Source organism: Centrocercus urophasianus, unplaced genomic scaffold (assembly GCF_019232065.1).
Source record: "Centrocercus urophasianus isolate 14NV4802_14NV808 unplaced genomic scaffold, USGS_Curo_1.0 seq_14, whole genome shotgun sequence".
Lineage (NCBI taxonomy): Eukaryota > Metazoa > Chordata > Aves > Galliformes > Phasianidae > Centrocercus > Centrocercus urophasianus.
Window position 1 is genome coordinate 11,042,919 of NW_024884586.1, and position 134,842 is coordinate 11,177,760.

Consider the following 134,842-nt stretch of genomic DNA (forward strand, 5'->3'; position numbering starts at 1 on the left):
AAAAAAAAAAAAAAAAAAGCCATATCTAGCTTTTGATATATTTATTTGTTTTAAAGTATGTGATAAACTTGATATTTTTCTGTAGTCTGTCCGAAAAAAGGCACCAGAAAAGATATTATGTGGAAGAAAGAAAATGGTATTAACCAAATATTCTTGAAGCTTATTTAAAATATTGATCCAACCAAAGATTTTTATTAATAAAGGGCTTATATTTTGTTAACTCTTGTTTCTGTTGTATTTTGACTTGCAGGAATGTCACTATTTTTTAAATTTGTAATTTATGATAGCTTAATTCAATAGGGCCAAATCCTGCCTGATTTATTCACACTATAAGCATTAAGCCTGGCAGTAAGTATTTACAAGGTCAGGCCTGTGGACTGCAATAAGTGCAAATAGATTAAGCAGAATTTTGTCTGTGAATCCTATACAAGTGTGCTTTCTCTCATTCCGTGGTAGCCCGAAAGATCTTGAAGAAAGCTAAATGTGAACTACCTATTCTGAAGGGACATTTAATGGAACTTCCTCTAAGGGAATTTCATCTGTACATACTGATCTGACAGTTCCCAGCTTAATACTGACATTCCTGTAAATGGTAGAACTATATCCTGAACACATACTTATCAAAAATTTGCATTATTTGCTGAAATCGAAATGGTAACAGTGGCTTATATTTTCTTTTGTACAGTAAATTGTTTGAAATGGAATTTTGTATATAAAAACTGTATTACTACTTAGATAACTATAAAACTTTCATGGAATCCTTTTTTTAAGAAAAGTAAATATATACTAAATCTGTTTTATTTCTTTTTTTTTTTTTTTTTTTTTTCCCTTTTCTTTGAGCATTTATTTGAAATAAACTTAAACGTGCCAGAGCTGCTTCTGTGGGGTGGGCTCACTTCCCAGTCCTCCTTGTGCTCTGAGTGCAACTACAAGTACTGCTAGGTTGGAGAAATATGGTAACTTGTGTTTGTTTGCATAAAAAATGGATCGTTGACACTCTGCAGTGCTCCTTACGTACTCAGACTGCAGAGACCAGAAGCAGGTGGTTTTTCTGCAGGTATTGACTTCTCTGTTTATAGCCATCTTCTTGACAACTGAGAGGGCAAGTCTTGTGTTGTGGTTGCTGTAGTTCTTTGGGTCAGAGTGCCATCAAACCCCACTTGGAATTCTAATGCATCCTGCCTTAGGTGTTTCTGTCTCCATAAACACAAAGAGAGATTTGGCTTCCAGCATAGGCATGGATGGTGCATGCACAGTGACAAATCTTAGCCTGGGAGCTTTAATTTTCTTTTGATGTCAGTCTTGGGCATTTAGCAGAATGTAAACTGTAAGAGTTTTCACCAAGACTTTTGAAATGAGCTCATAACAACTACTTGGTTTGTTCATTTAAATTGAAAAATGTATTTGTTATTAGAAGAAAATATAAATGGTAAACTGAAGGAATTAAACTCAGTGATTCCTTGGGCTGTGTCCCGAGTGCAGGCCTGGAGTTGCACTATAGGCCATTTTAATTGGACAGTAGGATTTGTGCAAGTAGAGTCGGGTATAGAACCTCACTTGCCTTTTCCAGTCTCCTTTCTAACTTTTCTGTGAGAAGGAAAAGAATGATTCTTCATTCCAGTTCTTCCTTTTTATCAGAAAATATTAATGCTTCTAACTGTAATTGAATTTATTTGGTAGGTAAGAATTCTATTCAGAGATAATGGCTGTGAAAACCAATTCCTAAAAGCTGTAAGCTTTTAGGGACTACGTACCACATTGTCAAGCACTGCAGTTGGTTTGTGTTGTGCTTGGATTTGTTTGTTGTCCAAACAAAGGTGAGACCTTATTTTTCTTCAAAAGATGCATCTTTGAATTAAGCAACAACCTGTGTCAAATAATACTTCTCATCGTTCTAAGTAACTTTTGTAGGAGCAGGTATATCACTGCCTGCTTGGTAACTGATTTGGTTTCGCTGGTTCTTCAAAACATAACTGTTGAGCTGAGTTTGTGAAATAGAAGATATCTTCCATAAAGATTTGCCAAAGATTTCTGTTCCTATTCCTGACAGGTTGGTTGGTGTTTGTTTTGTGTTTTTTTTTTTCTATTTGTGATGCAAGTAGTAACAAATACTGATTATGCTGATGGCAAATTTGGGGAAGAGTTATGCTAATACAGATTTAATGAAAGAGGTGGGGGGGGGGAAGAAGGAGAAGCAGGGAACTGGAGGTGACCAAGGAATAACTGAAAGCAGCTGGATGTGACTTGCAGCTGCCATAGGGGATAGCTATTCATCTTGTGAATGACTTCCTATGATTTGCATGCAAACCTGTGCTTGACATACTTCTGCCAAAAAGTTCTAAGTACAAAAGTCTTTTGATTAAAACAAAACAAATCAGTGTATCAAACAGGAAAATCTCTATCAAAGAGCAGGGGTCTTGACAAGAAGCTGCAGATAAAGAGAATAGTAGGAAAGATTATAGCTGGAAGTGGCTATGTAGAACTGCTGCTAAAATAGAGTGTTTGCATTTTACTAACCAAAGTTTGTGGAAAAAGCAGAATTTCAGTTGGTACATCTGAGGAGGAAATCACACGCACTCTGTTGTGTTGACAGTACAAGTCTGAATCTTCTGGATTTCGATGTCACTGTGTTTCTAAGATACCATATTACAAATATTTTGCAGTCTTAAATAGCTTAAGGGTGAATAAGTCTCAAGTCAAGGCACAGATATGTTTCTATTTTAAACCCTCAGTGCTTTCTGGTGCTGAGCTGTTAATGATCTTTTTGGCTGTTGCCATTTCCAATAAGTGATAATAAAACAATTTACGTTTTGTCTTGTTACCTCAGCAGTCTGAACTCTCCTCAAGTTTTTTAATCACTGGAGCACATTTATATTTTCCTATGACGTTTTCAAAGTAAACATTTTTCCTTTTGCCACTGAAGAAACTATGTCCTAAAATTTACATGGATCTCATTCAAGCTCTGATTCAATTCTTTTCACATTTGAGTACTATTTATTCCATGGCCAAACACAATATGCCATTTTTAGTACAGCAGAGGAAAAAAGAAAGTTAGTTTTTTCCTCCTCCTTTTTTGAACCAAACAGGCCTTTCAAAAGAAGAAACCAGTAAAATGGCTTCTTAATTTTCAGCTCTTCTTTGGTTTTCAGTACCCTGCATGCATCCTGATTCCAAGCTACTTGCAGCCAAGGAAAATGTTTTCTTTAACTCCCTCTGACTTCAGTATATTTTACATAAGACTAAGCGTTGCCTATTGAATGATTGGTTTCACTTATAACAAGAATTTTTAGTACTCACCCTATGCAACTTTCATAACCTTGTGGGTCAGCTAAAGCTAAAAGACATTGAAGCAGATAAGTTGTGCAAGCAGCAAAGAGTTCCATATGCTGTTGTATTAGCCTCCGTGAGGAAAATGGTCCCAAAAATCAAAGACATTACACGCTCATGTAAACTTAGCTAGCTGCACAAATTTGAAGGTCACAGATTTCATTTTGCTTAGTTCCACACATATGAGAAAATTCCTGCAAAAAAATGGCTAACAGATCCATCAAGATGTTTGTGAGAAAAAGAATCAACATGTGACACAAAGTATTGTGCTGAGAAACTTAAAAGCTTAATGAAATCCATTTTTCCAAGCAAGAGTTAGATATGTATAGTGAAGCAAATTTCACTATACAAGTAAAAAAAGTTATTCCATACTTCTAAATTAAGAGTGGCCATGTTTTCTAGCTGAAGTAAAGGAGATATAGGCTAAGGTTAAATGGCAGGTAGGGAAGGGATGAAGAAAATGCTTTTGGGTGATGTGCTCAGGTGCAAGTAAGTTGGCAGATCAGCTGCAGAAGTTGCTTTTATGGAATTAGAATTGCTTCCTAAGGTGAGACCATCCCATAGGCAGGTTATCAGATATCCTTTGCCAATCTTTTCTGAGCAACACGCAATCTCACCCTACCAAGCAGTGCAATACTATTGATATTATGTGCAGGTGAAGGCTAGAAGGTGGTAAGAAATGCAATGAACATTCATTAAGAGCAGGCTTCAGTGAAAACTTGCTGACTTGTTCTCCACTGAATGTATTGTACGGCAAAGAATACCACGAGCCTCTGCAGTCGAAAATAAAAAGGCCCAGCAAAACCAAGGGTTTTCACGGGGAGCATGCCAGCCATCTTTTCTACTTAAAAAGCATCTCTTTTCGGGGGCCAGGAAGGCGACATAATCAAAATAGCAATAATTTTTCTTATTTATTTTTTTTCTGTATTTTTTTTTCAGATTAACCTTAAATTCTGGCTCAACAATTTAGAGGCCTTAGCATTAGACCAGTGCAATCATTTTGTTTCTCACACGTTCCTCCAGGAACAGTTATTTTTAACATCAGCATGATTTATAACTCCGATGCATCAGAATGATTTATGAGCTCTCATGCCATTTCCAATACTGAAGTCAGACCATACTCTCAGCCTCTTCAGCAGCTAAGTTTCTGAAGCCTCGCAGACAACGTGCAGGTGAATGGCTAACCACAGCATTGCCTCACTGCTTTGCAGTACTCACAGGTATGGAATTGCCATCTATCCTAGTAAGAACACATAATTAACCAAGCTGCTTACGTTTCTTAATATATTAATCTTCCAAAAACATCTGTAGGTAAAGAAATATAATTACTCACAGGTAATTAGCCATCAAGTGGGAAAGCAGTAAGTCTCAGCATACTAGCCTGCCCCAAGTTTACTGATAGGGAAGGATTAGCCCAGTGAAGAAACTGAGTTTCCAGCCCTGCCTGAAGGTTAACAGGGTGAGGAGGTTGGTTGGAGGCCAAAATTTCACTCAAAGTGGGTGATTCCTGAAAACAAATCTCATTCTGTATAAAATAGAGACAAACATGTTTTATAGCTTAGATCACGTAGCGGGGAGTTGGAGACCTGAGGTCTAGACTACTTTTACCTCGAAAGCATTCAAGTTTCCCTTGAGTTACTTTTTCTAATGCCAAGGTCAAACTACAAAACTGGCCCTAAACTGCTGCACTCCTTCCTCTGCTCTTTCTCTGTGCCACAAAGCAAGCACAAAATGCTCAAGATAGGAAGAGATGGCTCTGTGACCTGGTGGAAGTGGGGCCACACTCCTGCAAGTACTTTGGTACTCTACACAGGCATTGTTGGAAGAGGGATGGAGCTGGTAACAGGGAAAGGAACAATTACAGTCCTGAGAGTAGATTGATGTGAATTTCAGCTGCATCTTCTTCCTTGCTTCAGAGAAAGAGAGAAGTAAAACTGAGAGTCAGCTTCAAATTCCACTAAATTTCTCCACTTTTATCCCTATGAATTTTAGTTTTGAAAACAAAATTTTCCACATCTTTAAAATGTGTGTCCTTTAGATCCGACCAAAGAGAGCTGCAGAGCTAAGCTGGTAGACACCTCTGGGGCTTCTTGTAAGAAATGCCAGTTAATTCCAGGATCAGATACTTGGCATAGACGTAATAAAGGCTACCTTTATTATAGCTTTAAAATAACACTCAAAATTAGTGAAAAATGGCAGAAGTATTTGTGTGTTTGAGAGAGGATGTGAACACAGATCTGATCTCACACTGCAAATTGCTTTGTTATGGTTGTGTCTCTGAACAAGAACTACTCAGGAAAGTAAGAAAATGTAGTACATAAATTTTTGAGGGTAGGCAGACAAAGCTGTGCAACTTCTTACTGTCTTCGAAGGTATACAGAGTGCAGGCAAAGTATATAAACACTATATGTTATATAATGTTAACCACTCTTTTTCTCAGAAGGTCATTGCCTTCTCATTTCTGGGAATAAATCACATTTTCCACAGTTCCAATGAACTGTGGATTAAGTCTAACTGTATCTGGATCTGACTACAATGCAGAGGACTAGCTCAAATTGAAGCTTTTATTCAGAGAGCAGAAAATAATGGTTTCTATGCCCCTACGCTTAAGAATCAAGGGAGGAGCACAATGAAACCAGATTTACTTTCTTATTTATTATTTCTAAATTCCTGTGAGTAACTAACCTAGTCATATCCTGTGTCACTTAATGGTTGCATAAAACTATTCACGTTTTAAAAGGAAGTGATTGCTCCAGATAATAGCCACACTGTGCTGGGGCAGACCAAGGCACTCCCTCTTTAATCAGATTTGAAAAAAACTTCCACCTTCCAACTTCAGTGACGGTGAGATAATGACTCAGATGGAAAACACTCCATTGGCACGTTCTTGAAGGGAAGAACAGAAATCCACCAGCCTTTCCTCCAGCGGATAGTTTTACTGCCAACCACAGGTATTTCGGTCAATACTTCTTGTTAAGAAATTCATTCCCCTCTTGGTTTGTAGTGGTCAGTGAGCTCAAAACTGAGTTAAACACAAAAAGAATTAAAGTGAGGCTAGGCTGATTCTTTTACTTACGTTAAGGCAAAATTTTAGTCACTCTGGGAGATAGTTGGAAGCCAAGATATTTTCTGGTCTGTGAACAGGTCGTTCTGCAGGATGGATGCAGATACCTGTTTGGAAAAATGGCTTCATTCTCCATGACACCTTCTGCAGTCAAATTGCAGGGTAACAACAGCCACTTCCAAAATAGAACCTATTAATCCAGAAGAAATTAGAGCTGGAATATGCACAAACAAAAACTGAGCAGTGCTGTACTTGGTAAAAGTAAAGAAAAGAACCCCATTTCTTTAGGGGGGAGGATGAAGTCCTGAGACAATTTGCATGCTTATAGGAAATAATTCCAAGTGATACAAACTAGTGCAAAGTTGATCTGTTTTACCCTTTTAAACTAGCCTAATCTTTTTTATCACTGCAAAAGAAACTGAAGACAAATTCTTCCATCTGTTTTCTTTCCAAAAAAATATTTCTTAATGTAGCACATATTTAACTTTTCATGTCTTTATTGGTCTTGGGAACTGGCAACACAATAGCCCAGGAAAATAAAAAACAAATGTATATGCTCATCAGAAATTAATTAATATTAGCTTCACAGCCTGGCAATCAGAACCGTTGGACTATTTCTCTGGATTACTGGCAACCTCCACATCATACCTTACCTTCATTTGCTTCTTTCTCAACCAGTGAAGCAGTATACACCACTGCATGATGGAGTGGTCTCCAGTAGAGAACTATAAGAGTCACTGGGGCTGAGTGGTAAACGTACATGAAAATATGAAAATATTTGAAAAATATGAAAATATAGTGGCTCTGCACCACTCTAATGGAGATGTTTTCCTTTCAGTCTCACACAGCTTCTGCATGGCTTCTGCACCAATTCGCGTGAGCTTTGGCATCTCTGTATCATATTCTGCTGTAGCTTCGTCTTCTTGAGGAAGTTGCTCAGAATATCTACCTCACGTGGCTATTCTATGCTGTCCTCAGAGCATGGGCATTTTCAGTGTCAGAAAGGTCAGCCAGTCCAGATAGGACTGAATAGAATGGGGAAAAAAAGTGCCCCAAAGAAGATCTAACGATAATTCGGTATTATTCAGAGTCTTATTACCTCCCAGCTTATTTCACAATGACATTACTCTGTAGACAATTCTCTTTTCTGTTTTTTCTGTTATTCCAACTGAAAAATTAATGTTACATAGCTTAAGTAATAGATATGCTTTAGTGGAATGAAATGTGCTAGGGTAAAACATACACATAGCTTTACTGACATGTGAAATGTTTGTCTGAATGATTTCATACTCACACAGCATGATGAAAAGTCCATACAAAAATAGGTAAAGTGCCAAATCAGAAGTTTTTTGCTTGAGAAAATAAACAGAAGTCTACAATTTACCCTCTCCCTAAAGTTTAACTAACGTCTTCTGCCAACAACAACACAACAGAATTATATCAACAGAATTATATCAACACTTCTTCTGTTTCAATATTAAGTTCAAGCATCTGTTAACAACTTATTGCTTGTTGTTGTTGTTACGTGGCCAGATCTTTTATCCATATACAACAATGCTGGAGTTAACTTACTTTTCAGTACTTATTTGCTTTTCCCACAGTCTGCTTCTAATTTTATCTCCCACAACCTACAATAACTCGACATTTCTTGTAGTCCTTTTCATCATGGACAGTGTTCTCTTAGGATCCCAGGTCCCTTCACAAGTGGTTTCTGTACTAGAGAGCATTTCTTTCTACACAAGATATTATAGTAACAGAGGTGATCTCTGATAAGGAAATATAGGAATTATGAACAGTTTGATTTATTCACAAAAAAAACCCAAAACCTTACAACAGCAGAACTGCAAAAACTTTATCTGATGAAAATGTTTTATGATTTTGCAAACAATGAATGTGAGACTTGGAATAGGTTGGCTAAGAAGTCAGTTTATTCACCATGGGATTAAAAATGTCTCTGCCAAGAAGTTTGTCTAACCTGTTTTTCAGAAGTGACAGGAAGATTTTATAATCTTCCTGAATTATTCATTACTGAATTGTCTGATAAGTTAGAAAAGGTATCAAAGCTATTTCATTCATAAATAGTACCTCACCTAATTGCCCTGATTTCTATGGACATTTCTCATTGCCTGCTCAAAATGGTGAGTCTGCTCCCCTCTCTAGATGCAGGACTTCTGAAAGCACAAATGCAGTCTATCTGGAAGGTGGGCAGCAGCACATAGATTTACCTTATAATGATGGAACGCTTTGAATTTTGATGCCACCTTTGCCATATGGACATTCTCCTTTTTGCTTCCACTTATTAAAAAAATAAATAAAAGTAAAAATACCCTTTCGCCAATTCTACAGTCAGCCCAGACAACCTCATGAGTACCAACATGCAGCTTGTAAAGAAACAGCAATAGAACATCAAGGTCTCATTAGTTTGTTTTCAGTTTGCACCTCTGAAGATATCTGTTGACCATCTTGTCATCCTGCATATTATTTAAAGCAACTACAACATCAGTAAGATGCCTTTACAAGTCTGCAAAGATACAGTCATGATCCTTTCAGACTTTCACCTCCTTCTGCTCTGTAAAACCAGACAGGAATTCATACAGAAATGCATTCTTTGCGCCTTACAAACCCAGGAGCTGAGCTCTTCTCTGATGGGACAGGACTGACATGATAGCAATGATTTAAACTCCAAACATATCAAAGTTAAGCAAAGTATGTACATACAAAGCAGCAAATATATGGCTCAAAAATGCATGGCTCTTTGCAAAAGAAGAGCAAAGAAAAAAAAATACACAGATTAACATTTTAAACTCTATGTGTGTGTAGCCCTTGCTATGGGCTTCAGGAGAGGCATTTCTTTGAATATCTGCAATATTATCTCAAATTTGAGCATGCTGTATTGCTGCCAGCATCTGAATTAGCTTGTTTAAAACTAGTTCTGCTGTGTCAGTTGCACACTACAAGCACATCCCTTGCTAGATAAAAGAAACTGTCTGAAAAGAGATGGCAGGCTGTTAGTATGTATAGAAAGCTATCTGCCATATGAGGAATAAGTTGCTTGACAGTATTAGAGGAAACAGAATCATCAAAGCTGGACTTAACCACTCATATGCTTGCTAATGAGCACTAATAGCAAATTAGATTACATCAGATTGGATTAGAGCTCTCAGAGAAAATGTCACACACTTTCATCAGCTGTGTGGCAGATTAGACTATGATTCCAGAGTAAAGAAGGAAGGCAACAAGAAATTCAAGTTGCCTTGGCTGGAAAGAATCATAGAATTGTTTGAATTGGAAAGGACCTTTAAAGGCCACCTGGTTCAACTCTGCTGCATGGAAGATGGACACCTACTCTAGACCAGGTGCTCACAGCCCCATCCAGCCTGACCCTGAATGTCTCCAAAGACATTCTTGAAGACTACATCTCTGGGCAACCTGCACCAGAGCCTCAGCACTTTCTCTGTAAAAAATTTCTCTTATATCCAGTCCAAATCCCCCCTATTTTAGTTTGAGACCACTTCCCCATGTCATAATCACAATAGGCCTGCTGAAGAGTCTGTCCCCTTCTTTCTTTTAGCCCCTCTTTAGATATTGATAGGCCACTATCAGCACAAAGCATCTTCCAGAAATTCTGTGAAAGCTGAGTCAGTCACCTACAGTCAGGACAGTGGCGTACGTTTCATTAGAACATTCTACTCTTATGGGCATGTAAATTACTCTGCTGCTTTTTAAAGCAGTTCTTTAGTAAGTCATAAACCCTGCCCACAGGTATTCACATGCCATGACTGCACAGCCCCTGAGAATGTCAGCCCATGTGTGTTGCTGCTTCGCTTCCCCACTCTTTAAATGTGTTTGTTCCTATGTGTCCTAGTGACCGACACCTTTCCAAGTCTCGGCAGTAATGAATCATTTTGCCCTCCTCGTCCTGCTCCTTCAGCGGAGATGAAGTCAAAAAAGCTCAGCACGGTGCACTCCAAAGCCTCGAGCTCCCTCTGCAGCATTTGGGAAGGAATCGTCATACCTCAAGGAACCTATGTGGTGAGGAAACGGATCGTTTAATTTCTGGGAAACGTCTGCTGAAATCTGAGCTAGTCGAACAAATAGTTTCCATTAAATTTTATTCTAATGAGATTCCGTTATGATCTGTTGACCCTGGCAAATATTTTCCTTGCAAACCCCACCCCAAACCACTTTCAAAGGAAACAACTGGAGGAAAGCACGTTGCTCCAGGATTTTCATCTGTGAATGTGCAGTTAACAGCTCAGATTCAGACATAACAGAAGGTGTTACTAAATTACTATGTCAGATGTTAAAAGTGAATTCAAAAGCATTTAAGCAATGAGTTGCGTCTTAAATAATGATTTATATTGCATAGCTCTGTGTTTGTTACTAATTTAGATTCCCTGAAAATTACACAGATGTATGGGATTGTTTTCACACCTCCTCATACGTCAGTGCAGAATGTGGCCACTGAGTTCATACAAACCTATGAAAATCTCAGGTGATGTTGATTTCAGTTGCATGAAAGGGACTGAGGATAAAGGTATAAATTACGCTGATTTATGTAGGCTTCAGTCATGTACGCTTGTTTCTGAATTGAGCACAAGCTACGTGCCATGTGCTTTGGTCCTTTCTTATACGTTTTTGCTTTATAGAGTCATTGTTTTGGCAATATTAAAGTGAGATTTTAATTAATCAGTTTTTTTTGTTTCTTGTTGTTTTTTACCTCTTGTATTGCAATTGGGACTTCTGTCTACTTTCTAAATTAATCCACGCACATTCCTCCTTGGCTTACACTACACATTTTATTCATGTTCATTCCTCCACACACTGAAGAATCTTCAGGAATACAGGGAGAAAATACATCCCTGAGAACATGCACAGCTCATTCCTCCCATGTGACCATGCAATATCCAATTTGTAGCAATCACGGACTCCAAAAATCCTGCTTTAAACTGGTTTAGTTCACAGATGGACTTAATGTCTGTAGCTAGTTCTGTATACTGGCTTTCTTGATTATATGCAAGACTAGATCTGCATAATAGACTGAAACAGGATGCTGAAAATCTAGCAGTTTTATCTAAGGAGAGATTGTTTTGGAGTTTGGAGTTGAATTGGGAGTTTTAGAAATGTTTTGGGAGTAGTAGGAGTTGTACCTCAGCTTGGAATGTGAGACTGGGGAAGAAGATGTAGAAAATGATAATTTCCAAGTTTATGTATCTGCAACTGCAATCTACGCCAAGAATCATAGTTCTTTTTGTGTACTGCAGTGACAGTAAATTGAAGGATGTACTAGAAGCAATCTAGTAATGGGGTAGCTTGGGGAGTCAACCAAAGGAACAAGGAAAGTCCTGAATTACCTATCTGTGCTGTGAGAGAAACCAGTATGGTTGCTCTGAACTTTAGAGACATACAAAACAATGGCATGAACTTGAATTTTCCCATTCAACATAAGTACACAACCTTTCACCTTGTGTAAGAATTGGTTTTAAAATGTGAACACTAAAGATTTGCCTTGCTTCTTCTGTTTTAAAGGTCAGGAGTTATTTCATGTCACAATTAATCTTTGCAAGTAATAAGACCGCTACAACAAGCCCCGCGTTGCTAGTGAATGGCTCAGGCCTCTGGCTCAGGCAAGGGCAGAGGTTCCTTTCTTGAGCAGCTTCCAGGGACATAATGCACATAGCAGTATCTCTTTGAGAAAGGGGCTGTGATACTGCACTTCTTACTCTCTATTGGCTCCTTTCATCAGTGTATAACCCCAAATAATCCTCATTCATTTAGCTGGTAGGTAAAACATTATGTGATAAAGCTCACAAGAAAGCCAGTAATTGTGCACTTACAGGGGAACATACAGGCCTCCCAACTGAGGCATAGATGCATTACTATAATGACAGCCCAATCAAAGCCAAGGTGTAGGGAATTGGCACTACTGCTTGAGCAGCAGGAGATGGGCAATCTCACATTTGGCTCCAAGCACACGTTTTTAATTCAGTACTATGAGACAAGTCAGTTAATCTCCAGGGCATTTTGAGCACTGTGTGGTTCCTAATTAACAGGCCAAGTGGTAACAAGCACAATGACTGGCACTTTGGTTCTGCCAAAGCCCCACACACTTCCAGGTGGCAGGGAGCCCTGCAGTCCCAAGGCAGGGAGCCGAGGCGTCTGAGCAGCCCCATGCGAAGGGGGCCCACTTCCTCATAATAAACTGGAAGCACATGAGTCTCTTTGCTCTCAGACACAAACCGTGTGGCACAGCTGCTAGACGCTACCACACCCCTAAGAAACACCGGCCGCCATCTTCTGACGGCTGCGGGAGAACCCGCCGCCGTGACGTCACTTCCGGCCCGGCTGGCGCGGGTCAGCACCCCGCCGTAGCGGGGCTGGGCCGGGGCGGGCTTCGCGTTCCCGCGGTGGCACTGCGGAAGCGCGAGTGAAATCCGCCGCCAGGGTGGAGTGTGCGCTCTGTGCCTCTTTTGGTGCCGGCTGCGCTGTAGGCCTCAGCCCCATGGATCCCTTTCTGGCTCTGCTGAATTCTTTGTCCGCCTGTCTGTCTGCCAGCGAGCTGCACGACCTGAAGTTTCTGTGCCAGGACAAAATTGGGAAAAGGAAGCTGGAGTCTGTCCAGAGCGGCAGGGAGCTCTTCAACTTCCTCATGGAGCAGCAGCTGATTTCAAGTCATAACGTAGACTTGCTTAAAACCATGTTTAAGAGCATTAAAAGAGAAGATTTGGTCTTACGGCTGGAGCATTTCATAGAGGAGGGAGAAGCCAGCGCTCCTGATGAGCGGCCTGACATGAAGGAAAGACGTAGGTGCAGCTTTTTATTTTTTTCGTTATTTTTTTCCAAGTGATCCCAGTAAACGTGTGTTTGAGGCGTGAGAGTGCTCAGCCCTCAGTTCCCATCTGTGGCTGCTGCTCACGGTGCTGTTGCTGTGCTTAACTGCTGCTGCAGAGACGGTGTCATACCCTGGAAGCGTACCGTGAGGGCAGCATATGCTGCGAGCAGCTGCTCCTTTAGCCCTGGTCACCGAGTCACAGAATCGTAGGGTTTGGAAAGGAACTCTGCAAAGTAGGTTCGCTGACAGCAGGTTGCACAGGTAGACAGTTAGGTGGGTCTTCAGTATCCCCAGAGAAGGAGATTCCATCACTCTCTGAGCAGCCTGTTCCTGTGCTTTGTCACTCTGACAGTAAAGAAGTTCTTCCTTGTGTTTCTGTGGAACTTCCTGTGTTTCACTTTCTGTATGTTGCCCTTGGCTCTATTGCACACCACCGAGAGGAATCCACTCCTGTCAACATGACTCCTGCACTTCAGATATTTGCAAACAGTTATTAGTCTTCTCTCATTCTCTCTTCTCCAGACTGAGGAGTCCCAGGTCTCTCAGCTGTCAGCCTGGTGGTTAATTGGAAGCCCTGCTCTGTACTAGCATCTTCCAGTGCACGCAGTAGCTTTTCATTATAAGTGATACATCAATAATAGTGTTTTGCTTAATAAAAGTATCTTTCTTTGTATGTCCTCACGTATGTATTTCTGCTGTTCCAGGTTTGCAGAAGGTAGTTATCGAAGTTATATGCGAAAACGTTGGGAGAGACTGGAGAAGGCTGATGCGAAAACTTGACCTTTCTGAAGTGAGGATAGAGAGAATAGAAGAAGACAATCCACGGAATTTGCGGGAGCAATTGGTTCAGTCACTTCGAGAATGGCAGAAATTGAAGGGGAAAGATGCAAAGGTGACTGACCTAATAAAGGCTCTTCGAGACTGTAATATGAATTTAGTGGCAGACATAGCTGAAGAGAAGCTCTCACGTCTGAACACAGAAAACATGTGAAATGAAGAGAAAAGCACTTTCACATCACAGATGCAAATGAAGAAAGAAGCAAAAGTGCCTTTTGATCATCTGTCATTGGCTCTGTTAATTCTGCCATTAATTTATGTGCCTTAAAATTAATAGGTTAATTTCAGATCAGGTTATAACTAATGTGAAAACAAATCCTTCCTTTCAGGCAGTGCTTCGCAGTTGGTGCTTCCTTTAAGAGATTTTAACTTTTGAAATACAAATTTTTTGCAGAAAATTCTGAGACTTTAGTTTTGCCCCCCATCTGAAAATAATATATGATTTATTGCAGATTCCTTACAAGTGCCTTGTCTGTAATTACATCCATGGGACACTTCTGAGGGAACTGACAATTTCATTTTATATATATATATCTCATATACACATGTATATGTGTGTGTATATATATACATGAATATTCCAACCTCCTAATAAAAAGTGTATGTATATATATATATATATATACTTTTTAAGTGATCTGTTTGTAACTAGTGTGAAAAGGGGGAAGGAGGCTGAGCTCTTAGCTATGTAGTGAGTCTTCTCTTTGTTTTGAGTAGCATAAGGTAATATCTTCCATAATTTTTGAACACCTTTGCTATCAGTAAAATAATTCAAAGAAGACTGTAAGCTCAGTCTGTAAGACATCAGTGCATTAGGACTCATAACTACTGTAGTGATTTTGTTGTTTTGTTTTTTTGCAAAAAATGTGCCTGGATTGAAAAACAATCTTGTTGAAATTAATTATCAAGTGCCTTTATACACAGAATCACAGAATGGTTTAGGTTGGAGGGTGCCTCTGGAGGTTATGTGGTCCAACTGCCTGCTGAAGCACAAGTACATAGGGCAGGCTGCCCAATACCATGCCCAGGCAACATTCCAGAGGAAAGATAGCACAACTTCTCTGGGCATCCTGTGCCAGTGCTCTGTCACCTGCACAGTACAAAAGTGATTATGGATGTTTACAGCAGACTTTTTTTTTTTTTTTTTTTTCATTGCCTTGAATGTTTTAAGATTTTCTAAAGCTAGTCATCTCATAATCTATATCGGGGAATCGTGGTTGTGTCTGCTGGATGCTGCAGCTCACCTCATCAGTCAGTCACAGTTACCTGTGGTCTTGGTTTAAAATAAATAAATAAATAAATAAATAAAAATGCTGTAACAGGAACTTAGAAAACAAAAATGACTTCTTTTTAGTCAAGGAGCCTGAAAGCTTATGGGAAGAGTACTAACTTTCTCTTTCCAGTGATATCCTGTGAAGATCGGATACCTTTTGTCATTCTTGGTTGGAGTACTACTGGAACTGGTAGTACTTCCAAGTTCTCTGCAATTCTTTACTTTGTTTCCATTCCTTTACGCTTCTAGAAAGTGGCTGTAAGCAACTCACAGTTGAAGGAGCATTTGTAAAATGAGACCAGACCTAAAAAAGTACGGATTTTATGCCTAATGTAACACTGGAAAAAGCTGCACATGCTTCAAGACACATAGGGCAATGGAAGCCTTGGAGTTATTTGTTATGCCAGAGGGGAAAATTCTCTGATATTACTATTGTTTAGATGAGTTGGATTGTTACTGCAAACATTCATCTAGCTACATAGATGATTCCTAAACAGGAAGGCTTTTTTTTTTTTTTTCCTACTGTACCCATGTGACTTGGCTTTGTCCAAGTTCTTGTTGCATGGTGCTATTACTGTGAAGACCAAGTATCATCATGTAGTATTACATCACTACTCTGTATAAATGTTGTTAACAGTCATAATTTTCAAGTTTTTGTTGAAGTTGGTGCTTCTAGTTTAGAAGATTACCCTTGAATACTTGACTGTATTTGATGGAAACTGCTGTAATGTGAACTTCTTGTTTGGGCTTTCCTTTTAAAATACGATTACGGGAATCATTTAAATCATATTAGTGATTATATGAGAGCAAAAAACAACGGGTAATATGAAAGTTCCTCTGGTTTTTGGCAGGTGCAGTTCTTCAAGTGCTTGCTCCAGTACTCTGTCAGCATCAATTCTCAGTTCCAAAGTTCTGGTGGGGGAGGAAATGCTGCACTTCAGCTCAGAAGTTTTAGAGATGTTTTTAATAGTGTTGATCCGCATTCTGCAGTATTTGAAGATTTAATCTTTTTTTACTTCATGTAATGTAGTAATGATCTTTGTGAGCAGAGTGGAAGAGAAGTGAAGTTAGCAAAATGAGTTATGTTTGTGGTGAAGCAGTTTGCAGCAGTTCCAAGTTTAGTCTGTCCACTAACATGTTTTCCTTATCTACTTGTCATAAATCTTCTGGTTTACCAAAGATTCATTTATCTGGAATATTAAAAAGAAGTATATTGCCTACTGTATATAATCAGGGTATTTTTAGAATCATTAGGAATAGCAGTTGTAGCCAAATGTTCATCTGCAAGAAATCTCCTGCCTTAGAAAATGTAAAACTTCAGGATTTGTGCGTAGTTTTATACCATGTAATCTTGTGCATATTTCATTAAATGTATTTCTTTAAAAGCAAATGAAATGGAACTGGATTTGTCTTACAGGGTTGCTGTTTATGAGGAGATCTCTAGTGAGGAGAAAATAAATGGTGGGGACTATTAATGCAAGGAGTTGTGGTAAACAGACCTAGTGTTAACCATGTCCTTCTTGGAACATCAGAAAGGATGGGAGGGCCATCGGGAAGTAGCTGTAGCTTTGAATGCTTTTGCCTGGGGAGGTATACAAGAAAAAAAATTCTGCCAGCCCTTAGGAGCCTAAAATTGAACACAGTGTATGCATGGGACATAGACCTTTTATGAGTAAATAACCGTATTAAAATTGATTTTCTTACTTTTTCTATACTAGTCATGCTGCGGTAAGGATACTGTAGTTGTTTTATAATTAAAATAGTAGTTTACGCCTTGTACTAAACCTGCAGGCGCCTAGAGAATGCATTCAGAAGTCTTATTCTCTGAAGTCTCTTCTGGTAATAGAGTATTAACGCTTTGAATGCATAAGGCAAGTAACTTAATTATTCATTTTAGCAAATTCTCTCTGTGATAATCTGCAGGAATATCTGTGAGAATCACTAAAGTGTTTGTTTTTGTCCCTTGAGACTATTTTGCAGCCTTGAAAAGAGAACATGTCAAAACGCAGTAAAAAAGCAGTATTTCAGGAGAATGTGATGTTGGCAGATTGTTTTCTTTATGTTCCTTTATAGTCCCTTTCACTACATGCCTACTATTTCCTTTGATACTTGAAGATGTCCATAATTGCATATTGCACGTTGATTTTTTTTTTTTTTTTTTTAAGAAGCTGCATTTTTTTTTCCATGACAGTTTAAGAGAAGTTTTCTAGACTTTTAAATTCCCCCTGCATGAGTTGGTTTTTGTGACTACTTCAAATGCAGTGCTTTGTATTCCATTTTTCTCCATTCTTCAAACACAGGCAGCTGCATTTCCTCCAGCCTTTGTTTCACTCCTAAAATAATGGGCTACTTTATGAAATCTAATTGCTTCATTTAATTGTCTAATGCAGACAGCTTAATAACACATGCTGTACCTCAGAGCTCTCGCTGGCACTCAGCATGTCCTTAATACAGACTGTTTTGTTGATTATTTTTCAATTTCAGTTTGATTTCTAGTCACTGTCTTTGTTTCTCCCATGATTGCCAGAAGGTGGTTTGTGTTTTTCTTCCCATTCTCTGCATAGATCACCTATGTCCTTAAAATATGTTCCAGCGCGGAAAATATTGTTCCAAAGTTGTTTTCTCTGTATGATTTATTACTTCTTTCCTCCGCCAGTGTTTTTATTGCAAGTTTTAAGGATGCACCAATAGAACAGCGGAAACCAGTTCACCGCTTCAACTGCATTCCGTCAGAGCAAGAATTATGGGGGTCAGATGAGAGGTATGGGGCTTTGATGCCTGTGAGTAGTACAAGAGCTCTGGAAGAATCCGTTTTCATAACAGTTTTCATAGCGGAGGCTTTACTCCTTGTTGGGAGGGTATTTTGCAGTGGGTTCTGGGAACTGTAGGCTTAGGAGGAAGAAAGCATGAAATGTACGCAGCTGCCAGTAAAGTCCAGATTAATGAAGAAAGAAAAGATGGGCTTCTGTGCAATAAACTCACATGCATTCTTAATGACTACGTGGGCATAAGTTTCTTCAGATCTATTTCTTCCAGTTTCCCCTTGAGAGCATTACTCATTCACTTCTTAAAAACAGACGGTTTAAAAAAACAAAACATTATTAAACATGTTAAAATACGTTGCATAGCTGATGCTAGTCAAGTTTAAATTCACTAATTCCTGTGCTTGGATAAATATTGGAGGTGATTTTTCGTTGTTTTCCAAACAGTCTGTGCTCACAGTACTGCTTGTTAATGGTGATGTAGCTTTCCCTTCTTTCAGCCTGGAGTTTAGTTTGTCAAATCAAAGGTTAATTTCATGTCACTGACAGCTCTATACTTAAGATGGCTTTCAGTCTACATAATAACCATCTGTTGTAGAAAAGTTACAGTTTTTGAAACTGTGTTCTTGAAAGCTGTGAAGGGGTTGATATTTTCTCTAATATGTATTGTGTAATACATTTTAAAGCTATTCTCCAGGTTTACATTCTCTAATGCATGTAATAAGTACCTTTGCTAAGAAGAGTAGCTTAACATTAACTTTGTATCGCAGAGTTCTGAAACTGGCATTTTTACTTCGTAGTTTTCTGGCCTTTTGATCAGACTGTTGTGCTGAGTGAAATTATAGAAGATGAAATTTGCACCCTTGTCGAGGAGGTGTATAAAGATTCAGTGGGGCTTTTCTGATGATGACAGATTTGCAGGTGAGTCTACTGGTACAGACTTCTACGTAAAGCAATAGCACTGCAATTAAAAATGCTCACAATTTTTATTCACTTCTACTTCATACTTCCATTATTCCTGTTGATCACAGGTGGATTATTAGCTCTAGAAGATAATTTGCACAATTTAATAAGAGTGCTTCTTATTGTGGCCAACTTAACAGCTTTGCCACTGCCTGCAGTGAAGATTTGCCTAAGGTGCTGTATGGCAGTATTTCTGTACACTGGTTGGGAAGTGATTATGTGTGCAAACCTGGCACCAGATTTACATACAGCGAGCATATAAGCTATGAGGAAAGTTTTATATAAAAATCATAGAATCGTAGAATGGGCCTGGGTTAAAAAGGATCTCAAAGATCATCTGGTTTAAACCCCACTGCTGCAGGCAGGGTCACCAGCCACTAGAGCAGGCTGCCCAGAGCCTCATCCAGCCTAGCCTTGAATGCCTCCAGGGATGGGGCATCCACAGCTTCCTTGGGCAAAATTGAGCCTCAAAATTATTCTTGCTATAACCTCTTGAATTTTAAGCATTTATACATTTGTAGTTCTAGACAGAATTACCTCATTTTTTCCCTGACTCTTTTGCAGAATTTTTAATATTTGTTTTTTGAAAGATTTGTGGGTTTTTTTTTTTTCTTTATAAAAAAGAGATTCCTGCATCTAGATCCATCTGTTAAATTAAAAAAGGAAACGAAAGATCTGACCATTAGAGCTTAATGCTTTTCTTTTCTTCCTCCAACCAGCAGTCTCCCTGAGAGTTGGTTCCTGTAGCTTCTAGGCATAGTGCCAAATTTTGGAAAAAAAAAAATTGCAGAGAAAACGGGAATGAAAAGGGTGCAGCACCTGGCAGGTCTCGGCCCATGGTTTCTGAGTTCTAAATCCTGTATTCTTTCTTTATGCCATGTTAAATGGGAGTAGAATTTAGTCACAACTTCCTGGCTGTGAAGTCCCTAGTGTGGGAAACCCTGGCTAACCGGAATTACCTTCAAAGCCATTATTCCCATGGCAACTGCTTTGCACGAGAGTGCACTGGGCATGTGGCTGCAGCATGCTCCCTCCTGGCTATCCAGCTAGCTGAATAATGCTGGGAAGCTGTTAGTAATTGGGAGACTTGCTGCCGTCTCTGGTAGCTGACCGTGTCAGAAAGCCTAACTCCAAGTGCAGGAACATTGAGCAGAATTCCTGACTTGATTTTCTCCCTTCCTGCCCCGTTGAGATAGGAAAAACAAGGGAGAGCGGTCCTAGAAATTAAAGCATTTGCCTTTGACATTTCCTAAACATCAGCTGAGCACTTTGTGCTTCCATTTCTGCATCTAACCTGGGCTGTAAAACTCAAACTTGTGTGTCTAACTGCGTGTTTGTGCATGAAGTAACTCATATAAATGCAGATGAATGAAAGCTAATGTGAGCTAAAAAAAAAAAAAAGAAAAAGAAAAAGCACATACATTTTCTAGCTAACAGCTACTTGTAGCTCTGTCATATGCCCCTTAAATAAGTGGATTTCATTATACAACTCTTCCCTCCAAAACATTCTACTTTTTACAAAAATTAGCACTTCTTATATAAAAGAATGTTGCCTCTCTTACGATACATTGCATCTGAATGTCAAGTTCCACACTTGGGCTGTGAGTTGTAAGGGATATTAAGAGGTATGGTGTATAATAGAACTGCAGGTACCAGTCTCTTTGTTCCATACAGCATTTTTTTTCCTTCATTTCCTGGACCTTCACCATTACCAGCACTCCAGCCCTGGCTCACTTTGAGCCTTTCTCACACAAACAAATGAGATCACTGAGATGAGTGACAATTCAAACCTGTGGTTTTGTGTTATGCTAACACAGTATATGTCACTACCGTAACAACCTGACTGAACAGGAGGTACCCAAAAACAGTGGGTTTCACTCTAAGAGCAACACTGTGGATGTGGCCCTTATTTCCATCCTGGCTTCAGTGCACCAAGCAGGTGTGGAGCAGGGAGGTGTCTGAGATCCCAAGCAGCCCTTCAGCACTGCAGTCTCCTCCTCCTGCTGCAGGACATGCCAGCAAAGAGAGACGACTGCAGCTCAGGGTTAAGCTACGGGGAGCTCAATTTGTTCCGTGAGGTCTGAGAAGTTCCCACGGGTTAATTTAGAGGAATTTGAGAAGGAATTATGGAGAAATTAGGTCAGTTCCTTTTACTTAAACAGCACCTATAGTGCCTCGTAGGCTTGTCCCGTTTTCTCCTTTAAAGATTACTTTCATCCATTATCTCCCTCCTACAAACTCATACCCCTGCACATCATGAATGTTGTTGAATGATTATCATACGGAAGCCAGAGGGAAAACAAATACTTGTTTTCTTGGTTTGAAGAGGACTTTGACGTTGCTAGAATCATCCCAAGCTATTCAGATAGGCTGTTTCAGTGGGTTTTAATGGTTTCAAACAGGATATGACAGCCTCAACTCTAGGAAAGTGGCCACTAGTAGAATTACCCTGGTACCTGTATCCTGTTTTTTTTTTTTAAGTGTTATCATGTCAGATGTTACAGCAGCAGTGGCAGCTTCCTGTTTTCCCATGCAAAGAGAGGCAGCGGGCAGCTGCTGGCTAAAGAATGCCGCTGGCTTCTTTCAGTCACGTATTTTGGTACCACAGAGGTGGTGTTATTGAAGGCAGGCAAAACAGCTTCTAACCATGCAATTGAACTGAGACACAGGACCTGAAAAAACCTTTCTTTGTGTGCTCTTAAAGAACTTACTGAACTGCTAAGAACTTACTGAAGACCTTATACATGGATTTTTCTGCAGCATTTTGGTCTCAAACTGATAACAGTATGAGATGCTCTGTATGAGCACTGAAAGCTGGGAGTCCTTTCCCCGTTGTGACTGCTCTGCATCATCACCTTTCTGCGAAGGGTGTGATAGAATGACCCAATCCAACAAAGCATTGCTAGATTTAGTACCTAACGCTTTAAATTCAGGATTGCAGATTTGGGCCAGTGTGAAGTTTGATAAATCTTTTTACTGTAAGAACACAGTTCTGTAAGATTTATTTTTGTTGCATAAGTGTCATTGAAAAATCTCCTTCCTAGCTGGATGCTTGTGAATGTGCAGCAGTAAGCACATTTTTTTTTTTTTTGTGTAACTGCCATCTACTCCATTGAACCTGTTGGTATATGGCTTAATGATATAGTGGATTCAAACTTGGGCTGTGTTATTTTGGTGAAAGAAAACTGTACAGTTTATTATGGGAGACAAAGAAAGTGTTAGATGTGAGAATGACGTGTCTCCCCAATTCACATACGCTTGTGTATGTGTACATACGCATATCTCTGTGTATATATGTATACATATGCATACATGCACACACCCTTAAATAAAGCTATTTGATATCATCTGGAAAACAAGATTTTCCTGACAGTGCTATTTCTCAATACTCTTTCTCAGACTTACATCTATCGCTGTAAGCTGTAAAGAAATGCATCCCTCTGACAATCTCCAAGATCAGCCCCAGTTTTGCTTGAAACAGTTGTGTTGTATTTCAGGGCCAACACTAAATACCAAGTACAAATGCAGGGCCAGCTGCTGCATCTTTAAGGTCAGGCAGAGAAAAAGTGATTTTAAAGCAGTGTTTCAGTCTCACAAAGTTAAATGCAAGAGTTGGCTTATTTCCTAGTATACATTAGAGCAGTCATGGGTTTCTATTACGATCAGCATTTTCCTTCAGTGTAATACTTGATGCCAATACAAATCAGTGATGCTGACGTTAACCCTCTGTTCTTTACCTCGTTACAGCTGCTGCCTGCAAGAGTGAGAGTCAACATCAATTCTTTAATAAGCGTCCATATTTCAGAAACAGTGTGTGTGACCAAAATGAATGGAAGGATCCTTCCTTCTCATTGTGCAGACTTTGAGATGAGTTGTCTGTGGTGCAGATGCTGCTCTCTCCCAAGCTGTCAATGGAGCAACCTGATTCCCAGCCTGTCCATAAATGATTAAGGAAGAAGATAGGTGAGTTTCATCCGCTTCAGTCTTAGGACTCACTGACAAAGAGTACAAAGAATAATTTAGCTCCAAGTTCCTTTTGTGGCAAAGGCAATGGTTCACCCAAGTGAAACTACTAAATTAACCTCACCTTGGCTAGACTAAGTATTTTATATTTGTATATGAATAAATGATTCCTGAAAGTTGCAGGCATTATCATCCACAACTGGATGATAAGGGACAAAGGGAAGTTAGGTTTATGTGGATTTGCAGGAGGGTCTGACCTGTATGGGAAGGGTCTGACTGATGGTGTGCAGCACACAAAGAAGGATCCCAGCACTCTTTGCCTATGTGCACGAGTGTAAGTGTCCTATGGCAGCTTCCATTACAAACCACAGCTAGAGCCTGTTCGTGAGTAAATATTTGACTCATTTAAACGTGAATTACGATACAGATTGAGGACACGATCATAGTGTCTTTAATAGGAACCATGTTCAGGAGAACAAGCTCTGAAATTAATTATTTGCCTTGATTGTTAGAGTATTGATGAGAAAAGTCAGGGCTGCTGATTTTTATATTAGAGTTATATTCCTTTATATCTTACACAGGATGGCTTTCAGCTGTTTTTAAATGTTTTGTTTTTATATTACTATTCTTAGTGTGTTTGAAAATCAACTAATTGACATGACTTAGAGGCAAGACAATGACAAGGCTTTTTCAGCTTTTGTACTACTTCCTAGAAATAATGATAATTGAAGAAAGAGCTAAGAGAGGGCTGCGTTTCCTCTTATTTCTTTTGCAAGCTATACACCATGTAATTTTATTTTCAGCAGCTAGATTATGTCTTTTTACCTAGTACCAGCCTACATAGGTTAACTGATATTTGATAAAAGTTATGTAAATACATTCAAACGAAGGAGACATTCAGGCAAACAAAAAGGCAAAATGAGAACTGGAGTGACTAAGAGTATTATTCGGCAAAACACAGGAGCAAATCTTTTGTTGGTAGCCAAAGTGAGTTAAAAGACTGCTCTTTAAGACCTTGATGCAGAAGGCATTTCTCAGTTTTTAAATCACAGAATCATAGAATATCCCAAGTTGGAAAGGACCCATAAAAGTATTCATGTTCAACTCCTGGCTTTATACAGGAGCACACAAAAATCACACTGTGTGGCTGAGAGCATCGTCCAGCAACTTCCTGAACTCCGGCAGGCTTGGTGCCATGGCCACTTCCCCTGGGAGGCTGTTCTGATTGCCAGCCACACTGTTAGTGAAGAACCTTTTCTTGATATCTAACCTGAATTGCCTTCATGTGCTGCATGACTGCAAGTTTTACAGAGGAGATGATGTGTTGAAGAAACTAGTTCGGTCAGACTAGTAACAGACATGCAGCCAGTGTCAAGCCAAGAAGGGACGCAAAGCCTCATTATGTTTATCTTATTGTTAAAAAAGATGATTCAGCAATCTGGTCATCCTTGATGTGTACATCTCAACACAAGGAAATCTCAGCAGCACTAAAATGGTGATTTCTGACAGGAACCCTGAAACTGCCTTTCTTTAAGGTGAACGTGAATGCAGTGGTAGGGATGACCATTGCAGCTGGTGAGGTGCAGAGGGCTCTGCTGTCTTTCCACCTTCTCTGAAATGCTTTGCAGAGTCTGCTCCCCTCTGCATGTCTCACCCAGGTCATGTTGTGTATACTCTGGATTTATGGATTTGCAAGGCATTTTGCTCAAAATCATGGCATTTCTTCAAAAGACGGATGGGAGCAACTCTCTTGGCTTATATATTGAAAGGGATGTGCCAACTTTCATGTATTTACTTATTAAAATAAAGAGTTTATCATATTGGAATAGCACCAGATGGTAGGGACTGACCAACATACATGCAAACAGAGAAGGAATTTACTTAAAAAAACATTATATAAATTTTGCAGAAGAGGAGAAGCATTGCTTGCTGTGTTCCCATTATTTTTCTTAGTGTTTGTTTCAAGTTGATTTGAGCGCTGTTCCCAATGGTCTTTTTTTTTGTTCATCTGGCATAAGTAAATCTCCTTTTTCTAAAATACTGTCTACTTTCCCTCCGGGTTCTTTTCTGACTGATTCCTTTTAAAAGTCAGTCTGCTGCTTAAGGCTACTACTAGGTATTCTGAGCTGAATGTTTACTATTATATGGCTTATACGTATTTTCTGTGTCAGAGTCTGACCTAGTAACCCTCTTCTCCTCCAAATGCCAAGGGTGATGTTTAGTTTTAAATGGCTTGGTTGCCTAGGAAGAATTGCTGTTAATCAGAACAGAAAAATGATGTTGGCTAATGACCTTTCTTTGGCAGCAGTTTAATACACCATATCAATTGGCAGATAATTTCATTTGATCCTTGGGATAACCTTGAAACTGGAGATATTTTTTGACAGTATGCACCGGTGCCATTGCAGGTATCCATAGTTGCTAATATTTTAATCTGTTACAGTTTTCTGTATGAATTGATTCTGAGGCTGAGGCACTAACTTGGCAGATTCGTTTTACAAATTGATATTTTTAGCAAATATTTTTCAAGACCGTTGGGAATTATCAAATGGTGCAAACAAACACTGAGGGGTTGGACTTGATCCCCAGAGGTCCCTTCCAATCCCTGTGATTTTGTGATTTAACTCCAGTGTACATAAACCAGTGATTCACTGAGAACAGTGTTTACATTTTCATTTGCCTATAAGCTAAAGCTGGTTGCACAGCAAAATGTTGTCAGTTTTACACACATGCGATTTGGAAATAATCTTACCAACGTTATTACCTTCACATACACAAGTTCCAATTCAGCATGCATCTGAATAATGATGATAGTGATTTCTGCATGCAATTTCATGCAGGCAATGTGTGCGTAATGAAAGGTATGTTAACATCCTGAAAACTAGTCGGTTAAGGATTAAAAATAAGACTAAGTGCTATATGAGATCTCTCTATTTATTTTTAAATGCCTTTGTCTACTTTCCTACAGTAGCATGAAGGGCTAATCATAGAGGATGCTGAGTACATAGAAATCATGGTCCAGTTTGCTTAGTGCCTACTCCAAAGCCACTTGAAGCAGTAGGAACCTTTGCATAGCAGACAAGCTATATATATATATATCTCCTATATATATCTCCTTCAAACTCTAACTTACAGGAGCAGAAGTGTTACTTTTTGTGCAAATCCTTTTAAATCTAGTTAGGCTATCTATAAAACTCCCTGTGTGTGTTATTAAAATTATCTTTTTTTTCTTTTCCTAAAGCATTCTGAAAAGATGAAGCCTCAGTTCTGAAATGATCTGCACAGATATTAACTCCCAGTCCCTCTTAGTATTCAGAAGCTTGAAAGACTGATTGTCTATAAGAGCTCACTCTAGGATTAGCACATGAGTACACAAGGTGTTTTGCAATAAAAAAAAATATATATAATTCCTTTTTCTTGGTAATTGAATTTTCATATATCCTCAGAGATTGCCGTGGCTCTGTATTTGTAGGTCCCAGTTGCGCAAATATACTCGTATAATTCCAGACCAGTTAGAATTAATGAGTAAGGCAGGCAAGCCTCGAGCTGCAAAACACAAAGCAGAGAAGCTGATTGCAGTGCTTTTTATTTCCACAGACATTCATGTTCATTTTACTTGCTTTCCTACAAACGAGCTGTGCCATTTCTCACACGTATTTGGCATCCCAGCCCCAAATTTGTCTCTTGCTGCTTCAGGGACCTAACTAACTGTCCCCCACGGCCAGAGTGCAGCTGCCCTAGGCTCCCGCTGCAGCCAGTGAGAAAACAAGCATCCCAAGAGGGTGATTCACGGACCACACCAAACGTCTGAATCGCTCCCACGGAGCGGCTCTCTCACTCCACTGATTACAGAGGCAGGCAAGGGTAAATGGGTTCAGAATGTAGGTGATCAGCCAGGTGGAATGTATCCAGACCTGCTCCAGTGAGTCAGGAGGTGCAGTATCACAGCTGTTTCTGAATCCTTGACTCCAGACCTTTCTGCTTCAGCTATGCCACATGAATTTCCTGATTTTTTTAATTTTTTTTTTTTTATTGCAACTAAATAATTTTCAGCCCTGAACTTACAACTGAAAGGGATTGGAAGTAGAAGTTGTTATTTGTTAAATTCAGTCTATTTAAAGATGCGCTGAAATCAGTATGTTCACTTACTGTAAACTACCCATGCATTAGATATTAGGGATATATTTCACTCAAGATTGAACTAACTGATACTTTTCTTTAGAAAATCCTTGTAGCTCAGGGGGGTTTCTGTCACTGTAGATCAATACAAAAAAGACAACAGCTGCAACAATTCTGTGCTGTAAATTGCACAACTGGAGCTGAAAGTAATCTGCAAACCTTTTCGAGTTCAGTGGGTTTGTACTTGAGTGGGCATATGCATTTTTGGTTGTTAGGAACAGCAGCTGAATTTAGAAAATATTTATAGTACTGACATACCCAATAAAATAAATATTGTGTGATTCCCATTAAAATGCATACTTTACGTTCATCTGCTCTCTTAAAAGTTTTCTGCACATCTTCAGAGCTGTCTGTTTTGTGGAGGCTGTTCTTCCTATCAGATGAAGCAATCCAACTGAAAACCCTCTGAGATTTCAGAGCAGTTGACTCTGATCTGATTTACACTTGCATAAATCAAACACAAATCCATCTAAATCTGTGCGGTACAAATAATATGTTGATGTAGAGAACTATGGCAAGCCACTCTTTCTAGCCGTCACATCTTCTGTTGCCAAAGGGTTGACACAATTTCTAGTGCACTTACCACTACACTCTGGCATAGCAATTAATTGTTCTGTCCTCATCTCTATAGACCACCATATGGTTTCGTCCCCTCTTGTTGCTTCTCCCTCCAGGCAAAGAGGCTATTCTGCTCAGCAACCTCTGGATGCATTTGTTATGGTAGAAGAATGGCCATGCATCTACTGACAGAAGAGTAATTGGTGCTGTTGGCAAAAATCCTCTCCTTTCAGTAAGAAATGAGAGAGACGTGTTCAAAATGCATTTTCCCAGTTAGGCAGCTGGGAAAGATGAGGAGTAAGCACAGTGCCACAAGCTCAGCTCAGAAGGGAGAAGCCTGTGGGCCCTGATCACCCCCAGGTGATGCAATGTGGTGCAGGCAGGCCAGGAGCAGCAGGTGGCTTCCTTCAGCCAGCTGGGGAGGGCAGGAAGGGGCTGCTGCTGCTTGGATGGGATAAACACTGGGGCCATGTCTATCATGTGACAGGAAAACTGGGCTTTTTCTTTATTTTTCCTTTTCTTTTTCTTGTGTTTTTTTTTGTTTGTTTGTTTGCTCTCTGTTTTTACCATCTTTTGTTGAACATCATTGTGTGGTTATGAGGTGCAGGGAGTGACTGAGTATCAAACCCCGGTCTCCAAAGCAATGACTTTGCTTCCAGTTTCTTTGTTTCTTTAGTGCATGGCTCTTACTGATCATGTCTCACCAAATGCCATGGGCGAGCAGCCAGCCCTCTCACTGAACTAGTAAAAAAAGTCATCGAGCTCATTCAGTGAAAATGTCCGAGCTGCTCACACTTGATGCTGTACAGTGTGTCTTGGGGTGCGTGCCCAGGTGGAAGAAAGAAGGAAACCATTTTTCTGGTACTGCAAATAAAGAGAAATGCCGAAAAGTATTTTGGTGTTTTACAGGAAATACCTAGGGATTTTCCTGATTCTATCCTGGGTATTTCATGTGTACTATGTGCAAGACAGAGTGTTACACAAAGATTTGGTGATTCAGTCTTCAGCACTTTGAAGCACTGATCCTACCTACGCTCGTCTGCCCTGCCCAATGCTGAATTCCACACAGGGAGCTACACAAAGTGCCTTTAAAATCCTGATCTTTTTGGGGTACCCTAGAAATTTCTGCTGTACGTAAGGTTTAGTCTTGGAGTATAGCACTCAGAAAGCAGGGTGCCTGACAAAGACATTTGCAGTAGGGTGTGTGGGAGGCGTATTCTTGAATGGGATCATCTGAATTTGAGTTTTCTTCTGGACTAAGCTATCCTTTTGGGCATGAATAAATGCCTGGCTCTTTATATATGAGGAGACAGTGCCTCTCTTTTATATGAGACATTTAATATGCAATGTGAACTCTGTTTCTACCTGAGGCTCTGGAGACTGAAACCCATTTATCAAGTGCCTAAACCACTAGCATTTCCATCTCTCCTCTAAAAGTTGTGTATAGAGTAATACAAGATTTGGAGATGACAAGGACTGTGGTGGCAACTCCTTTAGGCTGAGGAGAGTCTACAGGTGACACTTTTTGCTTCCTAAAAGGGAAGTCTGGCCACAGGTAAGATGAGCTGGGAAAGCTGAATGAGAGTGCCTGTGCCTTGTGAACTGACTAGGTGAAGTCAGGATTAATTCATTCAGTTCCTACATATTTACTCTCCAATTCAGAATTGTGTGTTATGTTCTTTTTTCTGCCTTCGTAATGGAGCATGATTATAGTTTTGGTAGAATGGTTCAGTTTTGTTATTAACCACTCAAAGCCAAAACATCATTTAGTTTCAAAAGCAAAAATATCTACATTCTAGGTCATCCCAAACTGAGAGAAAATGTAATGATATCTTTCAGGATCTCTGTGGATACAGAGGCTCACTTATGAATTTATTCCACATAACCACTGTCTAAGAGCAATTAGTCTGACTGGATGCAGTGCGGTGTCCAGTTTTATATAGTTTGTCAGTTCTGTGCCTATGGTGTTTAACCTTTTACCCTTACGTTCACAAGCCTTCCATTTGACTCATGTATTAAATGAAAATCAAACCAGGCTGTATTCCTTCTAGGGAAATTTATTCGTTTTCATTTTTCTTTATGTATGACAAGTTGAAGTAAAATAGTGTTTGTTCATACAGCTGTAAATTCTACTTTTTTTTTTCCCAGCAAGTTTTGCTTTCACTTGAAAACATTATTCTGAAGAGGCTGGTTGGCAGCTCCTTTGATGGAAGTGCTCTGTCCACAGAACTGGTAGAGCAGAAGTAATCAAGATAACATGTAAGGATTTCACCCTTGCTAACATGTACTGTCCCACCTGCATTCTCACCTGTAAGGACTTCTTCGACTTGCAACACTGATGAGGCAGAGTCAGGACAAACACCTTCAGTGCCTTTGAACTCTGACTCCCAAAGGACGAGGGCAAAACAATGAGCACTGTCCTATCAGCAAAGGTATCCCATGACTGTTGCCCTTGCTGCCACGGCTGAACAGCTGACGAACATATTCACAGGGGACAAAAATTCGGATCTCAGCTTAGCATAAGAGGCAAGACGTGACTTTTGAGTCTGTGAAGCAGAAAAGATCTCAACACTAACTACCGATTGCCTGTGCTGTCTCATATTTGAATCTCTACTTCCATGCTGCAACAGTTTATTGCTTGCCAATTAGTGGCAATGAGATAATTCCATTAAATACTTGAAAGTCTTTTGAAATTTGTAGTTGCACTTTTTTGATTACTTTTCCGAAAGTTATTATGGTCCCTATCCTACAGATTGTTCCTTTCTGAATAGCTGTATTTCTTGATTCATTGAAACAACTGCAGTGGGAAAGCTTTGGCTGGAGTTCTACACTCTTTGTTGTCAGTGGAAAAAAAATCACTCTAGTAGTAATAAAGAAACCTAACAAATATTTGATTACAATCAGTTGATGGCAGCTTAATTCAGCATCCTGTAATTGTTATGCCCAAAGATTTTGTTGAAAAATTCCACTGTCTGTCATGTGATGGTAGTTTACGCACAACAGTTCATCTGCAGAGGTCCATACCTAGTAATGTTTGGAGAATGACAGAAAAATTAGAATTTTTTTCATGTATCTTTTCTACTTCATGTGTAAAATATGTTTTTCCTCCTTTCAGCATTAACCTGAAATACTCTTCTTTGCTTCAAGATATTTTTCATGCAGGTGTAAACATGAAATCTAGAAAGTGCATAAATTGGACCTAGAATAGATCAGTGGATGTAATGAAATGGCTGTTCTACTACTACAGCTGAAAATATCATTTCCCTTGCAGAGAATTACTTGAAGAAATTGGTGTCCAGATTTTGATACGTAATTGGTAAATACTAATTTGGAAGGCTTTCTGATAAAAAAATAAGCAGAGTACCACTGATATTAAACTTAATAGTACAAGTGACAACAAAATCATGACAGGAAAAAAAAACAACCCTTCACTCCTTCCAAAAGTTTGCTTTAGTTTTTAAATGCTTTTCAGTTTTCAAAATTCCACTTTATTAGACCAGTATCAATTAGACTTATTTACATTTTTTATTTCCTTTGTGAATATTGCATTATAGAGGAAGGAAAGAATTACCTGAAATCCTAGTCTGAGAAGTAAGGAAATCCCACCTTTCCTCTTCCCCCTGTACATTTTCATTCTATGTTTGTGACTGTGCCTAGAAAATTGCATCAGATTTTCACTTGAATCTGAAAAGTTTATGTATCTTTGCCAGAATATTTTTGTTTTCTTTATAGAATGAAAGTCACCACCTGTGGTGTACAAGTAGATAATATAATCATGGATGAACTGCATGCAACTTATGGGAGAGCTTTGTTAACACTGGCAAAATGCAGTTTGTGGCAAAAGAATAGAAGCATTCCTCTGTAGAAGTGTGCTTAGAAATAAAGAATTGATTAAGTTCAAGGTAATACTCAGGACCTACTTTGCAGCATTAAGTAACTACCTTTGTTTTCCTCCAGAAATGTGTTGCTGTGTTTCATAACCATAGCCCAGACTTCATGGTTAGTTTTTACATTAATGTGAATTATATAACAGGACCCCTCAGTAACACGTAAAAGGAGAAGCCCAAATGAAGAATGTCCTTGTCTTCTTCCCCTCCTGTGATCATTTTAAGCACACTATGTTAAAATCCAAGCTTACAAGCTTCTAGCTATGTCAGTATGAATATATCAATGCTTATAAGTAATAGTATTAAGTCATACTAAGACTGTTGGACAACACAGGTTAATTCATAGCATTGGGCAATTTCCTCTGAAACAGCACAGTTGATTTTACCCTTTTTTTCCTTAACATTTCTATACTGAAAAGATAGATCTCAGGTTATTTGTTTGTTTGTTTTTAATTATGCTTAAATTGTGCCCTAACTCAGTGTTAACTATGCTAACCAGCATTTGGCAGAACTCGTGATTTGAATGTGCTTCATAATATTTGGCTTCTTCCTTAAAGTTCCAGCTCCCAGAGTCATGTGATAACAACACAACCCTCAAGGAAAAAAAAAATAAAAAATCAAACCTCATGGCTGTGGAAGGAGGAAAGCTTAAAAACGTGACCCGAATTCACCCTGAAGACTCTAATACCAAAGGAAAGAAAAAGAGCACAGTGTAGTAAACTGGTAATTGTAAAGATTTCTGTACTCAGGGGAAGGAAGAGTGACTAATTAACGGTCCTTTCTATTCAGTGCCAGGTATCAATATGTTCCATTCACAAATGAGGTGTCATATAATCTGGGCACAAAACCACACAAGCTTCAGCGCGGGTACTGCTACTTCTTGGCATGTTCTGCCTCTGTCTGTGTAACCGGCCCTTGATGCTTTTCAGAACTTTGCACTATAAAAGCAAGAACAGGAACCAAAATGCAAATGCTTTATTCATAGCAGTAACACAACTCTCTCACAGAGCTCGAGAAGAATGGAGAAAAGATTTCTCAAAGCTTTGCCTACACTTTCCATCTTTATTCAGGTGCATGAAAAAAAAAGCTCTAGCAGCACAATCATCCAGGAACAGAGTGAAAACTATGTGGAAAACACATCTATGCTGTTTTGGAAACAGGTCACATGCAGGGAAAAAAAAAGAAACCAAAAAAAAAGACATTATTATGTCAGCGCACCCACAGCCTGCTTCCTGTGGGGAATGAGCCGTGCCAGAGAGGCCACCTCTGGCTGGTGGGACCTGGGTCGGGCTGTGCATACAGCGCGGCAATCGCTGCTGAAGGGAAGCTCGGCACACTGCTTCCATCACCATTAAACCTCCCGTCCTGCACAGGCAAGAGGAGCAGGGAGCAGTTGGCTCTCCCGTCCGCTTTACTTATGTCAGAGTTATGGAGTTAGACTGTTTCACAGGAGAAAATCACTGCCTCACAGCTCTACGAGGTTAAAGACCTAAACACGCCGCTCCACCTCGCAAATGTTTAAGGCTCGCTGAAAGCGTGCAGATCGCAGACAGCAGGCCGAGGCGAGGGGGCGGACTGAGGGCAGGGAGCAGGCCGAGACGCCGACTCCGGGGCCATGCCGGCAGCCTGCTGCAAAGCAGCGGGCAGACCCGCCCAGCAGGGCCGTGCCGCGACACGCCGGGCCCCTGAGGGAACGCCGCACCGGCCGTCGCTGCGGTGACGGGGCCACTCGGGGAGCTGGCAGCGACTCCGGCCCTCCCCGTTGTTCCGCGAGCACGCCTCCCGTCCCAGGGCGCTGCCACCAAGACGGGGCAGCCCTCCTTTCGGGCGGGTAGCCGTGGGCGGCGGGAGCGTCTCTTGTAGGGGTAGGGAAGGGCGCGCAGGGAAACAGGACTCGAACTCCGGGACCCGGGTGAGAAAGGCTGGAAGCCGAGCCGAACCCAACCCGCTGCAGCGAGGCCACAGCCGGGGGCGGAGAGGAAGGCGGGCCGCACGCCGACCTGTCGCGGTGCATTGTGGGCCCCGCATTGATTTATGCACGAGCCGCAGAGGGCGCCGGGAGACGCGGGTGGCGGCGGCGCGGAGGCGGCGGCGGCGGCGGCGCTCGGGGCTGGCGCGGCGCGGAGCTGCGGGCCGGCCGGCAGCGATCCGGGCTTTCTGAGAGCGCAGGACCTTCACTGCTCCTCCGGACCGCCCCGCGGGTCGTGGAGGCACCCTGCCCGGCCTCGGCCGGCCGCTTATCGGCCGCCACGGACGTGGAGGCGGCGGTGGCGGGCGGAGCCGGGCCCGGCTCGGAGGGACCGCTCGGTAGGGCCTGGAGAGGGGGGCTCGTTTGGATCTCGCGGCACCGGAGCCTCCGTGGGCGGGCTCGGGGTTGAGGACCTTCAACGGGGAGAGAGGCGCGGCCCGGCGCGGGGCAGAAGGCTCCGTCTGTTCGCCCGGCATCTTTGTTTGGCCGGCTGCTGCTGGGGAGAGGAGCGGCGAGGCCCGCACGGTCGCATTCCCCCGTTCCTCCTCGGGGCCCGAGCCGGCCGGGAGCTGCCTCAGCGTTCGGCTTTGCGCTGGGTGGAAGGCTGAGGGCTGAAGAAGGCTTTGCAGTGACGGGTCTCCCTTCCCCGCGTTTTCCGACCCGATATCGGCTCCTCGCTGCTGGGATTATAAATGTTTGGACGGAGACCCAGGAAACTGAAAGGTGAGCCTCCTGTTGGAATTCGCAGAAGAGAAAAGGAAGGAGGCTTTTCCAAATCCCTCGCGATAAAACTCGAGCCGTTTTCCCATGCTGCCCGTATTCTGTTTAATAATGCGATTGTGACCTGAGTGGGATTTCCGAGCCATGAACTGTTGAAGCTTTTGCACCAGAGCGTTGGACTACGTTGTTTTTCTCTCTGCACATGATTCCTCCATCCCAGCTGTTGCAGGACCTATGGGCCAACAATAGACTGGAGGTTAATTCTCACATTCTTCTGTGCTGGGGACTTGGCTAGTTAGCTGGAGTTGCTGCTGCTTTTTATTGGAGCTGCTCTTTATTGGGCAGTTTTATTTGTTTTCACATACACGGGGTGTTTCAGCTAAGCAGATGTTGGACTGAAGCTGAATGGATGCTTTGCAATCCACAAGATTTTGGAGGATAAGAAAAAACTACTAAAAACAGAAGAACCGGTACTGCTGGAAACCTGGAGCCCGTTTTCCAAGCCTTTTTATTTTATTGAGCAAGGTAAATAATGTAGTAGTGTTGAAAGTATAGGGCTTGCGGTAATCATACACCAAGATGTTGCAGAGCACTTAAGGGTATTCAGAACCTTTCAGCAGACTCAGAGGTATAACCTCGTTAAAAGCCTCTGAATAAGTTCAGTTTTTCATTAAAATGAATGTGGAGCTTAATGCTGAGAACAACTGATAACTGAGCGAACCATTTTGTAAGTGTTACAGATCTCTGATGTTGAAAGAGGCTGTCTAAAGAACTTCAGAAGTCTTAAGTGGTTCAGTGAAAGAGTGCAATTAATCGTTTGTAAATATTTGTATGTTTTTCCAAGTTTTTAAAACACTTGTTATCATAGCCATTCGTGATCTGTTAGGTCTCCTAAAAGTCCTTTCAGTTTGACTGTAGTAAAGTACTTACATTTGCCTAATTAATTGTATTCATACTCTGCCTTGAATTATTTTCAATTACGTTTACCTTTATGTTCATTTACCTTTTTTAAAGGTAAACCTCGTTTACGTTTATTCGCAATGACAGCTGCTACTACTTTGTAATCCATTTTTCTTTTTATCTTTTTTTATGTTATTATCTCCTGAATTTGGACTATGTGGATTTACCTCTAGTTTATATGCATCACATTAGCAGTGGGTTTCTGCAAGACAGCAGCATAAGTTCAGAGTACTATTTTAGATATTATCTTTATGTGTTTGAAGACTTGGAAGAAGCATATAATGATTCTCAAAATATGCAGTGTAATCAGTAACTGGTTTAAGTATATAATTTTTGGTGGCTTGTTGCATGCCTTATCTTTGTTTTTTAAAGATCTCAGTGGCAGTTTGCTCTTAACAAAAATATAAGTCCATTAAAATGAGATCATAGCTTAAAAAGCAGCTGTAAAAATCTGGTTTTGCAAGATGTCACAGGATTCTCATTATGGAGTGATGCCTTGATTAAATTGATTGTCTACCTTTTCACCCACAATCTTAATGAAATAGTGGCAAACACTAAGGTGTTGGCAACTGTTGCTGATGCTATCATTGAGAGACCTAAGCTGATATTATGGATAGTATCCAAAGTCCTTTTGTTTATCCTGTTTAGATTTGTTTGACTTAAATGTACTGTCTTTGTTTTGTCTTGTTTTGTTTCAAGATGATGTGTGAGGTGATGCCAACCATCAGCGAGGCAGAGATTCCCTCTGGGGGAAATGGAGGCCATGGTTCAGGTTCCCCATTACAGTCAGATGCTGATTCCCATTTTGAGCAGTTAATGGTATCCATGTTGGAAGAAAGGGATCGCCTTCTGGAAACACTAAGAGAAACTCAGGAGACGCTAGCATTGACCCAGGGCAAGCTGCATGAAGTTGGTCATGAAAGAGATTCCTTGCAGAGACAGCTCAATACTGCACTTCCACAGGTATGGACGTTTTGAAAGGAAGCTGTTTTCTGATAACTTATCTTTGTTGTTTTTATTGTTGTCTTGTATATTCAATTTACTGAACAGCTTATCGTAGGGAAAGATCAATCCAACCTAATACTTTCCTAAAGTATTTGTTGGTGCTTGTTCACTTTGAGAAAGACAGAAAAGCAAGGCGAGTAGAGAACATCAGCCCCTTCCCTCTAGCATGCTTTCCCTGTTTCTGGCACTTCTTTGGCTCAGGAGTATGAGGTTGTTTCTGCATTGCTTTGTTTAATAGAACCTGGTGGACTTTTTTCTGTCACCATTGTATTAGTGTTTCTTACTGCCTAATTCATCTGTGTGCCTAAGAAATATGTATAGACCATCTGGGGGAATGACACAGGCTGTTCTGATACTGTTACAGACTTGAATTAAAATTGACTTCTGGAGGATGCAATCTGCCCACATATAGGCTGTAGTACTTAACATGTTGTATAGAGCAGTAGTGTGCAGTTAAGAGAGTTCATAGATGTCTACAGATCTTCTCTGTTCTTAGTTACTCCATTCCAGTCTTAATAAATAAAATCAAAACCAACTGAACTTTGAACATGCTGGAAAGCTTTTGATTGTAGGCAAAGCAGAGACCACTTTCAGTTGTCAGTTAACTATTGACAGCCTTGTACTTTCTAGCCTGCTTGGTTGTTGTCCTGAGTTTGTCAGTTTGTCATGGTGATGTTGGGCTTGCATGTCTTATTACAAGAAAACATGAAAATTATTACAAGTATTTATATGTTCCTAAATACTGTGGTTACTATTCATACTGTTTAAAGCAGTGGTTTCAAACTCTCCTATTTCCAGTGTATGACTGTTGATACGTTAAATAATACTGGAAATTACTCGGGGACAGAAACTAAAAAGTAATAAATGTGAATGTAGTTGGATTACAGTGTTATGATGGAAATCAGAAAGGAGAATTTTCCAACCTTTGCTGCTCCCTGTGTTAAATCATGTACTGCAGGCGAAAATCATTCTTTGTTTTTCTGTTGCTTTTTATTGTAATAATTGTGGCTTCTCTTTAGCTGCTCTTCCAGGTGCATTAACAGGTGCCATTAACCAATTGTATGATCTGTAAACTGTTACACTTGAATTTGTGGCTGAGTGGAATCACCAAAGCTCTCTAAGCTGCATTATGTCTTACCTTTTTCATTCTCATCTTCCTTCTTAAATCTTGTGAACTACCAGTGTGTAAAGATTTTTTTTCTAAACTTTTATGAAAGATTCAGGCAGCTCAACAGTTCCCAGTTTCATGTGTGTCACACTTGTATGCTTTCACATGAGATCAGTGGGGAAGCAAGTCTTGTGGTTCAATTGCAACATTATATAAATACAATGCGAGAATGGAGTTTTGTAGATTTTCTGTTGGAAAATAACGTTGTCATGGTGTGAAACTGTACTGCTCCTGTCTTGAGTCATGCTTAAGCTCAGATGGTAGTGGAAAGTGAGAATTGGTGCTGCTTTCAAAAGTTGCATTCACAAAATAACTCATTCTTGCTGCGGATCAGAAGAGTCTTCTGTGCTTGACAAACCCTTGTTGTTAGTATGGCAATTAATTGGTTACTTCGGATTAGTAAATTTCTGACAAAATTCTAATTTAAATTCTGTTAAGTGTTCAGTAGAAAAACTTTCTGCTGGCTACGGTATTTGGAACTAGTCAAACTTTTTTGTTAATTATTTCAAGCTGAACATTCTTTTGAACTGCTGTCTCAAACAACCCATTGTTCAACTGTGGATTTCAAGTAGGGGTAGAAGCAGGATAACTTTACTGACAGATGCATTACATTTTTTTTTTTTTTTTTTCAGGGGAAAAAAAAAAGGGCTACTTGGTGGTGCTATTTTTTTCTTTTAAGTATTTTTAATCAGAGTAGATGTTTTCAGTTAAGTAGAAAGATGTGAGGATCAGTTTGAGTGGTTGTGCAAACAGCAGTATGATGGTGTGAATCACCGAGTCAACATCTAACAAATGTATTATTTCTCCCCTGGCCTAGTGTGTACGTGCAGCTAGTCTTTGTAGTTGATTCTGGGGCACTTTATCCTCAGGAGTGTTGAATTGACTTGTTTGTAGGTGCACTTTATCGTTTATGTTTTTAGCTGAATCGACCAGTTAGACCATTCTGATGATTGATGGAAACTTCTTGTGTATAAGGGGTAGGATGGCAGATTGCTTCTACACCAGAACTTTTCTGGTTTTGGTATGAAGGCACTCTATCTCTATTGACGTTGCTGCTCTGAATTCCCTGCGTTCATTGAGTTTCTGTAGTATAGTAAAGGAGCCTGTATCTCTGTGTAGGTAGCTACGAAATGGCAAGTACTTGTGTACTTGCACATCTTTGTAAGTTATAAAAATAATTACAGTTCATTCTGCTGCAGTGATTTTTTTTTCCCTTCTCTAAAACGTTGGAGAAAGAGACTCTTCTAATGAGCTTGTTGTATGATGGGCAACTAGTAATGTAAGGGCATCTGTTGCAGTTCTCATAAAATCAGAGCAGCTATTTAGAGTAGGAAGACTTTTGTTGTGGTTCTCTAGTTCACAAAGAGAAGAGCATTCGTTATGGGTGTGCTTTGTTACGTTCACTTCTAAAATTGACAAGCCTTTCTTGTATAAACAGTTTAAAGCAAAATTTGTCAGCATTGCCTTGATAACTGGTTTCTGTTTAATTTAGCAATGTTTTTTTTTCCTGGGCATTATCTCTTACCTTGGTTAAAATTTACTCTGACCTTGGAATATGAATTGGATGAAATCAAATCGCCAGGCAAGAATTCAAAACCATTTTTGTTCTTCCTTGTATTCTTCACAGAAATAATGAAAATGCACTTTTTACTCTGAGAAGTTAAATAACTTGTCTTTTCAGTGTAAACGCATTCAGTTCTGATATAATTATGGTCAGATGAATAGCCGACTCTGTTATTTCCTTGCCCTTTTTGTACTTCCAGTGTGTTTTCTACATATTTTAAGATAAGCATGCTTAAAACTTGTAAATTAATCTGAGAAATGCATAGGACTGTGGTGCGTTTCAGACTAATGTTTTGAATGTAAGGTTGATGAGTTCCAGGTGCCTGCCAGTTGTGGTGTTGAGATGTGACAGACTGGGCTTCAGTTTGGTGGTAGAATTGTGTGTGGATGTTTCTGTAAATGCCAGCGTCGGGCTTGTTTTGGATAGAAAAGACTGCCATTTAATTTATGGACTCATAGCTAGCACAGGTAAATGTACAGTGGATGAATTCACAGCAGGTCTTATCAGGATAATTATATATGTTGCAGAACTTTGAGCGCTAATGAACAAATGCTGTGCTGTTGTGATAAAGCAATACTCTTACTGAGATCCACCTTCATCTTACAGTGGTTGCTTTTTAGTCTGAAATGTATCATAACATGAGCTGTGCAAAGCAGCTTGTAAATGAAAGGTACTTCTTTTGTTTGTCATGTGGTTCTGTTCTGCATTCAGAAATTCTGTATGTAAGGGGGCATAGATTAGGGACAGATGCGAATTTTCTGTTGGAGGCTCTGTGTGTGTGTGTGTGTGTGTGTGTGTGTGTGTGTGTGTGTGTGCATAAAAGTAAGAATGCTTACTGTAACATGGAATTAAATATGGAAAAAGCTGCCTGCAGTTTTGGTTTGGCTTCAGCTTTACTAGGATGCCTGCCTTATCTTAATTTAAAGCAAATCCCCACTAGGTCATCTTTAGTTGCGTTCTATTTAATAGTAAATGTTTTATCACTGCTACATGCTTCTATTTAAAAAAAAAAAAAAAGTAAATCTATTTATACTTATGCTCAGTTAAGTTCAGATCTGTCTCTATGTAATGATTTTTCTTAGTCTGAGAAACAGATTGTCTCGCATGCAAGAAATATCTAAACTTTTAGTCTGAAGTCTGCCCTGGTGTTGTTTAGTAATGGTGAATTTATGGATTTAGCTGTCGTTTTATTAATGGTGTTATTTGGATTTCCTCCAGGCGAGTTTTAAATAATACAGGATGTCATAGACGGAGAACTGAGGTCTTGAATTGTGCGTAGATATGAAGAACATGGCTGCGGAAAGTACATTAATTGAAGGGTTTGCCAAACTTTGCAGTAGCTGAAATTTCCTGAGCGTTTTAAGTGCAGCTTCATTTACGGTATTCACAACTACTCAGCCTTGAGGTGACGTAGCCTGTTGTTACTTCAGCAAGATGCAATTCTGGATTCTGAGTAAAAGCCATTAGTCTCAGCAGTCTACTCAGGATTGATAGAGATCTAAAAGGTTTCAGTTGTGCAGCTGTGTGTCACACAGGCATAGCCTCCATTTCTCACCCAGCACTGTGACAGCAGAGATGAACGTGAGTCTTTCAGTTGCTTTTTCAGACAAGTGTAATTTTATTCCTGTTTATGTTCAGCTGCTGAGTTTTGCTTGGCAGTTACTGTTAGTAAACTACTGGATCGTCTTCATCCATGTAGCTTAAGTCAGATGGAGGTATGGGTTAATGTTTAGAATTCTTCACTGACTATAACAATAAATCTCAGCTTCCCTAATGTTTTTTCATTACAAGGCACAGAAAGAGACAGCTTGTGTCCAAAAGGCATATGTTCAGGACCAGACCCCTAGCGTTTGTTCTGGCTTCTCAGTTTTTCATTTAAATGTATTTGTGCAAGTTCACTGAAACTATGCTCTTATGATGTTCTATCAATCCCTTTAATAAAATTAATAGTCGAAAGCTACTGTTTTTTTTTTTTTTTTTTCTTTGGTTGATCAGCAGAAGGATGTACTGGTGACTAAGTAAAAATGCTTTTTTGTTTGTTTTTATTGGTGATTTATGGATGTAGCTCTGAAAAATGAGGCAGTGATTATTTTTCTCTTCAGTCAGTGTGCAAATATCTGAAAATGGGTCTATTAACTTCTGATGTGCTGTCATCAAACTTGCAGGCTGACCAACAGACCACGTATAAGCTTGAGTGAGAAGAGCTGTAACCAAAGCAAGCAGTTCATAAAACATGTAGTGTATTTAGGACAAGGTAAACTTTGCATATATATGTTCACTTATGCTAATTTTCATGTAGCCACCTGTACAACAAGTAGTGTTTGCTTTGGTATTCTGAAAATAGAGGATTTTTCATCTGCCAGCCCTCCTGCTTTTTCTCTGCTTTTTAAGCGTATACCTCAAAACTTCTTTTAAGATGATTGCTCCAAGACTTGGGGGCTTAGTGTGGCTACTTATTTCCAGTTTCTCTCTAGAGTATTAAAAAAGAAAAAGAAGCCCTTGGCTTTCTTTTAAGATAATAACAAATAAACACGTTTGGTTTTTTTGTTGTTTTTTCTTTTGTTTTGTTTTGTTTTTTTTTTTTACTCTTAAGAATTCTTAGTGATTAAAACCACAGAGCAATCTATGTTAAGTTTCTCCATTCTGATACATATTTGGGAGATGTGAATGTTACATTTATTGACGCTGTAGGATTTGAAGTTAAGACTATAGCTTTGTTTGTATGCTTGCATTTTAAGTTAATGGCCTTGTGGAAACTTGACGTCAGGTGCTTATAGAGTAATCATCAAAAGACTGCAGATAATAAACACTCCACATCTGATTTTTACTCAATTATGCTTGGTAAGTATTCACTGTGCATGATGCGATAACACCAGATTAAAAATCAGAAAATATCTTCCAGAACATAGCATAAGAACTGAGGTCAGCATGTAGATCACATATAGTGAAGTGCTCTCAAAGAACTTAAATCTTTGGAGAGAACTTACTAGCTGTCCATCAGTAATGTTGTAATTCTCAGCTTAGCCCTTCATCCAAGAACTCAGTTAATATACATCTCTCTTCCTCTTAATTTTGCACTTGTGTTTTCTTCCTTTAGAGGTGTATGTCAGGTGTCTTTACGTAGGCTGTTTTAGCAGTTAAGATGGTTTGCATCTTCAGATGTGTGAGACTAAATGACACTACTAGTATTAGAAAGTGTTTCTAATAATTTCTTGTATGTATGAATCTCAATCCACAATTAGTTAGAGGAGAAATATCTAGATTCTGTGTTTTGGGTAATCTGAGTGTTCATAGCTTTCTAAGTGCTTTTTTTTCCCCTCAGTTTGTCTATGTAGTCTCCAGATGCAAGTGAGGAAATGTGTTGAGGTGCTTGCCAGGAAAAATGTTTTTGCATTCTCCAGGCTGAGAAAAGAATTATTTTTTTTGCTATTGAGTGGAGTTTTTCCCTTATTAGACATTTTTTTTCACAGAAATGCATACAAACTGTTGGGAGATTCATACATACAAGAAATGATTAGAAACATTTTCTAATACGTGACAACACCTAGTATCGTTTAGTCTCACACATCTGAAGATGCAAACCATCTAACTGCTAAATCTGTTGCTACATTTTGTAAGTTCTGGATAATTTTAATAGTGAGATGAGTATGTATCTGTAGGTCATTCGAGGAGCTTGTTCTTCTGTTCATTTATTCAGAACTGGAGAGGAGACTGTGATTACAATAATCCTTAAAAGTTCTGCTCTGGTTGATTTTGATGTTATTTTCCTTCAGATCCTCCATAAACTAATGTGACCAGTCTTTTGCCCCTGACCTCTGTCTGTTTTGGACTTTATCTTGGGTTTCATTGTAAGCTCTACTGCAAGTTGGCTCCTTCTGGCTGTTGTACCAAGGCTCTGGGGCCTGTTCTTAAAGTGGCTAAAGCTGTAATGTTTTCAAGAAGAGAAGCTTTCTGACTTAATCTTCTCTTCTGCTATTCTACAGTGGCTAGCCTTGAACTATGCTCGTGTTTATGCTCGTGTCTGCTCAGGAAATGGTTTTTGAGGGTGGTAGTGAAAATTTTAACTGGAATATAATTTTGGTTGTGTTTGAAATACACTGGGACTTTCTTGGGAGCAAACGAATAAGAACAGTCAAGATATCTTTTCCTGTAGTTCTTCTGTTTTATGGATGTTTAGAAATAGTATTTGGCTTTAGAATGTCTGCAAAGTGCTTCAAGGTGCCGTGATGAAAAGGTCCTTATGCTCCCAGTATTAGGCATTGTCGCATATCTTCGGGACAGATTTTAAACAAATGCCATGTGGCAAAAAGCTTGAAAATTTCAATAGAATGTCTCTCTGTCTAGTTTTGTTAAGAAGAAACAGGGGAAAAAGTCCTCTTGGAAAAAGGCCCGAAGTGTTTTCCATTTTCCGCAGCCTTTAATTCTTTTCTGTAGCAGAGCAACTGTTGGGTGTGCTCGTGCTGTGCCATACCTTACCCTCTGTTGCTAGCGTGTGGTATAGTTTGTTACCCAATTCCATTTGTCATCTACTCATCTAGAAATTTCTGCTTGTTTTTTAATGATCTTGTTTCCCCTTTGTAAATCGATACTAAGTTCAGTCTTGTGCAATTTAAATGTCTTGTAGAGAAACATTACATTTGGAAACAACTTTTTTCTTAAAAAGAGCTGCAGGATAGAATATCTGATGAAAGTGAGTAGAAGATGTGCATGACAGGCTAGCAAACTTTTTACTCTAGAAAGGAATGTTTCTTTTTCCTTACCTCACACCGAATCACACAGAATGGCTTGGTTTGGAAGGGACCTCAAGGATCAGGGATCTCCAACCCCCCTCCCGCATGCAGGGCCACCAACCTCCCCATTTAATACTAGACCAGGCTGCCCAGGGCCCTCTCCAATCTGGCTTTGAACATCTCCGGGGATGGGGCATCCACAACCTCTCTGGGCAGCCTGTTCTGTACCTCAGATTTACTGACCAGCATGCAGTATAAGGATCTAATTATACAAGCATAGATTGCTGATGAATTTTCACAGTTTAAAACCAAGACAAAATTTTTCGGGAGGTGCAGTCGAAACAAAGAATTTTTTGTGTTAGTTTGTATAGACTTTAGCTGGCTGTGTGGCTGAAAGGTGTAACTACAAATGTAGCTGAGTCCTTGCACTAGTGAAGTTTAATCATTGTCTTCTCAATGCTGACAACTTCCTGTAATGAGAAATAGTATTTATTTTGACTGACTTGAAAAGGAATTCAGGCTACCCAAATCCTCTGTGTAAACAGTAAAACTTTCTTTAATGTGCAGAGGGTTCATTCAGTAAAGAGGATTGTATATTCCTGTTATTTTAATGGTACTGGTTATCTCAGTAAACAGAACCAATTTGATTTGTCTGGCTTTTAAAACCTACGTATGGATTTAAAGTGGGATCCTATAATAAGCCACTGGGAAGGGGGAGAAAGATCTGAAAGTGGAGTTGCTTGTTTGTTTTATTGAGTGCTGAACACAAACTGCTTAATTAAAAAAAAAAAAAATCCAGCTGCAAATGTTAAGCTGTTTTGAGAAACAAAATTGAGCAGAAAAGGAATTCTGCAGTGTTCTTTCGGAAGAACATCTGACTCGATCAATGGTGAGGGTTAAATTGTGGGTTTGACTTGTGGATTCTCAAATGCCCATCCCAAAAGTCATGTAGCCATATCTGCTGTTGCCAAGTGTCATAGTTTAAGCTCATTTTCTCTGCCCTTCTACCCATAAATGGGATATCTAATACTTGAAGTGTGGTATTTTTTTACATCTGAATTCTGCTACAGCTGTGCTGTTCACTGTAGTTCGTGAATGAATAAGATTTGTGGATTTACTGTTCCCAAGGGGAACCTGCATTCTTACTAATTTATTATCCTTTAAGGCTCTATTATGTCATATTAAAAGTCCTGACTGACATCTCACACTTCAGTCTCTTGCTTCTACTAGGGTTTAAGACATGGGCTACCTCTTGCATCATAAATTGGAAACACATTAATAGAGTTTTAATGTAATTCAGAGGTCATTTAAAGACTTAATTTGGATTCTTTTGTGTGAGAAGTTACCTCTGGCATTAGGAATTTTTCAGACAATCTAAACTGTGTGGATGTAGAGAATGAATCTTCACCTTAGAGACCATGGTTGGAAGACCAGAGCGTGCATGAAGGGCAGTCTTTGAGTCTTACTCATATATATGGGTAAATGTGGTTGGGGGTCTTCATGTGTGTCTGCATGTTTTAGGGGAACATTTAAATTTAGTATCTCTCTCCAGGGCTGTATTTGCTGTATTACTTTTGGGTGAATGACTAAAGTTTGGCTTAGATAATTTCAAGGATGCCTTGGGATACTGCTGTGAGTGTTTTTGTAGAGTAATGTATTTTTTGTGCACTTTGGTACAGTTGTTGGGGGTAAGGCTCTGAAGATCAGTAGCATTCTTCGTTAGCTTTGTGTCGAAGAACATGGGGCAGGTGCATCTAGTTCTTTTAGAACATGCAGCTAGAGTTTTCGGAATGTCATTAGAGGGTGTGGTTCAACAGTACTGTTGTCTTAAATCTGAGCCTTTGTTTCAAGAAATAGGGGATTAGGTCTTGTAAAATGGGAATTAAAAAGCTTTTTAGGGTTTTGGCTTTCAGTGCCGTGCAGCAAAGAAACTGCCCTTTCCTCTGGCTGTAGATTTATGTTGATAAATTAAATTGGTGCAACTGATTCCTTGTAACTGTAGTCTCCAGAGACTGCGTAACACTTTCTGTATGCTGTGTAATGGTTATAAAGAATTGTCCTGGGAGGTAGTAGAGGAGAAATGGGCCAAGCTTGTATTATCTCTCAAAAGAGTACAAGGCCTCATGGTTTCCTGGCTGCATCATCTTTCCCTCATTTGTAACCCATTGTGGAACAGGAGCTTATTCCTCTTTGAAGGCCATGCTCCTCACCAATCCATGTTTTGCTGCAGCATCTGTTGCTGGTCACAGCATGTTGAGTGTTGATCAGTATCCTTGGATGTGTTCTGTGAGGTAGCATGTTTTTTGGGTTCAGGTGGTTGTTATGACATTTGATGGAACTGTTTGTTTTGAATGTCTTTGTGCAGTCAAAACAAGCAAGCAACAAAGCATTAAGGTAAGCGTAAAACAAATGTTGACAATCTGTTACTGGGTTAAGCTTTTGTTTTTAAATATTAGACATGTCTGCTTTGAGACATGAGATTATACTCTTTGAACAGGTTTTAGAGTAGTTTTTGTTCGTAAAAGGAAACTTTTTAATAGAATGATCTAATTGCTTTCATTCCCAATGTTGCAGATTTGAGTATTTAGCTTCAGCTAGTAAATTCACTTAGCTTGTAAACTGAGTGATTGAATACAAAGAAGTAGAAAAACAAAATGTAAAGGGCCTGCCAGTTGAGCTGAATTATGTGCTGAAGGCATCTGTCTGTCTTCGTGGAGTATTACTTGCTTAAACAAGTTTGAAACTATAAAACTGAACTTTCATCAGTTGGCAAAAGAAAAGTTCATTTGTGTGTGTATATAAATATATATCGGAGCATTGAAGGGAAATTCATGTTGATGCTTGTTTAATGAGAGTGGCTGGGCCAGTCTTATTCAGATATTCCCAAGCACTCCCTTCTAACACAGTGTGAAAAACACACTCTACAACTACTGGCCAGAGCTAAACCTGGCAACTAGAGCCAAGATTAATGGCTGGAATAAGGCAGGGCAGAGCCTCAGCTGCTGCTTACAGTTTTTGCAAGCAGAGAGATCCCATCTCTGAAATAATCATACATGAAGAATCTTATTCTGGGCCTATTTCTGGGGAAAAAGTGAATTATTATTTCCGTGAAGATTCAAATGCTGAAATTCAGGATTATGGATTAAATGATATTTAATTCTTAACTCAAAGGAGTTTAGTATATAATGTCAGCTGAGCAAGAGTTGTGGTGTTCCTTGTGAGTGCAGCATGCTTGGGGTTGGTATCTTTTTCTTGCCTAAGGAAACTGACAGCTCAGCGTTGTTTACAACAAACTTGTTACAGCTGTAGTAGCAGTCAGTCTCCATAATGGAGGGTCCCACTAACAGTGTTGAACTTCTGTTAAATGTTCTCGGATACTTTGTGGTGATTGTACAGTTTTGAGGAGTGCTGTGCATTGTGAAATCATCTGCAGCATCCCAGGAGATCTTGACCAACTTCTTTGTGGAGAGGAAAAGCTTAAATGAAATCTCTTATATGTCATATTAAATATGAAGACTGGTTTTGCCCTGTATCTTGTCGAACTGGTAAAGCAAGATTCTTCCTCTTAATTAAGTACAACTTGTATTCTCCATTTGCCATGGTGGATATGGGTGTGGGTAAGTTTTTTACTGACGTGGACTCCAAAAATGGAGATGCCTAAAGCTACAACTAAGAAGTTGTCCTACTACTCACTGTATTAGTTACTAATGAAAATAGACTAAACCAGAGGTGCAGGAAAATGATCATTCACACTGCGAGGCCCTTCAAATTCACTAGTTCAGACTGTAACTGAAAGGCATATTTGTTCCAGATATCTCCCAAATATTTTTCAAAGTGTTTTTGTGAACTATTATAATTTTGGAATATGAGTATTGATGCTTGCACAGTATTGGAAAGGACTACTGTACAACCACTGACCAGCTTGTACAAAGTAGGCAAACACACCCTGAGCTTAAAAGCCGTGCTCCTTGATGATGACTGAAGCTTTCCTGATGAATATTCACCTGATCTTGTACGTTTACTGTGAGGGCAGTGAGGCCCTGGCTCAGATGCCCAGAGCAGCTGTGGATGCCCCATCTCTGAAGGGCCTCATGGCCAGGTTGGATGAGGCCCTGAGCAGCCCCATCTGATGGGTGGCAGTCCTGCCCATGGCAGGGGATTGGAACTGGATGGGCCATAGACTCACTACCTTTGTGTGTGAATAGATATTAAGTTTTTGAGGACAGCTTCTGTATACTCTATGCTTGCTGCATGTTGGCTGTTTACTTCTGAACTTCTTTACTCTGAAGATTTACAATGTAGTTTCAGTAGCAGCGTTTTGCAACTACTTTGCAAGACAAGAGAAGAACTTACAACTTGAGTTTGTAGTTAGCCTTCAGTTTTTTTTCTTGTTAATTCTTAGTGAATGCTGCTGAGTCCTAAGTGACAGAATTCCCCCCACAAGTATTGAGTATTTGGAAAAAGCCTTTGGGGATGGGGTGGAATTGTTTTGGTATAGTTGTTTGCTGATTCAGTATGGAATCTTAGATACACATCTATAGTTGTAAAAGTAGTTTAAAAATCTCTGTTAAAAAGGTTGAGTTGAAAGTAGGTGTTCCCTGCTCTAAGTTAACTGAAAGTAGGCTCTGTGATCCACCATGCTTTGAACACACATACTTTGGCCACAGATGCTGCCAGTGATTTGTTAAAATTGATGAAGAGATGAAAGAGTAGTTTGAAGAAAACGTAGATTCTTAATCTGTCAGTGATATCAAGGCTGGTTGTCGTACAGGAAGGATCATAGCAAACTGCAAAATTAGACCTAAGCTAAACACTGTTATGTTCTTCTTGCTGAATTTTGCAGACTTAAAGGGGTGCATTTAACACTGAAGAAAACAGAATGCTGCCAGGGCTTAGTTCTACTTTGCACTGTAAAATGATGTGTATAATCGGTGATTGTTGGCTTTCCAGTGATGCACCAAGATATATTTTTGAACTGGGCTTTGCTTTAGCCTTATATGCATAACAGTGATGGTTTGCATGATTTAGAGAAAATTAAACTTGATAGCATAGATGGTAATAATTTTGCATATTTAAATGGCTTCTGTTGGCTGCATTTAATGAGTTGAGTGTAGGTGGTTCCTGTTTGCCTGCCTTCAACCTGCAGTTTGTGTGCTTGAGCTTACAGGCTCTCTTTCCAAAGAGCGTGTGTGAACTTTGGGTATTAATTAGTGTGGTGAAAGGAGAACCTCTGATGTTTCAAGAGGTCAAAGATTCTGCCATGTTTGGGTTTCAGTACTTCTACACTTCCATGCTCCAATAGGAAATGTCTGTCAGAAATATTATTATGGGAAAGAGGAGCTTTAGATGAGAACATGGAACTGATGTGTTTCCTTCCCCCCCCCTTTTTTTTTCCTGTTAATTCTGCATTTCTGTTGCAAAACTACCAAATATTGTTCATCCTCATTTATGTTTCCTTGTACTTCAATATGCAGCACTTCCTGAAAGTTCTTAGCAATTAAATCCAGATTTAGTGCTTTGTAGTTAAGGCTCAGTGAACGCTGCATGTAAAGGAGAGCAGGTCAGTCAAGACAGTAACTGGAAACCTGTTTATTGCTGTAGAGATTTGGCTTTGCACTGAACTTTTCTGTTTTGCTCTTGGGCATCTGTTTGCTACCTACTGACTGTGAGTTAGAGTTCTTTTGCACATTGCTTTCTGTCAAACGCTAGGGCTTCCAGCTCTGAAGTGGACTGGAAGCAGTGTGTTTCATTCCAGAGCAGTAAAATTATACAACTGTAAACATTTTAAAACATAATTGGATGTTTGGAGTGGAGCATCATTAATGACAAAGCCCAGAAAGGTCAATCCAAGAAGTGAAGTTCAAGAATATTCTACTGAAAGAGAACTGGAATGATAAAAGATGCTAAACTTTAATATGTATTAAGTTTATTAATAACTACTCATTAGCTGGGTGCAGTGCTTGTTTTAGTGTTTTCAAGTAGAGGCACAGTTTTTGGTAGAGAGGGGAAAAATGGCTTTTCATTCAATGAAAATGTAGACTGATCAAAATTACACTAAACGTTTTAAACTATCTCATTGTCAGTGGTTGGAATGTGAGAAAGTTGCTACAATTAAAGAAACCTTCACCTATGTTTCTAAGGCAGTTTGAGTGTGAAAGACATTTTAATTCAGACTCAAGAGTCTGACATAACCATATCTATGTTCAGTGCTTACTGAAAAGTAATTTCATTAGGTGAAAAGCAAAAAACAATTTTTTTTTTTAATTTAATTTAATTTTATTTTTTTTTTACACTCTAGATTAATTTTTGTTTTACCCTTTCTGGCATGCCATAGATATTGGAAAGGTTGAAAGTAATCTGATTTATTGGGCTGGATACACTGGATAGACAAAGCACTGCTTATATTGGTTATTGTTTCTCCTGGATTTCTGTGTTTTCTTGGAAGGCAGGATTTAATGATCAAAACATGCAAGTGCTTTTGAGTTGTAGCTCTGCTCTTGAATTATTTAATAATCCTGACAGCTGAAAAAGCTAAACTGGTGTGAGTCAGTAGCTACAAAACTTGCTTGCTGTTACTTGACCCCTCCAGATTCTGTTAAACAGTTAAGTTTTATTGAATGTGTACTTTTAAAACCTGGTATGTTGGGATATTGACTACTGCTGCTACCTACAACCCTTGGGTTTAAAATGAGCTGACTATTAAATATCCTGTTAAGTGTAGGTATTTAGGTTTGATTTGATTGTTTTATTTATGATGCTTCTCATTTCTGTGCACACACTATTTAGAATAAGCATGGATTACATGTAATATGAGTAACACCATGGAAACTTGTCTCATATTTACCTTGGTTTCTCATCCCTGATGGCCTGTTTGGCTTTGTTTTGGTTTGGTTTTTTTTTTCCTCTGTTGTTCTTATTATATTCTCAGCATATTGGATAATTGTGTGGGTTGCTTGATGTGCAGATTACAGAACAGAATGTTAACAGTAGAACAGAATGCTACTTAAGGATTAAACAGGTAAATGTTGCTCACGTAGTTGGGGTGGAGATGTTCCTAAAGATGCAACTTCATCCTTGTATTGCCAGGAGATAGTTTTTAATATATAATATTTTCTTGATAAGCTAAAAGTTTTTCTTCTTACCCTTAAAATAAGTTTTCTAGTCATACCTTTAATCTTGAATTCTTATTTGCTTAAGAGAGGCACTTGTATTTTGTGCAAAAATGTCTTTTGTTTGAGCAAATCCCAAGCAACCCTACTGTACTCTGCAGTTACCGTAGAAAGAGCGTCCCTGCTATATAGCTTCTGTTGTCGGATTCACAGGGATTACCTGTTTCTTTAAATTTTAGTGTCATCTTTCCTATCATGTAGCATTTAATGGGTTGCAGTTTACTATCCGTGGAGCCTGTAAAGTATACTCGTAATAAATGTGAAGAAAATCTGTTACCTGAAAGCTGTTATGTTCCTGGACCACCATCGTCTTTTAAGTAGCCAAGTATCAGATCAGACATCACAATTCTACAGGCTTGACAGCTAGATCAGCCGGTGCTACTTCAGTTCTTATACAGTAGAGTTGCTCAGGTTGGAAAAGACCTTAAAGATCATCAAGTCCAGCCATGACCTCACCAAACTGCCCTAACAATCCTCGCTAAATCATGACCCCGAGCACCACATCCAAACAGTTTTTAAACACATCCAGGGATGGTGACTCAACCACCTCCCTGGGCAGCCTATTCCAGTACTTCACAACCCTTTCTGTAAAGAAGTTTTTCCTGATATCCAGTCTAAACTTACCCTGGCGCGACTTAAGGCCATTTCCCCTCGTCCTGAGAAATGAGGGAAATGCACAAGAATACGATGCAGCAGGGGCTTTTGCTGCCTCTCATCTAAGTGCTTTGGAAGGTCGACGGCATCACACACGGAGATGCTGCTGTCACCAGAGAATGAATTGCTGGAGTGAAAACCTTTGAACAGAAACACCTAATTAGAAAAAGAACACTTTGCATCACCCCCAAAAGCTGTGGCTTTGGAAGGATGGTCGCTCAGGCACTGTGTTTGTCCTTACGTTCTTTAGGCATGGGTGATGCCTGCCCAAATGCTGTTTGCTGGTGTATTTTCTGTGCTGTGGCTCAGATGTGCTCCCACCGGGCCGGGGCTGAGACATGAGATTCTCCATTGCTTTTACTTACAAACGCAGCAGGAGTCTTAGAAAAAAGTTCCAGATCTCGCTCCACATGTCTGTTTTGCTGGCAGCTTTTCCTTTTCACCTTGTGCCCAGAATACAGACTCTTCTTCATGAAGAAATGCCATTGTTTTAAAAACCTGTGGAGGATATGTGGACAAAACCCAGAAAATGAATTACTGAAGAGCAACAAAGTTACTTCCACTGAATTTAGTTTTTTGTTGAGTTTTCTTTTCTGACAATAAGAGAGTCATATTTGGTTCGGAAAGTTACTTTCTTGAGTAAGCATTTCAGTTTACTACATGGCCAGTGCATTCTAAACAACAGAGGATATTTATTTGGTATATTTGGCACACTGTTTCTTGTAGTAAGTGCTCTGTTGTGCTTATTTTGAGTCCCCACTCCTGTCAGTTTTTAGAGTAGACTGTTTATTGTTTTGATTGCAACTGGAAAGCAGAGCAGAACTTCAATTCTGAAGCTTTCAAGTTTGTCTTTACGTACAAAGTAATACAGTATTTGGACAAGTAAAAAAGCTTCTTATGAATTGTCTTGTTTCCTGTATTTGTTTCTGTACACTGATTTAATGCTGGAGAAGATGAGACAACTCAGAATGTGTTTTTAGGTAATGAAGTTGTGAATAGTTTCCTTTTGAACTGCTTGAGGAAATCGTGAACTGTCTGCCGTTGAAGAGAGTGATCTAAACTAGAAAGAACATGTCTTTTGGCAGCATCAACTGAAACTGAGGACACTTGAGTGTTCTTTCTGAAGCTGCTTATGGGACTCAAAGCAAATACATTTTGCAAAAACAAACAGCAATGAATGTATTATGCAATGCTAGAAATACGTGTCAGTCTGTTTCTGGAGCAGCAGTATAAATTCTCATGTGCATTGTTATTCTTGGGTCACCTGACAGTACGATGGTTCACGTCAGAATTATGATATATTTGTGCTACAGTTTATATTTGCGCAGGAGAATGCAATGGAACAGAACTGTCTGTAATTATTATTTAAAGGGTAAATCAGCTTCCTTTGAAATATACTGTTTTTCTGTAGACAGAGCTCATCAGCAGTTGTTTTCAGTAACATTTTTATTAATGCCATGCAGTGATACTAAGTTGAGGACAGATGGCAAAACAGTGTCTGATAGTCCTTACTGTTTTCTTTGTTCTGTTCTCTAGACTTGAGATAGTCGGGAGGAATATAGAGCTCACCGTGTCAGCCTGAAGTCCTTACTTAGTGTCCATGCTTCTGGATTTTGATGTTGGCACTTGAAGGGAGATTTTTTTCTTTTTTTTTCTTTTCTTTTTTTTTTTTTTTTTTTTTTTTGAAAAAGGGGAAAAAGAACAACCCATAAAATGTTTGTGTCAAGCTCCTTTGGAAATACATTGAGTCTTAGTACTTGTAGTAGTTTCAGTACCTCCTGAAAACAATCAGTTGCATAATATACAAAAATAACAAGATGGACCTGTGAAGAGCTACACCTTCAGAATCTTGGCTGGGTTTACCTGCACTTGTATCTGGAGCAAAAGAAATGCATGCTGTCATTTGTCTGGGAGTCGTAGAAAGTCCCATGGGGTTACTGGGGGCGCAGTACAAATTCCAACAGGAAGGAGAATTCTGTAGGCAGAGCTTAAAGCAGAGTGAATTTTTCCTCCAGCTCCTGTAGTGCTTGGGGAGGAGTTTCCCTTTCTTGGTTTACTTTGCGCTCAAGAATCTTTTATGTTTTGTTTTGCATGTTTAAAGCTGTCATTAGCTATGAATTTACTGACCTGGATGCCTAGTATGTGTGTTTTCAGCATTTTTTTTTTTCTTGAAAATCATAAGTCGGTTTTTTTTAAGGGTGGTGAAAATTACTTTAGAGGTATAAAGGTGAAATAGTCATGCTCACAAATTTTGACTGGAATATGCATGATAAATTTTTATTTAGGAGGAGTTATGATGAAGGATTCTGCATCTGCGGTGGTGCTGTCTTTTGGTCACAGCAACTTCTTAATGCCTGCTGTGTTAGTAATCCTGAAGGAGTTTACTCTAGGCAATATATCATGCAACCGAATTTCTTGTCTTTCGTTGTATGTGTTTTAGATTAAAGCTTTGTAAATTTTTTGCTTAATTAAATTAATGCATATTTTTCGACTGCTTGTTTTAGCTTCAAGTTAGATTTTATGGGTGTAGTAGTAGTTGTACTAGTTGATGTGTCCTTTTGTTTTAAGCATGGCTGTTTGTCACTTTGAATTTTACTACGAAACAGCACCATCTTAAGCCTCTACTTGATAGGCAGCTGCTGTCAATTGAGCAATGTATCTTGCAGAATTTAGAAAAATTGGAGAAGCAGCTTTTATGCACGGTGTGTTTACATGGTATATTCCTAGCCCTACCTCCCTTGTCTTAGCAGTGCAGCTGTACTTATGTGCTAACAGACATGTTTGGTCTTTCTCTTTCATAGAAAGTAGAGAATTAGTGAAGACTAATCAGTTTATTGGCATTTCTATCTTTTCTTGCAGGGGTACTTCAGTAATGTTCACCAGTCATTGAGGTGGCTGATGTGCATTTATTTTCTCATTAGTGCCTAAGTGGCATTGATAACAAAAGTGATCTTTCAACCCTGTTTTCTACAACGCTGTCCTCTAAAGTATGACCTTGTTTATGTTTAGACTTACTACTAATAATTGTTTTCAATGTGATTCAGGTTACACCTGACATTTGACCAAACTGAGTTGGAAGGGAAGATAATTCTCAGCATTTGCTCAATGACAGTCTCGTGTGGTTGTATTTTACATTGTATCCGGAGTGTGTTCTTTGAGTTGATCCAGTGCCTGTTATATTTCTTGTCACACTGTTGCTAGAGAATGGAGCAGTTTAGGATGTAGTAGCTATTTCAGTTGCTCAATAGAATACCTTTGTATCAGAAACACCAAGCCTTAGAAACAATATATAAGTGCAATAGAAACAGGTTTGCTTACCAGGGTTACCATGACTCAGATAACTGGAAAGACAGAAGCAAGTTTTCAAACTACTGTTCCAGTGTCTTTTATTGTTACTTTATAACTGTTTTAAGCATTGAAACTTAAGCCTGCTTATCGTGAGTGTACAACTGTATCGGTTTCAGACATCTGAAATAAATTCTTTAAGAAATTACGTCAAGTGTTCGTATGAATCCACTCTTGCTACATCCCAGTATTTAATGTATCTACGTTTGTCTGGTTTGTTTCAGGAATTTGCAGCACTTACGAAAGAGCTAAATGTATGCAGGGAACAGCTGCTTGAAAGAGAAGAAGAAATTGCTGAACTGAAAGCAGAAAGAAATAATACTAGGGTTAGTTCCTTCTCTTTTGTCCAAGGTCACTGTTTCTGAAGCATCCAACTACGTGGAGGAAAAACACTGAATATAGAATTTGAAAAGCTAAATGCTTTTTTACCTTGCTATTTGCACATAAGTCATCCTGCAGATGTGAATGTCTGTTAAGAAGGGCTGGAAGCTTATGTATGGCTCCAGATATTGCCGTGCAGAATCAGGAGAAGGCAATTTAAGATCACAGTACTATCTGTCATTCAGCTCTCTTCTAGTTACAGTTTTGAAAATGTACAGTACTCTGGATAAGACTAGAGTGGGCAAGCTGTAGTAGTCTTTGCCATCAGATTACACAGCTACACAGCAGAACAGTTAAGAGTATTCTGTTTGTGTGTCCTTTTGACACTGTTCTTCAGATTGGTGGAAGAACTGGAAGGGCTCAGTTAAGTAGAAACCTGATTTTAAAACCATGTAGAGTATAGGGAATTCATTAGCTCTGATATCACTTCTAGTATGGGTGAAAGGAATGAAATGTGAATATGTGTCCTTGGACATGATATAATATTTGTTTGAAATTTAAAAGTCAGAATTTGGTGTTTTAGGAGGCGCAGTTCTCTGTAACTCTGCAGAACGGGAATAAACATTGCTGCTTTTTGTTTTAGCTATTACTGGAACATTTGGAGTGTCTTGTCTCCAGGCATGAGCGATCTCTCAGAATGACTGTTGTGAAGAGACAAGCTCAATCTCCAGCAGGAGTTTCTAGTGAAGTAGAAGTTCTCAAAGCACTAAAATCTTTATTTGAACACCACAAAGCCCTTGATGAAAAGGTAATAACTATGCTGGTTAATGTTTTAAAAATCCTATCTCTTCTTAGTGTGAACCATACAGTTGTATATACTTAAGTTGTTATATTAAAATGGTGGCTGTGCTAAAGCTGCGTTAGTAACCACACTCCCAAGAAAAGGTGTTGTACTGCAGCAAGGTGCTGTAGTTTATTCCAGCATTCTGTCATTCTGTGCTAATGTTGCATCCGAACATGCTTGGTTTATGTATTTGTTGGAGGAACACATATGTTTACTTACCTGTATAATATGAGGATTTAGCCTTTTAATTGTGTAATACAACAAGTGGGCTAGAGAGAACAAGAGGAAAGAAATCTGCTTATGCTGTGCTATTAAATAAAGCTGATTTAAAGGAGCTCCACCCTTCAGCTGTACCTGATGTTAGCAGCAGGCAATGCTAATGGTGGAACTTGCTGTGAATTTTGCTGCCAACTCATAGTTTATTGAACAGCTTTTGTGAACTTGTATACAAAGTCTTGCAGGTTATTTTCAGGAGATGTGTATTCCTTCTTCCTTGTAGCGAATAAGCAAAAACATGCATGCTTTGTGCCTTACAAAAGGGTAGCTAAATTCTGGATACATTTAATTCTTGCCTATAGGTACGGGTCATGCTGAGATGTAATTTGATAATGACAAAAAGAAAAAGCTAAATTTTGACACATTCATTGTTTATCTAGTTATTTTTGTATTGTCTGTTGTAATTACTACTGACTTGAGATTAAGCTGATCTCTGAACAGAGTGAAAATAAAGCATTGTTTATAACCTGAAAGTGTGTGGTAGTGTGGCAGTGTGTGAAGTTGATTTCTTAATTTCAAATAATTTGATAATACTGAAATGACTCTTTCAGGTAAGGGAGAGGTTACGAGTAGCACTTGAAAGATGTAGTTTATTGGAAGAAGAACTAGGTACTACGCATAAAGAGGTAGGTTTCTCTTTAAAGTATTCCTCAGGTGTGGGATGTGAGTGTTTAATCAATACTTGTCATTTATTCAGTTACTAAAGATTTTCTTTCAATTTTACACTTTTGATTTTTACCAAGTGGAGATAACTGTATTTTTTAATTGCGTAACGTTCTGTGGAAGACCAGAAGAGGAGAGAGGAAAAAATATCAAGCCTTAAAAAAATCAACATAGTTTCTGTGGTTTTAGAAGATCAACTGTTGGGGTGCAGTGGCATATTTTTTGAGTGCTTGTGACATATTTTCTTACACATACCTTGCAGTAAGTTTGTTTTGCTCCTTTGCTTTTACAGCTGCTCTTTATATTGCTATTGAGATGGAAATTAAACTTGAAACTTATATAAGCTTTTCTTTTCTTTTAGTTAATGATTCTGAAAGAGCAAAATAATCAGAAAAAAACGCTTCCAGATGGGATGCTGGATATGAATCATGAACAAGAAAATACACCAACTACAAATGGGAAGGTAGAGCTATTTGCTTTAAGCTGCTTGATTTTATTTATTTATTTATTTATTTTTAAGATTAACCAGAATATTTTAATTGTAAACCATAACATAAGATTTTGAGTGAAGATGTGATCAAAAAGCCTGTTTTGCTTTTTGCAATCTAATTCATAATAGAATTATTTCAGGGGTGAGATATTTACTGCTAACTAACAATTCATTTTTCAAATTTGTGTATCATATGTAAATACTTCTCTCTCCTTAATAGCGATCTTCTGATGGTTCTTTGTGCCATGATGAAAATCTTGCTAAAGTGATTGAACTCCAAGACATCATAGATAAGCAAAACAAGGAACAGACACAAATGAAAGAACGCCTTACTGCTTTATCTAGTAGAGTAACGGAGCTAGAAGAAGATCTTGACACAGCTAGAAAAGACTTAATAAAGTCTGAAGAGATGAACACAAAATTGCAGAGAGATGTACGAGAGGTGAGGAATAAACTATCAAAATTTGGGTAGTCACGAGTGTAATTGCTTTATAATATTTGTCACTGGTGCTTAGTTAATCCTTGATGCTCTTTGGTCTAAAGATAAGGCATAACTGTTTACAGCATGATGGTCCTTTTATTAAAAAAAGAAAAAAAAAAAATCCAATTCCTTAAGAAAATTTGTTTTCTGAACTTGCCTATTATTAAATAGGCACTTCAAGTAAATTTATTAAACTAGAGATCTAGCTTTGTGGACTTGAAGCATGAAAGATACTTATCTTGTCATAGGTGCTGACTGTATTCGTGTTCATTTGTTGTTGTTGTTAAAGTTGTATGCGGTTATAGTATCACTGAGTGATGTGGTGGACAGTTCCTGTTACCCATCCGTCACTAACCTTCAAATTAATATGACTTACAGTGTAGTCTGGAAGAGGATGTATCCTTATTAAACTGAAAGGGACCTTTGATTAGTTTTCAGAACACTCTGACCATCCATTAAGTAAAGATCAGCGGTTTTAAACAAACCACTAAAAACAAGTTATTGAACTTATTAGCTAAAGTTACAGATTATGCTCAAGTTGTGTGCTCTGTTGTTTGATCAGTAAATAATTATCCCCAGTATTAAAAGACTACATTCTGTCTTGCCTTTTGGATAGACTATGGCCCAGAAGGAGGACATGGAAGAGAGAATTACAACTCTTGAAAAACGCTACCTCGCTGCACAACGTGAAGCTACATCTGTGCATGACCTCAATGATAAACTTGAAAACGAAATAGCCACTAAAGACTCCATGCATCGACAGGTTGTAAATTGCTCAGTACATTTTGCTCAGCATAGTACTAATGGAAATAATATTTGTACTATTCCAAAGCACTTCACTTTGCTTTTATAGGAAAACAAATATTTGTAGTGCACTGTTGTTGATATTTATTTTTTGGTAGGGAGTGCATTGTACAGAGCTTTATCCTGAAAACGAAGATGAGAGTAACCTGGAGAAGAGCTTTTTAAGCATTTCAGTGACTTGATCATACCAGAGGAGGGATTTTGTCCTTTTTTTAGCCAGTCACTTTCTAACTGGAGGAAGCCAAGCAACACTTAGTTACTGTTTGTAATTTTTTTTATAAGTTTTGTACACACTTATATTTTAAAATAAATTTTCTGGTAACATGCGTAGTGTTATTTTAAAGACAAATGAATTTATCCTTAGTATAACTCACTTTTAGCAGAGCCTTGACGTTGAAAGTTTACAATATTTTCTATATAATTCCCATACCATCATTGTATTTGTTCAGTGATAGAGTTGCTTTTGGAATCCTCAAAAATATTTGCAATAAAAAAAAAAAATAAGGCTTTCCTTTCATGTGTTGAAAGGGAAGATGCCACCTCTTTGTTCATGAGACCAGTTTTGGATAGCTTGTTGTCCTTAGTTCTAGTAAAGTCAGTAAACTGTCTCTTCAACTTTGTGTTTGATCAAAATCAATTCCCATTTTAACACTCAAAATTGCTGATCATAATCCTGTATAGAGTGAAGATAAGAACAGGCAATTGCAAGAAAGGCTGGAACTAGCTGAGCAGAAGCTGCAGCAGACTTTGAGAAAAGCTGAAACTTTACCAGAGGTGGAAGCTGAGCTAGCACAGAGAGTTGCAGCACTTTCAAAGGTAAGATAACTGGACAACGTCCTCGAGATCTTTTTCTCTATTATTGTCCCACTACGAAAAAATCTGTTCTTACTGTTGTTTTTGTTGATCTGTTTTAGTTTTTCCCTAACCACTTCAGAGATTATTTCTGCTCTTCTCTTGAAATACACTCTGATTTGTCCTGTGTCTTTAATTTCTCTCTGGAATTTGATTAGTTTTTCTTGTTGCTCTGTTGCATTATGGGGGTGCCTTTTTGAACTGCTACGTTGTTAGGTTTTATTACAATTCTTTCAATAATAGGTATTGAAATAAGTAGCAATTTCTGAAGGGGAAAAACATTTTTCTTCTACTGTTAACAGAGTGAGGCATGTAGGTTGAGAGAAGTAATGGGTAGTCAGCAGTATAAAGACTTTTGGAGGATTGCAAATGGAGTAGTGGAATCTGAAGTAATATGTGTTGAGTATAAATGAACCTTTTTGTATATGTGTCTCTTTAAAGTCTTAGTTTCTTTTCTTTCCCTGTTATCTCTTCCATCCCTTACTGGCTGTGTAGTCTGACCTTTTGTCTCCTGGGAACTCTGCTGCTAAAGATGCTAAAGTGTTGGAACTTACCACCAAACTTAGGAAGGTAGAATTTGTGTATTAGTCTTCATTTCTGCTTGCTGCTTTCTGCTTTGTCATGACCAACAACAAAAACTCATAGTGTCTAGGCTAGTGAGAAGTTGAGAATGCGTTTAGGTTTTTTTTTTTGTTGGCTTTTGGGAATTTTGAATGAAAATCTGTTACAAAATCATTTGCAAGTAAGAGTTGATTCACAGGATCTAGTGGTGAGGGGCTTTGTCTTGTTACATAACATGCAAACTCTCACACTAGATACTCTTAGTGAGAGAAAGGCATCAATTCTGCATTGTATATTATCATAAATGGCAGTTACACAAAGCATGTTAGATATACTGTCATGCTTCGATGTTTTTATGCCTTTGAAAGTTTTTTTTTTTAATAAAAAATTTTGATTTTGTTTTTTAAATTGACAGGCTGAAGAGAGGCATGGCAATATAGAAGAGCGACTGAGACAGATGGAAGCACAGTTAGAAGAAAAGAATCAAGAACTACAAAGGGTATGATACACATTTTTGACACTGAAACAAAGCTGAAAATCTGATTCTCTTCATGGTTTTCTACCATTCAGCAAAGCTGATTTTGTTTCATCTCTAAAATAAATCAGAGTTTAGGTTGGCTCAGCTGGGTGATCTGGACCACTTTCTATGGCTAACTTTCAGTCTCAAGGAAAAGCTGAAAGTCTCTGATCGGTTTGAAATAGGTTTGGAATTACCTTGTTGTTAGTTATACTTTCTGAGTATACTTTCTGATGAAGAAATCTGATCAGAAATCTTGCTGAAGTAACTGAGTGTGCAAAAAATGATTTTTAGATGATAAATAATTAATTGCTTTTGAAATCTGGTTTGTTTTAAAGTGTAAGCTAAAACTTTCAAACTTCTGATCTCAAATGCTCATTTAAATCTTGTGTCCCCTATACTTCCTTACAGAGTCTTGGGGATACACGCAGTATTTCTTATCCCTTTGGAAAAACCATTTCTATTAAAGAAAAATATAGATTAAGAAAGCACATCGCTTTACAACCAGCAAGACATTGTTCCAAGTTATTTCAGTAACTTTGTCATAAGAATTTTAGTTTTTGTTATTTATCTTAGGCTAGACAGAGAGAGAAGATGAACGAAGAGCATAATAAACGCTTGTCAGAAACTGTGGATAAGCTACTCTCTGAATCTAATGAAAGGCTTCAGCTTCATCTCAAGGAGAGGATGGCTGCCTTGGAAGATAAGGTAACCTTAAGTCACATTCCTAGCGTGTTTATTCATTAGATGTTCAACATTCTGTAGCGATTTCTGTAGTTTGTAATGAGAAGTATATTCTTAAAATTTCTTTTTTGGGGGTTGGAGGAGGGGTAGAGGATAGACCTTAAACATGCATTGAGATCATGTCTTTTAGGATGCTTTATTTTTTTTTAGTTGACTGATGTGGACTGCATAAGTAGGCTTGTCCAGTGTAATACAGGAAGTCTGAAGAATTAGGACTTGAAATGTGACCTCTTCAGTTCAGATTCCTTTTGTTTCCCACAGCTTTTGTCTGTGTTGGTTACTCTAAATCATTATGGAATTCTTGCAGGTTGAGACAATCTTATGTCTTCTCTTCCAGATGAACAGGTTATACAAACATAATGGAACTATTCCTTGTGTTGTTGGTGCACGTGTCAGAGCCTTCTCCTATATTTAATTCCTCTTTTACTACATATTTACCTTTGATTCCTTTCTGCTTTTAGAGCTAGGTCCTCAAGGGTTTTTCTTTCATGCCTGTCTTTTAAGAATTCTCTTATTCTATGACCAAAAAAAAAAATAAATAAAAAAAAAATCAGTGCCTTTTACCAGTAGTACTTTGAATTGGAATTGCTTTGTCTTGGATTAGTAAGCAATTAGTTTCTTGTACTGGAGGCTGGGGAAATGCCTCAGTAAAAACTGAGTGGCTTATAGTGATGTATTCAGACTTCAATGGGTGTTTACTTTCTCGTGGGTTCATGTTAAGTCAGTTCTAATCCCTAAGCTTTTGGTCTTTTGAGAGTCGTAGAACTGCCCATACCTCAGATCATTAGAGATTTAGTTTTCTCTTTTTCCTGCTTTTGCATTTTCGGGGATAAGAAAAATCAAGTACTGTAGTACAAATGCAGGTCCTGCTGGTTCTGGTCCTTCGGGTTAATGGTGAAGAATGCTTCCTGTATGAACATAGAATGATTTGAGTTGGAAAGGACCTTAAAGATCATCTATTTCCAACTCACCTGTCATGGACTGGGAGGTCAGTTATCTGATATCTAAGGCCATAGACTTTTGCCTTCTAGGTTTTAAGATTGCTATTTTCGAGATCACCAGCTGCTCCCAGTACTTCTGACTCTCTTGTTATGGGCCTTACTGTTAAGGTTGCTCTGACAGTGTTCATAAATTCAATTTCTGAGAAGCAGCTGATGGCATTTTTTCTTTTTATGGCCAACATTGGGAAAGATGCATTGGAGTTAACCTAAAGCACTTATTTTCCCCTCAAATTTGAACTACATTCATGAATAACGAGAGAGATTTAGTTGTTCCTTACTGTCAGTAACAGCTTCTAGAAAAAAATTCTCCCTGGAATGGCTTCCAGCTCATTCTTCCAATAAATTGGAAAGAAAGGTGCATATAAAACTTCAGTACTTTCCTTCTGATCACTGAAGCTCTTTTCCCAGAATGATTTGTTTGTTCACTTACGAAATCTTATTACAGGTTTAAAATGCAAATAATTGTATTACTCATCTCAAGGAAATGTGCTTAGCAGAACTTCTTGGCAACTTTGGAAAGCAAAGAATACATGAGGTGGTTATAAATTTACTATTAGAAGGGGGAATCTTTTGACTTTTGTTTAAAATCATTTACTGTGGTCACGTTAGTTAAATCTTTTTGATTGTTGTAGCTCTCAGATGATTCTTAATTTGAATTTGGGAACTGTTTTGAGCAAACAGATTATAGTAGTTGTAAGTACCTTTATTGGAGCTGTTTAAAAGTTGCAACATAATTGTGAAGAAAACAGCTCTTGCGTTTATAGTAATTTTGTTGATCAGAAAAGTGAAAGCAAAATGAAAATTCAAAAGCAAAATGATAATAGCCAGTAATACCTTAGTAACCAAAGACTAAACAGATAGTAAGTTCTTTAGCTGCATAATTACTGTTTGTTTTTTGATCAAGTAAAGTATTTGTATTTTGTATATACATACACATAGAAACGTTTCTGCTGTTAGTAAATCCATTATTTACAGAGCTGTATATGTAAAAGATTTTTTGAGGTGTGATCTCAAAAGTAAAGTACCTGCTAAACATAGTAGATAAAGATAAAGAAGTAAACTATCTGCTAAATTAAGATGCATCTGTACAGTATGACCAAAGTTTGTTAGTAACTCCTATTGGTTATGGTTTAGGAGTGGTAAGCTTTTATAAATAACTTGTGATACATTTTGTTTTAGAATTCACTTCTGCGAGAAATTGAAAATGCAAAAAAACAAATAGAGGAACTTCAGCATGAGAAGGTATAATATGCATTTTTGAAATGTTATGTTGGCAAATAATTGCTGTGTTGCTGCATAGCAGAAGCAGATTTGGCTTGCCCCATAAAGCTCAACATTATTAATGCTATTTAGTCCAAAAATAACAATTTTGAGGGCTGAATTTTTTTTTTATTTTGTAATACGGTTTGCTTCAATTTTGTTAAGTTTTCATAGATATTTTTTTCCTCAGACGTAACACAGTTCTGAATATGCAAAGTGGATGGATATATTGGCAATTTGCTGAAGTTTAAAGTTTGCATAGTATTTTTTAATTTGCTGTTTATAAATAAAACTATGAACAGTAAAAAGAAAAGAGAAATACTTTAACAGTGGGTATTTTCCCTTAGGTGTATACTTAAAGCAGTGGAAATCGTAAGATGCTTGTTGATAAAATTGTCTTAAAATTATGAGAGAGATTTATTAGACTTGGTTATTCCTTTGCAGTAGTGACTGGCTCTGTAACTGGCAAATTCACTTCTTGAATAATAGTGGTGGGGCCTTTCATTTTTTTTTGCTTCCTTAAGCAGTGATGATTCATTTTATGATCACACTGTTCTGAAATAATACTTGTTATTGCTTATTAAATCACAAGTGTACTGCATCTCCCCAGATCGTTCTAGTAAGTAGCTAGGCCAAAATATTGGAGGCTGTGATTTTGTAACAAAATGAAGAACATATTCAGAATATTTTGTAGGATGTGCTTCAAATTTTTATGTAGGCCACTAGTTTTCACACAAGGCACAGATGTTAATCATCAGCCACTTTCCACGGGCTTTCATTGTTCTCTCATTCATTGGATTGCTTTGTTAAATTCAAACTTTTACAGCATTTATGAGTAGAGTTAAAAGTGGATGCTTTTAGGACTTGTTTTTCACAACTTGACAAATCTTGGTTCGTATTAAATATTGCCATTTTATTTTCCTAAGGTTAGTAATGTGTGAATTTTGTTCAGTAGCTGCTTTTAGAGTATGTATACAAAGTCACAGTGTAGAGAGCCAAGAATTATCTTTGGATGACCTTTTGCGATGGTGCTGTGCTTTGTAGCAAAAATCATTTTGGTTTTATGTTGTTCAAAGCTATGTTTTAAAACTATTTATATTTGAGTTTCATAGAAATGAGATCAGTGGGCTAAATCTTTACTTATATATTAGGATCTGATGCTGAATTTTTTAATGCACATTGTTACACGTTGTGTCTGTTTTTACAGGATAAACTTATATTAAGTATTGACGCGCTAAGGGCTGAAAATGACCAAGTGAGACTCAGAGCCACATCACTTCATCATAGGTACAAGCACTTAATTGTAGTTCAATGATCTTTTTTTCTGATTTCCTGAAGGAAAAAAAAGAAAAAAGGAGGAAACAAAAAACTTTACCTATTGTAAAGGAAAACGCTTCAGTTGTAGCTATACAACATACTTTATAGAGCAGATAAAGCAGCTATTACACCACTTCAAAAAAGAAAAAAATAAAAAAAGGCACTGAGGGTACAATGGAAATCATTTGGGTGGTTTTCTTAGCTTGTTTCACTCCTCTCCCCATCTTGCTAATGATAGTGTTTCTTCCTGTCTTAGCCGGCCAGATTTCAGATACCCAATGGCATCTTCATCTGTGGCTGACAGTCATGCAGACTCTTATGGCACCTCTTCTGTGCTGAGGCGTCCTCAGAAGGGGCGTTTGGCAGCTCTCAGAGATGAGCCTTCAAAGGTAATAGAACTCTGAAAGGAAGTGATGGCAACAAAGCAGATTAGATGATGTTAACAAGTTGCAAGGAGTTGGTGGAATAGGATTACACAGCAATAAAGGGGCTGGATCTTGTATATGAAAACACACTTTAAGATGTGTTTAGATATTCTACTTCACTAATACAAGGCTACTAGGCTGTATAATTCCAGTCCAGTCCATTCCAGTCTGCAATTTTGGGGCTGTAAAGTCCAATTTCCTTCAAGTATGAAAAATCTGTGCAATATAAGAGTCCTTCCTTTGTGTCTCTACACTTGGGATTTCAACTTTCGTTCACTGATCTAACACTTCTTGTCCTGCAACCCAGTCTTGCAAGTTCTACTTTTACAAAAAGCTGATTTGAATGTGTTTTCATTGTTAGCAAAAATCTGTTGAGAATGCGTATAGCTAAGATAATGGTGTTTTATCTATTGGGTCTGGCTGTTTTAAACTGTACTTACCTGTAAGAGGCAAAGTTTTCTATGTCATAGGTTTTTGTTTTACATCTCTCTAAACGTTGTTATCTTGATGGATGCATTCAGCATGTAAGTGGACTTTTAAAAATATTATTTAAATATCTTGAAAAATAGTAGAAATATCACATTTCACATCTGAGTTTTTCTTTAATTCTCCTGTAACAGGTTCAAACTCTGAATGAGCAGGACTGGGAGCGAGCCCAGCAAGCAAGTGTATTGGCAAACGTGGCACAAGCATTTGAAAGTGATGTCGATGTGTCTGATGGTGAGGATGACAGGGAGACTATATTCAGTTCAGTTGATCTGCTGTCACCAAGTGGTCAGGCTGATGCTCAGACTTTGGCCATGATGCTTCAGGAACAGCTGGATGCAATTAACAAAGAGATTAGGTATGGCATATCTGCTGTTACATTTTTACTGAAAAGTAATGTGTAACACAAGAAATCCTTTTTATATGGTTACTCACAGAGTTGTTTGCTCATTCACTTTCCTTTGGGAGACTGGGAGAGTGGGAATTGATGAACAAACAAAAAAACTAGATTGCCTGTGCTTTAAGTATTCCTTTCAGGTCTTCAGTCTCATTTGTGGAAGGGATTGTATTGCTAGTTGGACAGAAACCTCTGCATGGTGGTAATAGTTGTAGTGTTTACAACCTCTTTTCAGGTTGGATTACCAAATTTTCAGTACAGTTGTTTTGTCTGTCAAGTGCTGCTGCTTTTCAGAATGCTTGAGTGGGGCCATTCTGTTTATACGGTACTTGTTTGAATGCCATGTTCCTTTGGAACCCTTTTTTCTTTCAGGCTTATACAGGAAGAAAAGGAAAACACTGAACAGCGTGCAGAGGAAATTGAAAGCAGAGTGGGTAGTGGGAGCTTGGATGCCCATGGCCGATTCAGGTCCATGAGCTCCATTCCTCCTCCCTATGCAAGTGGTTCCCTTGCTGGTTCTTCCCCACCTGGCAGTGGCCGCTCCACCCCAAGGCGGATTCCGCATAGCCCAGCTAGGGAAGTGGACAGACTAGGTATCATGACACTGGTAAGTATCCACTAACTTTATTTTTCCAGGGGACTGTTCTTTTCCTGTAGGAAATACATTTGATTCTCCCCTTCCTCTGCTTCTTGCTTACCTCTGTTTGTCCTTTCTCTATTTTTTTCTACTGCTTCCTTTCAACTTCTGTAAAAAGAGTGAGGTAAAATCATAATGATTACCAAACAGAATCACAGCATGGCCAGGGTTGGAAGGGACCTCAAGGGTCATGAAGCTCCAACCCCCTGCCACATGCAGGGCCACCAACCTCCCCATTTAATACCAGACCAGGCTGCCCAGTGCCCCATCCAACCTGGCCTTGAACACCTCCAGGGATGGAGCATCCACAGCCTCTCTGGGCAGCTGTTCCAGCACCTCACCACTCTCTCTGTAAAGAATTTCCCCCTGACATCCAGCCTAAATCTTCCCTCCTTCAACTTAAAACCATTTCCCTTTGCCCTGCTGTTATCTACCCTTTCAAAGAGAAGCGATCTCACCTCTCTGAGAATAATTATTACTTCTCCTTGGCTAAAGTGGGCTTCTGTAACCTGTGAAGGAAACATCCCCTGAACCACAGCTGACAGCTCTGTGTTCTCTGCGCAGTGGAAGCCTTGCAGTGTCCTCTTCCCCTACAGCCACAGCAAGGGGTAATGATGTCCCGTTTGTGTAAGTGCCACTGTCGTGCATGGCCCAACTCTCACAGAATCATCCAGGTTGGAAGGGACCTCAAGGATCATGTAGTTTCAACCCCCCTGCCTAGCAGGGCCACCAAACATACACATTCAGATCAGGTTGCCCAGGACCCCGTCCAACGTAGCCTTGAACACGTCCAGGGACGGGGCATCCACAACCTCCCTGGGCAGCCCATTCCAGGGCCTAACCACTCTCCTTGTAAAGAAAACAAACAAACCAGCAGAATGTTCAGAATTCATTGTACTGGTCAGCATTTCATACTGAAGTATTCCTTTTGCTGTGATTTTTCTTCATTACTCTCTCTGGAAGAAATAAATGTTTTCTTTTTAACCCTCACTCCAGCAACAAGTTACTGTCTGTTTTAAGCTTTAGTTTTAATGTCTTTTTTTTTTTTTTTAGCTAAATATTCAACTAAAGCATAATTTGCATGTCTTATATTAATCTTGAAGTTTGTAAGATGTCACTGTGGTAATATTGAGTGCTAGTGTCTTTTCTTAGCCTATTAAACATGTAGGTAAATATGTTAGACTTAGTAGCTGGTGTAGTAGCAGCTTGGTCTTTGCAGTGAGTAGGGAAGGATGGATCCGTTCTTTTGACCTTTCTACAACTGCTTAGGAAAATTAATCCTTCTAGGAGGTGTTTCACGCAGTAAGTCTACCTGTAAAAGGAAGACCGGTTTTCCGTCTTCTTGTTTATATAAATTTTAGACAAATCTATCTCCTTAACAGATGGAACGTGTTTCACTGAGAAATATGTCAGAATTAAACAAATATTTCTGTCTATATACATTGCTTTGTCTCCAGATTTGGAACCTTTGCTTAATAGTTGTATGTGCAACGTCATGGTTACTACACTTTGTCTTGGATTATTGCACATGTATCATGACTGTAAGATTCAGTGGACAAGGAATGCTATCCAACACTGCAACAGCAGGCAGGCTGCAACAGATTGTCGTATCTAATCTAGCTCTCTGATAGGAGTTTAAAAACAAGCATTTCTGCCACCTATTTTTCCAGCTTTTTGTAATGAACGTGTAATAATTTTGTATGTAATGCAAGGTTTTTTCCATAAAAAAGAATTGTTTGCCATTTTTGTATTCAAAAAAAAACAAAAAAACCAAACAAACAAAAAAACAAATTATAATGGCTCAGATCATATATCCAGTGTCAAGCACATCTTTATTTTGCATAAATTAACATATTTCAAGAGGTGGATTGCTTTATATCCTTACTCTCACAATAATAAGCTGTGCTTCTAGAATTATTGAACAAAACGTTTCTAGAAACTTTTAGAAAACCTACTGGGAATTATGAGACAGAATGAGTTCTTATAATTTTTGACAGCTGCAGTAGTTTGAGTATGATGGAAGCATTAGCTTAATTAGATAACTAAAGTAGTGTTGGGCAGTACATTCAGCTGAAAACTCCTCATCTAGTTTAAAAGGTATCAACTTAATCAATTCTGAAGCTTATGTATCTCTCTTCAACAATTTGCATGAATATTTTTCATTCCATATTGCAGACATTTTCAGATTTTTGTTGTATCAAATTTAATAGAGGAAAAAGCCGGAAAATTGGATATGAATCTGATGTTATTTCTCTCAGAAGTTGTTTTATACTCAACTGTACAGTCATAGTACAACAACAAAACTTCTTAATTTTGTGTAGTTTGTGTAGTCCATTCTAATAAGAAGATATTTAGAAGTTGGTATTGATTTTAAAAACACCACCGACAACAAAACAGCAAAAAATGTCTGAAGGCTGCTGGCTATTTTTATGACTTTATTTTTGGTTTACAGTCTTCTGAAATAATGAATTGCCAAATACAATGGTGACAAATAATCTAAGTTTAGTATTTGTCAATATTAACCTGAATAACCTGTTAAGTTGTTCACACAACTCAAGGTTGCTATTTTGATCTGAGTGGTAGCGGAATTGAGAAGTACCTAAGAAGTGAAATACAGTGGGTTCTGGAGCGGGTGGATGATTAGGTGAAACTGACAGTAGAATCTGAATCAAGCTGTCACAGAGTTGATCAGATCAATCTATGTGTGTGACGGGCGACAGGCCTCTGCCCTCCCCCCCCACCCCAGTCCCACAAAAAATGGGAAGGAAGGAAGGGAGGAAAAGAACAGTGGCAACAATCTATGGAGGAAAACTTATTTTACTATAATATCGGAATACAGGATAACAAAATATAATACAATTTAATAGAAATTGAGATTAATAAATCAGACAAGATGAGAGAGAGAGTTCCCGGGACCAAGTCAAACCTGAAAAGCTTGGAACGGCTAGGAAAGCACCCTCCAGCACCCACTGCAAGGCAGCAAGAGAGCGCCCCCCCCCACCCAGAAGGGCCAGATCCTGTGACTTCTGTCATGTACAGGGATAGGTACTTGGGATTGGGCATTAACACTTTAATACCCCGTACACTACATGATGTTTTGATGTGGAATACTGAAACGCAAAAATACAAACAAACAAAAAACATAGAACCATGACACAAGCTTATCATCACATTAAACTTTGTGAAAAGAGCGTTGTTATTGTGTCGAAATGAGCTATGGGTGCTCTTCCACAGTTATTAAAGTTCAACTGCTTTTTATGCTATTTAGCGCAACTGCTAAGGTGTTGGGAATGAAATACTGGCGAGTTGTTAAGCTCTGTGCCTGCTGTTGCTACGTGTAGGTCATGTTCTTCAAAGGGAAAAGAGCCCTTGACATAAAACTGGATATCCTGTTTTAAAGGAAACAACTCATGCCCCAAAATGCTCCACTGTTTCTCTTGCTAAAGAGAAAGTGCACATCTTGTGTGCTAGTTTCGCGTACAGTACCACTGTATTGAAATATCTAGAGTACTTCTGTAGGCAATCAAGTATAAATCTTGATTATTTTCCTTCCTTTTCTGTCTTCAGGCATACATTTTTAAATACTGCTGTGATTGAAGAATGCTTCATTCTCTTATGTTTCTCTGTGCTGTTGCTGTAGTTGTTTTAAATTCTCCCTGCTGTATTTTGTCTGTGGAAGTCATTTCAGTTTATGCTACAGTTTACAATAAATATGGCTTTTCCAAATTTTTTTTTGCACGCCTCTTTCAGCCTAGTGATTTAAGGAAACACCGTAGAAAGGTAAAATCTTTAGTTTATTTACTGCTGTGCCCCTTCATTTGCTTACTCTTCTCTCGACTTGTTAATGGATACCAGAAGCATATGAGAGAATTTGCTGGTTAACTGTATGATAAAGATTATAAGTTTTTTTGACATTAAATGTAAAATGGCTTTTAGCAGAAAGTGTTGGTTTGGTCATTTGTTTTTGAGGGTTTTGTTTTCTTTTGCTGCTACGTGGTACAACTGTGTTGTTTGTAGTTGCTGTTTTGCAATCTTAATGAAAGAATATTTAATTTCAGGGATCTATTAATGCATACACAAATTGTAGTTTCTGTTCTTCAAACAGAAGATTAGCCAAGGCTACAGGTACATAGAAACTGACTTTATAGAATTGGTAGTTTTGCTGATGCTTATCTAAACATGACAGCAAGAACTTCTTTTCCCAGAAACTTTTATTAGCATTTGCAGTCTGCGTAAACCGAAGCCAGCTATGTTGGTTTCGTGGAGCTGATGACATTACTTTAGTTGTTAGATCTGTGAATGAACAAAAGATGGCTGCTTGCTCATTTCACTAGCTAAGTCTGAAATATAGTGGTTTGTCAGTCAAGGTTAAAAAAGAAAATAATTCAGAAGTTCAAATGAGAACCAGGCAATTGTGGAATAGTAAGGGCAAGAGTAACTCTTTAACTTGGAAATTATTGAATTTCCTTCTAATGTATTTTGTGTTGTTAATATTGCTTTCATATTTTAGTGTAATCCAACAAAACCCTCAAATTTCATTTGTTCTCCATTAGTCTCCAGCTTCTAGAGAAGAGGTACGTGATGATAAAGCGACAATAAAATGTGAGACATCCCCACCTTCTTCACCTCGATCTTTGCGTTTGGACAGAGTCCAAAAAGGAGCTTTGCATACGGTGAGCCACGAAGATATCAGGGACATAAGAAAGTAAGTAGCTATAAATAAATCAGTCCTACTAGTAATGTTAGTTGCTATTTCACATCATCAGAGTAAAATTCTTATAGGCTGAGCAGCTTTGCAATTTTAGATTTTAATCTAGTTATCAGTGTCTCAAGAAATAAAAGAATAAGACCACATAAATGAGTGAGTGTTGAATAAACAGTACAGATTTTAATGATTGGAAATGTTTTTTGTGAATGATCCTTTTGGCATCAAGTCTGCATTAGGTGTGTGCTTCACATCCTCTTTCACAGATTGCAGTTTATCTATAAATAAGAAAGTTGAAAAAATAATTTCAGTTGGTGTGCGGTTTTTCAAGCATCTCAAGTATTTTCAAGCATTTCAAACTTCCATTGTCAGCTTCATTTGAAAGGAAATGCATTGTCAGCTTTGGCTTTCCTGAATTGCACTTTAAACACTTTAATTCTTCAATAAATAAGTTCTTTTATATAATATCTAAATATCCTACCCCTTCTATTCTTTCCCTTGTTTTTCTCTGTTTCATGGTTAATGTTTAATGTTTTTCTCTGTTTATTTTGGCATATCAGTTTCTTCTTGTGATATTCATCAAATCTGAAATTACATGTTACTAGTAAGCCACTGATCTTTTGTGAACTTTCATGGAAATCAGAAGTTGTCTTTCACTATGTAGTGACAGTGAGCGTGTAGGTAAACCAGTTTGTTTGACTCCTTTTTTCCTTTGTTTTGTTTTTGTGAAAGTTCAACCGGCTCACAGGATGGTCAAGCAAGTAATCCTAGTAGCAGCAATAGTAGCCAAGATTCCCTTCACAAAGCCCCCAAAAAGAAGGGGATTAAATCCTCTATTGGCCGCTTGTTTGGCAAGAAAGAAAAGGGACGACCCGGACAAACAAGCAAGGAAGCATTAGGACAAGGTTGGTTTGCCTTCTTTATTTTTTTTCTTCAGCGAAAGGCTGAATTTTAGGATGCACGTCAGTATATGTATATTTGACAGAGTATGTAGTTGTTTGTGTACATGTGTTATCAAATTAGACACTGAGTCTTTTGGCAGGTCTTTTTATGTCCAAGCTCAGTGAGTCAGGTATTGCTATCTTTTAGCATGCCTTTTTCTTCTAGGAAAGCATATTTATTCCTGTGATTCCTGCATAAAATGCATTGCTCTCTACACATTTGAGTGTGATTGACCTTTACGTTATTATGAAAGCTATATACAATGCTAGCAACACAACTAATATTGTGGAGTATATGAAATCCAAAAAAGTTTTTGTTTAACATGGTAAAGATTCTGGCCATTTGCATACATAAGTGATCCACCAGGACAAAATATGGCAAGTCATCTCTTTTGTATTTGTTTCATAAAAGCTCTTTTTTGTAAAAGGGACTGTTTTGACATGGTTTATTACAATTATTTGATGTGGTTTCACCGAAGAGGACATGACAAGAATAATCTGTTGGGGTGATGGTGTGTATAAAGCTACAGCTGTAGGCACGTGTGATGAAAAGTTGATTGCAGGCTTCAGCAGTGCCATCCAGTCAGCAGAAAGTAGCTGTTGATGAAGCTGGGACAGACAATCTGCAGGGAGAGCAGTGAAAACCAGAGCAAAGATGCAGTGGCTGTAGCCACCCTCAGAAGGGGATTACAGATCTTTTATATTTCCCATGTCGGTCTTGACATAATTCTCCAATGAAGGAGATGCTTTGAAATACGCTATTCTGTACCCTTAAGAGTTGACCCTTCCTTTACATTTCCTAACTTTCTATAGGTGTTCAACCAGCAATATAGTAAAACCAAATGAAGTTAAATGAAGCTGTGCAGCTAAAATTGATAGTTAGCTCCATTATCCAAATAACCAGCTGTATTGACTGCTAAAGGTCAACTGAGTCTTTTTAATCAATGTGAAATACTTAACAGGGCTGGTAAACATGTCATGATTTACTTCACAAATATTCCAGTTGGTTTTGTACAGTCACTTCTTGGAATTTCCAACAAAGCATCCATATCACTTCCTGGTTCAAATGCTTAGATGTCATCTATGGGTGAGATGTCCTATGACCAGTAAAGCTCTTCTCTGTAAATGTTTTGCCATTAAGACTTAAACACAGAAAAAATATTTAGAAGAGCATTTGCACAGTTTTCTTCTTGCTGTCCTCACTCCACTGTTCACCACAGTCGCTGCTATTTCTGTACTGCTCTTCTAGTTGCAGTATTCCTTTATACATTTTTGGGGTTTGTTGTAGATCTGAATATGCTGTGTCACCAAAGGATTGTTGATAACTGAAGGTGGTATAAGGCTATAAAGTATGATTATGATAAATACTTAAAGAAACTCTAAGCTCAAGCACATCTGTAAGATAATCGTACAAAAGATTTTATCTGGTTTGTCTTTTATGGGCTTGACAGGGGAAAAACTTTTTATCTGCCATTTAAGCGGAAAGAAATTTCCTGGTTAAAAACAGTGTCAGTAACATTACAAAGAATTAAATATTTTTGCATGAGGAAACAATAGTGATTTTTATCTATAACCATGTGACCAAAACTGAGAAAATAACAAGACTGTGTTTTTTTTGTTTTGTTTTGTTTTTCTTTTCTTTCTTTGCAGTTGGCATGGCAGAGGCAGATAGTTCCTCTCAGGATGCATTAGGCCTTAGCAAACTTGGAGGTCAGGCAGAAAAAAACAGAAAAATGCAGAAAAAGTAAGTTATCAAATATTTTTAATTCTCTATTAATTCTACAAGGTACTGCCTTGTTCAAAAATGCTTTGTTTTCAGTTTTGTGTTTTCGGGTATTTTTCCCCAGTATGGTGCTGTGACTCTTAAGCCTCTGTTAATTTCTTTTTTCCTTGTTTTTCCAGATCATTAGTGATAGTGTAGTCTTGGTAAGTTTGGAAAGGATTAGTTGGTGAACACTTGTTGCTTAAAAGCAGACTCTTATCAAACTGTCCTACAGTATTTTATTTAATTCCTGCTTTGAATTCAGTTCATTGGGAAGACTTTCTAAAGTGCTTTGACAATTGCTTGTTGTTGGAGTGCAGTATGAAAGCATGAAAAGTTCACTACAGGGCATTCTTGTATGTATTGGCTTGTCTTTTGTAACAAGTGGCTCAGAACCAGTTTCCTTTTGTGTTGTAGTTGCTAATTGTGTTGGTTGTTTTTTTTCCCCTCACATTATCTTGATATTTTTCACTTCATATTACAGCAATTCAAATCTGTTTTCACCTTATACTCCTTATTTCCTCTATTTAATGAACTCTGACTCTACTTCCTTTCAGGCACCTATGATATGTGGTTATTTTTTCCTACTGATGAGAATTTTTTCCAAAGTGTCCAAGCAAACCTTTGAAATTCACCACTGACTACCTACTGCATGTTCTGTTATTCCTTGACTTAGAAAAGATACAGCAAGGTGTAGGTGAGAGCAGATACTGTTAGGAATTTTGATTTGATGTTTATATGGTAATACAGGAAACACCTGAATTGTATCAGTAGGATCAGGCATTCTTTACATTTTTTTTCCCCCAAAGCTTAGTTTGTACTTCATAGTTCTGGTGCTTTTATTGTGTCAGCTGCCATTATTCTCAGCTAAAAAAGCTGTCTGAGATCAGAAATGTTTTGACTTTTTGACTTGCCTTCTGAAGATTAAGTAATGTATGTTAGAATGGCAACGTGATAAATTTCTCTTTACAAGAGAGATTTCTTGCAGTACTTAAGTTCTATTAGCAAATAAAAATAATGCCTGGTCACTTTACTAATGAAAACCAGCAGCATGCTGGTTTGAAAAGTCAGAATGGAATGTGGTTTTGTTTGCATAACAGTAGGCTCAGCTGTTTTTCTTCAAACTTCTACAGTGAAGGCAATTGCACTTTACTGTAGGGTGATATTTTGCTTTTTCTGCAGAGCTTTAAAGTTGTACCACATCTTGCTTGCCTAAATTGTTTTAATCTGGCCACGTACAAATAGTGGTAGGCCTATTCTTGGAACAGTATAGATTTTTATCAACAGTAGTGACAAATTGAATTCTAGAGTAGAGCAGTCTATGCTGTCTTAATATTACAATAAGTACAGTTGCAGGTAGATCATAAAGTTTCTTAGTAAATTTTTGAAGGGCAGAATATGTTAATAACCAATATATAAATATACCTAGTGGATGCCGTGTTGTTGGTTGCTTGATGTGAAAGCTTCTGTATGTGAGAGTTGGAAATTAACTTGCTAGCTATACATAGAAACATATATATTCACAGTGTAGTACCTTCATTTGTGTTGATGAAGAATCTTGTGACAAATGGTACATAGTGCTGAGAGTAGCATGTACACAAAAGGGGTGAGAGCAGTATTCAGTGTCTTTTCTAACAAAACATAGTGACAGAATTAAATTGTATGCATTCTTTGTCTATTTTTGTATACCTTTGTTTTCAGTTTAATCTTGGTTTTATATTTTTCTTTGTTTCGTTTTCTTTTTGTTTACCATTTGTGGTAGTGCAAAATCAGGGTAAGTTTGATTTACTAGGATTATTGTGAAATTATGATGAATCTTGCTTGGATTTTTTAGTCTGAAAAGTGCTAACTTTTTTTGAAAGAAGTCTAATTCTGAGGAGAGAGATTAGATTCAGAAGAAATTGTCGTGGAAGTGTGTTGCTGAAATGTATCCCGTGTTGTCTTAATGCTAGCTGTGTGTTTTGCCTTAATTTGCATGGTGTGGTTTTTTCGTTTACAATGGAAATATTAAGTCTTTGAAAGTTTGTAATTTGGGTTTTGAAAGTTGCTTGGGGAGTAGTTGATAGTCATGGTGATTCAATTTGAGGGTAGATATATTTATTTAAAGTATGCTCTTTGCTTACTAAATGTGAGTTGCTTTTAATATGATGTTCGTGCTGTTCATCTTTGTGAGCTGTACTGCTGAAGCTGTTTGCCACCACTGTCTTAGTGCTTCCTGTTCATCATTACAAGCTTAATACTGTATTAACTAAGAAGGAAGGCTACTTTCAGTTTAAGGTATCTTTACTTTAAAAAAAAAAAAGTCATGCACGAAGTTTACATACCTATTAATGCTACATAAGAAAATTACACTATTGGTCTGCCTGAAGTTAGTGTATTTTCATTTCATTTTTCTACTGTTGCCTTTCAGTTTTTACACCATAGAACTCTTTGTCATTTCTACCATTATTGCTCTCTTCATCGCCTTTACTTTTTTTCCTTAGTATTTTCCTTAGTGTTTTCTTAGCTTCTTCCAAATCTGTTACCTCTGATTCGGACCAAGAAACTTGGATTACAGCAATGCCATTTGGCTATGAGTTCTAGATTTATGTTCCCATCTAGTGACAGTGCTGTTGCATGGAATTTGCATGCTGCTTTATTTCCTTGTGGGTCAGAGCATGCTTGCCTGCTGGGAGCCATTGTAAATACAGTTACTTCAGATGGTTTTCGAAGGGCCACTTTGTTCACTACTGCACCTAGCACCTGCATTTTTTATATTGGCTTTCTTCCTATATGACCACAATTTCTCTATGGCTGACATTAGACTCCTTTTGAATATATGTAACAACTAGCTTTCCTCAATTTGTCTCCCATTCTAAGTAACACTCAACCAATTTTAGATGCCCATCCCTTGGTTTTGTTACTTAAATTCCAGTAGTAAGCTGCCCCTTTGAGATCTGGTGTTTCAAGTTACAAAGTAGTAACTATGTATCTGCCATCTGTTAATACTGAAAATGTCATTGCAGTAGACAAAGATAATATGAGGATGGATTTTGCACCCATTTAAAAAAAAAAAAAGTCTAATTGGATGATGTGCCACTAAATTGATATGTCAGTTGTGCTATTTATGTAGCTTGATCATTCACTGCTGGAGCACAGTGATTTTCTGGTGAAGCTGGAAGATAATTTTTGGAAAAGTGACATTCCCTGCTGTAGGCAAAATGTTGATGCATCTCTTACAAATGCCAACAGCAGCTACTTCTTAATTCTTCCCAAGAGATGTCTTGAAATTTCGGTTTAATAATTTCCCATCTAAGTGAGTTTGTATCTCTTACTGTATATGAACAAACTCTGCATATAACATTCTGCTTCATGGAAGCATTACTTTTTGGATCCATTAAATAATTCGAGTAAACTTCCAATAAACATTGTTTTGCTTATTTTTCCACATTTACTTCCATCACATTTCCTTCCATCAACACAACTATTTTCTGCATGCAGTAATATGACTGCATCATAACTTCACCTTACTCTTTCAGTGCTTTCCCTGTACTGCTCACCTCTAAATCAATTACTCTTTCATAGTTAACCTAAAGCATGCAGGGAGGCTATTGAAATGACAAGAAATTACTGCAGCAATTCTCTGAACTGCATGCCCCAGAAAGCTTTGTGAGCCAGTAGGAGGAGGGGAGGCAGTGCTCACATGCCTGCCTGAGGTCATCTTTGGGATTCTCTGAGCATATCTGTGCTCCTTTGTCACCAGTGCACCTCCCTCACCGCATGAGCGAGTTACTGTACTTAACCAAAAGGACAACAGAACCACCAGTTTCAAAATTTAACTGCTTCGGAAAAACATTGTATTCCTTTCTGGCAAATACAGCATTAAGCATTTTAATATCTTCTTACCAAGCAATGTTTTATAGAATCTTTATTTAAAAATTAAAAGCAGAAAAATACTGAGTAAGGCAAAGCAATGCAATGTATTTAGGGCTGATGATTTGTGAGATCAATGTAGTGTATGTTCTGTGCTAGGAGGAAACCATGATCTGTTTTTACTTTTGAGATATGAATATTTCGGAAGTGTACAAATCAGTATTAGCTTTTAAAGTCTTCTCTTTTTTGTAAGTGTAATCTAATTATTGAGCTGCTAATTGTTGAATGCTGTTTCAGCACTATTGGATTTTAAAATAGGTATACTAGAATGGCTGCTTGTAACCAGCTACATGATGGTTCCTCCTCTGGTTTATTTCATTCCTTAGTAGTGTGTTTAGCTGGGATGAATTACTGGGAGGTTCTAGAAAACTGCAGCAATCCAGAATCTAACTGTCAGAGATAAGTCAGACATCTCCACCTTGTGGTGGCAGCTTTGGCCTGAGTGTCAGTAGTGGTTTGAGACAGGTTTTTCTGTAGTTTTCTTAAAGGCAAAACCCGGCATCTCTGCCACACAGAGATTCCCCATCCAGCTCAGCTTATTTCTCTATGTAGTCCTTGTCTATTTCTCGTGACTGCCTTACTGGTTATATCGTTGTGCCTCTTAGGCTGGGAAGTGAAGAAAAATGGCTGTTTGCAAGAAGATAGTAATTTGATTGCAGTGTTAAAGTTACTGTTTACACTAGTTCTTCTTATTAAGAACTGTTTTTATTATCATAGGCATGAGTTGCTTGAGGAAGCCAGAAGACAAGGTTTACCTTTTGCACAATGGGATGGACCTACAGTAGTTGTATGGTTGGAGGTAAGCAGTCCCTCCAAAATAGGTTAATAATGAACATGCTTATTTTTAAGGAACTTAAGATTTTGGGGCCAGGAGTGCTTTCCAGATTTGGTTACTACTGGTTTTTTTTTGTTTCAGCTGTGGGTAGGGATGCCAGCCTGGTATGTGGCTGCGTGCCGAGCAAATGTGAAAAGTGGTGCTATTATGTCAGCTTTGTCTGATACGGAAATACAGCGTGAAATTGGAATTAGTAATCCCCTGCACAGACTGAAGCTGAGACTGGCCATTCAGGAGATCATGTCACTAACAAGTCCGTCTGCCCCTCCCACCTCAAGGACGGTAAGGAAAGTGATCCAACACTAGATGTCTTTCAGAACCATTAGAATTTCTAAATCTTCTTTCATGATTATGTAACTGAAAGGATTTGAGCTTCAAGTAAGAATTTCTAGGAACATCAAATCACAGGGAGAACAACTTTGCCTCCTTTTCTGGAAATTAAGAATGTGGTGCTTTCCATAAGTCTAGTTTCTATTAGTGTAATTATACAATTAAAAATACTTAGAATACTTATTTGTCTCTCCTTTTAACCTTAGAAACAAAACATAATACAGATGATGTTCACATGTTTGTAGAGAAATTTGTAAAATAGTTTGTAGTAAAAAAGAGTTTTTTTAAATCCATGTATGCAGGGCTTTTCATTTGGATTAGTAATTCATACTGTGTGGAATTAGGGGTCCACTTGTACCTTATACATTGTGTTAAATTTAAACACTGAAAGTTGAATTCCATCTCTCAAGTCTGTGTACTCTACAGTCTGAAGTTATTTTTGGGATTTCTGAGGTTATGTACAAGACTACAAATACATGTTTTGGATTAGAGCACAGTCAAATGTTGGTACACTAATTACATCAATGAAAGTTACTTGTCATGTTCAGTTGTGTAATATCTTTGAAGAAAAAGTGATCTGTGTTAATGGCCTTTTATTCTATGCTGTCATGTTAGATAGATTGACCTGTACTTAAAACTTTTAGAAACCATTGCTTTTGCCCATGCCTGCTCCTTATATGTACCGATTGCTTATATGTTCTGCAACCTTTCCTCTTTGTTACTGCTTTCCTTTCATTGGATGTGATTGGTTCACTGTGGGGTCATGTTAGACCACGGGAAATGTCTGGGTAACACATGAAGAAATGGAAAATCTTACAGCCACACAACAAACGGTTAGTTTATGGTGTTGCCACTTCTGTTCGTTAGAGTGCTTTTCCCACTTTTTGAACTACTGAACCAAGGGCCCTTTGGTCTTCTTTCTATCCTTTTAAAAATTAATGCATTACAGTTCTGCATTGTGGCTTTTTCTAATCATTAACCTTGCAATTTGATTATTGATGTGTTTTTTTTTCCAGATGGGAAAAAAATCAACATTGATAAGACTGTTTAAAAAAAAAACAAAATTAAAAAAACCACACAAGCAACAAACTTTCTAGAATCTGTTTAAAAAAAAAAAAAGAAAAAAAAAAGCTGACTTGATTTAACTGAGAGATAAAATTGATCTATTTGTGTAGAAATTTCTCTATTTCTCTTCCAGAAAAGTTGATCAGTAGATGGTTTTCCAAATTCTTATGGGACAATGAGTGTCTTGTGTATTTCTCACAATGCATGATGCATGCACTATGTAGATTTTCTTTGTATGCAGTAGACTTAGAGTTTGCAGTGCATCTTTAACTTTTGTCTCATTACTAAACTTAAGTACTAATATATGTGTTCTTTTGCTTTTCTAACCACGTAACAGGAAGATGAGGAGGGAAGCTGGGCTCAGGTTGGAAACTTTATATAATATTATAGACTACATGCAATGTGTTGTCATAATGAGCACGAAAGAATCTGATTTTCTTTGATTGCCATTTCATGGAGTGACTCTTGGTGTAGAATGGGGACTGGGAAAGAGGGAAACTACATGTTTACGTAGTACAGAGTTACAGGATACACTTATGTTTAGGCTGTTTAAAAGCGTTAATGTTTTTATACAGCTCACAAGACGTGGTTCATCATGGCAAAATTTGTAAAATATCTTTTATTACATAATGTATCACAAAAAATTATATATGTGCCACTTCTAAATAGAAATGGTAAGGGAAAAATATTCCAAAGGCTTTCTTATCATTAGCTTTCAAAAACATTTGTCCTCAAGCTTTTGAATATCCAAAATGAAGTTACTTATTCTTATCAAGCATTGTGGTATTATGTTTGTGTTTAACAAACTAGATCAAATTAAAATGTAATGATGTAAAGCCTTGAATTTTTTAATGTGGAAATGGCTCTTTGGGGCACCAGTCCAGTGAGAATATCTGTTGCGTACAGAAAGTTCTTGCTCAACCTAGCCACCATCACAGGTGTACTGCATAGTAAGCCTAGACAACTAAGAAGATTTCTGTGCACTAATTATGTAATCCCCCTTGATTAATTGTTTTCCCTTCAAGTTTGACAGATCCTAATTGTATTTTCAGGCATTGAGAAAGTTCAGGTTTTTTTATACAGGCATATAAACAGGACTCAGGATTTGCCCGTGACTTATATCTTTGGATGGTACAGTCTCTTCTCATGTGGTTCCCTTCCAGTTTAAACCTGTTGAAGTCCCATTAACTTTTTCTCAGGTGCTCGTTTGCAGATTGTCTATGTTAGCAAGCACGGCTTGTATCCCTATTACAAAAATAATGTGCTTTTTCAATTTTGTTACCCAGTGATGGCTTGAAGAAATACATTTGTGTCACCTTACTTCTTTCTAGAAGATGTTTCCTCTAGAGAAGAAATAAAACTTAACTTCTGCAGTAAAAATAAGTTATCTGCCTTCTCTTTTGAAAAAAGAGAGCTGCTGTTTTTTGTTGCTTGAGGAATGTTTAGATACCTAGTTTCAAATTGTTTTCTGAAGTGTTCTACAAAAAATGTTTGGTGATCTGCAGATCTGTGTGAAGGTGGAGTCTAAATGGAGTCTACCATTATAATGAGGGCTAGCAATTAGAGTCATTGGTTTTTCTATAGGGAACTTTTTGATTTCTGCTTATATAATTGGGACCTGCTTCTGAAAACTGCTAGGCATATTAGAAAAAAGCCAAACAACTACAGTTATTTTTCAACCATCATGTATTTTTGTGCTAAGTAATTTTTTAAGAAAATTACTTTTTCTGCTAAATTTTCAAGAGACAATATTTTCAGCACCTTCACTTTTCAAGAAACGCTGCATTTTCAGCTCAACAAAATGAAGTTCTGGGAGTCTTGCTACTGAAACAGTTACACCTTAGTTTTTAAATGTTGTTGCATAATTTTTTTTCATACTCTTTAAGATGACATATATATTAGGGCAGTTTTACTTACTGATCTGACTGTCTGGGCCTGCTTTACTTCATGATGATAGCTTCTTCAAAAACCTACATGTACTGTTTAATGTTTTTGATGTGTTTACGGAATTTTTAGCGCTATAAGCATTGTTTTATCACAATCTTTAAAATATGTTGTCTAAAAAAGCTTTTCTCTCTATTTCTCATTTTAATAAGCTTATGTTTTACTTCTTAAAAACAGACATTAGCATATGGTGATATGAACCACGAGTGGATTGGCAATGAATGGCTCCCTAGTCTGGGGCTCCCTCAGTATCGCAGCTATTTCATGGAATGTCTTGTTGATGCTCGAATGCTGGATCACTTAACTAAAAAAGATCTACGTGGCCAACTTAAAATGGTGGACAGTTTTCACAGGTAAATGGGTTAAGCTGGACACCAAACATCTACAGCAAGTATTTTGTTTACCTCTAAATAACTTTTTTTCCTTTCTAAACAGAAACAGTTTTCAGTGTGGAATTATGTGCCTAAGAAGACTGAACTATGATCGAAAAGAACTTGAAAGAAAAAGAGAGGAAAGCCAATCTGAAATTAAAGGTTGGTGACCAATAGTTAAGTTAAAGGTTAATGACTAAAGTTTTGTCCTCAGTCTGAATCCATTCTGCTTGCACCATTCTGCCTCAAAAATGTTTTGGTTTGATTGGTATAAATACTCCTGTGTAGTGTAAAAACAATTAACAACAACACAAAACTACAAACCACCAGAAACCTATTAAGAACATAATTATTGTTTTGATATTAGTGCTGTACAAGTACTAATTTATGGTGTTTTTCTTCGAAAAAAATGGCAGTATATTAACAGTATGTTGATCTTTGCACTCTTACAGTGTGAATGTCCTTCAGCAAAATTCAAATACATTTCCTTTCCACTTAGAATTGCAGAAAATTATAGTAGCGTGTATACAAAAGTGTATGCTACTAAATTGAATGCTGTCAGAACTTAAAGGTAAATAAGATTATAAAACATAATAAAGCTTTTCTGTTCAGTTTCAATAGGAAATGCATTAAACTGCTATTGGACTTCTGAGTTGTACAAAAGAAAATAAATATTTAGTCTGTTGCAAGTAAGGTTAAGCCACTTGAAAATGATAGTTTAAAATACAGGATCCATGTTGATTCCTACCTGCATGAACACTATTGCCCAACTGTACTTTTCTCATAAATAATGTGACTAATCTCTGTAGGCAGAGAGAGGAGGTTGTGCAAGATCCAGTGGTGATGGATGTAGCAAAAACTGCTGACTGGAAACAATCCATTGCAGTCCAAACATGAAGTGTTGTTGTCAATTCAGACCATCTCGTGCACTCAAAAAAAGTAGGGGGAGATTAATTTGTATCCTGAATATTAAATAACAGAATTCCTTTAGGGCTGCTGCTTAGCATCAATCACAATGAGTTCTGCATACATGAATATCAATCCCTACACCAACATGCAGAACAAGAAAGGACTGTATTTTTTTATTTTTTTGTTCAGAAAAGTCTCACTATATAAATCAAATTCTTTCCTGCATAGATGTCCTTGTGTGGAGCAACGATAGAATGATCCGTTGGGTATTGTCCATTGGCCTCAAAGAATATGCGAATAACCTTGTAGAGAGTGGAGTTCATGGTGCACTTGTGGCCTTAGATGAAACATTTGATTACAATGCATTAGCTCTCTTATTACAAATACCGACGCAGAACACACAGGTAAGCAAGATTTACATTATGGTTGATGGGTATTTTTTTTCCCCTTTAGAAAGGATAAAAATGGAAACTTTTTTTTTTTTTTTTTTTTTTTTAGGTAAGCACGTGTCTTTGTATTCCTGGCTATTGGAAATGGAAAGTTGTTCCTAATTGTTTTTCCTGTAAAAAGAAAAAACGGAGCTATGCTTTAATTATTTTCTACTTAGTTACAGTTCTAGTTGTTAAATCTGCTTGAAAAAAGAATGCTGTTTGTAACTTTTGCTCATATTCCATCTTAATATTAGTGTAAAACGTATCATTTTTTGTTGTTCATGTTACAACTTAGAAAGCTTAACCACTCTTACTTTTCAAGTGTTAAGAATGTTTAATACTCTGATTAGAAGATCTTCAACAATTTGTTTTAAAAGAAATACAGGCTCCTGAAATTTTAACAATCATTTTTTCTATTTCATACTCTAAATTTTAGGCTCGTGCTGTTCTGGAGAGGGAATTTAATAACCTTCTCATTATGGGCACTGACAGAAGACTTGATGAAGTAAGTTTCTTGAGCTTTTGAGTTCTGTGTTTCTAGGAATTATATCAGAACTGCTAAGTCAAAGAATGTAGCTTGACCCTTGTCAATTTACTGACAAAATTGTGACCAAAAAAAGGACTTGTAAATTTGTTGTGAATTCTTGGATATGGCAGTTTTTGTGTAAGATAACTTTGAATGTGAAAGCATGAGGTGATTCTGCAAGTTTATCTGAAGCTTGCGTAGTTAAGCCTACTAGCAGCACACTTGTCGTTGAATCATTCTTTCCTATGTAAAGTGTGGGGAAAACAGTTACTGACGTTGCAGGTCGATCAAGTATAACTGAGAAGGTCTGTACAGTACAGTTCAAACCTTTATCCCAAGTTACTCAAGTTATCCTTGAGTTACTATCTGTTAATACTAGTGTGGAACAATGACCAAAAATGTTTGCTCATCCAAGTGATTCTTATTAGACAGTCTGTGATTTACGGTGTACATGCATTATTCCAATGTAAGTAGTACAAAGCTCTAACAAGCTATGTATGAGAAACTGTGTTGGTGCAGCCTCACCTCAAGCATCGTTTGCAGTTTTGGGTGACAGAAAATAAAGATACAAAACTAGACTTGTTGTAGCCCTTCTATGGCACATCCTGATAGCCTAGTATGTATCTACACTAAGCTTTTAATCATCTCTACAGAAAACAGCTTGATAGTTTTCTGAGTTATTTTTCAGTAGTGATTTCTCATTGTGGGAGATGGAGCTTTGAGGGAGGGGTGTTCTACTCTGTTCTGGTTACAATGAGCAGCAAAAGTATTTGATTATGAAGATCTTTCCAAATAATGAAGGCACGTGTCTCCTAATTTTAATTATAAAATGTAATATATTATATAAAACAGCAATCAAAAGATAGAATTGTTTCTAAAGGTGAAATTGACAAGTGTAGATTGACAGTGGATATAGTACGTTGACATTCATTGGAAGAGGCATTTTTGGGCAGGGTGATTTAAACGGTTGCATTTAATTACAGTGTGATACTTCTGAAAGATGCAGATATATGAATGCAGAAAGAATCCTTTGGGAATCTTTAAGTTGTAATTACCAAGGCAATTAACCGCTGCTCTGAACGGCAGTATTTACTACTGCTGTTCAACTTTTTTCTCCTCACTCTGATTACCTCAATTTGTAGCATGAGAACGTGCTATAGTTGTATCAGCACTCCTGTAAAACAAAATTTTAAGTTACAAACAGCTGTTCAGCTTAAGCTGAAATGTTCTTAAGTAGCTTTTATGAGATGTTCCATTTCATATCACTCATTCTTAGACGGTACAATGCAAATTACTACAAATCGGGAAGTAAAAACATTTGAACTACAAGGGTTTCCTAGATGTGCCAAACACATGAATTTGCATAATTACTTAGATGAAGAGCCTACACTCCAGTAAATGAGCACATATTTTTGAAAAAAGTGACCCATTGCAATTGAGCTGTTGAAAATTAGGCCGTTCAATGATGATGTATTTACCTAAATTGTCAGTAATCCTTTTAATGTTGGTAACAATCCTAAATTTTTGAACTGCTAATGTTTATCAATTTAACAGGATGATGATAAGAGCTTTAGGCGAGCACCTTCATGGAGAAAGAAGTTTAGACCAAAGGACATAAGAGGTTTAGCTGCTGGATCAGCAGAGACTCTTCCTGCAAATTTCAGAGTTACAACCTCAATGTCTTCACCCTCTATGCAGCCAAAGAAGATGCAGATTGATGGTATTTACTTTAGATTATTTTAAGCATGATGCACTTTCTTGCTTGAGATTATAGGGAAATGAAGTTCAAGTTAGTTTTTTTGCTCCATAAAAGCATCTGCCTTGTGCATGATTGTATTTGTAACACTGTTTAACCACAGAGTGCTTTGTAATTTCAGGAACTGTGCTAGATAAGGAGGTTCTTTTTACTTCATTGGAATAACAAAGATAATTATATTCAGGAAATTTTACTAAACTGGGAAAGTGAAAGGGCATTTAGTTAGAAGTCTTGTAATGTGACGCATGGTTTTGAATTAGTAGCAATTAGACCAATTTAATTGGTCCCACATCTGAAATGCAGTAAAATGCATTCAGGAAATGTTATATCTCTCAGGTATTTTTGAGAATATTACAACTTGAGAAAAAAGTACATTCCTTCCCCCCCAGTGGTCATTTAACTATTGAGCGTATTTGTAACCACTATTTTAGAATTATTTATTAGAATGATTTATACGGATGGATGTCTCCCTTCTCTGTAAAGGGAAAAAGAAAGAGGGAGCAAAAACACTGTATGAAAAGGAAAAGAAACAACACTTGGAAGTGAGATCTGTCAGAGTAATTATATTGTCGATTTAAAACCAGTCTCTAATACCGTGAGAATAAATTCTCAATTTTTCTTACAAAACAAGTAAAAAATAGATTGAAAATATGTTTAATTGGAATAGATAGGATGTGAGTTTCCTCATAGTCTGTCAGAGTTGTCTCAAGTTCTGAGGAGTATATGGGAGTAAAAGTCAAAGAACCACCCTTTACACCTGATGTTACTACCTTTACTACTTAAAATGTGAGTTGGTTTACATTAAAGATTTTCACTAGCACAAAACATCTTCCAGAATTCATATGAAAAACTATGTATAAATAAAACTTTCTTACATTAAAACACCTCTTCTTACTGTATTAGAATATATATATATACACACCACTGGCAGTTCGTGTGCCAGTTGGCATGCAGGTCTTTTTTAGGATTCTTTTCAATAGCCACAGAAACTAGAAGTGAAAAATATATAAAGTATATACAGTAAATTTAGATTTTCTAACTTGTAACTTGTGAGTGTAGTAGCTATAATCACACTGCTGTGATGGTTTTTGAAAACTAACATGCATGCTGTGTTCTGCATGTTTTCCCATGCTTCTTGAAATAGGCAGTGTATCAGGAACACAAAGATTGGATTCTGCTACAGTAAGGACCTACTCCTGTTAAAGCCTTCTTCTGGTGAGTAAAGTTGATAGGTGTAATGGTAAAGCAGCTATTTATGAGTAAAGTGTCAGGCGTTTTAATAGAACAAATTTTAAAGGTTTTTCAACTTGCAGAGTAGGTTGTTCAAAATATTAAGCTTATTTCTTACAAAGACAACTGAGTTTCAGTATTTTCTTTTGTACATTGTGATATTCCTCTTTTTTTTTTTTTTTTAAATCACCTCAGAAAGGATTATGCATGCAAGTGACTGTGTAGAAAGCGCTGAAGTCAAAGGTGAAGTGAAACAGCTAGTGAAAGTGGGGAGGAAGGGAACTAAATTAGGGATATAGTGGAAAGAAAACTCAGTTTGCGGTATTGTGATTCAGATTCTTTCAGTCTTTGGTCAAATATACTGCAATATCTTCCATATTGAATTTTTATGGGGTAACTACATTGATTTCAAGTTCCATACTCCATACCATTGCGATTGTTTAGTTTGTCTGTTTGGATTTAGTTGCCTGCAGTCCAAGGTTTGGGTAATTGTGGAACAGTGGTGACAGTGAAGCAGCTTGATAACAAAGGATATTTAAACAAAAAATGGATGTCTTCCAGCTAGTGAATAGACTAGAATTCAGTTCTGTCATGAGGATTTGGCTTGATTTTTTTCTTCAGCAGCCTCTGCTGTATTTTCTCATCTAACAATCTTGTTTTACAAACAAGTTTGGAAACTAACATTTTGGATTGTTGGGTATAGAAGAAATCCAATGAAAAAATATTCTTACTGTCACTAGCAGTTATCTATGGGAATAAATTGCCCATCTCTATCTCTTCTGTGTACAGCTTCTTTCTTTCCACCAGTAAAATCCGTACCAACTCATGTATAGTGGCTGCCTTTTCTTCAAATCCTGAACCTTTTCACACATACAGGTTTAGCTCTAGAGAGTTCTCAGCAACTAAAATTATGTGGATCTGTCAGTGTATATAATCTCAGGGGTTTTGTTAATGTTCTTAGTTTTAAGACATCAAAGTTTAGTGTCTTCACCCATATACACACTAGAAAATTCTCAGTGTGGAGGATTATGATGCAAATGACCTAGAATGAAAAATCTAGGAAGTACTTGACCTCGTGCTTTACTTTGCAACTGAAATTAATAATATGCAATGAAATGGTATATGTTGTGGCATGGTAATAATTTGGTGCATGACTGCTACACTACTGAGTTGTTTGTGAGGAACTTAGCAAATGGTTTGTGTTTTGTTTTGTTTTTTTTAACAACATTTCATTCTAATCCAATGATTTCTTTATTTTGCAGTTTACCCACACTATTTCTACCGGTGATATGCAGCATTTTGAACATTTGGAAAGCGTAACCTGTTAATACTTCTTAAATGGACACTTTGAGATATTTTATTACAGAGTTTTTAATTAGCAAATAAATTCATGAGTACTATAGAGAAAATATTTTAGAATCTAAATGTTTCTTATATTTATGTGACTTCTCATTTATATAGTTACTTACTTTTTTCTGTTTCTATTCAGTCTACAATGAATCATTGCTGATTTTTAATCTAATTTTAGTCTTTCCAACTGAATGTACTGTAATGCTTGTATGTATATGTCCCTATAAATAATGTAAGGTTTTTGTAAATTATGCAGTTACTGTAATTATCATTGTTTTTTAATAATGAAACTGAAGGTGAAAAGAATTTTAATACCTTTGTAAAAGTATCATGACACCAAGCAGTATATATTTTGTCTTTTGGAAATGTTAACTAGATCTGAAAACAAGTCCAGCTTTTTTTCAGACAAGCGTATGTTGTTTGTTGAAGGTATGGTACATAATTGTTCTTCTTTTCAGAAGTGTACCTTTCCACAAAGGAATTGTCAAGCAGTGGGAATTTGTCTTTATTTAAAATATAACTCGTTTGAAAAGCTGGGAAGAACTAGAACACCATGGGACACATTTTAGAAGTGATTGACTCGGTCACAACTCTGTCTCTGCTGTATTTGTATAGCATATCTTCACCGTGACTGAGAACCAAGCCATAAACCAAGAACTGTTTTTCTTAACTGAGGAAGATAGACTTCATAATAATTCCTGGTTGTAATCCACAGGCCACAGAGAGTGCTTTTGTGCTGATTTTTTTTTGACTGAAAGCACTTGTGGAAAGATGCTGGTAAAACTAATTTTAATGGACCAGTCATGAAACACTGCAGTCTCACGTCAAATAACTAGTGAAAATGAAGGTACAGTGTGCTGAGAACTAAAGCAGTGCAACTCCTAATCAAGGCCTTACTTTTCTTACGTAAATCATATTTTGTGTTTTGTAAACTTGTTCTAAAGAGTCGTCTGGACTTTAGTTTAAATGGTTGTAGCCATTTTGGACTGTATGAGTAGAAAAATGTATCCCAACACTTGTAAATGGCATATTAAAAAGCCAGCAAGATTCTGTTCAGATGGTGCATTATTTATTATGCAACAATATATATATAGCATGTCTTTTTTTCTTATTTTGTTTTCCACTTTTAACTTGCTTGTAAAACAAATTCATTGTTACTGTTCTGTTTTTCTATTAATCTTTTGTGTATTTTCAGATTATGTAACAATATGTACAGTCTACTTTTGAACTATTTTTATCACAGTATTATTTATTGCTTTCTTTCAATAAAGTACTGATGCATTTTCCACTGCCAATAAAACACTATTGAAAAGCTAAAATCTAATTGTATGCAGGCAGATACTTTTTGCGGTGAGTGGATATTTGTCAATAAAGCATCTTAATGATTCTTTGCTGCCCTGTACATCTTGTTTCACATGAAGATTCTTCTCCAGCAGGAAAATATTACGTTAGAAGTGACTTTCTCTTGGGAATTGTTCAAGTTTGTGTTGAGACTTTTTTGGACAGTACTTCAGTACTTTGACATTACTTAGAGCTATGATTTACTTCTTTTTTTCACCCCACAATGCCCTCCTCCCTCCAATGAAACTCTAATATAACTTCACTGTATTTTGGTCAGTGTGATGAAAATTGAAGTGCTGTTACATATAGCAGCAATTATTGCTTTGTTAATAAAATGAAATTGACAGTAGTGATATTTGGGGGGAAGCATAGGAGTCCAGGGAACCGATGAAAACCTGGGTCGTAACAGGGCTGCTTATTTCAATTAAGATATGTTGTAAACCATTTCTTGTGTAAAAGGAAAGAGACAAATAAACTTGCTGAGCAATTGAAGCATATTTCGTCATGTCCTCAAGATCCAGAGCAGGATGTGGAATGCCTGGAATGGAAATACTGTGATCAATGCTTTAAACGTCGTTTAGTAATAATGACTGTCTGTTTGTGTTGCTATCTGATAAGTGGCAGACGTTTATATTTTCTGAAAAGCTATCTTTCTGGAAAAAACACTAAGGTGAAACTGCAGAAGGAAACCTCGTCTCACTGTTTAGCTAAGCAGGTAGAAAAAAATAGCGTGTGTGTCTCTGGTTGCTGATATGATGGTAGGCATGTTCAAAGTCATGTACTGTTGCTTCTCGAAAGTGAAAATGCAGAATAGACTGGTAAAATGGGAAAATGTGGTTATTACTTTAAGGCTGTGAACCCTGACTGTTACGGAACAATGGAATCAACATGAGAGCTAGAATAAAAGTGAAATAGAAAAAGCTTTCAACAAAATTGCAAAACTGTGTGTTGGTTTCCTTTGAATTACATGGCAAAGCTGTCCCTATCCCAGGGAAGTTGAGAAAAACACTATTTTGTTTTAGTAACACCCCACAAAGAAGGATATTGCAACTGCATGTGTAAAAGGCACATGGAGTAATCTTTAAATCTTGATTCAGTGATTTTTTTTTTTTTTTTTTTTTTTTTTCTGTAAATGCCAAATGTCTTTAAAGGCTTCAGTTGTGAAGTGCTATGAAAACGTGTTTTAAAATGTGAGAACCCTTTTTTATTTGCAATAAAGATGATTGAATTATCTGAGGACTTTAAACTTTCTTTTTTTTTTTTTTCACATTTAGAAGGCAGGTAAATATCAAAACAGATAGTATATCTTCATCTCTATTTTTTCTAACCACTATAAAATTGGAAGACTAGGTGGGTTTTGCAATGTCTGAGGGCGAGCACTAATTTTTCATGACAGAAATGAGATGATTCAAAGCTGAGTTTCTGCTTGGCTTATGCCTGCTTGAAGTCCTAATGAATTTGGCTGGCCTTTAAAATGGATCTTGCCTTCAAAACACCAGGGTCTGCTATGGGATCTGCTGGAACTAAGCAGTCTGGAAGGAAGCAGAGATAATTTTCAGGTGCAGTGTTAAATTTGAAGAATTAGTTGAGGGATGATGTTTTTGTTGAACACAGTAACTACTTTGCCTTCAAATGGATAATGTATTTCATTTTTTAAGGTTATGGTTTTGGTGTACTGGCTAACCTCAAGTAAAGATGTTACAAATTTTACTAATGGTGGTTGTTTGCAAAGGGCAGCAATTGGAGCCTAACTTAAATAGCAGCACCTACCCTTATAGGTCATTCTTATAGGAATGGATAAAAGTGCTGGGTTGATATTCCTACGTGTATCTTAGAGTGAGTTCAGCCCAGTTTTTAACTCTGAATATAAAGTTCTGTTTCATATAAGAAGAATTGAGGCTGACACTGAGCAGACTGCCTTCATGTGACTGGAGGAGCTGGTAAGTCACGCTCCTGCCTCCAATACTTTGCAAAACTCTGTTTGCCTGGATTATTTCACATTGTGTGTGTTACATATGTGTATTTTTCTCCCACTGGATACGTCATTCCTCTTGTTTCCCCCTCCCCAAAAGGTAATAAATCATGGGCAAATATTTAACCATCAGGAAGGCAGGGTCCTGCTTTCAGACCTCAAACATGAGAGTGGGGGTTTTGTTTTCAGCACCTATTCGACGCAGACACCCTGTGAACAACCACGAGCGGGCCTCTCACCCCCTGCTAAGGGAAGCCCCTCAAGAGGCACTGTTAGAACTAAATGAATTTTGAACGTGATCTTAAAATTCCTGACAGGGCCTTTTCGAAGCCGCAGCCCGCTCTCGTTTGCTTTGCACCGCTCTGCCAGGATCCTGGGCTAAGGAAGCGCCCGGCCGGCGGGGCGGGGCGGCGCGGGCGGCCATATCCCACCTGGAGCCGCCCCGCCGTGCGGAAAGAGGAAGTGGGAGCTCGGGAGAAGCGGAAATCGCCGCCGCCGTCCGCCCGGGAAGCACCGCGGGAGCCACGGCCGCGGCAGCCGGCGGCCAGCAGGGTAAGCGCGGGGCGGGGGGCGCCGGACTGTGCGGCGGGGGAGCCCGGGGCCCTCGGCTGCACAGGGAGCGCTGGGTGCGGGCTCGGCGGCGCGACATGCGGCCCGGAGGGGCGGGGGGCGGGCTGCCGACGGGGCGGGACGGGGCTGCCGGCCCGGGCATCCTCTGAAAGGCCCCGAGGGGCGGTGCGGGCCCTGGGTGCCCGCGGACGGGCGCGGCGGTGGGCTCTGCCGGCCCTGCTGTTCCTGTGCCGGTGCGGCCCTGCCAATGGCCGCTGCTCGGACGGTGCTGGGGGGTCCGGCGGCTTCCATTGGTCACGGCAGGGCGAAGGACGGAGCTGGCCAGATGGGTTCCGAACTTATTTCTAGCCTCGATACGCCGGAAATATAATATTCTGGTTTTCCTTCAGTAATTTGCCCATGTGAGTCGCTGACTCACAGGCAGATCATGTTCGTCCACATCCTGCCTTGGAAGAGATGCTGGAGCAATGGGCTGCTGTGCAAGCCGAGCCTGATCCCACCGGCTCGCAGCTGGCCGTGCATTGTGCGGGGCTGGGCCGGGGCAGGCGTTTGTGCCTCTGTGCAGGGCGAAACCTGGTGGTGCTGGGCTCGGTGAGGGTGTGTGTGTGTTTGAAGTCCTCTCCTCCTCGGCTATCATCTGTGAGCATCTGGGGAGGAAGAGGGAGAGAAATCCTGATCTGAAGATCTAGCCCTCCTGCTGCCGAACGTAACTGAATTGCAAAAGACAAAAAGTCAAGCAAGCGCCTTGAACTATGCACCTGGAGAAGGAAGCTGCCCTGGAGGTTTTTATTATAATTACTTGGTCTTACAAGGTTTTTAGATATTAAGTGGTTCATCAAATGGTACTTCTCAGTTGTCATAGGAATTTGGAGGTGAGAGACCTGAACAAAAGGGATAGCAAACATACTGCTGCTTTGTCAGGGTGTGCTCTGCTCTCTTCTTATGCCCCTCCAGGAGCAGTCTGTGCTTTGCTGTTGTTGGTTTGATTACTTCTCGATCATTCTTATTCCAAGTCCTGGCATTTCTGACGTGCTGATCTGCTGGTTCATTCTGTTAGATTGCAGAGCAAGCAGGGTTTTATTGCTGTAGTGTAAACTTCACTGCAAATTACTAGTTACACATTTAAAATGGAATTTCCATTCTACCTTCTGAGTTACATTTGTGCAAAAGAAATAGTCCACGTTAGTAACCTTCATAAACTATTCCTAATTTAAAAAGTGGAGCTAAATAGGATGATGGAATGTTCAAGGACTGTATTCTAGTGGCACAAGTATGAAGAAAAGTCCTTCCTCTGACTCATGAACATGAAAAAGCTGGCAGAACAGAGAGCGTTTTGTTGTTGTCTTTGGTTGGCTCTTCAGAAATATATATAATATATGTGTATATAAGAAATATAATTTTTCTTGAATAAGCTTTGTAAAATACAGCCACTGGCACCAAGCAGGTGATACACTGTGCTCCCTGGTCATGTTCAGAAGTGTTAATTAAAGTGCCCAACCTGATACTCTACTGGGTATAGTATTTCCAGAAAGGGTGATACCTAACATGCTCTGAATGTTTTTTTGGGGATGTTATTGCTTGCCTTTTGCTTCCTGTTATCATCGCACCAGCATTTGCCCTCTACTCCTCCCGCAAGTTTGCCGGGGCGCTGACTTTTGCACATTTCACGGGGGATTATCTGAGAAATGCAGCAACTTGCATACCCTGTTGTTGCAGGCAAGTGGATCAGTGTCTAGATTGTGTGCAAATTCTTGTAGTTGTTTGGATTTCTTGAAACCCATCGCACATCTGAGGCAGCACGTGGAGCACTGGTGGAAAACAGCTATTGCTAAGCCCTAAGCATGTGCACAGGGTCCGGAATTAGCAGCACTCCTCAGGAGTAGACATGGAACAGGAAAGCTGCCTGAACAGAAGACTTTAGTGCGGGGGTACAAAGGGTGCTACCACTAAGTGAAGAAAAGCGACGTGTTAATTTGGGCAAGGAGAGGCTTCCTTGGTCTCTTTAAAATTTCATCTTTGATTGCTGCTAATCTTTCTGCAGTGCCAGTAGCAAAAACTAAGGATATGGTGGTCCAAACAGTCTGAGAGCCAACGACTGCAGAGATAACTGATGTTTGTGTCCTTTGCTTGGAATTTTGGGTTGTGCTTCTGTCAGCATACACAGAAGGTGTGAGTGAGTTTTTTAGTGAGTTTCTGTGTAACGGGAGCGTGACGGTGGTGCTTCTGGTGGTGTTGCAGATGTGGAAGGCTACCGCAGGCCACGCCATTGCCATCAGCCAGGATGATGGAGCAGATGACTGGGAGACAGATCCCGACTTTGTGGTACGGCTTTCAGATCTCATCTATTCACTGCAACTGTGTGGTGTAACGTGCTGAAATTCTGCAGCGGGGGGGGGCTGGGTATATCTAAGCAAGACAAACTGGTAGGAGCATCTTCCTGGAAGAGCAGAGAATTAGGATTTTCTGTGTGGGATGAACAAAGCTATCTTGTTTTGCTTGGATGCTGCAGGGAAGTCTGCAGGGAAGTGATTTAAATCAATCACTTGTGTGATTTGAAGATGCAGCTTTTTGGGATACAAAGTGCTTTCTGCAATGGGAAATGCACAGTGCTTGCAGAAGCGAAAGCAGAAGTAGTTGGTTTTCTGATTCTTGGATCTTGCCGACTTCTGGCAGGTTTTGCTGTGAATAACTGGTAACATCTTTGGGTTGTTAACGCTTTTTGTGTGTCCTTCACAGAATGACGTGAGTGAGAAAGAGCAGCGCTGGGGGGCTAAAACTGTGAAAGGATCCGGCCATCAAGAGCACATCAAGTAAAGCAGCTCTTTTTCAAATCTATTAATAGCCACAATCCCAGGCAACTCCTAATCATTTCATGTTCTCCTCATAATTAAAACAAGACTGTCTGTAGAAGACTGATTATTTGTCACATTGCTAATTTTTCATCTACGTCAGCACCTTCGAATCTGAAATTAAGATCAGAGCTATGATGTAAGAACTCTTAAATCTTGCTTTTTAACTGGCAGTGTTGTTTTGCCTGCTTCTTTGTGTCTGGGAAGTTTCTTTGTTATTTTTGGGTGAGAGAGCCAATACTGCCAGGGATTTGTATTGGGTGATCTGAGCAGCTGCATTTGACACATAAGAGTAGATTTAGTCTCTTGGTTCTCAGGCTTTGTTTAGAAATCTGCAGTCAATTTGAAAAAATTGTGGCAAATTAACAAATGGACTCAGGTGACAAACTCAAAAATGAATGCATCACAAAAGCAATATGAAACAAGCAGTCCCTCTTCTGAATCTCGTAGTTATTATGAAAAGTGCCTAAGACTTTAGAGCAATTTTAGGATATCTGTGATTTAGGAAATACATGATTACGGTCCTCGATTCTGTTTTGCTTTTTTGCTTCTTGGGTATCCAGCCCCGTGTTTTTAAGCTGAGAATGAATGTGATTAGTGTGGTGATCCCTTGCTTTTGAGATCAGCTGTGCTCTGCCTTCTGTGCAGAGCAGCGCTGACACCTGCTGGCTGAGTTGTGCTGGGGACACTTCAGTCTCAGGTGGAAAGTGCTTTATGGTACAGATTGCCATCTGGATTTGTCCTTCCTGTACATAGTCTGTGCTACCACAGTTTCAGTTCCTGCATTGCAAGAGAACACCTGGGGAAGAAGAGGTGAATGTCTCCTTGCATCCTTATTTGGTATTACAATTGTGTCCAAAATGCTTGTTTGGAATCAGAGTCCTGTTACCATAGGGACTGTGTAAGAGATGTTCCCTATTCTGAAAAGTTGCCATGTAAGTAAAAAGTGTTAGGAAGAATTTAAATTAGGATGTAAGAAGAAGATGTATTTGAGGCACTTATGAATTCATGGCAATGGATTGAAAGATTTTTCAAATAGCAAAATACTGTCTTATGTGACAGTCTTAAAACCAACACTTCTTTTCAGTGTTCTACACTGAAATAAATTCTGATTCTCAGAATATGAGGTGCTCTGTGAATTGAAAAATGGGTAGGGCTCCAAAAATGTAAATTGCCTGGCTTCCAAACTACCTACTTATTATTTTGCATCTTTTTGAAATTATCTTCTGAACCTTTCTTCGTAAATCTTGCTGCTTAATTGTCTGTCTTTAAAGTATTCATCAACTGAGAGAGAATGTATTCCAAGAACACCAGACCATCAAAGAGAAGGAGCTTGAAACGGGACCAAAAGCTTCCCATGGCTATGGAGGGAAATTTGGCGTTGAACAAGATCGCATGGATAAAGTAAGTCTGCGTGGTCTCCTGGGATGATGATGTAAGCCTTGCTTCGCCTTGCCAGTGGTCAGCACAGCCACGTACATGAGTTGAAGGCAAAGGCTGTTGTTCCTGCTTTGCCAGAATCATTGATATAGAAGCTCAGATGGTGGTATAAGCTATAAACAGCAGTGGCTCATTTTGAGGACATCACCTTTGTGGAGCTGTGACAAGGCCGCATGTGACCACTACCACCCAAGTCTGGCAGAACATCTGGTCTTTTCTACTTTAGTCAAGAAAAAGGTGAACTGAAGCATTTGAAGTACCAGGAACACCTATTTCAGTAGCAAATTAGGAATCTGTGAATGATGAGGGGGGAGTTCTAGGATGTAGGTAGATCCACACGTGTGAGCGATGCCAATCCTGCCATTAGAGCAAGTCTGCGTTCTTATGTCTTGGGTGGATTTTTTGGAGTCAAGATTCAAGTTTCTAAATGTGTATTTCTAAACTAAGAAAGTACTTCATGCGTGAATAAATCTAGCATTATTTTAATTTCAGTGGTGTGCCTGCTCCTCTATGCATGTTGAGGTTGCCAGAGAGTGAAGAAAAGAGTGTGCTGCTTCTTTTAAATTAGAGGGTAGCTCTCTGAAACAGTGATAATGTGTGAACACTGACAAGTAATACAGGTATTTAAAGAATCATTGTACTTCAGTCAGATGGCAGTGTTTTACATAAGGATATGATGGCTAAGCTGCACTCTATTAACAAAAGTTATGGTAATTTTTAAGGTAATTCTATTAGCTGTGTGATACTTAGACAGTCACAGAATCCTGGCTAGTTTCTTTCGCACACTTGGTTAAAATAAGAACCAAACTATTTCCTGAATGTGAATGATTTTATTTTCCTACTTGTTTTTTGTGTTTCTAGTAATTAGGCAGCCTTAAATTCTTGCCATATTTCTGAGTAAATTGCTGTATAATTCTCAGTGGGCCTTTGCCTTTGAAATAGGTAACCTAACCAGTGAATGTGGGAAAGGAACTGATCCTAGATTCAATCCTGAGGCCTATTCTGCAACTGCATAGCAATCTTGTGTCAGCAGTTTATCCTTCTCCCGTGTTGATGGGAGAAAAAGAAAAAAAAAAAAAAAGAAACAAACAAACAAAAAAAGAAACTAAAGCAACACTGTTTCCCATATGCCAGAATTAACCATCAGGAAAAACCTGATGGTTGTGTCCATATAAATGGTATTGGTGGGAGGCATTTGTAATTTAGATTTTAATGAATGCTTTCTTACTTGCATCTGTAGTTATAAAACTTCATCACTGAGATGTTCCCATCGAGGGAAGGCTTTCTGTTGGTGTACAAAACCATGACACAGTCCTAAAATGCAAAGCTATATAACTCCATATGCCAGGCTTCCATCACTGATTTAAAAGATAGCAGAGTACTGGGGAATTAAGAGTGCAATTTACTCTGAAATACAAATTTTGAATAAAATTTTTTTTCTATTTTTTTTTTTTTTATAAAGGTATATGTTATGATACTGTATATTTAATGAAGTGCTGTAAGGAACTCTCTTTTCTGGTGTCATGTAAAGAAAACATTGTTAACCTTACCTACCTCAATTTGTCAAACAGTGTAAAATCCTGTTTCTCTCTCCCTCCCCCCGTTAGACATGGTGGTTGTTCACATGTGAGTAGCAGCCTCAGGTGTCAGATTTAAGTGGGAAATTGCAGGTTGCTCTGGCTGATGCTCAGCTTTGGCACTGGACATGGAAGAGAGCACCTTGCTGTGGGATGTAGCACCCCCAAGGTGCATGGCTTTAGCACTGATTCCAGGAGCTAGGAGAGCACCCAAGCTCTAGGTTAAGGTAACACTAGAAAGTGTTATCTGTGAGCAGGGGAGGATGCACTTTCAGGTGTGCAATTACATATCCTCCTGCCCTACCTGAAACCAGTGGCAGCATAACATGACTGCTCCCGCAGTTGCTGTGTTCAGCTTGCTTTCTAGTCAAAGATGGAGGCTGTGGGGCTGAAACGTTGGTATTTTGTCTGCAACTAATCCCTAATTTAAATTTTGGATGACACCATCAAGATTTTGCCTGTATCTTTCTTTTTTTTTCGTGCCTGTGGTTTGAGGTAAAAATGCGGAGTGTAAAACAGCGTCCATAAAATACAGTCATTGGTGTCAAACTCTTGGAACTTCCCTTGATTGTGCTGTTTAGGTAGCATGGTGAAAGTCTCCTAAAGGCTCCTCAGTGACCAGATGATTTACAAGGATGGTGATTTCAGCAGGAAGAGGTGCATGTTTGTCACCTCGGATCACCTGGTGCCACATTTTCTCCTGCAAACAGAACTGTACAGAACTGCTGCGTGTTTCTGAACTTTTCACTTTCTTTTAGTCAGCTGTTGGACACGAGTACCAGTCAAAGCTTTCTAAGCACTGCTCACAAGTGGATTCTGTGAAAGGATTTGGAGGCAAGTTTGGAGTACAAACTGACAGAGTTGACCAGGTAAGCAGTTTCTCCTGGTACTACAGCTACTCACAGTTGCTGAGTTTATCAGTTCATCTACACAGCTGAAAAACTGCCATGTCTGTTCTCCCTGTTGTGTTTGAAGTTTAGCAGGAAGCTATCAGGGACTGTTAGGAAGATAAATTTCTGTCTAAAGCAAAACAAAAGTATGGGAAATAGCATGGGAGTAAAGTTAAAAAGAGATGTTGCATGACTTTTAACTTTTATGTGCTCTTTTGGTGAGGGTAAAATCAGTGTGACTTGTAGAGATGGAAGGCCTTGGGGAAGCTTTGTCTTGCATTGCAATGTGAACTACTGTGCAAGATCCCTGGTATGTCCTGCCAAGAGAGCATAACAGCCCTTGTGTGGAAATGCTGCATTTCTATTACATGGAACTTCTGCTGTACTAAATTGCTGAACCTGGCAAGGCAACAGTATTTGGCTAGGAAAATTTTATTTTGGCAATGAATGACAAAAACAGAAGTGGTATGGATTGTTGTGTAAATGAATATGGCCTGTATATTTAAAGTGTGTGTACCCAATTCAAAAGGTCAGAATAGTATGGAAAGACACAGGAGCTTTCCATGCTGTTTGTCCACTGAAGTGCAAGTAGGTTTTCTACAAATGTCTAACATTTTGTTGTGCATTTTTATTTCTCTTCCAGTCAGCTGTTGGGTTTGAATACCAGGGGAAAACTGAGAAACATGCCTCCCAAAAAGGTAAAGTGGTGATGTGATTGCCTCTGTAATACATGTTTTTAAAATTATTTGAATAGGTGTTCATTCTTTTGTTGTTGGTGAAGGACCTCGTTTAGTGAGGCCTCAATATATCATTGTCAATTAATCAAATATTGAGAGATTTGAGGGTAAGAGAAGATGAAAGAATTAGTTTTAAGGCAATTTCATGAGTTTGTGAGGTTTTAATTAAAGAAAATAGTGTGTCATTGCAAGTCTTACTTTTCTTGTCAAAGTAAGGTTCTGGAACATTTTAAAGTAGGAATTGTTCTTCATTTTATTGAATCCTGGTTTAAGAGGAAGTCTTGTAAACTACAGGACTGCTACATTCCTTATTTTCTGTGCTTAATTTTAAATTTAATTTCCTATACCAAAGAATAATATTTCACTACTAGGATAACAGGCTTTTTTTTTTCTTCCCATTAATTTCTAGAATATGCTTGCAGTAGAAGTTTCTTTGTTTCATTTTTCTTGTTCTTTCCTCTCAATGCAGACTACTCAAGTGGTTTTGGTGGAAAATATGGAGTGCAAGCTGACAGGGTGGACAAGAGTGCAGTGGGGTTTGATTACCAGGGTAAAACTGAGAAGCATGAGTCACAAAAAGGTGAGCATGGATTCATATTCTGATATGGTAGGCAGTAATGACAGGCAGTGTTGTAAATTTGTTTTCCTCCATCTGTTCTACTCATAGCCCACTTTATACAATTTATATTGCTGAAAACTTCAGCCTCTAATAAAGAAGCCTAAAACTTAGTTTCCAACTTGTCTTAAGTGATGAGCCTTCTGACGTTACATTAAAGGCAGGGCACATAGGTTTGTCAACAGTTTTTTGCAACTTGAAAAGCTATGAGTTAATGTACTGGGAGAGTGAGCAGTTTAATCACAGCAGGGTGTTTCTAAAAGTATCAGCTATTGGTGTAATGAAACATTTATCAAAGTCAGCAGTGTTTGGAATTGATACTGGGTTGCTAATCACATTTCTAGGCATACCTGATCCAAAAATCAAGTGTTTTATTGAAAAATTGACATTTTTGCCATCCATTTTTTGTTTATCTCAAAGAAATATTTGCACTCTGGAAATACTGAGAAGAAGAAGGCGGTGTTTGTTTTAAAGTAGACAGGCTGTTGTTGACATGGTTCTTGAAGTTCACTTCCCTATAAGTGTCTTCAGAATTTTGTCAAGGAGTCCAATAACAGTACTGCTGCTATCACCTTGTAGTTGAAATGGTGACATTTTATTTTCCATCTGAGAGGACATGTTCTGAAAAATTTATGACTTCAGTGTCCTGAATCAAAATTTAACAGGGGCTGTCAGTACTTCTTTTAATATGTAATTTAATGTTAGCTCATCTGATTGTCACAATTTTTCAAGGTAACATTTTGTTGTTGAGCACTTACAAACAAAACTCTTCACTCTTATCTCTAGATTATTCCAAGGGCTTTGGTGGTAAATATGGTGTTGACAAGGACAAAGTGGACAAAAGTGCTGTTGGCTTTGAATATCAAGGCAAAACGGAAAAACATGAATCCCAGAAAGGTTTTTATTATCTTATTTAAAAATACTGGTTCAAAACAATCAACCTTTCCAAATTAGGAAGACATAATTTTTGTTGTTGATGGTAAATGTGTGTTTGCCTTTTGTGTATGTAGATTTCTATTTCCTTTAGATGTAGAAGAAGGCATTGGAAACTGTCCCTGAGTTTCACAATCTCTTTTCCAAAGGATCTTATATCCACATGGATATTATTGAAATAAGTGTGTAACTGTACAGATCTATGGTATTCAGAGGCAGTGTCAAATCCTTCTTTATATATATATCTGCTTTATCTATGTGTGTATTTTGTGGTTTTAGATAGAAAGTCCATCAAATTCTCTAAGCTTCTGAATATTATTGACTCTATATGCTGTAATCTACACTGGATTTTTGGTGCCTCCTTGCACTGTAGTCCTAGAGTTACCAAATGGGTGTCATTCGCTTTATCAGGGGAAAATAATGAAAACATTATCATCATTAAATCAAATCATCATCAGTAGGGCAACTTACCCAGTGACATATCTATCTGCCATTTTTTTCTAAGTACTGCTTACAATCATGAGCTGTATTAATGTTTTCTGAAACTTCATGCATACAGATTATGTGAAGGGGTTTGGAGGCAAGTTTGGTGTGCAGACAGACAGACAAGACAAATGTGCACTTGGCTGGGATCACCAGGAGAAAGTGCAGCTGCATGAATCCCAGAAAGGTATATCAGTTCAAGATTCTTAGCCGCTCTTTTCATCTTCCCTGATATCCACTTTTCTCTTCCCTGTGTGAATCCTCCTCCCCTGGTATCTTCAGCTGCAGTCTTACAGTGCTAACACAAATCTCCTTTTTCTGTGTTTGAACTGTTGCTGTGTATTGGTTGTACTGGTGTCTGCAAAGCAGGTTAAACACATCTGCTTCTGAGTCCCTGAAAATTTGGACTTAGCTAAGTTCTCACTGGAGAAGCCTAACAAGTCTGCAGGTAGCCTGGATTTTTTTGTTTACTTCATTAGTCGATTTGTACAAGCCACAAATTAACTATTTCCTTGTACTTTCCATGAGGGCCTTCACAAATAATCTGCCTTTTTGGTTTGGGTTCTCTATACCCCAATTTCCATGCAATGGAAATCTAATATTTAGTACTGTCTTATCTCACTGTCTGTGAGATACCTATTCCCATGAAAGGTTGGTACCCAGATGAAAAGTTCCAGAGCAAACATTGCTTCCCTGCCTGTCACTGGTCTTTAACTTAAAGAAATTAGATTAATTAAGCTAAAATTTCTTAAATTAAAAGTGATCCTCAAAATACTATTCTGTTGGGTGCTCTAGATTTGTTGCTAGAGGATTATTACCCGAATCCCTGGCTTTGTGCCCTCGTTTTGTATCATTCATTAAAATGGCTGTTTTAAGGCAGCAGTAGAAAATGATAGCTCTTGGGTGAGAATTTCCTCCAGCTGCTGCAACAGCAGGAACATTGCTTCTTCCTTTAAACAGTGCTGTGATATCAGGGATATCTGATGGCTAGTGTCTGTGGATGCTATTTGAACGCATCTTTAAACAGTCAGATGCGTAGCGTTCAGGTGTTAACCGTGGTGATGAAGGAAGCTCATTTCATCCTTAACTGCTAATCCTCTTGTATCTTGTTTTGTTTTGGTAAATATACCGTGTGTGTCTGTGTTCAGAATGTTGATCAAATGCAAGTGCATTATGCAGTATGTATGAAAAATGTTTAGAATTGCTGTTTTTCTGTGACTGCAGAATGTTGTTCCAGTGTGTGGTAAATTGCATTGATCTCTTTCTAGTCTCAAGTGGAAACTTCTGAATTTACTTGTACAAAAGCGCATGGAGAATTTTTTAACCATTTTTTAACCATTCGAAATTATTGGTAATTGAGAAATATTGCAAAAAGTGATCTTTGAGTGTCTCTGACTAAACTTTGTTATTTTCCTCCTTTCATTTTAATGTATTACATGTGGCTTTTTCAGACTATAAGAGTGGTTTCGGAGGGAAATTTGGTGTACAGACAGAAAGGCAGGACCCATCTGCTGTGGGGTTTGATTACAAGGAGAAACTAGCCAAGCATGAATCTCAACAAGGCACCGTTTTCACTTGTTACTTTCTCAATAGTGCAGCCACTTCTCACACAGTCTTAAATAGTTCTCTTTGTAGATCGATGCTAGTAATGTGCAGGCACTTTCTTGCGCTTCTGTTCCTACATGATCTAGCAATGTTCTTCCGTTTTATTCTTAAAATGTTACACGAAACAGACCTGTGTTCAGGAAAGGATACCCAATGCTTAGTTAACAGCTCTAAAATATTATGCATTTAGTTAATGACTATACATACAGTGTGACAGTAACAACGTAATAATTAGTATGGTGTTAATGATATGCTTACCAGTTCTAAAGCCTAAGTGTGAAACTTTGCCTGGAAAAATTGGTGGAAAAATATTCAGATAAGGACCGTGCATGTAACCCTTAACAAGCAATGGATTTTAGCAAAATTGTGTAATTGTATTCTTTAAAACAAGAAGTAGGGGATATTTGTGGTTCTTGGGTGAGCAAATACTGTTATAATGCTCTCTTTATTCATTGTGAAATAGTTGGGGTACAAACCATGAATTCCTGGTTTTCCGTTATCTTAAAGTGAGAAGTCTGGATCAGGAAAATGTAAGTGTAGTATATTTATTCTGGCTGAAAATACATACAAAGCTGAAGAGAATTAGGTTGTTCATTCTGATAATCAGTATTTTCCTGTGCTATAGTGACACAGATTCAAACTTTTAAGTGTCCAATGTGCTGTTAGCAGACCCCAAGTACTACACTAAAATAGCTGGTTAGGAGTCCCCAGCAATTTTGGGGCTGACAGGAAGAGTAGTAGTTGCAATTTTATTTTAGGGGTGTATAGGAAAGCCTGTCCATCTGCAGAGTTTGGTGCTTGTTCTTGCAGACAGTTCGACAGCTCATTGCCACCAGAAAGTGGTGTTTTCTCAGCCACACACTCTTCCTGCTCCTGCTGCAGTGGCTCTGGTGCTTGTTGGACATTCCTCTGAGAACAATTCTCTAGAAATAGTGCAAAGCTACTCTTGTTAGTATTTCTTTCGTTTTATACCACTAGTGAATTAGCCACTTCTGGAGTGGAACAAGTGCTGGAGTCAGCATTAGGTGAGGGCAAGAGTGTGTAGTTTGCAGTGGTAAAGAGCAGCAGGGCCACCCCATTCTTTAGTGGTGAGTTGTCAGAGTCGTGCTGTCTCATGGAACTGCCCCTCTCTGTAGGGATAGCAGGAGTTATTACCAATAACATTAATATTCATCAGTTGGATATCATAACCAAAACTTCCAAACATGAGATTTGTTAAATTTTCCTGCCGTACGTAGAATTTAAGAAGGAAGAAAAAAAGCCACCTCTGTGGTCAGCAAAGACTGGATGTCACTCTTTGAGCAAAGCAGAAGTGACTTAGGTTACACGATCACTGCAGAGGGCTAAAAGTTGGTGCTGTGAAAGGCTGTGTTACAGAAGTGATGCATTAGAAGGGTTCATCCCTTACTCCTTGCTTGATACCTTATCAGTCCCAAGCTTAATGTTTACTCAGAGAATGCATGTGGCCCGCAGTCTTTCCTCTGCTGGTGTACCTGAAGGCTCTTGTGGTTATGTATCCTTTCTGCATCAAAAAACAAGTTGCATTTTCTTTGGCGGCTGTCACTTTGTCTTTGCATGCAGCTGAAATGGCTATTTGCATTTGAAATGGCTATTTGCATTTGGCAGAAAGATGGATGGGAAAATTCCTCACACTGACCCTTTTGTCCTGCTTTTTAGATTATTCAAAAGGATTTGGTGGGAAGTATGGTGTACAGAAAGATCGGATGGATAAGGTAAGTCTCTTAAAATAGCTATGACTTAAATAGCCCACAGGGATAAAAAACAGCATGCTTAAACCTGTATCATTCAGCTCTTTGTTTCTAGATTTTTTTCCAGTCTGTCACTGGAGTTCATCTGTGCTTTTCTAATTCCTTAAAAAGCAAGTGAGCTTGATGCTGGTTTATGCACATATGTATGTGTGTACGTGTATGTAGTGTGTGTGTGTATATATGTGTACATAAATATTTGTAGATATATGAGTATGGAAAGCTGAAGCATGAAAATGAAAGAAAAGCAAAATCTTAATGAAAGAGTAAGAAGAGGTTGAAGCTGTCTGAAATCTCTTCATGAATTTGTACCTTTTTAAACTTTCTCTTTTCTTCTTTAATGATAGAATGCAGCAACTTTTGAAGATATTGAGAAACCAACCCCAACATATCAGAAAACTAAGCCAGTAGAAGCTGGTAAGACATAGTACCCATATCCTTTCTCTGAAGGTGATAATCTTCAGAAGTCCGGGCTGTTACTGTTGATGAAATTGTGATGAATAAGGAGGGAACTGCTGTATCTGTGGATCTCTGGCAGCTTCAGCTGGTGTCTATCTTCTTCTGTCAGAAGTTAATGTTTAATCTTTGAGGGTCGATATAGTTGAAGAAGAGAAAATACTGAGCATAAGAGTGGAGAGAAGTCCGAGCAGGGAAGCAGGGTAGTGGAGACTGTACCATAAAGGAAAGGAAGGAAAAGTGTTGCAGAGATTTTTAAATACATGTGTTGCACAAGAGGTTTGGGGTTGGAAGGAAAGAGAGGAGGAGAGAGATAGAATTACTTTCGTAAATCTTACAGCTATGAGCTCAAAGAGAAGAAACTGCAGAAACAAGGTTAATCCTTGCAGAAATTTTACCATAAATTCATTCTATGCTGCTGTTGTAGAGAACTTTAAGCAAAAGCATATTTTATTTTTAATGTTACAGTTGCTAATAAAACGAGTAGCATTAGAGCTAACTTTGAAAACCTCGCCAAGGAGAAAGAACAGGAAGACCGAAGGAAGGCAGAAGCTGAGAGAGCACAAAGAATGGCAAGGGAGAAACAAGAACAGGAAGAGGCTCGAAGGAAACTGGAGGTCAGTAGGACTCAAATCCTGTTCAAGTAGCATGTCTAGTATGCTTCAGTGTAAAGTTGGGAGAAAAGAATCTTCTAAGTAAATATGTTTTCCCCTGTAACTGCTAGGCTTTAAAGGTCTGTGTGTGTTTCTTCCTGTACTTTATCTGTTTGCAAAACCAGCCATCTATTAACATGCACTGTATGCATATCAGACATCAAATATGGTGATGGAGTAATACCTGATAGTGTATCATTTTTGTATCTAGCCTGTTCCAAAAGAAGTATGCTCGTCTTGGATGCTAATCCCTATAGCCTAGCCTTGCCATACTTCTGCCTTTCAATAACACCAGATTCCATTGGGCATGAAGGAGTTTGTAAGGGCGAGACACATGGTCAGTTAAATGTTGATAGCATGATGACAGTGATGCTGTTTCTTTGGAATCAGTATTGTTGAAGATGAAGGTGATTATCACCCATTGGTGTTCCACACTTGTGAGGTGAGGGGAGATAGTGTTCCAGGGGTTAAATAAATCTTGGTTTGGAAATTCAGAAAATGACTTTTGGCATCAACGTGCTTGAAGAGTTACTGATTTGCATGTAAATCATAAGCAAAATAATTCCAGGGGATGTTTAGTCAAAAGGTACATCTTATCTGCTTTGTAGAATTTGCATGTTTGGTGAAATTCTGCTGCTAAGTGGAAGGACTAGTCTTTTGTGTCTGGTTCATTTGCTGTGTTTTGTGATGCCTGAAGTGCCTTAGTGTCAGTAATGCTGAGGGATGGCTGTTTGCAGCTCTAACCTTTCATGCAAGCTGCGTTAGCAGTGTTTGTCCGGAGCCTCTCTGGCAGTTTCCCCCGTGGATACATGCTCTTATTCTGATTTCATGACCTCATACTTAAAAGTATACGTACTTTCTGTCATACCATGGACTAGAAAGCAGTTGTTAGTAACATTAGAATAGTCCCTCCTTTCTCCTTCACTTCTTGCTTTATAGAAATAGAAGACTAAGCACAGTGCACGAAAAAATAGTGGTCCTTTAAACACTGGGTGAAAGCTACCTAGCCATTCCCCTGCTCTGAGATGTAACAGGCAGCTTGTAGGCAACACTGATGCTCAGCTAGCATGCTCCAGCTAGGGCTAGTAGTGTCACAAGCAGGAATAACTGGCAGGGAGGTTGAATGGATTTTGATGAAAAGTATGTTCAACTCAGGGAGGTGCACAGCAAAATCTTCATCCGCATCATCTTCAGTGTTGCCACTTTTTTATGCAGGAGACACTGCAGAGTGAATAGTTCTTTGAGATCCTCATTGCTGCTCTTCTCAGCTGATTATTGGAGAGTTCCCCCCCCCCCTCCCAGTTCTCATTCTCTCCCTCCCCTCTTTTGTTTTTAGATTTTTCCTGAAAAGTAACTTTTGTTAAGAGTCAATGGATGCCATCCACTACAGTCTTCAGTAATAAATTCTCTTGCGTATGAAATTGTCTCAACATCCTCAGTGTGACACATGAAATCCAGGACTGTCAGCTGTTTTCTCAAAACTGTTCAGTCCTCTGTTTAATAACAAGTGTGACAATGCTCACTGAGTGCTTTTTGCACACGTGGTAACTATTTCCCTGAGTAGGAAGGCTGTTGCAGGATGCCACTGTGTGGTGTTTATCCCAGTGCACCAGCATGGTCTGATTGATCACCGCTTTAACTGTGGTGTAAATGATTTGTTTTGTATATATGAAAAACTGTATGCACAACGTAGCTCAGATATTCCTATACTAAGAACAATGCAACTGCAGTGAAACCTGTGTGTACTTCACATCAATTAAACTAAAAAAAAAGCAGCATAGTTTATATATTTATCAGCACTACTGAGCTACTTTATCCCCTATGCCAGCAAAGCAGTTACACAGCTGCAGAAAAGCGGAAAATTAGTAGTATCAAATAAAACATCTAGTTAACCTTGCCTGATTTGACAATTGGGTTCTCAGCTCTGCTGTTCACAGATGTGCAGACCAGTACTGCTTCTGAAAGAGCTTTGTAGTTTTCCTGTGCTGAAGCAGCATGACTTGTGTGTTTTGTGTATTGCTTGACTTTGAAAAGCTGTTAACTACCTTTTGACTTCTGTTTGAAATTGGGCAACTTCTAGCTTTATAGGTTGGGTCAGGTTTCTCCAATCAAAGCAATTGCTGTTTTTTTTTTCTTCTTTTTTTCTTTCAGCTTATGACCCCTTTTTGCTTCATGTCTTCAGGAAGCACAGTACAAGCATATTCACTGCATATGTTTATCAGGAAATGAGTGGGAACTGGTCCTTGTGTATCAGTGATTTCTTTAATGCTGCCCTTCATCTCTGTGTGCTGTGAAATTCAAATACCTTCCCACAGCACTGTTTTGGCTTCTTTACTGTCCTTGGGAAAAACACGTGACACCATCAACACAACATCTGCCAATTTCTTAAAGCTGAGAGAAGATGAAAGAAAGATCTGAAGTTGAGAAGTCAGTCCTTTCTTTTGATAAGATCATCAAGCCTGCTCTGGGGCACTTCTGTGAGCAGTAGGCAGCTCGGACTGCTCTGTGTCATTCTCAGCATTGGCACCAGTCCCCAGCACTCAGCCATGCAAAAGAGAGGTTGAACGTTTTCCCTAAGAACAGTCTCTCAGTTCCCCTCAGAGCAGAGAAGATGAGATGTGTCAGTCAGAGCAGTTGTTACAGGAGCTCTTCAGATGAGAAAAGTTGAATGCCTCTACTGAGATGATTGCATGAAGTGATATCAGTACATCACCACCGTGACTCCGGTGTAGCTGTTGCGCTGGTAGCCCCACAGCTCCTCTAGCCATTGCCAGGCTGTCAGTGCTTCTGAACTACTGTCAAATGTTCCCGGCATGCTCCAGTGTATTTAAGCTTATGCATCACTAGTGTCTAGATCTAGCATCTGTTTTTTTTCCCCCAGCAATGTGATTTTTCACTCCTCATCCTCCTGAGTCTTTGTCCATGCCATCAGCACAACAATTGCAGTCAGAGGGCTTTAGTCTGTCAACTCTGTGTCAGCTTTTCTTGGAAACAGCCTGGGGGCAGCCTTAAGGGGTGTAAGTTGTTCTTGAAAGAGCAGCTTCTTTCTTCTTCAAGAGATCTTGCTTTTCTTTTCTCTTACCTTCTTCCACTAGTACATTGGATCTGGGCAGCATTACGGTTTGCGACTTGCAGCGACATTGTTTTCCTTGCAGCATTTAATGTAGTAGATATTTTACAGTTCTTCTGATAAGGAAGAACCATGAAGCAGGATGATGGATGGTGCAAGAGTTTCACTATTAATAAGGCTGTTCGGTATCCATGTAATCACTTTGGAGAGCCTTTGCTCTCGTTAGAGCTGCAAACTGTCAAGAAATATCAGCACGTAGGAAAATGAACTTTCTTAGTACTTATCCTACTTCTTCATTTCTCTCTCTAAGGTATATATTATCACCTGGCAATAACTGCATCACTACTTTTGCTTTATTTTCAGACAGAGGTGACTGGGTACCTTTAGGTCTTTTCAGTTAGCCTGTTTGAAGCTTTGTAGGTTCATCTCCAAGATACCAAAGATAGTTGTTAGACAACACTCATAACTGAGGGCTGTTATTTCCTTACTTTCATTTCATTGTTTCTAGGGGTTTTACATTTAAGTCCTGGTAAGTAGTGCAGTCCATCCTTGAACATTTGGGTATCAAGTCAAAAACTTCACTCATTATCTCAGAGCAATTGCCTACTCTGAAATGGAAGAAGCTCTCTTACCAGAGTTCCAGGAGACTTTATTCTTAATGCAATGCTTCACCTCTTATGCAATAGCCTCAAGAATGTAACGCTCCCTTAGGGCACATGAGAATTCTGTGTTACTTCATACTGATCCTTTTTTGTGCTTTATGCAGAATTTTGCTCTGCACCTTTGCTACAAGCAGGTTTCTTGTTCCTTAAGGTGCAAGGAGGTCCTTCATGTATGGTGGCACCCACATCTGTAGTAGAATGCCCTTCCAGTTCCCTCTGGCTTGATAAGTAGGGAAATCGATATATTCATTTAGCTTTAGAAAATGCTGTGTAATTCCATTGCACCATGGCTGCACTTCCATGAGGAGGAGAGCAGCTACATACTAGTGCTCTGGAGATCAGAACTTTACTTATTTCCTTATAAGGTGATGACATAACATGGTTTAGGGGAGATCCTCTGTTCCTTCGAGGTGGAAATTGAACTAATTGGTAGCTGAGGGGAGACTTTGAAGTTCATGTGCCGGTTCTTGAACTCTGATAGATCTTGCAGTGCTCATCAAGAAGCAAGAAGCCTGTTCTAGTGACTGTGTGTATTTTTGAAACGTTGTGCAGCTGCCATATAAAGTATTGATGTTTCTTTTTGAGATAAGCTGTTGTGTTGAAGCTTACTCTCAAGGACAGTGCTGAAACTGCCCAAATGGAGCATTTCTGGAGACACTTCTGTTGCAAGTGTTTTGGTTAGAGTAAGGTAGGACTACATCCTGTTGGCTTTCACATCTGGATGCCACCTGTATGTTTTGGTATTGGGTCTTTGTCTTTCAGAACTTCTTCAATTCTCTCAGCCTGATCTGTGTAACAATTTCTGTTTTGCTCATCTCGATCTTGAAATAATCCTCTTCAATCTATCAATACGAAAAGACACACCATTAGAGTCCTCCTGTTCCAACCTAGTTGGAGCCATTTTTTCCAGCCAGTGTGGAAGAGATGACTGATTGTTCATATGTCAGAAGGCCAAGCTTTCTGCTTGCTATTCTCACTGGGCTATCTCCCTTTTCGCTGTATCTTTTCATAGTCTGCAAAGTGTGTGAGAAGTTCAACCTTTCCATTAGCTCTCTTGTTGGCTTTGTCTCCCTTTTCAGCTTTTTCATTGAGGTTTCCTTCAATAAACAGTTTTGCAGAAGAGTTGGTGCAGTAACACCGGTTCTCATGAGTCAGTGGCCTATTGTTGTTTTGGTTTTTTTTCTTTCCCTTTCTCCAAATGGCTTTCTGTCTTCAGTGTTATTTTTTTACTGTAAGTATGGGTCAGATTCCAGCCATAATTCTTGATCTCTCTTGTGCAGGAGATATTGTGTTGCCTGGACACATTTGAAGTTTTTTCCAAAGCTGGTGGTATTTGAATTTTACCATAACCAGATGATTGATACTCTTCCAGACTGAGAATCTCCCTGGTTAATTGTGTGATTCTATAGGGTCTGAGGAAAGAGGATGAGGTTAAGGGGAAGCTGAAATGGCCTTGGCTGTGCTACCCCTCATTGAGCATGGAAAGGGGAGGGATGTAAGCGCACCATTGACAGGTGCTGTGAAGGGACAGAGGTCCTTTGACTTAAGCAAGCTATTTCTTTAGGAGAACTTCCTTATTCATACAGAAAGTTCTCTCACTTTAAGAAAGTATGTGGGCACACACCCTCCCACAATGGGAATGTACAGATGGACTGCATTCCTTCAAGAATCCGGTTTACTGGAAATCCTTTTTCTTCTTTGCTTTTCACATATGTCACATAGACAAGTGGTGTTCAGGGAGCTGTTCTTCAACTACTGTAATGAGTCAAATGCCTCATGATTTAGCCTCTGCTACCTTAGAGAACCATGCTAGATACTGTTTCACATATGGCATTTCCTTGTGGAAGAAACTGCTCTAAGTTAGCCTGAGGGGACCATGCAATTTAAATGCATTATAGAAATTATGCTGTGGCAGTCTTAGACAGTAATTTGGATTGCAGAGACCCATTTTATAGGAGAAATGATTCAATAATTATTCATTATTCAATTTTCAATATTGTTAATGATACTGATAATTGATACTTGTTAGTTTTTCCCCAAACTTAGATTTGTGCTCTAAAAAACACTTTGCTTGTACTTCTTCATCTGTAGCACAGAAGCTAAAGAGAAGGGCATTAGGACAGATTCTTTCCAGAAAGCTCAGCATAAGCTTTGAATTGAACTACAAAGCTGGCTCTGTTCTCAGGACACATTTTCCTTTCTTTGTTTGATGTATTTTTTTTCTGAGCTGTGACAAACAAAGAAAAGGAAGATTTTTTTGCAGTGAAGTCCTCTCATTTCATCTCTGGTCTATGATTTCTCCTGAGAATCCTTTGGGAAGTTGTGACTTGATGGACCTAAACTGGAGCGCAGTCTCCCATAGTTTGTATTCGTTGTCCTTTTCTACAAAAAAAAATAAAATAAAATGAAGAAGAAGAAGAAAGTTTGTCCCTAAACACTCAGACTTCTTTTCCTTTGTGACAAAGAGAAGCAAAATGAAATAAGTAGCTGACAGTCTTGAAGTATAAGCATTATTTTCTTTAAGTCTTGCAAGCAAACACAATCCTGAGTAATGTGCTCTGGGGGACCTTGTTTGAGCAGAGAGGTTGGACAGCTGATCTCCAGACGTCCCCTCCAACCTCAACTGTTTTATTATTTTGTTGCATTTCTTGAGATATGGTATTCAGGCTTCCTAATGAATGGCTTCCCAGTGACAATTGTTATTCAGCCCTCTGATTCACAGGTGGCACGGTATGAAATTCTGGAGTGCCAGAATGCTTGATTCAGATTCCTGCTCTTTGTATTGTAGAGTACAGCGATACTGTTTTTATTTGGAATCATAGAATCATTATGATTGGAAAAGAGCCTCATGATCATCCAGTCTAACCATCCACCTACCACCAGGATTGCCCACTAAACCGTGTCCCTAAGTGCTACATTTGCTCTTTCCCTAAGCACCACCAGGGACAGTGACTTCACTACTTCCCTGAACAGCTTGTTCAAGTGCCCCACCATTCTTTCTGAGAACAAATTCTTCCTAATATCCAACTTGAATGTCCCCATGCACAACTTGAGGCCGCTCCCTTTTGTCCTGTTGCTAATTACCTGGGAGAAGAGGCCAACCACCACCTCATCAGGTCATTGTAGAGAGTGATAAAGTCTCCCCTGAGCCTCCTCTTCTCCAGACTGAACAATCCCAGTTCCCTCAGCCACTCCCCATCAGACTGTGTCAAAGGCTTTGCTGAAATCTAGGTAGGCTATATCAACAGCCCTTGTCCACCAGGTGAATCACCTGGTCATAAGAAGATAAGGTTAGTCAAGCAGAACCTGCCTTTCATGAACCCATGCTGGCTGGGCCTGATCCTCTGGTTGTCCCACGTGTGCTGTGCGATTGCACTCGAGGTGGTCTGACTCAGAACGTTCCTTGGCATCGAGGTCTGCTGACAAGCAGTTTCTCAGATCCTCCTTATAACCCTTCATAGACATGGTGTCACGCTGGCAAGGCTCCAGTCATCTGGGACCTCTCTGATTGACAAGGACTGCTGATAGATGGTGGAACACAGCTTGCAATCCTGTCTACCAGCTCTCTCAGCATCCTCAAGTGGATCCCATCCGGCCCCAAGGACTAGTAACAGTCCAGGTGCTGTAGTAGGTCTCTCACCATCTAGCATCTGTTTCCACCTGAATAAGGGAGGTTTATTCTGCACCTCACTCTAGACTTCCAGGGCAGGAGGCTGAGTACCTTGAGGATAACTAGTCTGAATATTAAAGATGACAGTGAGAACCTCAACCTTTTCCTTATTCTCAGCAGTCACATTCTCCACCGCATTTCTAATACATGGAGCTCTTCTGAACATTTGAAACCCCTCGTTGCCAATATATAGAATTTAATTTTGCATGAGCTATTCAATCTTTCCCTTTGGCAGGCTTTTGGCATACCTGCAAGAGTTTACAGGATCATTTCTCATCAAGGACAATAAATCAGTAGTATAATTAGAACATGGGGGCTTCAAGTTCTCTAGGCTTACGCTAAAATGGTACATGAGACCCAATCAGCTAATGAACAGTATGAATGTATTGAGCACAGAAACCCTGCAGCTCCTGTGGAAATGTGCCAAAGAACATTGTGTGCTCTGTTTTTAAATTCATGTATCCATACATTCTGTGCAGTTTTTGATTCTACGTTTTTTTTTCCTCCTCTGCTTTGCAGTTTTGCTGAAACTTTTTTTTATAGCCATTTTAAACCCCATGCAGGTTTAATGATGCAGTCAGTCCAGGTCTGTTCTGCTCCCTGCTCCAGTTTATTTCGGAATATGCCATTTATCTGCTATTTGAGGATTGCTTCTTGTTCTTTTATCAAACAGTGACTGAGCTACACTGAAGCTTTTCTTTTTCTTCGTTTAAGGAGCAAGCTAAAGCCAAAAAACAAACTCCACCACCATCTCCTACCACACAGCCAGCTGAACCGAAGACACCCTCAAGCCCAGTCTACCAGGTTTGTTACCATCCCTCCTAGTTTTTGATTCAAAGTATAGGAACCTCTTAACAAAATCCTGATCATCAACCTCACCAACTGTTTTTGCAGGATGCAGTTTCCTATGATGCAGAGTCTGCCTACAAGAACTCTAGCACAACATACTCAGCAGCACAAGAGCCAGAATCTGGCTACAAAGCTACAGAGTCAGATTACCAAGAAGCAGTGAGTCAGAGAGAAGCAGAATATGAAGCAGAGACAGTCTATGAAGTGGCAGGGGCAGGAGACCATTACCAAGCAGGTAAAGTGTTCATTTCTGATGTGAAACCTTTGGTGATGAAGACTTAGTTCCTTCGAGTGACCCGATGAATAATTGTGCCAGTATCACACAGCCCTCATTTTCTGAAGTCATTGTTGAGGCTTTGAAGATTCCCCACCAACAAAGATCAGTTAGGAGATACAGATAAAACTAATAAGCTAATGGCACTGAAAGAATACAGTTCTTTTGAATTCCTGTTTTTCTCACCTCTTCTGGGTCCTAAAACTATATTTGCTCTGGAAATTCTGAACACATCACTTAACACACACCCCCAAACTTGCGCACGTTACAATTTGTATTAAATACTCTTACATGCTGATCTTGTGCTCAGTTGTTGGTCTGTCACATTCTTAAGTGCTATGAAGCTAATAATTTTTATTTTTATACTGTATTAAATGCCTAGGTGAGAACACTTCCTGTCAGGATTTAATTATATGTGGTTTAGGAAAAAATAATCCATTTCAGAAGGTCCATCAGCAGTGTTTAAATCCTGCATGGTTTGTTCCCTTCTTTCTGTGCAGTGTTAGAATTAGAGTGAAGGGAGGAATACCATAGAAAAAAACTCAGAACTATAGATAGTATGCTTTATGCTTTTAATTTTTCTTCTCTCTCTCTCCCTCAGAAGAAAATACTTACGATGAATATGAAAATGAACTTGGAATTACAGCCATAGCTCTTTATGATTATCAGGCTGGTAAGCAAAGCTCTTGTTCATCTTGTGAAAACTCTTGTTTTTGAAAGCTGAGTCTAGATTTTTTTCTTTTCCTGCTGTCTTGTAGTCTCTTGTACCAATGTGTGAAGATATGAAGTGTTAAAAATGTTTAATAAGAGGACAGTTAATAATTTAACATTGAGACATTTCTGAAAACTGACATCCGCTGCTTCTAGAAATTACAGAGGTTTAAAAAAATCTTTTTAACTAAATGTTAACACTCATATTATACCCTTGGTGTGAGTAGTTAAGTAGTTAAGCTCTGCTCTGGTTAAATCTGAGGAGAGCTCAAGAAAGTGCTTTTCAGGGTGTTATGTAGTGATTGCTGCTCTGAGTTAGAAATGCACTCAAAATACAGCGGGTGGGAGCCAACCATGGCATCAGTGCTGCAGGTGAGAAAACAGCTGTCTGTGCTGCTTGTCTTTGTTCAGTGCCCCGTTTCACAGCCCTGATGGGAGGCAGGAAGGTGATGGGTGTTCGTGGCACCTTTAGCGGGCTATAAATGAGAGTATAGTAGGACGGGTCCTTTGCCAACACTGAGCTGCTTCTGCTTTCTCTCCAGCGGGTGACGATGAGATCTCCTTTGATCCAGATGACATCATCACAAACATAGAGATGATAGATGATGGCTGGTGGAGGGGTGTCTGCAAAGGCCGATACGGGTTGTTCCCAGCGAATTATGTGGAGCTGAGACAATAGAGACTATTGTCTGCTGGTTATGCCTTAATTCCCCAGTCAATAAATCTGACTTAATACACTACAAATCATGATGCTTTTCTGAGAATGGAGGGGTATATACATATTGCTTTTATATTTAATACTTTGCCGATGCTTTTTAAAATGTTTATGCCACAGAAGTTGCTAATATATTGTAACTACTCTGTTCTTCACTAAGGCTCTTAAAATGATTTTCCTGCATTTGGAAACGTTCTCTGCCAAATTAGTGATTGTCATAAAAAGCCTTTCCAAGGACAGTTAGCTGTCTGTCATAATATTGCATGTTTTACTCATAAGTGAGCAGATTTACCTAGTGTTTAAGTCTAGTTAGTCTTCCACTACATGTTTTCAGCTCAGAAAATCATGGCTGTGCAGGTTATTTACATTTCCACTAAGCAATTGGGATGGGCAGGACTGGGAAAGGGCATAATTTTTTCCTTTTGTTTTCTTGATAGTATGTGAAAAAGCAAAGAGAATGCTTGAAAGTTACAGCTAATGGCAGTTAATCAAGTACTCTCCAATATTTACTGAATATTAATGTTATGAAGGAAACAGTCTGGTTACTTTTTCCTTCTCTTTTAAAGTGAAGTTTTTAGGATATTGCATTGATTTCTTTTTATTTTTTTCCTTCATCTTGCTCCTTTTCTTCATGTTTTCCCAGAGGAGGACAGCAAAACACTCTAGCACTGATTGTCCTGAATTTCTTTGCTTTTTGTTCCAATTTCTCTCCCATCTTTCACAGGAAAACTTGAAAAAATTACTACACAATGTTGAGTTACTCAGTGAAATTCCTACTTGCTCAAAGGGAAACTGGCATCCAAATCTGTGTGGCTACTTACAGGAATAGTCTCATTTCTTTAAAGGGGAGGAGAAAAGGCAAGACGGAATTGCAGTCATTTTGTGTACAATGCATCCTTTGTTCATACAGTGAAACAGGCAGGCCTGCTGTGCAGTAATAACATTTTACATAACCATATTTGAGTTGAAGAATATTAATACAAATAATTTGATTTTAAACCCTTATAAATAATCTCAATTTTTAAACCATACGAGAGACGTCTGTACTTCTTGTGTGTTCAGCAGAAACTGCCAGTAGCGTTCTACTAAACAATGGGTTTAAACCTGTTCTTTGCCAAAACTAAAACTGAACTTTTTGTCATTCTAGGAAGCTGATTTCTCTGCAGGTTTAGGGTCCCTACCAAAGATAGTAAGTTGCATCTAATAGTGCACGTGTTAAATGTATGTACTGTCCGTTTCCACCTTCTGATCAAATGAGAAAAGCAGAACTGATAACTGATATGCAAGAATGCAAAGAATTTTTTTAAACTGTAAATTTGGACCAATGGAATATAGGAGACCTGTATAAAATGGTAAAATATATAACGTATCTTGGAAGGCATTGTGTTGAACCAATTCTTGGATGGTTGGGACAATCCTTAATGAATGTCATGTGTATGTCATGATTATGTATATTTCTTCCTTTCCATGGTCTCATTTCTCTGCTGCATTTGCATTACTAGGGTTGGGTTTTATATGCAGTTTATTTTATCCAATTTTGCATAGAACACCTCATAGGGGAGATATGATTTTTGTAAATTAAATATTCAATAAACTTTTTGAACCATTTGCATGTAATATTTTTGTATTTTTAAGTTCCTTTGTTAGCTTGTTACAGGTAGTTCATCCCATCTCAAGCTGCATCTGGGACCAACTTGAGTACAACAAAGGATGCTTCCTATGGAGAGCTGCTGCATGGTGTTTGGTACTGTAGTGAAGGGTACCTACGTTCTTCTAGGTTGCCACTGCCTTCCAGATAATTCCTTTCCTCAGAAACACAATAGCTTTATCATTTATTCCTACTCCCACGTGGAAAGTGCTCCCATTTGGGAGTACTGATGGCTGCAAGGCAAGGAGTGCACTTGAAAACAGGGCTAACAGTTATAATCACATAAAATTTTACAATACCTTTAAGTCTTTTCTGCTCTTCTGCATGACTGCAGTGGAAGCTGGATCCGAGGAAGGCAGTCTGCATAAAACCTTGCTTTCATAGTCTTGTGTCTGCCTGAACAGCCTCTCTTCCCCAGGCAGGTAGATCACATTGGCAGCCTTACCTTCAGCCACTAAACAGGTCACCTTGTTATAGAATGAAATAATGAATGAATTTATGAAAACACTCTGGAATTTTCAGTGAATTTGACAAATTTCTTAAACTTCTCACTTCCACAATAAGCTTAAAGGCATCTCTTTTCCCTACTCTTCCTCTCACATCCTTGATCATTCAAAGCAGTTAGGTTGTGCACATGCCCAAAAAGACCAACTGATGACAGAGATCCTTAGGCCAGCTGCTTCCCAAAGCTTTGCTTGGAGAACTTGCAGTCCTGCCTTGCTAAGCAAGACAATGTTTTGCAGTTGCTAATGCTGAACTTTTTTGAGCAGATGGGAAGATGCTGTGCTGAAGATGGCTGCATCATGGAGCCCTTCTGATGCCTTTTATTGTGAATCACAAGCACAAGACTTTCCAGGTTTCAGGATGACTTTTGTAGCCTCACAGTCAGCAGGGAGATGAGGGTTTGCGTACTTGGCTCTTCCACCATGCTTCCATCTTCAGCAAACTCATCCCATTTCTTTAAAGGCACCTGAACAAACAGAGTAACTGTTGAGCAGCAGGAGAGGCGCTTTGATAATGGAGGGGAAAGCTTCAATGGGAACAAAGCACTTGCACTGCACTTGGACTCATGAGCATGGCATGTGTCATCTTCATAAATGGCAAGCAGTGGACAAGCAGTGCACATTTCCAGCATCCTCCCTGTCAAGTATGAAAGAGTGGGTACCTGAGCTGCTGGAAGAATGCATTAGATAACACCATCAGCAGCAGCATGGGGATTAAGTCTTGGGAGTGTACTCATGTGTCGCCTTGCCTAATAGACAAGGTTTCATCTTTAATTTAAACTACTGATCTTGCTCAGTCTGGTAAGATGTTCTCTGCTAGATTGATTTGGTACCTTGTCAAGTATATGTAGGTAGCAGCGTTATGACTGTACTGTTACAACTATGAGATGAGATGCATTCAAGGCTTTGAAGTTTTAAGATCACTCTTACTCGTCATTAATAATTGCCCAAGCTAGCTGAAATAATTCTCCTGGTGAAACATACCTCAGACTGCCTGAATTTATCATCAGAGCATCTGGCATAGCCCTCCGTGTGTGTGTAATTAATGTGAAGAGAAAGCAAGCCCTGTTTATTTCTGTAATGGGATGGGTGAGTCTTGATCCCATTCACACCTTAATGTGATGCAGTTGCTGCTTCTCATCCTGCTCAGGTTTTGGGTAATGAAAGGCAGCAGTTCACTGACTTTATTCATTGCCTATTCAATGATTTTATACTTCTGAATGTTCTGAATTCTTCCAAGTTAATTGTAATATAAGCATGTAGTACGAGCACTCAAATAAGTGTTTCTATATATAAATATTTCCTGTTTTTTTATAATTTTCTTTTTCTGTTTCTGCAGTAATTGCTAATGATAGCAAGGAGAAGGCTGTAGTTTGAAAGGTGGTTATTTGAGAGGTGGGGAAATTCTTACAGAAGTGAGATACATTTATTGCCCAGCGTTCCCTGTGTGCTGTGCGTCCTCCACCCCTCGTGAATACTCCTCTCCCTGTGCTGGCTGTAGACCCCAGGTTAGCTCAGCACAGGAGCCACAGCTATTTTCTTTGTGTTTCTTGGATGCGTTTTATCAACCCTCTTCTTAAGCTGCCACTTTATTTTTAGTCTGTACAGATGGCAGGCTTAAGAGGATGGTGAAGAATGCTCCTGCATTCCATTTATTTTATGTAAAGCCTTGGAGCTGTGGAGTGCTTTGCTGGATTTTTATGTGCAATGGGCCATTTACAGCACATCAATTCTGACTAGTTTGTCAAGGGCATGCCAGTTTTTGCCTTCTATCCCAAGAAAGGAAGCAGGAAGCAGAAGCGTTGCACCATGAAGCAGAAGGAAGTTGTTCAAAAGAGAGGGGCTTTGGCTTAGATGAATGCATAGCCAAATTGTGACTGCTTCCCACCGGCATTTCATATTATGTGTGGACTGTAGCCTTTCTTGAACCTGCAAGGCTGACGATCACAGCAATCTCAGCACAGACTCATTTTCAAGTCCCCTTCCTAGTGAGATTGCCAGTGCTTGTTGCCAAGGCTATTCAACTGAAGCAGCTGCTTCTGGAGAAGCGCTTTTCAGACGCAGCCTCAAAGCCACGTGTGATTTCTGAGCAGCCTCAGCCTGAAGCTGCAGCAGGGCAAGGGAACAGCAGTCACATGGACACCTGCACGCACATGCAGTGAAGGATGGAAGCTCACTCCCAAAGGAGGATTTCTAGAAAAGCACTCTCCCTGCTCACTCTCTCCCAGTATGTCATCTGACTGGGACACGAGGGCCAAGAAAAGTCACCATTATGTGTAGGTAGTGCTCCTCTCACTGCAGGCCTTCTATGCTGCACAGGGCTCCTAGAGCTGCATGTTTGAGGGCATGCTCCATGTCTCCTAGATTTGAAGATAATTCCCCCACTTCTTCTTTTCCCGTCGAGCACTCTGCTTGCACTGTCATTTACAGGCATGGCTGTGAAGTGAGTTAGTGAAAGGGAAATTAAAGCACAAGTCCATGGGAAGATGAACAGAAATCGATCCGAACTGCATAATGCAAAGTGTGCAGAGTGATGACCTGGATGTCAGCCAACAAGGGAAGCAGAATTGATTAAAATAGCTTTCCTTGATATATTGCCCAAGACTTGGAAAGCTTTGGCAGAAAGGGGCACTACAACATCTGGCCAGCCAGGGAGTCTCGGAGGGCTGAGGGGTGGCACAGGAAGGCCCTCCCCAGGGTCAGCTTCCAAGGACACTCCTAAGGCACAAATCGCAGTGTGGCAGCCCTCACACAGGGCCACCTCTCATCATCAGGGCATTGCTTTTGTAGCTCCTGGTGCAGCCTTGATCTCAAATAGCGTCCTTTACCAACCAACTTGCTTGTCCTGTTTCCTTCTTCAAAGGTTGGGCTCGTTGCTCCTCCAGATGCTCCCACATCTGCTTGCGCATGTGGCATTTTTGAGATGAAAGTGCTTCTGGTAGATGGAGGTACTGTTCTCGTTGTTTGGGCGACAGTTTTAGCTGCACATCTTTTTCTACTTGTCCTCCCCATTTTCCCTGTGTGATCTGGATTTTTAGCATGGCCAAACAATTTCTGGGTAACATTATTGTGAGGGAAAAGTCAGTCTAATCAGCCCTAATTGACTTTTCAAATACAACATTTCTAAGCACTGTACACCAACCTTGTAGTTAATAGCTCTGTAAATTTGTATTTTTCTACAGTGCTCTATGACAAGTAGTTTCTCTAAGTGAAAGTGCTGTGATGCATCTTGCAAGGAAGTGCCAGACTTTTGCGTTCAGTATAAAAGGCCTGAGCTTTCTGGAATTAAGCCTACAAGGCACTTACCTAATACCGGTAATTAATGGACTTCTTTGAAAGCAGTAAACTGAAATGCAGGTAGATCAGTAGAAGTGCAAAAATATTTTTAAAGTTTTGGGGATTTTTTTTTTAATTTTTATTTTTTTATTTTCCCCTGGCACACTTGCCTGTTGGCCATCTTCACCTCAAGGGTGCTGTTCCACCACCTAGCTCACTTAGTCTTTTCTTGAATTATCGCAGAATCACAGAATTGTAGGGGTTGGAACCCCCTGCCAAAGCAGGTTCCCTACACCAGGTCGCACAGGTAGGTGTCCAGGCAGGTCTTGAACATCTCCAGAGAAGGAGACTCCACCACCTCCCTGGGCAGCCTGTTCCAGTGCTCCGTCACCCTCACCGTAAAGAAGTTCTCACACACATTCGTTCATAACTTCCAATGCTGCAGCTTATATCCGTTTCCCCTTGTCCTGTCTCCACGTACCACTGAAAAGAGACTGGCCTCACCACTATGGCCCCCACACCTCACATATTTATAAACCTGGATCGGGTCCCCTCTCAGTTGTCTTTTCTCAAGGCTGAACAGACCCAGTTCACTAAACCTTTCTTCAAAGGAGAGATGCTCCAGGCCCCTCACCATCTTTGTGGCCCTCCGCTGGACTCTTTCCAAGAGATCCCTGTCTTTTTTGTACTGGGGAGCCCAGAACTGGACGCAGTACTCCAGATGAGGCTTTACCAGTGCAGAGTAGAGGGGGAGGATCACCTCCCTCGACCTGCTGGCCACGCTCTTTTTAATGCACCCCAGGATGCCATTGGCCTTTTTGGCCACGAGGGCACACTGCTGGCTCATGGCCAACCTGTCGTCCACCAGGACACCCAGGACCCTCTCTGCAGAGCTCCTCTCCAGCAGCTCATCCCCCAGCCTGTATTGGTGCATGCAATTATTCCTCCCTAGGTGTAAGACTCTACACTTGCTTTTGTTGAATCTCATCCGGTTTCTTACTGCCCAGCTCTCCAGCCTGTCCAGGTCTTGCTGAATGGCAGCGCAGCCTTCAGGCGTGTCAGCCAATCCTCCCAACTTCGTAGCATCAGCAAACTTGCTGAGGGTGGCCCCTATCCCCTCATCAAGGTCATTGATGAAGATGTTAAACAAGACTGGACCCAGCACCAACCCCTGCGGGACACCACTGGTTACAGGTCTCCAGCCAGACTCTGCACCACCGACGACGACCCTCTGTGCTCTGCCAATCAGCCAGTTCTCAACCCACCTCACTGTCCACTCGTCTATCCCACACTTCTTCAGCTTTCTTATAAGGATGTCATAGGAGACAGTATCAAATGCCTTCCTAAAATCAAGGTAGAGTACATCTACTGCTCTTCCCCCATCCACCCAGCATGTGACAACATCATAGAAAGCCACCAGGTTGGTCGAGCACGACCTCCCCTTGGTGAACCCATGCTGACTACTCCTGATAACCTCCTTTTCTCCCAGTTGTCTGGAGATGGCATCCAGCACAAGCTGTTCCATCACCTTTCCAGGGACAGAGGTGAGGCTGACAGGTCTATAATTACCTGGGTCTTCCTTCTTGCCCTTTTTGAAGGCCGGAGTGACATTGGCTATCCTCCAGTCTTCAGGGACCTCCTTGTTATCCAAGACCTCTCAAAAATGATGGAAAGCAGTTTGGCAATGACCTCCACCAGCTCCCTCAGCACACGTGGATGCACTCCATCAGGTCCCATGGACTTGTGGACCTTAGTACTGCCTAGGTGCTCACGCACCTCCTCTTTACTGACTAAAGGGAAGTCTCCCATTCCCCAGACCCTCTCACTAACCTCCAGGGTGTGGGAAATCTGAGGGAGAGCCTTTTCACTGAAGACAGAAGTAAAGAATTATGTATGTTCATTTAATCCACTTCACAGAATCACAGAATCGCAAGGTTGGAAACGACCTGCAAGATCATCTAGTCCAACCACCCTCCCATTCCTATTAGTACCACAAGCTACTAAACCACATCTCGTAGCTCCTCATCCAGGTGCCTCTTGAACACTGCCAGGGACGGCGACTCCACAACCTCCCTGGGCAGCCATTCCAGTGCCTGACCACTCTCTGAGAGAAAAAGCTTCTCCTGATGTCCAACCTAAACCTCCTCTGGTAACTTCTGGCCGTTTCCTCGGGTCCTGCTATTTGCCTGGGAGAAGAGGCCAGACCCTTTTACACCACAACCTCCCTTCAGGAAGTTGTAGAGTGCGATGAGGTCTCCCTGACCCTCCTCTTCTCCAGACTGAACAATCCCAGCTCCCTCAGCAGCTCCTCATAAGGTTTGTGCTCCAGATCCCTCACCAGTTTTGTTGCCCTTCTCTGGACACTTTCCAGGGCCTCAATGTCTTTCTTGTAGTGAGGGGCCCAAAACTGAACACAATACTCGAGGTGTGGCCTCACCAGTGCTGAGTACAGGGGGACGATCACCTCCCTGCTCCTGCTGGCCACACTATTTCTAATGCAGGCCAAGATGCCATTGGCCCTCTTGACCACCTGGGCACACTGTTGGCTCATGTTCAGCCGAGCATCAACACTTTCCTCTTGACAGTCATCCAACCACTCACCCCCAAGCCTGTAGTGCTGCATGGGGTTATTGTGGCCAAAGTGCAGGACCCGACACTTGGCCTTGTTAAACCTCATCCCAAACCTCATCCCCATCCTCACCTCGGCCCAGCAATCCAGCTTATCTAGATCCCTCTGCAGGGCCTCCCTGCCCTCAGGCAGTTCGACACCACCTCCCAACTTGGTGTCATCTGCAAACTTACTCAGGGTACACTCAATCCCTTCATCTAAGTTGTCAATGAAGATATTAAACAGGATGGGCCCCAGCACCGACCCCTGGGGGACACCACTTGTAACAGGTCTCCAGCTAGACTTCACTCCATTGACCACCACCCGTTGAGCACAGCCCTCCAGCCAGTTCCTTATCCAACGGAGGGTAAAACCATCCAAGCCATGGGCAGCCAGTTTCCGCAGAAGGATACTGTGAGAGACCATGTCAAAGGCTTTGCTGAAGTCTAGGTAGACTACATCAACTGCCTTTCCCTCATCTACCAGTCTGGTCACCCAGTCGTAGAAGGAGATGAGGTTGGTCAAACATGACCTGCCTTTCATGAACCCATGCTGGCTGGGCCTGATCCTGTGGACGTCGTGCACAAGCCGTGTGATCTCTCCCAGGAGGATTTGTTCCATGACCTTCCCTGGCAGTGATGTCAGGCTGACAGGCCTGTAGTTCCCCAGATCCTCCTTACAGCCCTTCTTGTAGATGGGAGTCACATCAGCAAGCCTCCAATCCTCTGGAACCTCTCCAGTCAACCAGGAGCTCTGGTAGATAGCCGAGAGCGGCTTAGCAATCACCCTCGCCAACTCCCTCAGCACCCTATGATGAAGCCTATCCAGTCCCATGGACTTGTGACTGTCCAGATGGAGGAGGAGCTCCCTAACAGCCTCCACCTCAATCTCCGGGGAGACATTCTGCGTATCAGCCCAGATATCCAGATCAGGGCACAAAGAGCCCTGAGGATAACTGGTCTGACTATTAAAGGCAGATGTAAAGAAGGTGTTGAGGACCTCAGACTTCTCCTTGTCATCTGTGGTCACATTCCCCACCGCATCAAATAAAGGATAGAGATTATCCTTGGCTTTTCTCTTGCCATTGATATATTTGCAAAAGGATTTCTTATTCTCCTTTACTGCAGTGGCCAATCTAAGTTCAAGACGGGCTTTCGCCTTCTGGACTTCCTCCCTGCACACCTTAGCAACTTCCTTGTAATCTTCCCTAGTAGCCTGTCCCTTCTTCCAGAGGACATAGACTCTCTTTTTCTTCCTGAGTCTTGACAGTAATTCCCAGCTCATCCACACTGGTCTTCTCCCCCTACGGTTCACCTGACTGTATTCAGGGTCAGCCTGTTTTTACACCTTTAAGATTTCCACCTTGAGGAGTGTCCAGGCTTCCTGGACCCCTTTACCCTTAAGGAGCGACTCCCAAGGGACCCGTGCTGCAAGCGTCCTGGGCAGGTCAAAGTCCACCCTCTTGAAGTTCAAGATAGCAGTTTTGGTAGTCACCCTTCTGACATCTCCAAGAATAGAGAACTCCACAATTTCACGGTCGCTCTGCCCTAGACAGTCTCCAACCTTCACATCACCTACCAGTCCTTCTCTGTTAGCAAAGAGCAGGTCAAGCAGGGCACCACTCCTGGTAGGCTCTCGTATCAGCTGTGTAAGGAAGCTATCTTCCACACACTCTAGAAACCTCTTGGACTGCTTCCTTTGAGCCATGTTATATTTCCAACATATATCAGGGAAGTTGAAATCCCCCACAAGAATGAGTGCTGGCGATCGCACGACTTCTGCAAGCTGCTCGTAGAACACTTCATCCATCTCATCATCCTGATTTGGTGGTCTATAACAGACCCCAACTACGATGTCTCCCCTACAGGCCTTCCCCCTGATCCTCACCCATAGACACTCCACTTTATCATTTGCAATCTCAAGCTCTTCAACGTCAAAACAGTTTTTAATATAAAGGGCCACACCACCACCCTTCCTTCCTTGTCTATCCCTTCTGAAGAGCTTATAGCCATCAATCACTTGGGACAGTACAGATGTCTGCTCATTCCCATGTGTACTACTTCTGCCCTAGCATTGTTATTAATGTTGCTATTTGTCAAGTTGTTGTGTTCCTCAGTATTTAACAGCCCAGGACAGTGGCCTACACACACTGCATATTATTCCCAGGAACAGAGTGCTACTAGCATTTCTAATAAAACATGAACTACTGTATATACCATCCTACCGTATTTTCATCTATCTACACCAGCAAGAAAAAATGCTAATTGAAAACTCCTTGTAGGGCTCCAGTTCCCCTGTGTTTGCACACCAGTGCTGGAAACAGTAATGTGGTCAACAACCCCTAAAAAAGGCATCCAAAGTCTTCCTTAATGTAGTAATATACAAACTCAAATACACACTGGTAGTAGTTCAAGTTTATAACAACACATTTCTCTACTAAATACAGGTTGTTATTTCCATCGCAATCTGGAAACAAGTTCTTCAGTGAACTTGTTCTACACAGGCTTATTGCTTTTAAAGTTGTGTTATTGCTAATAATTTGGACTTGAATAACCTTTTCCTTCTGTAAGAAAGTTGGATGATTTTGTCCTTTGGCTTTTCCAGCTGAAACATGCACAAATCCAAATTAAAATGTTCCTAAGGTGGAGTTGTAGGCATCCAAATTATAAAGAAAAAGCTCTTTATTTTGAAGGGGTCTAAGCATATTAGAAATGGTTGATCAAGTCCTGCCCTTAATTAGCCCTACTGCATAGACACTGCTGTTCTAACATTTCCTTCTGTTCTTTATAAGCATATATGACGAGAAATTTCCACCCTTACCCAATTGAAATTGGAGAATCATAGGCAGTGGCAGTACTGTCTAGACAGAGTAGTAAGTAGGAAATTCAAATCATTTAATTCAAGACTGCACAACCCATTGGACTCTCAGACAAACCAGAAGGAGCTTGTTTTGTTTGGTGGGAGGCTTTCTTTAAGCCTCCATTTACAGTCCAGGGATAAAACTTACTTAACATCCAAAGAAACTCAAGAGTCTGAAATAATTAAAGTACTGAAAGAACAAGTTTTGCCTACATGAGTAAATACCATGAAATGTGGTCATTATCCAGCTGGATAGCTACAATGATAAATGTTGGGAGAGTGAATCATCCACAATCATATCTTGCTTTCTGTTTGTTAGTACTGCCTTTGCTTAACAAGGCTTCAAAAAAACATTCTTCATAGCATCATACTGGAGTTAAATAGATGGATTTTTTTCCTATCTGATGAAGCATCCTTCACTTAGAAAATTTCTTTCATTTGTTATTTAATGGTGTAAAATAATGAGAAAAATCAATATTTTTGTTAAAGATTAGGGCGTCAGGCTTTAAAAAAGTTACTAAAAATTGTCTGCTCTCCTTACAGCCAACCTGAAGTAGAATCCCAGCCCCAGCATTTGCCTTTGTAACAATCAGAAAGATCAATACAATAGAATATTGATTCAAGAGGTATGACGACAAAGAAACAAGTGTGATGGAAATATGTTACAAATGAAAAGTGCTCACTTGCCTCCAAAGAGCTACGCTCGCAAAGGACGCTCCATGAGGAAGGGATCTTCAACCAGAGATCCTTCCCCACTGACAGTTGGCCCTTAAATGAGGTCTAAGAAGGCTGCAGCCAGGCTCTACCCCTTGTGGTCACACAGCTGAATTGTTCACCTGTGCTCCCAGGGCTGACCGGGTCCTTTCCCCAGGTGCTCAATCAGTGGTTCAGGCTGTGACTCAGCAGTTACCATACAGCCCTAATAAGGATTATTTAATGTGAAGGGGGAGTCAGCATCAGACAGTCTGGGGGGGGAGGGAATGAAGAAATTGTTGAAGCCAGACAGGCTGTAGGTAAAAAAAGTCTCTTAAATGGTGCAAGGAAAGAAGTTGTTTCCAGGGCCAGAGCTCTGAGCCCAGTTTGCCCACAGGAGTGGGGGAGAAACATCCTACACTGAGGCGCTCCTCTCTGGGGAGCCCAGATGAGCCCCACGGCTAAAGCGCACAGTTAGCAGTGAAGTCAAATAACTAGGTTACATCCTAGTTCTTTTTTTTTAGTCTATTATTTTTTAGCTGTCTCTCCTGAGCAGAAATACTGTCAGCACGTGACCACCTTCCCTAAATTTATGAATGCTGCAGCCTTGTATTAGGCTTTGCATCTTTCAGATGTGGATCCTGAGTTTTGTTTCTCTCCTTCAATGTTTCACCCAGTACTTCAGTATTAATGCAGTTATTATTTTTTCTTAACGTGGCATTTTCCCGTAGCGAGGGCCAGAACTGTGATCTGTGTCAGCTGCAAATCCCTCGTAACCCACCCTTCTCTTGAAGCCTGAGACTCATGTCCACAGCCCAACCAGACCAGTTGTAACCCTGTAAACCAAAGGCTTCCTGTGGAAGGCAGCAGCCTTTGTTGCACAAAACCAACATTCGAACCCCAGGGCCTTGGCTTAGGAATGGTCTTGTGCAGGCCATGCTTCCGATACCCCTTGGCCATCGCAGCCCTGGTTGGGCAGGGCACTGGGCACAGCAAACTGCATGCTTCAAGGAATAAGCACGTGGCATTTCTTGGCTTCACAAACTTTGGGGAGCGTCCATGCTCTCCCTTGTAGGAGGTGGCCCCACAACCCCACTAGTCTCGTTGTTGCAGCGCTTCCCAGTTTCCAACTTGAATTTATTCATTGCCAATCAGCACTGTCTTCTCCTGACACCGATGATTCTTTTAGATACAATCCCTCTCCTGGCTGTTCACCCACTCATGTGAGTGGGAAAAGCAGACATCTCATTTTAGCCTTCTATTTGCTCTGTTAAATAGACCGAGTCATTTCACAGCCTGCTGTAAGCACCCACTGCTGGGCTCTCACCAGCAGCTGTCCCACACCTGTCCCAATGAGCTCCTGTGAGCACTCTCAGCTCTCACCAAGAAGAGGTTCTCAATCTTCCTTTAAAAGCTTCTCCTGCTTTGTGAATTATGTACGTTATTATCATGGCAAAGTTTTCCTTCCTGCTGCCTCCAACAGAGGCATCCTATGGACTCAAGGCAAGGAATGTGCGTGCTGCATTTTGTTCAAGCACATTTTCCCTGTTACCATTTGCACTGATCTTTCAAGTGTACAATATGTTATTTGCTATAATGATCTTCCCTGCCAAAAACCAGCCTTGTCACCAGCACAAAGAGTTAATACACAGCATTAGCTCAGTGACTTTTCTTCAGAGGGTTGAAGACTGTCTGACAGTATCATGGCATTATGAAAACACACACTTGAGTGGGGGAAAGTCCAGACAATATGAACTAGAAGTATGTAAATGATCCGTTCTGAATACACACCGCCTGTGCAGAATTCTGCTCTGCAAGAAAATTTCTAAAAATTGCAAAGTATCTTCTGTAAATCACCCGCCCCTTTGGTGATTCTGGCTGTTCTCTTTACTGCAGGGAAAAAAAAAAAAAAGGACATTATTAGAGATTGCAGATATCCTCAGGTGAAATGTAGAACTTGTACACTGCTCCTTGGTTACCGTAATGTCTTACAGGTGCCTTAAACAGAGCTGGAGAATGGTGCATGTGTTAAAGGCCACATCCCCTGCTTTTGTAAAGAAAGAAAACGGCTGAGGTGTTGGAGCAAATGGAGAAGAGGGGACATAGCATTGCCCTAAGTGAAATTGTAATCACGGTGTTATTTTACGCTCAATTGGACAGAGAGCTCAAATGTGACTATGTTCAGTTATCAAATGAATTATTTTTGGTTTTTTTGACACCACATGCGGACCAGTAAGTAAACAACATTTCAATCTCTGTTTTGGCCCCCTTCTATCTGTTCTCCTCTAATCACAGAGTTCAAGCTCTCACCTTGACCTTGACCCCGCATAGCTTGAAAGGTTTGATACTAGATGCACCAACAAGGCCCAAACAAAACAAAAAATGGATGATGTGGTCGCAGTCGTTCCTCACTGGATATTTTGCAGAGGTTTGATAAGGAGGGCCATACTTGGCAGTTCTCAAAATCCATTATGGACAAATGATAGCCCATTTAGGGAGCTGTGAATTCTTTACATCCTTGTAATGATGCTCTGTTTCCTTAAGGCTTTGTTTGAAGAACATCTTTAAGAGAATGAATCAAAGGCTTCAGAAGGATGCGCAGCAGAGAGGTTCTCTCTCATCTCCCTCCAAACCTTCATTTTAGGTTTCTCAAGACTTTCAGAAGTTATAAGAAATTGCTTTAAATTACATTTAAGTATAAAAGGAAACTAGGAGATTGGAGACAACAAAATAAGGCAAAAAGAAAAAAAAAAGTGGAAAAATAACCCGTTAAAACATGAATTACATTTTGAGATTTCTCTGTATTGTATTCTCTTCACTGCAACATTTATTCCAATACATTTTTAAGCACATGCAACACTGGTGACCTGTTTGTACATGGATTTCTAATGCAGTCCAAGAACCTTTACATTAAAAGCATACAAGAACTCACACACACATGCACGTATTCCTTCTAGCATTAGTCCTGAGGAAAACTTAAATTTCACTTGGGAAACCCAATGTCAGTTCCGCAAGTACATTTGGGAGACAATTCACCAGCTACTGTGGACAAATTCCTAACCTGAATACCTCGCATTCAGCTGCAGTGTGCTGCTGAAATTGTTGTTGTTCACCAGATTGCAGTGTTTGGCTGAAATAGTTCACAGCAGTCCAGGATTCGCAGCACTGGAGACAAAAACTACATTCTTTAGAAAACATACTCAATGCAGATGAAGGATCGTGTGGAGATGCTAACATTTAAAACATAAAATTGATTAAACATACCCACAAAGAAACTAGAAAACGTTACAACTCTTTAAAGATTTATCATTCATTGAATAATTCATATAATTATACAGTCAGCCTTTTTTTCTGGCTTAGATGTTCAGGCCAACTCACAATAACAACAAGACGCTAAAATCACTCATTGTAAAGGAATACATATTTTAAGATATTGCTTGAGCCCATGGCCATCACATTCCACTAGATGTCAGCATGACAGAAACAGTTTGCGCAGACTTAAAAGCGTAAGTCCACTCCATTTATTTTTGTCATCTTTGGAACATAGTACGTCAACCCCATTAATAACGGAGCATATATTCGCAGTAATAAGTTGAACCCAAAATAACAGTCTCATTATATCCCCCTTCTGTGCCCCCCTCACTTAATGGAGCCGAATAAAGGCCTTCAAATCAGACTCATGATGCCAAAGAAACTTTCTAAATAAGATGTAAATCATTTCAGTTGTTCTAACTGCTTTTCTTAATGCAGAGATATGGTCTTCTCGCTTTAAAAAACAGCACAATAAGCTCTTTTGGTCAGATATTACAGTATCTGGAAGAAAAAGCTTTGTGTCAAATGCAATGTAGTTGATCCACATCGAAAATTACAAGGCACGTACTTTAAAAAAAAATAAATCCCATGTTCTGAAGTATTTTTACAATCATCTCTTGTAAAAATTGTTCTGGATATCTCATCATAGCTACTGGGACGTGGTTTTTTTGTTTGTTTGTTTTGTTTTGTTTTCACGTTTTTTGGACAGACGGAATGAAAGACCACAAAATGCAGAAAAAAATACAGAAAAACACAAACAAAGCAAAATACGACACAGTGATACAATGTCCACCACGACAGCGATGGCCAATTCTTCTCAATTCTTTGGCTGACAAAGCAGTGACAATTGAAAATACGCAGTGTTGATCACTGGTTTACAACAGTATCTGAAATACAACAAAGGGTGGTGATTGGGTTGTTGGTGTTTTTATGTTGTTCTTAACAAAACAAAGCTGCCAAGTAATTGCTGTTGGAAAAATTACAAGAGAAATCATGGGTAGCTATAAAAAAAAAAAAAGATGAACCAGAATGACATCTGTGGAAGAGAATAATGGTTAAGGAACAAATGAAATAAATGGCAACATTTCTAGGCATTTATTCCGATATCTTAGAAAATAAAAATTAAAAATATCTTCATAGCATCACCATTTAAAAATACAAAACAATGTTGAGATTAAGCCAAAAGAAAAGGAGACTTCTTCTTTCTTTCTTTCTTTCTTTCTTGCTTTTTCGTCCACCTGAAGCTTCATTTATTCATATTACACACATACCCTGCCGGTACAATTTTTTGTCACAAGATGCACAAATCCTGGTAAGGAGCACCATTCCCCTTTCTCCTCTGTAAAGCCACTCTTTCCTACGAATGGTCCAACCCCCAACTCTCCAGTGCCGTTCCAGTACCTCATGAGACAGCAGAACAGATCCCTACATGAGAGGCCCATGCAACCAGCAGCACCAAGTTGAGAGCATGCATTCCCCCACACACGCTCAGCCAAGGAAAAGAATTCAATTGTTATTAAAAATCCACCTTAAGGCAAATAGAGACGTATTTTCTACCTCTTACTGAACTATTTTAACTCGTCACATTTCAAACACGGATCTCGAACTTGGTAAATGAACTGATGCTCAGTGTGGAGAATGCTTTAACCAGAAAGAAGAAAGGGAAACGCTTTTCCTGTCCAAAACAAAATCAATCATTTTTGCCTTAATTCTATCTACATTTTGTTAAAGCATTCTGTGCTCTTTCAATACACAACATCAGATTGCAAGTTTGGCAACTTTTTGCTTGTTTGCTTGCTTAATAAAAATTCAGACAGTTCTTTCTGTTTGCAATCAGAACCACAACCTTAGTGCAATATTATATTTATTTCTTACAGTAATTTTGGTTGCCATACAAGAGTATTAAGGATTGGGGAAAAGTGCAAGTTACAGGAGCTTGATCTTTTAATCAGTTGAAATAAGAGGAATTAAAGCACAAAAATTACAGCAACATAGATAACGTGAACACAAGTTCTTACACAAACTATAGCGAGAAACATAGTAATATCTAGAAAAGAAAAGAAAAAATGTAATGGAAAAATTATCAATATTTGTGGCTCATACACATAATCATCGCCAGATCAACTGGGTAATGCTTTTTAAGAACGGAGAAAAAAATCACTATTTTATTAACTTAAGTACCACAAATAATTAACTTTTGTGATATGTAAATTCTGTAAATCAACAGTCACATCTAGTCATTTTATAATATATGAATTCAACTGAAAATGTTCTCAGACACCTAGGGAAAGGAGTCTGTGCAGTTATACACAATTTACATCTTGTAAGATTTTGGTATTGTATACACAAATATTACAGAAACTAGGCATGTAAATGCAATTTATTTAAATTACAGTATATAAACAAAAGTTGATCCTAAAACCCAGAATATCATAATGTATTTCATAGATCTCTAACAACTTGTTTTTCACTATCATAGAAGCATGAAATAAATGGGTCTTCTCTCCTCCCCCCCAATGTTTCCAGACTGACGAAAATACTCGGAGGCAACGTCGTATCTGTTACTATTGCTTTCTGTAGCAAAATCATCAAACAGAGCTAGAGACCAATTCATCTTGGCAGAGGTGCATTTTATTGGTGAAAGGAGGTCCTCTCAGGTCTCGTTACGTTTACTTTGTAAGACACGATGTAAAAATAAACTATTTCATTAGCTCTTTGATGTTTCAAACCTCTTTTCTGCTAATGATTTTGTACCTATTCTTTCAGTACCTGAAAAGGTAGACAGGCAAGAAACACACCTGTGTTAGAAAGGGATTACCACCAACTGTAATTGACCGTGAACGTCAGCACTCGTTAAACTGAAATTCAACAATAAGGTTGTGAGTAAAAAGCAGCTTCAAAGTCAACTTCTACATTGTTGTTACTACCATAATTTCTAACGTATTTTCTGGCACATATTACAGAGGTAATATCAACTGTACCCAAAGAAACAAAAAAAAAAAAAAAAAAAAAAAAAAAAAAAAAAAAAAAAA

General features: G+C 39.2%; 3 protein-coding genes and 1 long non-coding RNA gene across 9 annotated transcripts; all 4 read left to right on the forward strand.

Annotated features, from left to right (window-relative positions):
- Window positions 1-12,773: 12,773 nt before the first annotated feature.
- On the forward strand, window positions 12,774-16,723 carry FADD (Fas associated via death domain). The gene is made up of 2 exons (XM_042813994.1): window positions 12,774-13,194; window positions 13,928-16,723. Exons 1-2 carry the CDS (start codon window positions 12,894-12,896, stop codon window positions 14,212-14,214), a joined length of 588 nt encoding a protein of 195 aa, XP_042669928.1. The 5' UTR covers window positions 12,774-12,893; the 3' UTR covers window positions 14,215-16,723.
- Window positions 16,724-17,754: 1,031 nt separating this feature from the next.
- LOC122158026 lies at window positions 17,755-22,990 on the forward strand. The gene is made up of 3 exons (XR_006168110.1): window positions 17,755-18,094; window positions 18,896-19,016; window positions 22,806-22,990. It is a non-coding gene; the product is annotated as an uncharacterized LOC122158026 (long non-coding RNA).
- An 11,000-nt stretch (window positions 22,991-33,990) lies between these two features.
- On the forward strand, window positions 33,991-91,354 carry PPFIA1 (PTPRF interacting protein alpha 1). Of its 3 annotated transcripts, XM_042813330.1 has the most exons (30): window positions 33,991-34,859; window positions 35,994-36,257; window positions 55,154-55,255; window positions 55,894-56,058; window positions 56,922-56,996; window positions 57,395-57,496; window positions 57,744-57,965; window positions 58,621-58,767; window positions 59,490-59,624; window positions 60,637-60,720; window positions 61,315-61,446; window positions 63,663-63,725; window positions 64,951-65,030; window positions 65,317-65,449; window positions 66,106-66,329; window positions 66,741-66,975; window positions 71,559-71,710; window positions 72,443-72,615; window positions 74,302-74,395; window positions 79,043-79,124; window positions 79,242-79,442; window positions 80,261-80,323; window positions 80,893-80,919; window positions 82,677-82,852; window positions 82,935-83,032; window positions 84,008-84,183; window positions 84,647-84,715; window positions 86,291-86,456; window positions 87,637-87,707; window positions 88,985-91,354. In XM_042813330.1, the coding sequence occupies exons 2-29, from the start codon at window positions 35,994-35,996 to the stop codon at window positions 87,693-87,695; spliced, it is 3,699 nt and encodes a 1,232-aa protein (XP_042669264.1). In that variant the 5' UTR covers window positions 33,991-34,859; the 3' UTR covers window positions 87,696-87,707; window positions 88,985-91,354. The 3 variants fall into 3 exon arrangements, with proteins under 3 accessions (XP_042669264.1, XP_042669265.1, XP_042669266.1); XM_042813331.1 differs by lacking the exon at window positions 80,893-80,919; XM_042813332.1 differs by lacking the exons at window positions 80,261-80,323; window positions 80,893-80,919 and having other exon boundaries at window positions 33,992-34,859.
- Window positions 91,355-92,863: 1,509 nt separating this feature from the next.
- CTTN (cortactin) lies at window positions 92,864-118,528 on the forward strand. Of its 4 annotated transcripts, XM_042813815.1 has the most exons (17): window positions 92,864-92,937; window positions 95,194-95,277; window positions 95,692-95,765; window positions 97,079-97,208; window positions 99,580-99,690; window positions 100,355-100,409; window positions 100,918-101,028; window positions 101,851-101,961; window positions 102,557-102,667; window positions 103,932-104,042; window positions 105,763-105,818; window positions 106,199-106,268; window positions 106,776-106,924; window positions 115,077-115,166; window positions 115,257-115,446; window positions 116,087-116,158; window positions 116,739-118,528. In XM_042813815.1, exons 2-17 carry the CDS (start codon window positions 95,194-95,196, stop codon window positions 116,873-116,875), a joined length of 1,662 nt encoding a protein of 553 aa, XP_042669749.1. In that variant the 5' UTR covers window positions 92,864-92,937; the 3' UTR covers window positions 116,876-118,528. The 4 variants fall into 4 exon arrangements, with proteins under 4 accessions (XP_042669749.1, XP_042669750.1, XP_042669752.1 ...); XM_042813816.1 differs by lacking the exon at window positions 103,932-104,042; XM_042813818.1 differs by lacking the exon at window positions 101,851-101,961.
- The last annotated feature ends 16,314 nt before the right edge of the window (window positions 118,529-134,842 follow it).

Bases quoted from the DNA above. Each gene is read 5' to 3' on its own strand.
- PPFIA1 (XM_042813330.1), top strand. From the start codon at position 35,994: ATGATGTGTGAGGTGATGCCAACCATCAGCGAGGCAGAGATTCCCTCT. The intron at 61,447-63,662 runs GTAACCTTAAGT...ATTTTGTTTTAG, and splicing joins TGGCTGCCTTGGAAGATAAG to AATTCACTTCTGCGAGAAAT. The intron at 66,976-71,558 runs GTAAGTATCCAC...GTTCTCCATTAG, and splicing joins GACTAGGTATCATGACACTG to TCTCCAGCTTCTAGAGAAGA.
- FADD (XM_042813994.1), top strand. From the start codon at position 12,894: ATGGATCCCTTTCTGGCTCTGCTGAATTCTTTGTCCGCCTGTCTGTCT. The intron at 13,195-13,927 runs GTAGGTGCAGCT...CTGCTGTTCCAG, and splicing joins GCCTGACATGAAGGAAAGAC to GTTTGCAGAAGGTAGTTATC.
- CTTN (XM_042813815.1), top strand. From the start codon at position 95,194: ATGTGGAAGGCTACCGCAGGCCACGCCATTGCCATCAGCCAGGATGAT. The intron at 115,447-116,086 runs GTAAAGTGTTCA...TCTCTCCCTCAG, and splicing joins AGGAGACCATTACCAAGCAG to AAGAAAATACTTACGATGAA. The intron at 116,159-116,738 runs GTAAGCAAAGCT...CTTTCTCTCCAG, and splicing joins TCTTTATGATTATCAGGCTG to CGGGTGACGATGAGATCTCC.